Here is a 144,179-nt window from a genome sequence, read left to right on the forward strand (position 1 = left end):
AGCGGGCGAGAAACAGAGGGCGATAAACAGAGGGGCTGAAACAGAGGGGCTGAAAGAGAGGGGCTGTAACAGAGGGGCTGAAACAGAGGGCTAGAAACAGAGGGCGAGAAACAGAGGGTCTGAAACAGAGGGGCTGATACAGAGGGGCTGAAACAGAGGGGCTGAAACAGAGGGCGAGAAACAGAGGGGCTGAAACAGATGGCGAGAAACAGAGGGGCTGAAACAGAGGGGCTGAACCAGAGGGGCTGAAACAGAGGGTCTGAAACACAGGGCGCGAAACAGAGGGCGAGAAACAGAGAGCGAAAAACAGAGGGCTTGAAACAGAGGGCGAGAAACAGAGGGGCTGAAACAGAGGGGCTGAAACAGAGGGGCTGAAACAGAGGGGCTGAAACAGAGGGTTTGAAACAGAGGGCGAGAAACAGAGGGCGAGAAACAGAGGGCGAGAAACAGAGGGCGAGAAACAGAGGGGCTGAAACAGAGGGGCTGAAACAGAGGGGCTGAAACAGAGGGGCTGAAACAGAGGGCGAGAAACAGAGGGCGAGAAACAGAGGGGCTGAAACAGAGGGGCTGATACAGAGGTTCTGAAACAGAGGGGCTGAAACAGGAGGCGAGAAACAGAGGGGCTGAAACAGAGGGCGAGAAACAGAGGGGCTAAAAACAGAGGGACTGCCGTGCTAATTGTTTTTAAAGATATATATATTCATTCAGAGATCAGAATAATCCAGTAATAGCATCAGCTGCAATCATTACACTGCAAATGGATTGTTGAACATACGTTCTTGTTTGAGATTTTGAGCAAGGAGTGCATGTTAATGTGACCGTTCATTATGAGCTACGAAAATGGTTTTATCCCAAGTAAACCAATAATTTCTAAGAAAAATGCCTATTCAAGCAACTTTTATGTTGTGTTAAAAATTAGAAATTGTTAGCTCCAAACTCTAATATTTAATGGGAACTCAGTCAAAGCACGTTCAGCATAGTGTAATATAAATGGTATGACATGGGGTAAGAATTTATAATTTTAGGGGTAATATGAGAGAATGTATATTGGACTGGTTAACTAATAAGAAACAGTCAAGATAAATGGTGTCATTTAATACTAGCAAAAAGTAATGACTGGGATGCCAGAGGAATCAGCGCAGCGACCTCTATCATTTGCAATCTTTTATTAAGACGCAGATGAAGGGCTGACTATACTGTAGACAAACTTCTCGATGCAAAGATTGGTAAAAAAGCAAGTTGTTAGGAGGATTAAAAAAAACTGCAAAGAGACATAAAGAGGATAAGAACCTAAAATTATCAGAAAGATACAACATGGAAAAACATGAGGTTGCCCACGTTAATAAGAAGAATAGAAAGGTGAATATTATTTAAATGGAGGGACTGCAGAATCTGCAGTACAGCATCCGAGTACCCTCATATATTACGCATCAAAGCTCAACAATCAGGAAGGCAAATGGAATGCTGGCCCTTTTTGCAAGGGAATTTCAGTATGAAGGTAAAGGGCAGTGGAGTGGGGTCGGGGAGGTGGGGGAGAAGGGGTCAGGTCATGTTATATTTTTACAGGCATTAATGAGACTGCAACTAGAGAAGTGCACATTTTCAGTTTCTGTATTCAATAAGGGACATATTGTATTGAAGTTAGCTCATAGAAGCTTCAGTAGATTGATTCTCAAGATAATGGGTCGCCTAATAACAAAAATGTTGAGCGGATGCTGAAGTATTCGAGAACAAAAATTTGAAGGGCCTAAACAGCAGAGATGCTGAACTAATCTTTCCCCTCACGGGGTTAGCCAGAAACAAGGGGTATAGTTTCAGGGATGAGAAGAGATTTCTACTGTCCTCTGGAATCCTGTAATCTAGAGAGATGTGGAAGTTGGTTCATTCAGATTTTTGATCTGCAAGACAGTCAAGAGTTTTAGGTGGCAGCCAGGAAGTGGAGCGAGGCCACAATCAAGAAAGTAAAGATCTTACTGAATGACAGCATAGGCTCAAGGGCTACACTCTACATCCTTATATCACAGAGAACATCAACAAATCGAGTCAGAATCAGATTATGTTCAAATACATCAGTAGACAATTTAAAAATCTCAAAGTATGTTCAGTAACAAATGTATCTTTTGTACAGTTACTTAAATTATATACTGCATTTTCAAATATTACCTTAGTTGTACAGGTAGCACGTAAAGGTTCCACTAGTCTGTCCAATCTCTGTAGAACTGCACTTGGACAAAGGGTCGATAACCGTACTAACATCAAGAAGGTCAACATCTGTTAGGTTAAAAAGAAGCTTGGTCAATAAGCTAGTTATCTATAATGGTATATTAAATATAAGCATTGACATTTTCCAAAATATAAACAGAGACCAGTGTACTTCAGTTTAAAATACTAAGTGCAAAAAAATAACATTTAGACAAAGGGTAAACCCACTGTATGAATCGGCCCGGAGCCCAAGTTAACTATAACTAATATAATCCACACTGATTATTTACCTTGATATCATAATGGTCCTTTAGTCCATCTTCAACATGGTTCAGGAATTCAAAAATATCTAATCTGTCAAGACAGCTATCCAGAAGTGTGTACATGCATTCAAAAGCTGCTTTCCTAATATCTAGGCCATCATCTACAGTATGTTTGAATGGTCCCATTTCCACCTTACATAAAGGAGAGATGAAACATAGTTAAAATGCAGAATGTATAAATCCACTGAATGTTTTCAGGCCAAAATATATTTTGCATACAAACCTCTCTTATTAATTCCTTCCTAACTTTTGTTTCATTATATAGATGAGGAAGAACAGTATCCAACAGGTCCCTGATTAGCGATGGTTTGTTATGTGCAGCTGAATTGAAGGTAACTAAAGCTACTCTTCTCACATTGAGATCTGGATCTTCCAAGGTTTTCAGAAAATCACCTGAATGTGTAAGTTAAATGAAACATTATTAATATTTTATGCAAGTTTTGTTTTTCTAAAACAACCAGAGCACACTGCAACCCTTAATAAACCTTAATTCCTATTCAGGTATAATCAACAGGTGACCAAAGTTTCTCAAAAAAGGCCGCTGTTCATGTTCAATGCTGGACAGTGCATGTCATTAGATTATTTATCAATGGAGACATTACAGCCCAGTCTAATACGAACACCACAAAAGTTATGCATGTATTTTTGCCAAAAGGCATTAACCACTGCCTTCAGCAGTGAGAGAAGTTTAGTCTTCCTGACTCGCACCATCATCTCCCAAAGTACTGAAGTCAATAGCAACGACCTAACTGCCTCGCAGCCAACATCATTAAGCTCTGTATTAAACAGACAATGAATTCAGTCATCGGATTTGGTCAGCTTAATTTCCAAAGAATCAGATCCTTAAGGCCTCTAAGGAAGCCTCCTTTCCTTGAAAATTCCCAGAATATGGTTCACCATTTCCCAACTGATAACATACAGATTGTGGAGCCATGCTAGGTTGCAACCAGCATTACAATTTATTAGGCAAAATTATATTTAAATAAAACCGAAAGAACTGCAGATGCTGTAAATCAGGAACAAAAACAAAGTTGCTGGGAAAGCTCTGCAGCTCTGGCAGTATCTGTGAAGGGAAAAAAACAGAGTTAACGTTTCGGATCCTGTGACCCTTCCTCAGAACGGTTCTGTCCTTCACAGATGCTTACATGTAAATATGCTAGTATTTGTGGAAATATTTTGAAACCATTGAAACATTTCACAATCAGAAGGATTTGTGAATGGACAAAAGCAACTTTACCTATGCAGTTCTTTAACAGAGGGTCTATCGGTTGCGGGTGATCAGAAATTGTAAACTTCACAGCTGTAACCACAGAGCTTCGAGCATAAGAAGAACCTATAGTGGAAATGGCAAGGTTAAAACCCTCAAAAGGCAGAATACAGATTCCAGTTTATTCCCTTAAGATCTCTGTATTTGAGATCAGTAATTCTTTTGCTATGAGAACTTCAACTTGTGCACATTGAATATCAGTATATAAATGAAAATAGTGTCATACAAATTTCAACCACCCAAAGTCTTGATCAAGTGCTAAGTAATCAGTCTAAACAGAGAAGAGATAAGAAAAAGAATTTTAACTTGTAAATAAAGACTAATTTACATTGACACTCATTAATCCCCACTTTGAGGTCTTGATGCTGTGATAAGGAAGTTATTTCTACTCATTATACAAATTTCTGTGTTTATTTAGATACTTTAAGGTAGTAAAATATATCCTAAGATTGCATACAGGAATGCTGTCAAGCAGAATTTGATATCAAGCTAACCCATATGAAATATTAAGGCAGATGGCCAAGAGGCAAGATTTTTAAAGCGCCCTGAAAGAATAAAGATTATAAAAAAGCAAAGAGGTTTGCAGAGAGAATTCTAAAGACTAGAACCTTGGCAGCTGAAGGCATAGTTGCTGATGGTAGAGTGATGTAAATTAGGGATGGTCAGAATTAGGTGAGCAGTGAATTGCAGAGCTGAACAGAAATAGAAAAACTCCTGGCCATGGAAGACTTTGTAAAAGGACTACAATTTTAACAATGGAGGCATTTCTTAATTAGGAGCTAATGTAGGTCAGAAAAGGTTAAGGAACAGGGCTCAGTGTGAGTTAAGACATCAGCAGTACTTAAGATGATCTCAAATTTACAGAGAATGAAAGATGATAAGTTGGACAGATGTTGCTCGGAATTGTCAAGCCTAGAAGTTACAATGGCATAGATGAGGGTTTCAGCAGGGGTCGAGGTGCAGTGAAGAGTCAGGCAAAACTGCAGATATGGCAACAGGCAGCTACATCTTAGCAATGACATGAGTATGCAGTCAGAAGCTCATATCAGGGTTAAATACTAGAAGGTTGCAAGTAGTTTGTTTCGGTCTTAGATGGTTGAAGTCAACGTTGAGAAAATCAAGTTTGGGGCAGGTTTACAAGCATTAACTTCCCTTTGCCATTTGTCTTCCTCTGTGCTTCACCTCTCATTTTCTTTAAAACATAACTCTTTCTTTGATAACTGGTCACTCAATCCCCTCAGTACAAGAATTGAGTTGATTATACAGAGGTGGTATTGACAGTTTTCTGCATAACCATACACAGCAATAGTTTGTTCTTACAATATCACCAAATAATAATTAGATTATGCAACATTCTATTCTTTCCTTTGAAGTTGTGACTTAACAATAGCTATTACGAGTGAATACTGTATGAGATACTGAAGTTTTATATTAAGTATATTTTACATACGCTACATGTAAATAACGTACCTGATTCCAAGTATCCTTTAAGCCGTGGTAGTAATGTCTCTGGATCTATCAAAGTAAGTTTGCCCAGGCATTCTGCAACAACATTTCGAGTTCCTTCTTCTGCACACTCACAATGTTTCAGCAGCAAATTCCAAATGTTTTCTACATATGGTTTGAGACCACCAACTGAAGAAGAGCTAATAATTTCTTTTAGAGAATGTAACAGGAGATATTGTCTTTTTGGTTGACTTGTTATTTCTTGCAGAACAAAAGGCAGATACTCAGGAAGGTTTCCAACACTAATGCTTCCAAGGGCATAGGATGCTGCAGATTTGACCTCCTCACTAGAGGAAGAGAAAGCTTCTAAGATTACAGATTTAAGCTCAGTTTGCCCACTTAAGTCTATATGATGACCAACCTCTCCAAGAGAGAGCAAAGCCAAGAGACGGATAGAATCAGTGGATCTAGAATTCTTCACATCCTGGATGAACTGCCCAACCACAGCTGGTCCTTCTCTGGGGCAGGCTCGGGTAAGTGCTGCGACACACTTTGCGATTGAGTAATAGGACTGCTTGTGAGTCAATGCACTGTTTTGGGAATAAACTGGACCAGTCAGCATTCGCAATAACTCCATATAACCAAGGTTTGCAGTTCCAGTCCCAACAAGAGCTTGGAAGAAATATAACATGGCACAAAGAGCTCCTCCTTGAAGTAGTGGGGACCGTACCAGCCCAATAAGCTCAGTAAGAATTGAGCCACTGACTTTTGAAAGGGAAGATGGGTGTACTTTGGCCAAAGTTGTAAGAAAGCTTATGGCCATCTGTGATACATGCATGTCACTTTCACTAATTAGAGGTGGAAGCTCCACAAGGACTGCTTCGATCATGGCAGGTGTCAGGCTGTCACTATAGTTCTTGATCAAGATGTCCAAAGCAGAAAGGGTACTCAGCTTCAGTGCTCGCTGATTTTTCCTCAAGAACGAGGCTAAAATTGGTACTCCCTCACTCAGCACTGGTCGTAGGTCAATCTTGAGAGAAGATCCAGCAATTAATGTCAAAGCTTTAACTGTTGTAAGTCTAGTAATTTCATTCTTCAGCCTCTCCAAGAAAATCTGCAGTGTGCTGGGTAAATCGCTGCCTAAATGGTCCCCAAGATTACAAATGATCTGTCCCATGCAAGAGATAGCTCTCTCCTTCACCTCTTGATCAATGTCTGCAGCTTTCAAACGCTTGACGGTACATGTAAATAAGTCATTAATGTATGGAGAAGCATCAAATGAATACAGGTGTTCTACAGGTCTAAGTACTTTTACAAGCTGCTGAGTTACAAGAAGTGCTTCTGACGTGATCTTGTAAAATGGATCACCCACGCAAGCCACCACTGGTGGAACTAAAGCTTCTACATGAGGATGGAAGACTTGAGGCGAGTGGTTACAAAGAATAACATACAAACATGAGAGAGCATCGATCTTTAGATTGGACGAGCTGGATTTATCATTCAAGGAAAAGATTATCCCTGCAAGAAACAAAAAACAAAAAAATGTAATGGTGGAATAAAGTTTTTATTTATAAACAACCCAAGTTACATTTTCTGTTATAATATCAAGCAACTCAATTCTACAATTCACAATACAATTCTACAAACAATAGCAAGTTATTCTAAAAAAAATGTGCAAATTCCAATACACTTTAAACAATGTAACATTGCTACTTTGAGTGTACCTTGATTTAATGATCTGCTACTGACAATACACAAATGTTAGTGTCAATATCAGCATGCAATACAAACATGAATATGGTGTGCTTTAAGTTTAACTCAGAAACATTTTGTAAATCTGTTACATTCTATGGGGTCTAACATGAACACAAAGTCTGAAGAGAGAGAGGCAATAGCAATTACAGATTCAGTTACCCCATTTGAAATTTTCCAATTCCTCAACTGTTATATGATGCCAATTTTTAACTGGATTCCCCTTACGAATATATTTTTGCACAATCTGCTTTAAATTAACTTAAGCTGCATCACGTCAACAACCTATATTTGTCAAGTGCCTTTAACATATGGAACGTCCCAGGGGCATTTCAAAATGTGCTAGCAAAAGAGATGATCATCCAGATGTTCCAAATGCAGTAGCACACATACCAAGATGTACAGTGATATTGAGGTGGTAATGGCCTACAAATTTCCAGTGAAGCCCTAACTAACTCATTGATGAATTGAAGCTGTAGCTGGACACAAAAGTCCAAGTGCTTCAGCCTAAAAAGATAATGATGCAGTTTTAAACAAGGTCAGCAGTATGCATTCCCACTCTAAAGATGACTGTAAAGTCACAGTCATTAAGTCATCCACAGGGTCAATTTGACCAAAAAGCTGTCTTCAAGGAGTTCCTGAAAGGAGTAAAGCATGATAGAATCCAAGAGGTGTACGGAACAAACGTTAGAGCAAGGGGCCTAGGTAACTGCAGTCATGGTCACAAATAGTTGAGCAATTTTAACTGGTTGATGGAAAGAGACCATAAAGTTGTGAAGATAAAAATTACTGAGGTATAAAGCCATTGGGGCATTTGAAAACAAGGATGAGCATCTTTATCACCAAGATGTTGGTTGACCTGGAACCCCCAATCTAACTCAAGTAAGGGGTTGGGGGAGGGAGAGAAGAAGACAGGAGTGAGGTGGTGGGGGGACGCAGGGGGAGAAAGAGAGAGACAGACAGTCAGAATTGACTGTGAGTAAGACAAAGAAAAACGAGCAACCAGATTTGCTGAAGTGATTTGGAATAGTCAAGTGGAGAGTTGACAAAAGCATGAATGATAGCTCCAGTGTGAAAAAGCTGAAACAGCAAACTGGGACAGTGTTACAGAGATGGAAATAGACATAGCGAATGTAAAAAGTGAGGTTGGAAACTCAGCTCAGATGGCCATTCATCCTCTTCTTTTTCTTTATCAGTAATTTAATTCCTGAGGTTAAAAAAAATTGTTTTCTATTCTTTCTTTGCTGACCCTGGAGTAATTCTGCTTTGTGCTAATTTGCCTTTTCATGATCATTTTTCTGTTTGCCCTTTTCTGACAGCATGAGCCTTGGCCTAATTGTTGAGCTCTATTAAGAAGAGGTGGTTAGTGAAAAATGAATATGGGTAAAAGCTATTCATATATTATTTCTGCATTTTTGAACTACTGCATATTAGAACACGACATTGGCTAGCACCTATAACTGAACAAAACGTTAAAAGCTCGTAGTCTGAGGATTATCAAGCAAATTTGACCTGGAACCCATACAAAGAAATTGGCAGAGGTAGCCCAATGGTTCATGAGTGTCTTAACAGAAGAGAGAGGAGAGAGAGGGAAAGACCAGAGTATAAAGACCAGATATCAATTCCAGACCTTTTATTTATTGAATTTAAACCCCATCCATCTGCTTTCTTGTTTTGTATTTAGAGCCTGGGTCACTGAATTCCGAATCCAGTGAAATAATCACTACACCACTGTCTCTCCATGTCAAATGTAAAAATCTTCATGACTCTATCTTTAGCTTTAAATGAATACAATTACTGCATCAGCATATAGAAATCAGAGACTGCAGCATAACTAAAGAAAAAATATGAATACTTACCTGGAACAAGAACTGGTACGTGGTGAGTTAAAGCACCAGGCAACACATTCACCAGCTCAGTTAACATGTGAAAGCAACACTGACGGGTCTTCACACTTTTCTCTTTCATTTGCTTGTGTAAAGCTTTAACAATGTTGGGAACCTTTAAAGAAAAGTTTAAACAGGCTCAGAATTATGCATTCACTTCTTTCAGGACTTTAATAGCATATAACCGACTAAGAAAGAAATCTTGAAAGAGGTTACAGTCAAGGTAAAATACTCATTGAAACATCCAGCTCCAACAGAACATGCACTTCAAATGGACTGCAAATTCACTTGGCGCTAGTGATAGATTAGCTCAGTAAAGAGGTAAATATGACTTGAAATCTTCATGTTAGTGATTAAAATTGTACAAAAACAGGAGCCAACTTTTTAACGCTGTCTCATTATCATAAATGTTCACATTTTTGGATCCCAGTATTGTATAAGGAGCTTCAAATTATAACAAACCTCCTCTGTATGATGATCTTTTGGAAGGAAAATGCTCCCAGATCTTTCAAAATGAGCTCAAAATGCAGATAAAATTATTTAAGGACCAGAATTCTCATTTTCCCAAATAACAATCAGTTCTAACATAATATTAAGCTTCTCAAGGATTAAATACATTCTGTAGATCTTTATTAATAAAAAGCAAGCATATTCTTCATCCAACTTGCTAGATACATTTTGCAATTAAGACACACTGACAACATGGTGTACACAACTCGTCAACAAACCTATTCTTCCGCTTAAGGTCCTCAATCTAGTTTGACGTAAAAACAAACTAAAAGTAAAAGAATGAGTTAACATTACCGGAGCACACAAATGGAACAAACCAGACGCCCACGTGGAAAAAGTTTATAAATTCAAAATTATTGCAGAATTTTGGTGACAGAACAATAGATGCGAAAAGGACAATTGACGCAGCACGCTATAAACCATATATCCAAGCACAAGAACATAGGTTGGCAAGAGAATGTGCAACAGAGTCACAAAAAGGTAACAAGTGTAGTGGCAAAAACTACGTTCAAACTTACTTGATTCTGGAGCATAACTAAAGGGGTCTCTTCTTGTTCCATTGCATCTGGGTCAAGATGCCAGCTCTGAGCAGGCCTGGTCTGTTTCAGCAGCGAGAGATATGCATGGAAAACATCAGCCTTAACATTTTCTTCACGTTCCTTGAATCTGGCAATCAGCGCAGGAGATACTGTTTTATAAAATTCTGGGAGCATTTCATGACGAGTGCTGACCACACCATCTAAACACTTGGCAGCAGCACGCCGTACCTTCCAGCTCATATCATCATCATCACTGTACTCATCATCACTCCCTAAGGGGTGTAAAATGTATTAATAACTATGAGTACCTTTCAGACAAAACAGTACCTTTCAAACAAAACTGATGCACAGATTAAACAGCTACATTAAGAGAGAAATGCACTCAGGATTTACGCATGCTGAAAAACAGCACACAAAGGAAAGTCATTTGAGACAAGGCCCCAACTGCGATGACCCTAGGTGATAAAATAGCCCACTAACTCTCATTGTTTAGCCTCTAATAATCATCCTTTGATGAGCTATTGAGTAAATGTCAACACCATCAAGCAGGGCAGCACGATGCCTGACAGCACTAGGGACCCGGGTTCAATTCCTTTCCCCAGGCAACAGTCTGTGTGCAGGTTATACATTCTCCCCGTACCTGCGAGGGTTTCCTCCTGGGGCTCCGATGTCCTCCCACAGTCCAAAGATGTGCAGTTTAGGTGGACTGGCCATGGTAAACTGCCCAGTGTCCAGGGATGTGCAGACTAGATGGATTTGCCGTGGGAAATGCAGGGTGACAAGGATAAGGTAGGGGTGTAGGTCTGGGTAGGATGCTCTTCAGAAGATCAATGTGGTCTCAATGCATTGAAGGGCCTACTTCCACACTGTAGGATTTTATGATTCTAACTACCTTTTCTGAAATGATATACTATAGCTGTTAATTAACTTAAGTAGTAACTCTTCTGCAATAATAATAATAATCAGATTACTATCTCAATGGAGTCAAGTTAGGTAAAGGGGAAGTACAACAAGATCTAGGTGCTCTTGTACAGCAGTCAATGAAAGCAAGCATGCTGGTACAGCAGGCAGTGAAGAAAGCTAATTACATGTCGGCCTTCATAACAAGAGGAATTGAGTACAGGAGCAAAGAGGTCCTTCTGCAGCTGTACAGGGCCCTGGTGAGACTGCACCTGCAGTATTGTGTGCAGTTTTGGTCTCCAAATTTGAGGAAGGACATTCTCGCTATTGAGGGATGGCAGCGTAGGTTCATGAGGTCAATTCCCGGAATGGTGGGACTATCATATGTTGAAACATTGGAGCGACTGGGCTTGTATACTCTTGAGTTTAGAAGAATGAGAGGGGATCTGATTGAGATGTATAAGATTATTAAGGATTGGACACTCTGGAGGCAGGAAGCATGTTTCCGCTGATGGGTGAGTCCAGAACCAGAGGAGACAGTTTAAAAATAAGGGGTAGGCCATTTAGAACAGAGTTGAGGATAAACTTCTTCACCTAGAGAGTGGTAGATATATGAAATGCTCTGCCCAGAAGGCAGTGGAGGCCAACTTTCTGGATACTTTCAAGGGAGAGATAGATAGAGTTCTTAAAGATAGTGGAATCAAGGGTTATGGGGATAAGGCAGGAATAGGATACTGATTGTGGATGATCAGCCATGATCATACTGAATGGTGGTGCTGGCTCGAAGGGCTGAATGGCCTACTCTATTATATAATAACAAAAGTATACTCGCCAAATCGTCTAGGTTGGTACATATTTGTTCACAGACATTTACCTCATAAGTTACTTCATATGAAACAAGAAAATATATTAATTCCAGGTTGTGTACCTTGATCATCATCATCTCCACCTTCAGACTCCATCGCAGCATCATCATCATCATCATCATAATTGTAATTGGGATCATATGTTAAATACCTCAGGCACAAATTAATAATGGTTGTGACATGAAGAAACACCTCCTTAGGGCACCTACAAAACATGGCCATTGAACAAGTGTTCCATTTAAGCTGGTAAACTAATAAAATCTAGTTCTGACATTTAATTGTTCAGAAACTACCAGTTCAACCAGTCACTGGCACACAGCTGGGCAAGCCAAGTCAAACACAATCTTTAACTCCAGAAATGGATTAATTTATGAGCAGACACATCATATTTAGGCAAACGTTTACTGCATTACTGACCTTTTCCTGCAGCTTCTTTTTAATTTGAAATGAAGAAACCAACATTGGACCTTACCTTCTCACGAATGACTCAAAGGCTTGAATGCAATACTCTCTCAGTTCATCATCTTCCACGCTGCAGAACTTAACAACTAATGGAATAATTTTTTCCAGGTATTCTCCTAAAGAATAAAATATTTCAGAAATTCCCTCAAATAACTGCTTAAAAATATTTTATAAAATTAGCGAAAACATTTTAAAAAGGAACGTCAAATGCAAATTTACATTACCTATTCGGTGCCCTGCCTGTCTGCTAATAGCAGCAATACACTGAATATAAGTCCTGGTTGTAGACATGGATTCATTTTTGGCAAGCTCAGTCAATAAATGCTCAATTAGGTCAACAAAGACCAAGTTTCCACAACTCATAACAAGGTGACCAAGAGCAATAATAGTTCTCTTTCGAACAGCAAGTCGGGGGCTGGTAAGCTGAGGAAGAAGGCAGTTTAAAATTGATGGATGGAAATTAACCAGCAGACCTCCTTGCCTAGAAAAATAAAATGCAAAATTCCAATTACAGTTCCAACTCAAAATGACTATCTTTGTTTAAACAGAATTTAAGTTATCTTTTAATTCTAGAATGCAGCAGGGTCTGACAAAAGCACCTTTTGCAAACACTGGTCAACATATTATAATTATAACAGTCCTTTTTGTCCTGCACCACAAATGGAAATAGGTCTATCGAACAATCTTGAAATAACCAAAATTAAAATGGAAGCTTCAGAATGGACCAAGCTAGAATGATTAAATCAATTAGTCAACATTTGAACAATCAAATTATACAAGATGTAAACATTAACACATATAAAGGACAAAATATACATGCATTCTCATCATTGTGTTGATATAGCATTCCACTTTGTTCTTGCTTTTTTTTTTAAAAATTCAACACGTCAATCAATAGCTCTTTGCTTAGGTTTTCTATGTATTTAAAAACATAAAAAACACTGGAAAAACCAAAGAGGTCTGGCAGCATCTATGGAGAGAGAAACAGAGTTGACGTTTTGAGTCCAAAGGCTCTTCGCAATTTCTGTTGCCAGAGCCACCAAGTTACTACAGCATTTTCTGATTTTATTTAAATTTCCAGCATCCGCAGGATTTTGTTTTAGTCTTCCATACATATGCTCCAGACAAAGACAACCAACATTTTTAAATTCAGTTTACATGTTAAATCAACAGAAAGATATCCAATTAGTCTCATGTTAAGTACTCTATGAAACACTTATATTTTAAAGTCTTAAAGGCAAGAAATATGTCCCAAAGAGGAATACTAGCTATTTGTGGGATAATGTTAATCTTGTTATTTTTGGCCACAGCTAGGAATTGAGCATATTTCTAACCAGACTTGGCACAGTTTAAAAGGGAAAGAGCAGGAGATTTAGAGGGGATTTGAGGACTTTTTTTTAACCCAAATGGCAGTGGGTATCTGGAACTCCGACTCAAAGATTGATAGACATTTGAGTAGTATTTAGACAAGCACGTGAAACACTTCAGCTTAAGCATATAGCCCATATGCTGGAAAATCAGATTAGAATAGATAGATACTGGATGACTGGCACATTCCTAAAGGGCATTCCTTCCAAGCTATAAAAAACTCTACGGCTCTTATTTTGAATAATGTATTTTTAGTATGTATGCGCAGATTATTTTATGGGTTAATGGGATGCGAGCATCATTACTGATCCCTAATTGCCCTTGAACGTGGCTTGTTAGACCGTTTCAGAGGTCAGCCAAGAGTATCACTTAGATCGGGTAAGGATCACAAACTTCCTTCCCTAAAGGACGTTAGTGAACCAGCTGAGCTTTTTATAACTATCAATGATAGTAATGTTGACCATGAAAACTACGTCTAGCTGTACATTTCAAGTTATGAACTGAATTTAAATTTCATTACCACAATGGGATTTTAACACATCTCCATCCAGCTCACCAACACAAAATATTCACCCGTCCTCTGGATTTCTAGTCCAGTGACACTATCACTAACATTATTTCTCCATACTTCTGATGGGAATGAAAGTGTGTGGTGGTTATATCACATTGTAGGTTTGAGTGTTATATACCATAGTTAAGAAGTAGTTATTACGCTAACTGTACTTAACGTGCATGAACTGTTAGGACACAGGTCAGTTTTATATTACCGATATGTCATTACTGCAGTAATCGTACTCAGCAAGGAACAGCAGATTCAAGCATTTACATGCTTAGCTCAAGAATCACTTGTGCAAAGCTAGCACTTTGAGTATGACCAGATGTCTCCAAGTCAGAATCCTCGTTAAAAGTAACCCAAAGCATTAGGTCACGCAGGATGTCTTTAATAAACTGCATTTCTGTTGTGAGTAGAAGTTAGAAGTGTTGAGAGAAATCCAGAAAGGAAATAGCAACAAGTTACCAGGTTCTCTTGTACACTCTTCTTGCTATAAATGTTATCTTAATCCTTTCAGATTGTTTCATTTTACCATTTCTCCCTTTCATCATATTAAGCCTCCATGCTTCACTTCATCATTTTCTCGCTACTTATCTTGTTTTTATCACAAGCTCACTGAAGTACACATCAAAATGGTTAGTTTTCTGAAAAATTCATTAAAATTTGCAGTTTGCACTGAGACCTTCACAACAACTTCTGCTTTCTTTACTGCACACTATCCCTCCAGCACGGCAATTTCACAAGTCATTTTACACTAGACTAATTAAACTGATATACAGTCATTCGTCCATATCCACATTGTTTATGTTTCTGAGGACCCCACGACTGGTAAAATTTCCAAGTGCAAAAGCTTGTTAAAAATAGGCTAAAATGGGTAAAAGTATCATGTATATGCAATTTTTGCCCAATGTTTGTTCTTTGTTGTTAATTATGTTTTGCCATGGATAGGCAAACTCGTGATTCAGTATTTCACGGAGAGGATTTACTGTGTAGAGAGCTGCAAAGCATCAAATTAAACCTTTAATTCAGAAGAAAAGCCTCTTAAGCACAGTTTGTGAGCTTCAGCACAATTCTCAAACTATGCTTTTGCCTTAACAAAATGACTGACATCATTATGCTCAGTTTATTTCCCGTGTTCAGTGTGATGGAGCATGAGCTGGGTGACTTTTACACCCTTGGCTTCCAACAAAAAAAAAATTACCTGCTTAGCATATCTGCCATGATGTCTAGTGCTTCCAACTGAACAGAGACATCTTCCTGTTTTGCAATGGCGCTAGTGAGGCGGCCTGTGATCTTTTTGCAAACATTGGCTGCTAAAGCAGATCCTAAGAAACAAATACAAATTCAAATAGTTCTCAGATAAATAACAAGGATTTTTTTTTTAAAATTACACCTAGTCATTGCAAAACATTTTTAAAAAAGATAACACAGTCTGACACAAAAATAGTTTGTTTTTCACTATGTTACCATTCTATCATTTTCCGCTAGAATGCGAACCTTCTATTCATGCTAATACCTAGAACATGACCTCTTACGTTGTCAATAACCTTTGTTGTCAAATGGCTTCAGGAAATCTAAGAACATCGCATTCACAGGTTCCTTTTCAGTCATGTAGCTTATTGCTTCCTTCAAAAATTCTAAAGAACGAGTCAAACACAATTTCACTTTCTCAAAATCATGTCAACTTTGCAAAATTGCTCTGAGGAAACCATGTTCTAACTTACTTAATAGATTCTAGCCTTTTCCCTATAACAAATTTTAAACTATCTGGTATGTAGTTCCTGATTTCTCCCTCCTTTTTATAATGTTGTATTGACATCTGCTATTTTCAAATCCGATAGGACCTTTCCAGAATCTAAGTGATTTCTTAGAATAGAGCCAACACAACTCCTCATATCACGTCGTCTTTGACTTTAGGATGAAGTCCATCACAACCCAAGGAACAGTCAACTTCTAAGTCTATTAAATTTTCTCGGGATCCATTTTCTAAATTCCTGCTTCCCTTTCACATCCTTTTATAATTTCTGGGACGTTATTTATATCTCTGTATTGAGGGGAGAGGCACAATATGTTCAATAAGTATTACTTTCTATTAATTCCCTAAGCCCTCTCTGTAAATGACCAAAATGTACATGGACTTTTTTTAAATTTAACCATAGTTTTAAAAACTGTTTATGTTCCAGCTAGCTTTCTTTTATTGATAAATAATCTTGTCAGAGTATACTTTCCAGTGTCCTTAATATTAACAGTTTTTTTTAAAAACCAAGTATAAACTTACCACTAGAAGCTGGAGGTAGTTCTCCAATGACTGTTTTCAGTCCAATACTGGAAATATCTCTCAGCTGTTCCTTGTCTGACAGCATATTGGTACACAAGGTATCCACAATTGTCTCCACCTGATATTCCTTCACTTTACTGACCAATGGACCAAGGCTGAAGGGTAAGTATTAAAGATATGCTTAAACAGAGCAATAATGGGCACATATTCAAAACCAAATTCCTGATAAATTCAAATTTCAATCTGCGACATACACATTTTCGTAACACATCTATTAGACACAGAGACTGTGTTTCCAGAAAATCTTTACCATTTATTTCCTTATGATGTCTGTGATTATTGCTACCAATGAACTGGAACTGATTGACCAAACAAATAATTTTACTTTTCTTCTAAAGCAACTGTGCCCATAGTAATGACCATAAAGGTTTGTCAAAACACTAAATCAAAGGCCTCTCCCGCCAAAAATTCCTTCAAGCAATGTCAATCGCTTAGCACACACAAGTTATCACTTCAAAAATCGGAGTAGCTTGCAGCATATCCTTAACAGGCCATCTGGCTTTCTTCTGTACTGGAAAATGCTATGGGTAAACGTGAAAAGATGTAATTTTTAAAAACAAGTACATTTACATATACATATAGACAAGTTCCAACTGCAAGTTGGCTCGAACAGTTTTAAAAAGGTTAAAAGGACATCATTACACGCACATAACATACTGTTGAAGTGCCATTGTGTGCAATTATTATAACAGCACATTCAACATACATTAGTAAATAAATTATATTTTCATGCTTACTCACAAACATTAAGTACGATACTTGTTCAGGTGAATGTTTTGTTGTGCTGAGTCAAAACATAATACTATTCATAAGGACGTAATTGATTAAACTCAGTATACACACATTCAAAAATGGCTCACCCTTAATCAGGCCAAACTGATGTTATTATATCCCTCATAATGTGTATACAATACAGTTGTCTCTCTGTTAAGACTCCTATTCAGTCAATCATCAGACACTGACAGAGATCTTATTTATCTTTGTGTATGTTAATATATTTTGCAATAAAGCATGAGAACTAAGTCAATACAGTCATACATCAAAAAGCATTGACCCAAATTCTGTGGCTATCATTTCGACAATTCTCTCAGTATTGGGGATCTCATCCCTGGGAAACTGATAGCAACTTCTGGCAACAATATGATGTTAAAAACAGAAATCCAGAAGTTACTGTTAATGATTCTCTGTTCCTCTATGAGTTTCATGGATTCAAAACAGAAATCTTTAGAAATCAAAAACCTCCATTTTTAAGCTGTGACATCGCTGTTAAAATCTCCTAAAAATGTTACGCCTTGTGATTAGATGGTTAGTACATTTACAGTTCAGTTGTAAAACAACTGAACATGTCTTGCCAATATATTTCACATTTGCATTTCAGATATTCCTGTTCTCAAAAAGTGGAATTTTAGTTAAGTTTATAATATTTCAATTTACGGGTATACTCCAAATCAGTTATTCTGTTCTATATAAAATGTACAAAAAGTTTGATTTAAATGGCTTGAATTTTGCAGTCAGTGGCCAAGTAAGTTTTTCGACAGAAAGTGGTGTGATTCTCCTGTTAGAAACAGTTTGTAGTATGCATTGTTTACTAGCTGCTAGTTCTGACAGCAGTTTAAGTGCGTACTAGCAGTCTGTCCTCTGAAAACTCTGGTATACAATGTAGTAACGGTGCAAGTACATGCACACAATCAATCTGAAACTACTTAGTGTGCTAACATTTCAGCATAAGTGTGGCTATGAAAATTCACCCAATATTACTATCGGCTCTTTGGCAATACTGGCTAAGAATCATACTTCCTTGCTCTTTCTCCTTAGGACTATATTTTTCTGCCCTGCAATTTTGATCAAATGGGTCAATGGGCTGAAAAAATGGCAGACGGAATTCAATCTGGATAAATGCAAGGTATTGCATTTTGGTACAACAAACAAAGGTACAGCCCTTGTATACAATTAATGGCAGGGCCATGGATAGTGTTGTCGAACAAATGGACCTAGAAGTGCAGATACATAATTCTTTGAAGCTTCCATCACATACAGGCAGACTCGTTAAAAAGGTATTCGGCATTCTTGCCTTCATTGCACAGTCCTTTGAGTACACAGGAGTTGGGAAGTCATGCTGAGGTTGTACAGGACATTGGTTGGGCCTCTTCTGGAACACGGTGTCCAGTTCTGGTTGCCCAGTTATAAGTAGGATATTAGTAAGCTAGAGAGGGCTCAGAAGAGATTTACCAGAACGCTGCCAGGTACGGAAAGTCTGGGACCTTTTCCACTGGAGCCTAGGAGGTTGAGTGATGACCTGAGAGAAGTTTATAAAATAATGACGGATATTGATAGAGTTAATGGTAGTTGCCTTTTCCCTAGAATGGGGGATTACAAGAGGGCACATTTTTAAAGTGACAGAGTTTGAAAAGGGATATGAGGCTCTTTTTTTCTTTTACACAGAGGGCGCTTTGCACGTAGAATGAAATTCCTGAGGAAGTGGTGGATACGGGTAGAATTACGACACTTAAAAGACATTTGGATAGATACATGAATAGAAAAGGTTTGGAGGGATAAGAGCCTGGAGCAGGCAGGTGAGACTACTTTTGTTTGGGATTATGTTTGACATGAACTGGTTGGACTCGAGGGTCTGTTTCCATGCTGTATGACTATGACTCAAATATTTACCCAAACTTCTTCTGAAGCGTTATAATCAAATCTGCTTCTACCTACTTCCGTTCAATGCAGTCCAGATCAAAATAGCTTATTGTGTCAATTAAAAACATTTTTCCACATCTCCTCTGGTTATTCCGTCAATCATCTTAAGTCTACGCCCTCTAATTAATGACCTAGATTAAGCAGCCATAAAAATTTATAAAGCACCCTTAAAAGTGATAGCACATTCACTGGAGCACACAAAGTTTGATGCAAAGCCACTTAAGGAAATATTAGGGCGGATATGAAAATGTTTAGTTTGAGAGGTTGGCTTAAGCTGTGTCTTAAAAGAAGGGAAGGTAGAACCAGACGGATTTAGGGAAGGAAAATCCAAACTTCAGGTCTTAGCAGCCGAAAACCAAAGGTGGATGTAATTGTAATGGGAGTATTGTAGCAGCTTCATAATGACTGTTTTTTTGGTTTGTAGAGGTGCTTGTTAACTACTGAAATGAGAAAAGGAACTTTTAGAAACCAAGCATTAAATGAGGGATTGCCACACCTTTTGAAAACGAGTAACCTGACACTCAAAGTACCATTCAGCACTATTGATTCAAGCGGTAGGAGTAAGTTTCAGATGAGCTGGAGCCACAAACAGTGAATGCATGGAGATTCAGCCAGTAATAAGTAACAGACTGCCATCGATAAACTGGCCACCAGTCCACAAGCCAAAGGCTTTCTGTCTGCTAATGATTGTGTAAGCTAGCTCCCAGGCTGCAGAACAGCTTAGGGCTGTGAACAAGTTAGGGAGAAGCCATCTCCATTTTCTCTGCAGTTAAAAATTATGCCTGAAGAAAACAAGTAGTTGCTGTAAAAGCTATGACTTTCAATTAAAATGTCAGAGACTTCATAAATGTGAAACCTGAACCTCTTGCAAACAAAATCAAGAAGGATTCTGATCAGAACAAGAACCACTGAACTGCCTTCTAGTCTTTCCCTTCATCCACGTGTTTATACTCATGTCTGTCTGCATGTGTAGAGGGTTAGCATAAAATGGGGTTGAGAGTTTTAACTAGTAGAGATATATGCTGAAGGCTCAGGCAAATTGGGGAATTTTGCGTGCTTTTAAAAATCTTTTAATTTCTGTGGCAGCTCCAGAACTAGGGGGGCTCGATTTTCAGCTCACATTTCCAAAGTTACAACAGTTTGTATAAGTGCCCTGTTAGTGATAACATTAATCAGTTGACAACTGCAGATAGGACCAGTTGATATTAAGGACAGAAAATAATTTCCAATAGAAATAATGGAAAATACTGCAAAGAATGTGAAACGCCAGTTTTCTTTTTAAAAGTGTGGGCGTTTTAGAAAGAAAATGAATTTTACAGACATGCTAAATCACAAAACCAGTTATTTGAGTTTGATGTTTTCCATGAAATAACGAGCTTTACGTTATAACCCTCAGAAAGCTATTTAATGATTATATTGCTCCACCTCCTACATTTTCTAGGCAAAAATACTTGCAGCCATATTTGGATAGTCACATACAAATAACACTGCTGGAGCCGTATTATGCATTTTTTACTCAGAACAAAGAAGGAATGTTACTTCCTTGGAACAGTTTTCAAAGATCAATGGAAGTAATGTTCAGCAATCAAGAGAAGTGCTGCATAAACACACTTAGGGCACAGCTGTATAGGTTCCATGTTGCAAGTTGGCCATTTTCAACGATTATTTGTTTTCTACTGGTATTTTGTGGAACCTGTCTCAGAGGTTCACAATGTTCCACGCAAAAGCAGAGGAATCTGCCTTGTTCATAAGTAATACCAGGGTCAGAATTATCACTTACTGCAGGGGAGCACTGGGGACAGGCCATAACCTCATCTCATATTCAAAATACAAAGGGCTCCTCTTTAAAGTCTTGCCCATGCATACACACTTGGTATTAAATGATATTGACGACCAGAATCATAACCCAAAGAGCCAATGCCCTCAACAGAGGAAGATAATAACAACAGAAGAAAAAATAAATGAAGCTGCAATTCTTTATTAAGTGCTAAAAATGGGGATCAAAACAATTCTCACATGCTTCCATACCTTAATCACCCAATACAGGAGGAACAGTAATTACAATGAATCTACACTTGCACCAATTTATTCAATAAACAGATTATTATACTTTTACCATTTAACAGCAAGATTCTGCACTTCACCATTCTTGTCTTCCAGTAACTTCAAGATCATCTTAACCACTTTCCGTTCACTGTCATCATCCAACTTAATAGAGTCTTTTTGTAACTCTGTCATCAAGTCATTAGTCGCCATGAATCTGGAAATTATACAAATGAAATGAATTTTCTTACAAGAAGTTTCATATTAATCCACCGCTAGTAATTACTCAACAGTACATGCTTATTTTTGCAATGACACAGAAATTGGTTGATCATCTGCATGATTTCACTAACAGCAAGAACGTATTTAAATAATGATTTGATCAAATTAGTGCGTCAATCGAGAAATACAACCTCAGGGCATCCCAAAGCAAGAAGCCAATTTTGCAGCAGTTCAGTTAAAATACAATATTCTAACATTACCAAAGAAATACATTTGTCCATCAACCGAAATGCTATTCCTTCCCATGGACTGAGATAGCAAGGACTGCAGATGCTGGAGTCAGAGATAACAGAAATCTGAAGAAGGGTCCCCACCGAAACATCAGCTTTCATGTTTCTCTGATGCTGCCTGGCCTGCTGTGTTCCTCCACCTCCACACCTTGTAATCTCCTTCCCATGGATTTCCTAGTTCTCTCCCTTATCTGAATACAGCCTTGATCCAAGTATTAACAAAAGTTGAAGAAAGTGACTGCCCTCGACAAAGCAATATTTGACTGTGTGACACCTAGGTGCCATGTTAAACTGCTGTCATAGTAAATCAAGAGAAATCCAGAAGCACAAACCACGATCGCTGTATTTGGAGGCCGGTAATCTCATTACGAATCTTTTCGGACAGTGCCTTAAGCCTAACCACCTTCAGCTCTATTATTCATCACCCCCTCCCTCCACAAGGCCAGAAATAGCAACATCTGCTGACCACTAATGTTAAATTCTATTAGCAACTCTTCTGATAACGAGCAGCGGATCAACAGAGGTTGGCACATGACAAGCAGCATTCATAAGACACAAAACAAGCAAAGACCATCTCCAAAGCCTAACTAACCTCCTGACATTCAATGGCCTTACCATCAACTAAATTACCCAAAGTCCTGGTGGCCTCCGATAACCAGAACCTCAAGCAGTGCAGATTAGATGCAGGATATTCTGTAACATTTATCAGCTCTTGCACCCTAAATGTTTGTGACCACTAAAAAGTTAATTAATGGATAAGTTGGGACTATTCTGAATGATTGGTTATAAACCCATCCCAACTTTTAAAAATGTGCTGCTGTGCTCCCAGAAGAGCACCAAAGTGTCTTTGAAAACAATTCTCTCTCTTCTCTGAGACCTTCACCATTTGAGACTTGTGAAAACAGGATTTGGTGGGGAAGGCAGTTTTCAGCCATACTAGTCCAAAGTTGATTTAAAGAGTTTAACATAAGCATGTGTAGAGCTGTATACAAGGAGGACATTTGCATTTGTTTGATTGTCCTTCCATTCAATCCAGATGATCCACCGAAGACATTGCTGATCAAATTGCTCCAATAATAACACTTACATACAATCCTCGTCTCACAGCAGATCAGAGGTGTAGCAACAACTAGTCCAATGGCTGTCAACGTTTCAGCAGTGCTCAACATATTCCAGTCTCCCATCAACATTTAAAGGTGCATGGAATGTTTGTTTGAGTAGGTTGTTTTGTTGACAAGGGCACATTTCTTGTATTCACAGCAGGGTGCACAAACTGTACAATGTTAGTTCAGTTCTGAATCTGAAGTCAAAAGAGATTTCCACCCAAACAATATTTAATACTAACACCACACTTTTGAGGTAAATAGCCCGTATCCGGTTGATTGTATTGGTATGAGGGCTAAAACACAGCAAAGCTTGACCCCAGTCCAGACTTCGCAGGCACCTGTCTCATATTTCCCACTCAAGACAGTTGGAGTCATATCACAATGAAGAACTTTCAAGATCGCGAGGAGTTTTTTTTTAAATCTAATTATCTGGAACACAGAACTTCATGATTTATTGAGGGAAATGTTTTGGTTAAGTTGATGAATGCGGTGAAGCATTCCTAGCATTGCTCTTGATGTTTTCCTTGGAAGTGTCTGGCAATTTCAGAGGTTCTCCTGTAAGGTCTAAAGCCAAACCAGTAGCTCAGAGGAACTCCTCAGGAAGTAGACAATTAAGCAAAATGCATGTCAGGATTTTTCATGCTGTGGATAAGAGGGAAATACCTCAAATAGGCACACGTCTCATAATAGGCCCCAGGATTGATGGTAATGGTACAGTGGGAGAAATGTCAAGCCACTTTGCAGAATCTCTTGGATAATACCATTTGATCTGTTCTGAAACCTTTCCATTTAACACATTAGTAACACCATGAGGGAGGATGTTCTCATTGTAAACATATGCAGTCTCTCTAAAAGAACGGTATGACAATCACTCATCAAAACGTATGGATAAATGAACCTTTGACAAATTGATTGCTGAGAACAAGATCAAGCAGACTTTATCCCATTTGTGATTCGCAGCACTTGCTTGACATTCTTCTAAAAGTACAGCGCACAGAATTAGGCACAATAATCCAACTAAGGCCCAATAATATTTTATAAACATTTAGCATAACTCATGTTTGCACTCTGCTTATAATGATATGATTCATGACTGCTTTAACAGCACTGTCAACTCATCATGTTGCCTTGTGTCTCTGGTCACAATCTCTTTGCTCCTCTTAGAATTCTATCATTTAGATCGATTTGTCTCACTTTCCCTCAAAAGTGTATCACTTTAATATAGATCACCACTCCTTTCTTGATGGATTGAAATCATATTTCTTCTTATTCTGCAATACTGGCTGAACCTTTACCACATTTCAATTGCAAACGGCTTACCACATTTCCAAGGGTCACAGTCTCTGCCAAAAACAGTCATATCCCTGGTACAATTTTCTTTTTAAAAAAACCCTTTAAATCATCCCATCCTGTTCTGATGTCTCAGTCAGTGAACGTTTGGGTACTACAATATGACCTCAGCACCAAGATTAGGGACTCCAAACCAAAACTACAACCTCTCATGATGTCTGAGATAATGGGAACTGCAGATGCTGGAGAATCCAAGATAGCAAAGTGTGGAGCTGGATGAACACAGCAGGCCAAGCAGCATCTCAAGAGCAGATGCTGCTTGGCCTGCTGTGTTCATCCAGCTCCACACTTTGTTATCTCTCATGATGTCTGTATGCAATAGCTTATAACAAGATTTAACTGGGATGCAAAACTATCCACAATCAAACAACAAAGTAACACGTTACTACTAATTTACACCACAATAAATATCTTTGGAGCGAGATAATGCAAAATAACATGTATCAACAGAACCTGCAATAAGGATTAGGAGGGTTAGAGGTGGAGAAACAGGGAAAAACTGGCGTGAAATACTGAAACATTTTTTTAACACGCAAAAACACTCATGGCTGTTTCGCTAAAAGCTTTATTGTAATTAGATGTCTGAATTTATTGGTACAGATGACTCCCAACTAACTTCGGAGAGCTTCAGACTCTCAATGCAGCTTTCAAAAGCTTTAATTTGCCGCAGTTGGTGGAGCCCGTAAGAGCTCAGGTCAACGACTAGTGATCAGTCGCCCCTTTCACCCCCGTCAGAGATACGGATCACTGCAAATTGGCATCCGAAACAGAGAACATGTGCACCGTCTACCCGGGGATTGGAGGTTATTCAAACAGAGGGCGGAAGCTCGGAACAGCCGGCTCCCTCCGCTAACCGCAGAAAACCCGGGGCGAAGGGAAGGGACGGCACGGGGCAGAGGAGGCGGCGGTGGCGGCCTTCATACTGTAATTCCTTTCAGCACACATGGAGTGGACGGCGGTGTTCAATGAGCCAGAACTCTCCCGGGTTCTGCCGAGCCCGCGCAAACATCACTGAGATGGAACCCGCCCGAGCTACACCCCAAGACACGGAGGAGGAGAGAGTTAACCTGAAGTCCTTGTCGCTGGAAGTCATCTTCTCCAGCAGGTTGGAGATGTGGTAGGAGGCGCTCGCCATCTTGAGGCCTTCACTCCCGCGTTGCTGCCGTCGCGACCGCCCGTCGTTATTCCAGTCCCCGGTTCCACCTCACTCTCCGCGCCGTATTTCTCCCGGAGTGGGGAGGGAGGAGACCGAGGCGGCGGGCTGTACTCAGCCAGCTGCTCTTTGGTGGGGGGTTGGTCTCGGTTCGAAGTGAGGCCTCCGTCGCCGTCTGTCTCCCAGGAGCTGCGGCCCCTCCCCCTCACCCTTCACGATCCAGGGTTCACCGCAGCTGCGCAGTCCACTTCAGACCAGTACATTGTTGCCCCCTGCTCATGAAGGTGAGGTCAACCTGAAGCCTGTTCACGCGCGCGCGTCCATGTGGCGTAGTGGGAGTCTCCTTGCCTTTGGCCCAGGAGGTCCGAGTTCAAGTCCCAAGTGTTCAATGTGTGCCATAACGTGGAAATATTGTCAGCATCTTAGAAACAAGAGCTTAAAGACTTTGAGACATAGCCGGAACTGTCGATGCTGGCGAGTCTGAGATAACGTGGTGCAGAGCTGGATGAACACAGCAGGCCAAGCAGCATCAGGGGAGCAGGAAAGTTGACGTTTCAGGCCCAGACTTTGAAATTGGAATCGAGCAAAGTGGTCTGGGTGGGGGAAGGTGAATTAAACTCACTGTTCTTCATCCAGCCGACTAGCCGTCACAATGCCATAAATAGATACAGAAAGTAATCAAGCAAGTTAATGTTATACTGAAGTTATACAAAAGCCTGGATAGATCTAGATCTCGGCAACCCCACCTTAGGAAGGATATACAGTGTAGCTTTACAAGCATGATACTTGGACTTCAGGAGTTACATTATGAGATGAAACAAATTAGGCTGGTTTTCTCTAGGAATTCATAAGGATGTGATCGAAGTATTCAAAATATTTTCAGGAAACTAAAGGATAGATGAAAATAAACTATTTCCACTGTTTAGGAATTCTGGAACTATCGGGCATAGCGTGAGAATTAAGGCCAGACATTCAGGAGAGATGTAGGAAGCATTTCTACACAAAGTGTGGGAGATATTTGAAACTCTCCTCCAGAAACAGCAGTGGACGCGGGATAAGTTGTTACTTTTAAATCTGAGATGGATTAATTTTTGTGGGCCAAAAGCAGGTGCACAGAGTTAGGCCTCAGATCGCTGAATGACGGGACAGGCTTGAGAGGCTAAATAGCCTTACCCCCATACCTGTGTTCCCTCCAACTCAAGTTATTAAACTCAATGAAATGAAAAGCATTTGTGAAGGATAGTCTTGTCCCCAGTTGTATATTTCCTCCATTTGCTGGTTTAAATTTTAATTTTTCAAAGCTATTATTTTGAGGGACACCTGGTTTTTTTGTGCTTGTTTCTCATTTTTTTCAGTCTGTCTCAAGTACGCTAACTAGTATTGTTTATTTGCATTAAAATATATTTACTATCTTAAGACAATGATAAATTGAACTTCTACTCTAACCTTATTTGCACTTTGCTTTATGTTTGTTTTGATGTGGTATTTTGTGAATGTGGTAGCTTTAAGATAACAAATAAAAACAGGAGAGATGCATTGACTTCAAAGCTGCTACTACTGCACAAAGTTGCACAAAACTGGGAATCCTACAGTCCAAAGCTTATCCTCAATCCTAAGGTAATAAAATCTGAGGCTGGATGAACACAGCAGGCCAAGCAGCATCTCAGGAGCACAAAAGCTGATGTTTTGGGCCTAGACCCTTCATCAGAGAGGGGCATGGGGTGAGGGTTCTGGAATAAATAGGGAGAGAGGGGGAGGCGGACTGAAGATGGAGAGAAGAGAAGATAGGTGGAGAGGAGAGTATAAGTGGGGAGGTAGGGAGGGGATAGGTCAGTCTAGGGAAGACGGACAGGTCAAGGAAGTGGGATGAGGTTAGTAGGTAGGTGATGGGGGTGCGGCTTGGGGTGGGTGAGAGGAAGAACAGGTTAGGGAGGCAGAGACAGGTTGGACTGGTTTTGGGATGCAGTGGGTGGAGGGGAAGAGCTGGGCTGGTTGTGTGGTGCAGTGGGGGGAGGGGACGAACTGGGCTGGTTTAGGGATGCGGTAGGGGAAGGGGAGATTTTGAAGCTGGTGAAGTCCACATTGATACCATTGGGCTGCAGGGCTCCCAGGCGGAATATGAGTTGCTGTTCCTGCAACCTTCGGGTGGCATCATTGTGGCACTGCAGGAGGCCCATGATGGACATGTCATCTAAAGAATGGGAGGGGGAGTGGAAATGGTTTGCGACTGGGAGGTGCAGTTGTTTGTTGCGGACTGAGCGGAGGTGTTCTGCAAACCTAAGGCACAAGTTACAGTGTGATCGTAAACTCCCCACTTTCCTGAGTGAGTACATGCAACAATACTCAAAAAGCTTGACACCATCCAGGATAAAGCAGCTGGCTTGATTGGCACATCCACAAAAACCAATGCCTTCTACCACTGACACACAGTTGGCAGCGCTGTACACCAAATATAATGTGCATAGCAGAAATTCACCAATGCTTCTGGGACACATTCTTCCAAACCCATGACCGCTGCCATTCAGAAGGACAAGGCAGCAGATACGCCGCCACCTGTATATTGCCTGCAAGCCATTCAGATTTGGAAATATATCGCCCTACCTATAGTGTTGCTGGGTCAAGATTCCAGAGGCCTTTTTCCCCCCCCATAGCATTGTGGGTATACCTACACCAAATGGACTGCAGTGGTTCAAGAAGGCAACTCACCATCAACTTCCCAAGTGCATCTAGGGATGAGCAAATAATGCTGGCCTGGCCAGCAACACCTACGTCCAATGAATGAGTTTTTTTTTAAAGTCAAGATTTACAACACTATACCATTGCACTGTCACACCCTCACATTCACCAGTGACATTCTGCTCCTTGAGTCAGTGTGGAATCCCTCTCTTTATCCCTTCTCACTTGATTTGGCCTGATACTTGACCCATCATAGTGCCAACAGGCATTCTCTTCCCTGGCTGCCAAACTAGCAATTGTTCCGCTTTAACATTGTCATCTCTGGATTGCTTTCTCTTCTCCCTTCAATACTATAAATTGTTACCTTCCCCTTTCATAGCACTTATTAACCCCATCTCGTCTAACTTCTCCTCTCCATCACTGTACATCCACATTTGTGATGGCTTCCTGCATCGTGTAATATTCATATGTCGCAAATCCAATGATTCTGTTGATCTTAATGGCAGCTTAAATGAACGAGAAACTCTTGTTCTCAAAATATGATGGGTTCACTGCTATGAGTACAGTTGAGGACAAAGGGCCATGGGCAGCCAAACAGTTGGAGTGGGAAGCTGAAAAAAGAAACTACAAAAAAAAGTGTCCAACCTATGTTGATTTATGTCTGCATGTATTAGCCCATAAACTGGGCTTCTGAAGTGCAGCCTGGCATTGTGAAATACTGACTGTTGGAATGCAGTTTATTTTCTTCAAACAGTTGCCAGCTTCATTGTGCCTGAAATAAAGCTAAATTCACACAGGATTTGAAGAAACATTGACATTCTGTATGGAGAGTCTGAGTCGTTATCAGAAATAGGATAAAAATCATGTTTCTGCATACTCAGATAAATACACTTCTATTTCCAAACATGGAGCTGATAATCTAGCAGAATGTTCTGATAATTTTTGTTTCAAAATACAGCTTTAATGAGCATCACAGCCCTAACGTGGATCAGATAGCAATACAAAGCAGGAATTGAATTTGGCTCATCCATGAATTCTGTAAGAACTATACAAAATATATGTATTCAAAATATTGAGTATTCAAAATATATGGTTGCAGTTTTCAGTTGCTGTAGGTGCATTGTAAGGGATAATACTGAAAATGAATTAGCAATAGTGACGTGCAAAAGGAATGACTAAGATAGAAATGGATTTTTCTTTTCAATATTCATGTGTCTGGAATAACTCCACAGAGGCTGGTATCCCATCACCAAGTCACCTTTTATTTACACATGCATAGTATTTGACACTGGCCCAGTTTCCTCAGAGTGAACAGAATCTCTGACAGTTCCGTTTATGTCTGTCAGCCAGGGTTCCCTGATTGGAGGAGATTAATAACTCCAATCAGGGAAATCATATTCTATGGGGTCCAACTGGCTGACCTCATTACAATCCCTCCATCCCCTCTAAGTCAGGGACTTTGTCTTGTTCTTTATCATGTAGCCTCTCCAGGGGCGTATTTGCACAGGGTCCAATTCCTCCAACTCCGCCTCAGATACAGGCGACATCTACCGGACTGTAACCCGCCTCTTGTGCCCAGAGCATCTGGGAAGAAATTCATCCTCTTCTTCGGGTGGTAAAGGCATCGAAGCTGTGACATCCACCGTGTTCACTTCAGGCTCTGCGGTTACTTCAGTGCTGGATAGAAGGGGAGTACCCACAGGTTCTGACATCCTTTCCAGCTATTCTGAGGGGCTGCGTGTATTTTGCTTCTGCCCTATTTGTGAGTTTGCGGTTTTCATGTGGGCCACATGTTTGTTCAGGATCAAACTTTGTACATCACGGGACATGAGTTCATGTCGACCATGCTTCTTACCCATGCAGGGCCAAACTTTATCCCCTGAAGTAAACTGCCTACCTCGCTTGGAGGAGTCTTTATCCAGCATTGGTGTTCCTGATGCTGTTTCAGCCTCCCTGTTAAGTCTGGCAAGATCAGATTTAACCTGGTGCTGTGTCTTCTCCCCACTAACAACTCTGCTGGAGCTGTCCCTGTAGTTGCATGAGGGATGGTCCAATAATCAAATAGGAACTGGGACAGTTTGGTATTGACTGAAGTTGTAGGCTGTTTCTTTAAGCCTGCCTACAAAGTTTAGACTGCTTTCTGCAGGACCATTGGACAATGGATGGTATAGTGCTGTCCTAACATGCTGAAAGCCATTTAACTCTAGGAAATAGTTGAATTCCCTGGTGGTAAATGATGTCCTGTTATATGTGACCGATACTTATGGGAGTCCATGTGTTGCAGAAGATTCTCGCAGCTTTTGAATTGTCTCCATGTTTGACAAATTAACTCTGTGCATGTACTTTCAGCAGGTATCCACAATGATTAAGAATGTTGAGCCCGTGAAAGAGCCAGCATAGTTGACATAAAACCAAGTTGAGGATTTGCCTGGCCATAACCACAAATATGGAGGCGTTGCTGGCAATCATTTTTAATCTTGTTGGCACTCTGGGCACTGGCCCACCAACACAGCTATATTTGCATCCAGTCCTGGCCGCTAGACATAACTTGTCGCCAACATCTTCATTTTGGACACCCCTAGATGACCCTGGTGGAGTTCAGCCAGTATCTGGTGGTGACCCTTGTTCGGGACAATCACTCTTGGTCCCCATAATAAAATGCTGTCCTCTACTGTGATCTGATCTTGCCAGGTCCAGAAAGGTTTCAGTTCTAATTGTGATGGTCTTTTTGTTTCCCCCATCACCACCAGCTCTTTTAGTTTTGCCAGGACTGGATCTTTTTGCCAGCAATTAAGGGAAGGGTGTTCAGAAAGTTTAAAACCAGATCAGATTTTTCTAGCAGCGACACCATTTGTGGTGTATCTGCCAGCAGGAGACAGCTAAAGACAAACTCATTTGCTACTTGGTATCCCAGTCGGTGCTCCAACTTGCAATTCTACACACTTAGAGTGAGAGCCCATTATGGAATTCAACCTGAAGCTATGGGTGGCAGAGCCTTGCCCTCTTTGAGTAGCCCTAGCAAATGTTTGTAGTCTGTTACTATTTCAGATTTATGTCCGTAATGGTATTGGTGGACATTCTCACACCAAAGGCGATTGCCAAACCTTTCTTCTCTATCTGAGTGTATTTGCGCTCTGCAGCAGCTAAACTCTGGGAAGCATAAGCAATTGGGTGCTCCTCTCCATGGGGCCATCTGTGAGCCAACACTACCCCGACACCATACGGGGAGGCATGTCAATCTATAGATCCCACTTGGGATTGTCGTGAGCCAACACCTTAGACAATGATAGCTGCTTCTTCACTGACTTAAAGGCTCCACCTTGGCTGCATGACCATTTCCAAGGCTGACATTTTTTCAATAGCAGAGGTAAGGGTGCCAGAATGGAGGCAAGGTTATGTATAAACTTTCGGTAATAATTCATCAATCCAAAGAAAGACCTAAGCTCCAATACAGATGTGTGAGCCAAGGCACTTTGATCTTTATTTTTCTTTATTCATTCAGGGGATGAGGGTGTTAGACCAGCATTTATTGCCCATCCCTAAATGTCCAAAGGGCAGTTAAGAGTCAACCACAGTGCAGTGGGTCTGGAGTCACATGTAGGCCAGACCAGGTAAGGATGGCAGTTTCCTTCCCTGGGGGACATTACCGAACCAGAATGCTCTCACTTCTCTTCCAATGGGTGTAACCCAATCTTGTCGACTCTTGTAGTCCAAGTTGGGTTGGAATGTGGAACACACATTTTTCCCCTCCTAAGGCAGATGGCCACCTTGGAGAAATATCTAACGACTATATCGAAGTTCTGCAAGTGTTCTTTACTGATCTTCCCTGTTGTTAGTACTTCATGCAGATAAATGGTAAACTGGGGAAGACCTTGTAAAATGCTCTCCATTGTCTGCTGAAAAATATGCTGATGATGCCTCAAATGGCAGTCTCATATATTGATACAAACGCTGATGGGTATTAATTGTAGCAAACTTCTGGAAATCCTCATCTAACTGCAATTGCACATACCCAATGCTCATGTCCAGCTTTGTAAAGGACAGCAACCCCCTGCCTTGCCAACAGCTTTGCATATAGGTCCAAAATACAAGGGATTGGGTACTGATCCAGCTGTGAGAAGTGGATTACCATTTGTTTAAAATCCCTATTTAGGCAAACCAACCAATCAGACTTCTCAGTCGGTTTGACCGGTGCAGCCCATTCTGCAAACTGTACTGGTTTGATGATTCCTTCGCTTTCTAGCCTCCTGATTTCTGCCTCTACTTTTGCATGCAAGGCAAAAGGCACTGAACAAGCCTTACAGTATCATGGAATTGCTTCCTGGTCAACATGCAAGGTGGCCTTTACCCCTTCTATAGCCCATAGACCTTCCTGAAAAACCTCTAGGTATTTAAATAGAACTTCACTCAGGCATCCATTTTCTAATTCTGGGACTCATTCTGGGGAAGGTGGGACGTCTGCAAACAGGACAGTCTCCACTTGAACCGGAGGGGCTCTAATATCCTGGGTGGGAAATTTGCTAGTGCTATTCGGGTGGATTTAAACTAGCTCAGAAGGGGGATGGGAAACTGAAGTGTAGTTCTAGTACACAGGAGGATAAGCGTAGGGACCTCACAGTCACAAGACTGTGCTGGCTGACAGCAAGCTGGATTGAAGTGTGCCTACTTTAACGCTAGGAGTATCCGGAATAAGGTAGGTGAGCTTGCAGCATGGATAAGTACCTGGGACTTTGATGTTATGGCCATTTCGGAGACATGAATAGAGCAGGGTCAGGAATGGATGTTGCAGGTTCCAGGGTTTAGATCTTTCATTAAGATCAGGGAAGGTGGTAAAAGAGGGGGAGGTGTCCCTTTGTTAGTCAAGGACAGTATAACGGTGGCTGAAAGAACTTTTGATGACGACTTGTCTACTGAGGTGGTATGGGCTGAGGTCAGAAATAGGAGAGGAGAGGTAACACTGCTGGGAGTTTTTAATTGGCCTCTGCAAAGTTCCAGGGATGTGGAGGAGAGGATCGGCAAAACTATTCTGGGCAGGAGTGAAAGGAACAGGGTGGTCATTATGGGAGACTTTAACTTCCCTAACATTGACTGGAAATGCTATAACTCTCATACATCAGATGGATCAGTTTTTGTCCAATGTGTGCAGGAGGGTTTCCTGACTCAGTATGTCGAAGGGCTGACAAGAGGGGGGCCCACACTGGGTCTGGTACTTGGTAATAAACCAGGCCAGGTGTTTGATTTAGTGGTAGGTGAGCACTTTGGAGAGAGTGACCGTAATTCGGTTATGTTTACTTTAGCGATGGAAGGGGAAAGGAACATGCCACAGGGCAAGAGTTATAGATGGGGGGAAGGGCAATTGTAATGCGATTAGGCAAGACTTCGGAGGCATGGAATGAGTTAGCAAAATGCATGAGATGCCGACCATCGAAATGTGGAGCTGGTTTAAGGACCAGATATTGCGTGTCCTTGATAGGTCTGTCCCTGTTTGGCAGGGAGGAAGCGATAAGGTAAGGGAACCGTGGTTTATTAAAGAAATTGTATTTCTTGTTAAGTGGAAGAGGGAGGCAATGAGACCAGATGGTTCAGAGGAGGCACTGGAGAGTTACAGATTAGCTAGGAAGGATTTAAAGAGAGAGTTAAGAAGAGATAGGAGGGGACATGAGCAGACTTTAGCAGGTAGAATAAAGGAGAACCCTAAAGCTTTCTATAGGTATGTGAGGAATAGGAGGATGACTAGGGTAGGAATAGGGCCAGTCAAAGAAAGAAGTGGGAAATTGTATGTGGACCCTGTGGAGATTGGAGATGTGCTAAATGATTATTTCTCATCTGTTTTCACTGAGGAACAGGAGAATATTGCAGAGGAGATGACTGAGTTAGGGGCTACTAGAATTGGAAGGATTAAGGTTAGTAAGGAGGAGGTGTTATCAATTCTCGAAGGTGTGAAAGTAGATAAATCCCCTGGGCCAGATGGGATTTGTCCAAGGATTGTCTGGGAGGCTAGGGAGCAGGTGGCGGAGCCTTTGGCCTTGATCTTTGAGTCCTCGTCTACAGGTTTAGTACCAGAGGACTGGAGGATTGCAAATGTTGTGCCCTTGTTCAAGAAGGGCAGTAGGGATGACCCAGGTAATTATAGATCTGTGAGCCTTACATCTGCTGTAGGAAAAGTTTTGGAAAGGATTGTAAGAGATAGGATTTATAATCATCTAGCAAGCAACAATTTGATTGGAGATAGCATGGATTCATCAAGGGCAGGTCGTGTCTCACAAACCTCATTGAGTTTTTTGAGAAGGTGACTAAGCATGTGGATGAGGGAAGAGCAGTTGACGTGGTGTACATGGACTTCAGTAAGGCCTTTGATAAGGTTCCACATGGTAGGCTATTGGATAAAATACAGAGGCACGGGATTGAGGGAGATTTAGCAGTTTGGATTAGAAACTGGCTTTCTGTAAGAAGGCAACATGTGGTGGTTGATGGAAAATATTCAGCCTGGAGTCAGATCACTAGTGGTGTGCCTCAAGGATCTGTTTTGGGACCACTGCTGTTTGTCATTTTTATGAATGACTTGGATGTAGGCATAGGTGGATGGGCTAGTAAGTTTGCAGATGACACTAAAGTTAGTGGAGTGGTGGACAGTGTGGAAGAATGTTGCAGGTTGCAGGGAGACTTGCATAAACTGCAGAATTGGGCTGAAAGGTGGCAAATGGAGTTTAATACGGATAAATGTGAGGTGATTCACTTTGGGAAGAATAATAGGAAGGCGGAATATCAGGTCAATGGAAAGATTCTTGATCGTGTGGATGTGCAGAGGGATCTTGGTGTCCATGTACATAGATCCCTGAACGTGCTGTTAAGAAGGCATACGGTGTGTTAGGTTTTATTGGTAGAGGGATTGAGTTCTGGAGCCATGATGTCATGCTGCAACTGTACAAAACGCTAGTGCAGCCTCACTTGGAATATTGCATGCAGTTCTGGTCGCCCTATTGCAGGAAGGATGTGGAAGCATTGGAAAAGGTGCAGAGGAGATTTACCAGGATGTTGCCTGGTCTGGAGCACAGGCCCTATGAAGAAAGGCTGAGGAACTTGAGTCTGTTCTCATTGGAGAGAAGAAGGCTAAGAGGGGATTTAATAGGGACACACAAGATGATCAGAGGATTAGATAGGGTGGACAGTGAGAGTCTTTTTCCAAGGATGATTACTTCAGCTTGTACAAGGGGGCATAGCTACAAATTGAGGGGTGATACATTTAAGACAGATGTCAAAGGCAGGTTCTTTACTCAGAGAGTGGGAAGGGCATGGAACGCCGTGCCTGCCAATGTAGTTAACTCAGCCACATTAGGGGCATTTAAACAGTCCTTGGATAAGCGTATGGATAATGATGGGATAGTGTAGGGGGATGGGCTTAGATTAGTTCACAGGTCGGCGCAACATCGAGGGCCGAAGGGCCTGTTCTGCACTGTATTGTTCTATGTTCTGTGTTCTATGTTGTATGTTCTAAGGTCCAGCCAATCAAGGTGAATTTGTCTCAACCAGTTTCACCCCATCCAGCTTAGTCTGAGCCTTTTACGACCGTCAGTGATAACTGAACCAGCTGCTTCTCATACAAGATCAGAACCGAAATTGTACCCCGAGTCTGTAAACATTCCCAGATATAGTTTCTAAGACTAACCAAGGTCATATGCAAAATTAGGGGTTGGAGTTCAGAGCAAATTTTGTTAAGGTCTGGTTCTGTAATCACTGATAAAGCCATGCCAGTATCAAACTCATTAGAAGCAGGTGACCATTTAAGCAGACATTTATTTTGTGTGGTTCCGATTTGGATGTTGCGAAGCAATTTAACTATTCCAAGCCAAATGTGGGTGGGCTTTCCAGAGTGTGCAGTCTCCTGGATACGAGCCTATGACTTCTGTTATTCAATTCAGGTTTAGTGGGACTCCTGCTGTCTCGAGTTCATGTACCAGCAGTAACAACAATGACTTATCAGCCTGGAGCCTGTAGAAGATGTTAACAGTTTTCCCAAAACTTGGCTTTCTTTTGGGGTTTTGCTGTGGGCTGACCTGGAGCCCATCTGTTCAGGATGTGTCTTGAATGAGGCTATTCAATTACTTTCACTCAACTGGTGTCTCCCAAGGTCAGTCGGCTTGGTGAGGTTATCCACATCCATCAGCGTACCCTGTAACTTATATGCTTCGCTTGCCACATTTTCTAATGACAAAGCCACTTGTCGTACCTGTTTGAAGTCCAGTTGGGCTTCAGCTAGTGGGCGCTTTTGCACAGTTACATAATTAATCCCACATACCAAAAGGTCTCTTAGCATCTCATTAAGGGTTAAACCAAAAACAAAGTTGCTGGAAAAGCTGAGCAGGTCTGGCAGCATCTGTGAAGGAGAAAACAGAGTTAACATTTTGAGTTATCCGTTCTGAGGAAGGGTCGCTGGACCCAAAACGTTAACTCTGTTTACTCCTTCACAGATGCTGCCAGACATGCAGAGCTTTTCCAGCAACTTTGTTTCTGTTCCTGATTTACAGCATCTGCAGTTCTTTTGGTTTTTATAAAAGTTAAAGTAAAGTCAGATGCCTCCGCCAGTCATCTTAACTGAGTCAAAAATCCTTAGAGATTCCCCTGGTTCTCGAATTGCCAAGTAAAGCTGATAGCATCTCAGAATGAGAGGAGGTTTGGGGTCATAATATTCCTTCATTCAATCTGTCAACTCTTGGAAGGCTTTCATATTTGGTGCCTCAGGGAAAGTTAGACAACCAATAACAGAAAAGGCAACAGGTCCACAAGCTGTCCGGAGAATTACTCGTTACTTTTTGTCTGCCCCAATACTATTTGCCCAGAAAAAATAACGCATTCTTTCTACATACTGGGCCCAATCTTTGGCAGCAGGATTGAATGAGTCAAGCTTTCCAAATAATGAAATGCTTATCCCAATTCAAAGACAACTGGTGTGAGTGAATCCTTTTGCGAGTGTTTTTTTTTCTCTTATCGCCACTGAAATAACTCCTCAGAGACTGGTATCCTGAAACCAGTCACCTTTTATTTACACGTGCATAGTACTTGACACTGGAGTTGCCTGATACTCAGGGCCCTCTGATCAGACCAGGTTAACAGTCCAAATCAGGGAAATCATATTGTATGAGGTCCATTTGGCTGGCCTCATTACAATCACGACGGTGTTCAATCACATTTGCATCAGTGACAGAATTGTGACATGTTATTACTTAACATCGTCCCAAGTGGAAGTGTTTAAAGAGTTGTAATAGGTTTCAAATCAGAAATGTCAATGCCTACAAAATTTAACCAAACTATGTGATGTGTCCATCACAAAGCTAGTATCAAGATCTATTCCACAGCAGCAATACTAAAAATCAGACCAAAGATGTTACTCCTAAATGAATGGGCTACCATCAGCATTACAACTGAAATATTTTTAAACTATTTCTTTTTGAGGTTTCAGGTTGATTCTAATGACAAGTTTATAATATCTTCTTTTTGTTGTAAAGGCTGTCTGCTTCCTTCTATAAAGGGAAATATAGCTGTCTTAAATAAACTTAATGATGCTTCGAAGGTAAATGAACTTTGTGAATTTGATTAGACTAGAATTATGGATGTCTGCTCACCACAAGGACTGTAGCAGTTTAAGAAGGCAGCTCACCTTTAACTTAAGGATATTTAGAATCATCAAGCCAGTGAAGGTCACATCTCATGAATGAATAAACAAAAGTTGAATTGATTTAACGGTTATCACAATAAGCACCATTATAAGTGCTGGCCAACTCACCAATGAGGCAGACCCACCAATGAGTTCATTCTGTCATTGATTCTGTTCTGTAGGTGTAACCATTACATCAGGAAAATTGGCAAGAGTTATGCAACTGCAAGGTTTCTTTCTTTGTCCTAGTTCGGACTTCACATGAAAGAGTGTATTCTTCTCCCTTAACCAGGCTGCTGTAGTGAATCTGTTTCTATACAGAATATATTCTGTAAATATCCAGTTTCATGGGCAAAAGTTACATTGTGATTAGGAACATAAGAAAAAGAAGCGAGAGTGCCCCTCAAGCCTGTCCTGCAATTCAATAAGATCATAGTTAATCTACCTCAGGCTCAGATCCAATGTCATGCCAGCTCTTCATAGCGCTGAACTCCCAAAATTTCAAAAATCTTAACTACCTCCTCTTTAAATGCATTCAATGATCTAATCCTTTTGGGACAGAGCATTCCATACATTTGCGACTCTTCAGGGGAAACAATTTCTACAGATCTTAGTTTAAATGATAATTCCCTTATTTTTAACTCACTCTACTTCAAGATTTCACCATGAGTAGAAACATGTACCCTGTCAAGCTTCCTTAGAATATCGCACGTTTGAATAAGTTTTAGCATCACGATTTTATATTTCCAACAAACTTTTAAATAAACGTGCATTACAGTGGTAGCAATTTAAACAATTACAAGAGCAACATTTTGAAGTGTGCAGTTCACTTACAAAAGCAATAAATATTTCCTACTGCTAAAGTCACTTGATAGTATTTTATGAAAATTGAAACTTACTTCACATTATTGGAATTAGCATTGACGTCCAAATATTGATGTTGGTGAACCGTGTAATTAGTTGTCAGTTGTCATATTGTTTGACTTAGTTTTATTTTCAGCAATAAATTATATGTATACAGCGCTTTAACAGAATGGACATTCCACAGTGTTTTACGGGAGCATCATAAAACCAAACAAGGCACTGAACCACGCAGGAGAGTGTCTTAAAGGGAAAAAGGTAGGGAGACAGACGGAGGTGTAAGAAGGGAATTCCTGAGGTTAGAGTCTAGGAAATTGAGAACCCAGTGCGATTAAAATCTGAAAAGGGCAGAAATTGGTGAAATCGAGTTCTATGGAACGTTGTGAGGCTGGAGGAGGTTATGGAGCTAGGAAGAGGAGTTTCAAAACAAAGATGAACATTTTTAATCAGGACATTGATTCTCAGTCAAGCAATGTCTGTCAGGAAGTGCAGAAGTAATAAGTGAAATGAATTTGATGTAAGTTAAGTGATGAGCTACAGAGGTTTTATTTTACCTCAGAAATATAGAGGGTAGAATTGGAAACCTTGGAATTGTCAAGTCTAAAAAAGTCATGAATCAGCGTTTCTGAAACAAATGAGTAGAGACAGGTACGACGATCAGACTACAGAGTCCAGGATAACGCTGTTGGTCAAGAGCCAGTGTCTAGTCTGGGTAGATTGGATCGACAGGAGAATTGACAATCAAAAGGGTTGAGCTCTGAAGAAGGGTAACTCGACCTGAAACTTTAAATCTGATTTCTCTCCACTGATGTGGCCAGGCCTGCTGAGATTTTCCAGCTAAATAAATATGGGTTGGATACAAAATGAAATTTTGCCCTTGAGTGTTCATAATTAGCTCCTGGAAGTTTTTCTTGGCTCTCATTCTATTTTATACTTTCAAGGTGGCAACAATCTTTCTGGAAAATGAGGAATAAATTAGGCACAAGAGACATAATAAACGGGGAAGATACTGCTCGTGGTAATGATAATAAGCATCATATCATTTTGCAGTCTGCATGATGCCATTTTTATATTGAAACATGAACTTCTCAATATTTTTTGCAGCAACTTGCTTTATTATAAACTAAAGGGACAATTGCCAATTAGAATATTGGTTTGAAATTTTGCTAGTTCTATTGCAACCGATAACACTTGCATCAGTATTGCAGAGATACATGAAGTGCCCGTTTATAAGCTGTTGGAAAATATTAACTTTGGGTGTACCTCAGTCATCAAAAATTATTTGCATAAATTGTTATCATTTTAGAATTGAGGTAATTTGATACTAATTTTTCAGAATGAAACTAATGGTGCCAATTTAAACAGAATTGTAGCTCAACAAATGCACACTTGTTCAGTATTATGAATAAAAATGATACCTCACTAAATTTTTGAAAGCTTTGGTAAATAAATAAATTAATAACATGGTAGAAAATTAATAAAACAACACACTATTTCATCTGATATTTTGAGTTTATAGCACAACGTAACATTTGACAGAATTTGTACAATTTTTGTACAATTATTCTGAACTGATCGTGCTTTGCATTGTCACAATATTATTTACAGGTATTTATTTGTAACATATTTGACAGTTTGATCCAGTGCCTAGGCAATAGAACTCATTGCTGGCCTTGCAGGAATCTGCTCACATAAGTAATGATCACCGTCACACAGATTCCCAATCGAGGTTTTAATCTGACAGTAGTGAAAAGGGTGTCCTCGGATGTCCAAAAGCAGTAATGACAGCAAGCATCATAAGCAACCAATCACATTCTCACAGACAACAAACAAAGGACTTTGATACTTTTGCAGTTAAGTTCCTGTAATATTTCTTCACAAGTTATTTGATTTACTTTTGGGCTAAGTCTTCAAGATCTTCCTTAAATTTCTTCAACGTTTCTGTGGTGAAATAATCGGAACTGAACCAAAAATGATCTTATAAATGGACAACCTCCGGAGGCACGAATTTTATTGTTCTATATCACCATTGTTTCATTATTTTGTCACATTTTCAAGATCTTGATGATGATTAGCCAGCAGTCATTTCCAGATGTTTTATTATGTCTGCTGATTCTATTCATTACATTTATTTATGATGCACTTTCAACATGCGGAAGGTTGATCTGGCTCCAAGAATCTGTCTAGTTGTCCCTGAGCAGCATACTTGGAAGTGAATTAAAGTGGTCAGAGATGACTCACTAACTGATTTTAATTCCCTCCTGCAGCAAAGTTCTTGGAATCTGATCAGCATTTCTCCGAGATAGCTAGGTAAAAATTCAGAGCGCAGAACGTTGAGAAATCAAACCCACAAATTCCTAACTATGTATGTCTAGGTGTCTCACAAGTCTTAGACGTATAAGAGAATGGAAATGTCTATTTCAACTGAAAGACTCCAGCTTTGAAGGCAGTGCTGCCATTTTTTTTTGACTTCTTTGCCTTAGAAAACAACAGTGTAAAGAACCTTACCTCCTGGCCACACGAGAACTATTCAAAGGAATCATCATCAAGTTGGAGTGTACTTGCGAACTAATTTCTGCTGGCCCTGATTGACTTTATGAATGTGCTGAGTGTTTTGAGGAGCTGATGAAGCCTATAAACGAGTGCTCCTGAAGTGGCAGAGACATTGATTGTGACGGCAAGCTCTCTGGCATGCCACTTTCTCCCTGTGGTGGCATCTTTAGCAGCAATTCACCTTGGGCTACACCATTTAAGGAAAATGAAGCACTATCAGTGAAGAAGAAGACAAACTGCTCACAGGAAAAGGAGCAGGAGGGAAGAATTGCTCTCAACAGGACTCCATAACCAACTTGGAACTTTCAGGACTACTTCTCTTACCTTGATCTAAACCATGAGCTATACGTGCTATGTCTGCATTTAATGAAGGCAATATTCACAGAATATTGTCGCCTTTTGCAGCCAGAGTAAAGTGAGGGTGCTGCTCCTCATGATTGTGATGGTGATAATGGGCTTGAATTCCTTTGCGTGGACACTATAGCACATACTTAAGTGGCCCACAAAGACAAATGACTAAAAACTGGATGACACCAATATTCAAGTGTGAGGGTTCATTATTTGCAACCTGCCCATTGCCACTTCCGGTGGATATTGGCAACACATAGGATTGGTGCTACCAACTCATTTCATTGATTGTTCTACTTGCTGCTGCTGAACAAGACTGGCTACCTGTGTATTCCCAGCAGTCAGCGTTGCTATGTCGTACTAATTGTATGTTATGTAGCCAACCTGCTGTTCTTGAAAGCAGTTTTCCCCTCTCAAAAATAAATTACAATGAATGCAAAGAATTTGCCACTGAATACCACTGCGACAATGCTAAAACAATTTAAAAAATGGAAAACAAGTGCTTAAAAGACACTCCAGACCATAGGTGTGGCATTAGGGGCGATGGTGAGTGGAGGTGAGCGGGTGGAGATGTTCCATGGTTTCATAGGGCCCAGGAAGTTCTATTAGCAATCCTCAGAAAGGGGAGGGAATGGCTGACCAAGGCAGTTAATTCTCAGCTGCTTTTTGGCCATAATCCTGAATTTTCCTTCCAAATAGCATTGAGGGTATATCTACACCACAAGAGTCATAAAAGGCACCTCCTGCCACCCTTCAGGGACAATTAGGGATGGGCAATAAAGATATTTATGGGTCCTTATTTGTATATCACTGTTCGCATGCCTCAATATTTGTTGTAGCCAATTAATTGATGCTGAAATACAGCCAACAAGGTCAACATTTGACTTGTACGAATTTGAAAGTGTGACAGGGGATCAGTTAATTTGTTTCTTTTGCCAAAATATCAGAAAAATGTCTTCTTCTTCTCTTTCAGTTTTGCCAGAGTGTGGGGGTTCTCATACATTGACATAAACATGTAAATATAGTTCAGTTGGTAGCCCAAGAACCAGTACCACTGCAATGCACACTGTCTAAGTAGGAGATTGACTTGTTAGCCTAGATTAGTCCTTAAGGGAGGTGGGCTTGAATACAGAGCCTTCAGCTCACAGGTTAGAGTACTACCAGTGAAACAACTGACTCTAGTAGTAACATCACTTATCCCAGTACTAGAAGTTTACATTGTTATTCAACTGTGTTAAGGAGGACCCTACAGAATTCCAAAATTAATTAGGTGTGAATCAGATACTTAAATCATACCTTCAAATGGTGTGAATCAGATACTTAAATCATACCTTCAAATGGTAACATTTGACAATATTATAATTGATCAACAGGTTCAAGAGAAAAAAACAGAATAAATTGCTTCTGCAGCAAGCGCAGCTTTTTTTTGTTTTTTCTCTTCATTACAGTTATATTTTCCAAAAACCTTCCTCGTCACTCTTCTAAAAGTATTGAGGCCATGCCTGTCATTTGTGTGAGCCTTGACACTGACAATCAAATAAAATCTATTCACATTCGACATAGTCTGCATCACAACCTCGCCCATTGCTGATCTGACCCTTCTTTCCTCTGTCGCCTATTGGCATTGAAGTTAATTGTAAGACTAAAATGTGTTGTAAACCTGAGGAACATTGTATTCAAAATAGTGCTGCAAAATGAGGTTGTAACACAGACAACTTTGGTATAAATGATTTACATGAACAAGTTCGAAAGTTCTTACATATTAAATATGTAACAAACCTAGGCAAAAATACTACACATAAATGTGCACTCATGTTATTTTATTAAACTATACTTCATTTTTTACTAATACCACTGATTTAGCATTGGAGTCTTTTTATTTTATTTAAATGAGCTGTATGTTTAAATAATGCAGATGGATTCAACATGTTCAGCATATACTCTTCAAACCAAGACTTCACATATTCTCCTAATAAGATGGTTGTTCCCTGTGCAATATTATATTTGAGGATTATGACAAACATTCCAATTACGTTTTTCAAATTAGCTCATTTTGACTTACTGTGAACATTTACACACCATCTGCAAGGATCGGAAAAAAACAAATTTTCCTTTGACAAGACCACAAACTGAGAAAATGAAAAGCAAAATGACATGAAATATACTATGATTTCAAAAATACTGTCCATATTCCTAATGGAAGTGCCAGATCCTTGTTAGCAACTAGAAGAGGATTTTGGAGGTATAAGCTTATAATAAGCATTTCTACATAACCAAACTTTTATTTAAAGTAATTATCATTATCAATTTAATATCAATAGTTCATGGATTCACATTCTAAAATTAAAACAAGCGACTTACATGACCTATTTTGTGGCTTCATTTTCTAGCAAGTCACTGTTAATATAAGATTAAGCAGTCATTCTTATTGCTCTTCACAGTGAATATCAAATATTTATTCAATGAATCTCCCAATAATTTTCACTCTGTGCCATATCAAAAGTGTGTTTCAATATTGAGAGTCAACATTGTTTAAACTGCTTACCACTTATGATATTTGCATCTTTTCTTTATTATTTATTCAGCCAGGGGCAAGGGTATCAATGACTTGGTCAGCTTTTATTTGCCATTCCTCATTGTCCTTGAGAAGGTGGTGGTAATCTGTTTTCATGAACTGCTAAAGTCCACATGGTGTTGGTACGCCCATAGTGCTAAGGTATATACACAGCACTGCTTTTAGGGGGTTCCCAGACTTTGACCCATGACAATAAAGCAACAGCAATCCAGGTCCAAATTTAGTGGGTGTGTAGCTTGGAGGGGAAATTACAGGTGGTGGTGATCCTATGCATTTGCTTCCCTTATTCTTATCGATGGTCAAGGCTGTAGGTTTTGATGGGAATATCAAGGAGCCTTGGTCAATTACAGCAGTGTATCTTGTAAATCATACACACTGCTGGTATTGTGCGTGGGTGGTGAAGGAAGTGAATGTTGAGGGTATTGATTGGACTGCCAATCAAGTTGACTTCTTTGTGGGCTTCTTGAGTGTTGCTGGAGCTGCATTATCCAGGCAAGTGGTGCATATATTATCACCTTCATGGCTTTTGCCTCATGGACAGTTGACACACTCTGGGGAATCAGAAGATAAGTTACTTGCAACTGAATTGAAAACTTCTCAACTGCTTTGTAGCCTCAGTATTAGTATTGCTGTTCCAGGTCTACATCTGATCAATGGTGACCCTCAGGTTGTTGAATGTGGGAATTTCCTCAAACTCAGCCTTTAATATATTCTATGATATCTTCTTTGCAGGTGCAGCAGATAATTAAGAAGCAAATGGAATATTGTTCTTCATTGCTTGTAGGATGGAGTTTAAAGATAGGGAGGTTATGCTGCAGCTGTATCGGGTGCTGGTGAGTCCATACTGAGAGTACTGTGTACAGTTTTGGTCTCCTTACTTGAGAAAAGATGTAGCACTGGAAGGGGTGCAGAGGAGGTTCGCTAGGTTGATTCTGGAATTAAGAAGGCTGCCTTTTGAGGAAAGATTGACTGGACTGGGACTGTACTCACTGGAGTTTCGAAGAAAGAGGGTATTCTTACAGAAACATAAAATTACGAAGGGAATAGATGGGATAGAAGCAGGGAGGTTGTTTGCACTCGCAGGTAAAACTAGAACTAGGGGGCACAGCCTCAAAATGAGGGGAAGCAGATTTAGGACTCAGTTGAGGAAGAATTTCTTCACCCAAAGGGTTGTGAACCTGTGGAATTCCATGTGAAGATAAAGAGTTGATGTTACCTCATTGAATGTTTTTAAGTTAAAGATAGGTAGACATTTGAACAGTAAAGGAATTAAGGGTTATGGTGAGTGGTCGGGTAAGTGGAGCTGAGTCTCAAAAAGATCAGCCATGATCTTATTGAATGGTGGAGCAGGCTCGAGGGGCCAGATGACCTACTCCTGCTCCTAGTTCTTACGTTCTTATAGTCCGGCATCCATGTTGCCTGGGCAAGAGAATTCCACAGACTATCTAAGTGAAAACAATTCCTCCTAATTTAAACCTTAAACAGGACCCCCTTACTTTTTAGAGATAATGGGAACTGCAGATGCTGGAGAATCCAAGATAACAAAGTGTGGAGCTGGTTGAACACAGCAGGCCAAGCAGCATCTTAGGAGCACAAAAGCTGTTGTTTTGGGCCTAGCCCCTTCATCAGAGAGGGGGATGGGGAGAGGATTCTGAAATACACTGAAGATGGATAGAGGAGAAGATAGGTAGAGAGGAGAGTATGGGGGGGGGAAGGTAGGGAGGAGATAGGTCAGTCTGGGGAGCTCTGCATACCTGGAATACACCACCACCCACTCACCTTCCTGCAAAAATTCCATCCCCTATTCCCAATTCCTTCGCCTCCGCCGCATCTGCTCCCAAGATGAGGCATTCCACTCCCGCACATCCCAGATGTCCTCGTTCTTCAAGAGCCGCAACATCCCCCCTCACAGTGGTCGAGAACGCCCTCGAACGTGTCTCCCGCATTCCCGCAACTCATCCCTCACACCCCGCCCTCACAATAACCACCCCAAGAGAATCTCCCTCATCCTCACATACCACCCCACCAACCTCCGGGTACAACGCATCATCCTCCAACACTTCCGCCATCTACAATCCAACCCCACCACCAAAGACATTTTTCCCACCCCACCCTTGTCTACCTTCCGGAGAGACCACTCTCTCCACGACTCCCTTGTCCGCTCCACACTCCCCTCCAACCCACCATATCCGGCACTTGCCCCTGCAACCGCAGGAAGTGCTACACCTGCCCCTACATCATTTCCCTCACCCCCATACCAGGCCCCAAGCTGACTTTCCACACCAAGCAGATGTTCACCTGCACATCCGCCAATGTGGTATACTGCATCCACTGTACACGGTGTGGCTACCTCAACATTGGGGAAACCAAGCGGAGGCTTGGGGACCGCTTTGCAGAACACCTCCGCTGGGTTCGCAGTAAACAACTGCACCTCCCAGTCGTGAACCATTTCAACTCCCCCTCCCATTCCTTAGACGACAGTCCATCCTGGGCCTCCTGCAGTGCCATAATGATGCCACCCGTAGGTTGCAGGAACAGCAACTCATATTCCGCTTGGGAACCCTGCAGCCCAATGGTATCAATGTGGATTTCACCAGCTTCAAAATCTCCTCTCCCCCACCCCCGCCACAACTGCATCCCAAACCAGTCAGCTTGTCCCAGCCTGCCTAACCTGTTCTTCCTGTCACCTATCCCCTCCTCCCACCTCAAGCCGCACCTCCATTTCCTACCTACTAACCTCATCCCACCCCCTTGACCTGTCCCTCCTCCCCGGACTGACCTACCCCCTCCCTACCTCCCCAACCATACTCTCCTCTGCACCTATCTTCTCCTCTATCCATCTTCAGTCCGCCTCCCTCTCTTCCTATTTATTTCAGAATTCTCTCCCTGTCTCCCTTTTCTGAGGAAGGGTCTAGTCCTGAAATGTCAACTTTTGTGCTCCTAAGATGCTGCTTGACCCCTTACTTTTTAATTCTGTCATTGGTGTTGAGGAAAATCCTCGAATCTATTGTCAAGGATTTTATAGCAGAGCATTCAGAAAGCAGTGGCAGGATCTGATAGGGTCAGCATGGAATAATGAAGGGGAGGTCATGCTGGACAAATCTGTTGGAATTCTATGAAGGTATAACTAGTAGAGTTGACAAGGGGGAGCCAGTTGATGTAGTATATTTGGACCTTCAGAAAGTATTTGTCAAAGTCCCACATCAGAGATTAATGTACAAGATTAGAGCACATGGGATCGGGGGAAGTGTATTGAGATGGATAGGAAACTGGTTGGCAGAGAGGAAACAAAGAGTAGGAATTATTGGGTCCTTTCCAAATTGGCAGGCAGTAAATAGTGGGGTGCCACAGGGATCAGTACTGTGATCCCAAATGTTCACAATATATATTAATGATTTGCATGAAGGAACGAAATGTAACATCTTCAAGTTTGCAGATGATACCAAGTTGGGTGGGAGGGTGAACTGTGAAGGGGATGTAGAGATTCTTCAACATGATTTCAACAAGTTGGGTGATTGGGCAAATCTATGATAGATGCAATATAATTTAGATAAATGTGAGGTTATTCACTTTGGAAGTAAAAACAAGAAGGCAGATTATTACCTGAGTGACTGTAAATTGGGAGAGGAGTGTAAAGTGGGACCTGGGTGTCCTTGTGCACCAGTCACTGAAGGTAAGTATGCAGGTGCAGCAAAGAACATAGAACATTGAACATTACAGCGCAGTACAGGCCCTTTGGGGTCCTCGATGTTGCGCTGACCTGTGAAATCAAACTGAAGCCCATCTAACCTACACTATTCCATTATTATCCATATGTTTATCCAATGACCATTTAAATGCCCTTAAACTTGGCGAGTTTACAACTGTTGCAGGCAGGGCACTCCATGTCCTTACTACTCTCTGAGTAAAGAACCTATCTCTGACATCTGTCCTATATCTATCACCCCTCAATTTAAAGCTCTATCCCCTTGTGCTGGCCATCTCCAGCCAAGAAAAAAGCCTCTCACTGTCCACCCTATCTAATCCTGTGATCATCTTGTATATCTCAATTAGGTCGCCTCTTAACCTTCTTCTCTGTGACGAAAACAGCCTCAAGTCACATCCTCAAGAGCAGGTGTGCATGCTGAAATGGATAGAGATAGAGGAAGCTGATGTGCTGAAAATTTTGTCAAACATTAAGATTGACAAGTCGCCAGGCCCAGACCAGATTTGTCCTCGGCTGCTTTGGGAAGCGAGAAATGAAATTGCTTTGCCACTTGCGAAGATCTTTGCATCCTTGCTCTCCACTGGAGTCGTACCTGAGGACTGGAGAGAGGCAAATGTAATTCCTCTCTTCAAGAAAGGAAATAGGGAAATCCCCGGCAATTACAGACCAGTAAGTCTCACGTCTGTTGTCTGCAAGGTGTTAGAAAGGATTCAGAGGGATAGGATTTATGACCATCTGGAAGAGCATGGCTTGATCAAATACAGTCAACACGGCTTTGTGAGGGGTAGGTCCTGCCTCACAAACCTTAGAGTTTTTTGAGGATGTGACTAGAAAAGTTGATGAGGGTCGAGCTGTGGATGTGGTGTATATGGACTTCAGTAAGGCATTTGATAAGGTTCCCCATGGTAGGCTCATTCAGAAGGTCAGGAGGAATGGGATACAGGGGAACTTAGCTGCTTGGATACCGAATTGGCTGGCCAACAGAAGACAGCGAGTGGTAGTAGAAGGAAAATATTCTGCCTGGAAGTCAGTGGTGAGTGGTGTTCCACAGGGCTCTGTCCTTGGGCCTCTACTGTTTGTAATTTTTATTAATGACTTGGATGAGGGGATTGAAGGATGGGTCAGCAAGTTTGCAGACGACACAAAGGTCGGAGGTGTCGTTGACAGTATAGAGGGCTGTTGTAGGCTGCAGCGGGACATTGACAGGATGCAGAGATGGGCTGAGAGGTGGCAGATGGAGTTCAACCTGGATAAATGCGAGGTGATGCATTTTGGAAGGTCAAATTTGAAAGCTGAGTACAGGATTAAGGATAGGATTCTTGGCAGTGTGGAGGAACAGAGGGATCTTGGTGTGCAGATACATAGATCCCTTAAAATGGCCACCCAAGTGGACAGGGTTGTTAAGAAAGCATATGGTGTTTTGGCTCTCATTAACAGGGGGATTGAGTTTAAGAGTCGTGAGATCTTGTTGCAGCTCTATAAAACTTTGGTTAGACCGCACTTGGAATACTGCGTCCAGTTCTGGTCGCCGTATTATAGGAAAGATGTGGATGCTTTGGAGAGGGTTCAGAGGAGGTTTACCAGGATGCTGCCTGGACTGGAGGGCTTATCTTATGAAGAGAGGTTGACTGAGCTCGGTCTCTTTTCATTGGAGAAAAGGAGGAGGAGAGGGGACCTAATTGAGGTATACAAGATAATGAGAGGCATAGATAAAGTTGATAGCCAGAGACTATTTCCCAGGGCAGAAATGGCTAGCACGAGGGGTCATAGTTTTAAGCTGGTTGGTGGAAAGTATAGAGGGGATGTCAGAGGCGGGTGCTTCTCACAGAGAGTTGTGAGAGCATGGAATGCGTTGCCAGCAGCAGTTGTGGAAGCAAGGTCATTGGGGTCATTTAAGAGACTGCTGGACATGCATATGGTCACAGAAATTTGAGGGTGCATACATGAGGATCAATGGTCGGCACAACATTGTGGGCTGAAGGGCCTGTTCTGTGCTGTACTGTTCTATGTTCTATGTTCTAAGTCCCTCAACCTTTCCTCATAAGACCTTCCCTCCATACCAGGCAACATCCTGGTAAATCTCCTCTGCACCCTTTCCAATGCTTCCACATCCTTCCTATAATGCGGCGACCAGAGCTGTACACAATACTTCAAGTGTGGCCACACCAGAGTTTTGTACAGCTGCAACATGACCTCATGGCTCCTAAACTCAATCCCTCTACCAATAAAAACTAGCACACTGTATGCCTTCTTAACAACCCTATCAACCTGGGTGGGAACTTTCAGGGATCGATGCACATGGACACCGAGATCTCTCTGCTCATCCACACCATGAAGAATCTTGCCATTCGCCCAGTACTCTGTATTCCTGTTACACCTTCCAAAGTGAATCACCTTACACCTTTCCACATTAAATTCCATTTGCCACCTTTCAGCCCATCTCTGCAGCTTATCTGTAACCTCTGTAACCTGCAACACCCTTCCGCACTATCCACAACTCCACTGACTTTCGTGTCATTTGCAAATTTACTAACCCATCCTTCTACGCCCACATCCAGGTCATTTATAAAAATGGCAAACAGCCATGGCCCCAAAACAGATCCTTGCGGTACACCATTAGTAACTGAACTCCAGGATGAACATTTCCCATCAACCACCATGTTCATCCTGGAGTTCAGTTACTAATGTCTTCTTCCAACTCACCGTTTTTTGATCTAAACCGCTAAATCACCCTCAATCCCATGACTCCGTATTTTATGCAATAGCCTACCATGGGGAACCTTATCAAATGCTTTACTAAAATCCATTTACACCAAATCAACTGCTTTACCTTCATCCACCAGTCTGGTCACCTCCTCAAAGAACTGGTATGCTGGTATGATGGGCTTCTTTGCAAGACGTTTTGAGTACAGGAGCACGAATGTGTTGTTGCAGTTATACAGGGCTTTAGTGAGATCACACCTGGAATATTGTATGCAGTTTTGGTCTCCTTTTCTGAGGAATGGTGCTCTTGCTGTCAAGGCAGTGCAGCGAAGGTTTACCAGGCTGATTCTGGGGATGGCAGGTCTGACATATGAGGAGAGATTGATTAGGTTGGGATTGTTTTTGCTGGAGTTCAGATGAATGAGGGAGGATCTTATAGAGACTTATAAAATTCTAACAAGACTTGGCAGTGTTGAGTTTAACAATTTGAAAATATGTTCATTACCTACCATCACACGCCTCGGTCCTATTCTGTATGTATTGCTCCCAGTACAGCCAACCTATTTTTCAACTATTTACACTTCCCATTAGCATCCATTCAGCATTTATATCTCTCCTGGCTTATCATCAGCAATCCCTCTGTCTGTTTCACTTTTTTTCTCCTTGCACACCATGCCCACCTACTCAACTACTCCTTCCTCCCACCCCGTCCCCAATTATGAGCTTAAATACCACCAATTCCCAGCTGCTGTCAGTTGTGACCAAGGGTTACTGGACTTAAAACATTAACTCTGCTTTTCTCTCCACAGGTGCTGCCAGACATGCCGAGTTTCTCCAGCAATGTCTGGTTTCGTTTTAAATGTGCTGGCACTTCTTAACACTCATGTCTCAGACCAGAAGGTGGAGACATAACATCAACCTTGTCAATAAGTGAGGAATTTATAGTCTGTTCCGATCATTTTTCCCACCTGTAAGAACACTGTAGATTCTATAAGAATGATAACAGAAACCATTTAGCATTATGCAGGAGATGATAATATACTATCCATTAAATAATACATAGATTTAATAGAGAGACAATTTCTTTTACGAATGTTTTCCACTCTCCTGCAGACCTAACCTCTTGCAATGACTGGTTCTCAGGAAGAAACCACTTTCTTCTTTCATTATCACAATAGATTCCTACATTATAACAATTTTTTTTAAGTCATCCTTTTGCTGTACCTGGCCTTGGAAGGAATGTTTGTGTTAAAAATAAAGAAGCAGAACTCGGCTTGCAAAGTTTATTTTGACATTTGATCCTCTTCCCGCTGGCTCTGACAAGAAAAATCTCCAGTTCAGGCTAATAGTTGAAATTGTATTTTCAGTGTTGGATCATGAGCTGTATATCTAAAAAAAAAGGACCCACCAAGCTCAATGAGTAGTCCTATCTCCCTGTTTTAGAGAGCAGGTTAAACTCCTTGACAGCACTATATCGGTGTCTAAGTTACCGAACTGATCTTAACTTCTTTCCCACCTATTTCGTACAAAGTGGGTAGGATTAAAATCACCCCTGCTGCAATTTTTCACATGTTTTAAAAATAACCAAATTTGAATATGTATGTTGTACAAATGAAACATTACATCACCTCCATTTCCTATTTATAGAGAGAAAGCAAAATTTAATTGACATAATTTATGTATTATTCACTCAGTGGAACCCTTCATTGAGTGGTGTGGTAGACAACTCAAATCTGTTGCAACTCCTCCACTGTTGTTAAAGTATCAGGCTGCTTATCTAACATTCAGTATAGATAAGCATAAATTTCTTCCACGTTTCAAAGATTGAAACCCTTATATTTCGCTCTTAGTCCCGCTTCCTGGCAAGTCAATATTTGTGAAATTGGCATTACACATGACCTGCTTCTGACCAATTGTTTGTGAATTTTGAGGCCATCGTTTTGCGCGTTTGCAACATTAGCTGATGTCCTGTCTGAGCTCATTTGTTGCTGAAACACACATTTAAACTTTCATTAGATTGATGGTTCCAATAGAGACCTGGCTGCTCTCCCACATTCCGTACTCTGTAAACCTGAGATAATCCAAAATACTGTTTCCCATGTCTTAATTTATGCCAGATTTCACTCACGTTTCACTCGTGTGTTGCCCAGCCTACATTAGATCAGGTCAAGCAGTAATTTGAATTTAAAAATCTCATCCTTGTTTTCAATGTCTCCGTTGTCTCGCCCTATCCTATCGCTGCTAAATCCTCCAGCTGCACTAACTTCCTATATAAATGTAAATTGTTATGTATTAATTTAATCCCCAAAGTACACCGAGTGAGCTAATCTCAGCCAAGGTGTCAGCAACCTCAATATAAGCAGAGAAAACGTAGATAAACTGCATGCTTTCAATCAATATTGTGTATACAGATGCTGGATGAAGTGTAATTGACTCAGTTTTGATCATATTTACTCAGCCCACTGAAAAAATGAACTGGAAAATCTCAAGTGAATGTTATTGATGCAAAAGCAAACTACTGAAAATGACAGAGATGTGGAATCAAAACAGAAGGTGCTGCAAACTATCAGCGGGTCTGGCAACATCTTGCAAAAAAAGGCAAATTTTATCTCTCTGTCCACAGATGCTATCAGACACGTTGAATACATGCAGCACTTTATCTTGTACTATTGCACATTGCCAATGTCTGTAAAATTGTCTTTCCACATATCTACCTTTCGAGAGATGGACAACTTAGAGTCAAAACGTAACAGAACTCTGCATGGAAGTTAAACGTTTTAGTTAATGCATTACCCAGGGTTCCTTCACTTGTGAAATCAACTTGACATTCAGAAACTGAACATGCAGCTACCCCAATGCATCTCACTCATAACATTGTAAACCAATGTATGTAACTTCCTTTTCATCATATTCCATAAATTCAAATAGTATTCAGTATTTAATGAGTTTACCTCCAACAGGGTAGTTTACTATATGCCTTCCGTAACATAAGAAGCTGGATTTGGATATTATGGTATTGAAAATTCCAACAATTTTTTTTTGCAGCTGACTATTATGTACAAACATTACATTCACAGGCATGTAAGCATTTGAACTAACGTTGAACTATTAGTTTACAACAGAGCAGGGTGCTTACTACAGTTTGATATGAGGTGTGTGATTCATATATATTTATATATTTTAAAATAATTTATCTTTGAGTTTGGATTTTTCAGTTTGATCTAGTAGGATTTGGTTTTTATATATTTGGTGATGAACTTACAACTACTTTTGCAGTTATGGTGATTTTGTTTTTTGTAAGAAAACAAGCTGAGAGAGGTTATTTTGGGGAAATATCTATGTCTTGAAGAGTTTTTTTTTAGTTTCATCTTGGGCAGTTCTGCAGATTGCTTGGCTGAAGCAGGATGTGTAAAGGAACGGGCTGACAAGTGGCAAGTAACATTCACACCATAGAAATGACAGACAATGACTATCTCCAGTAAGAGACAATCTAACCACTGCCACTTGACATTCATTGGTGTTACCATCACTAAACCCTCAAAAATCAATGTCCTGAGGGTTACTAATGATAAGAAAATCAACTGAACTCACCATATAAATGCAGTAGCTACAAGAGCAGGTCAGAGGCTCAGAATGCTGCAGTAACTAACTAACTAACCTCCTGGCTCTGCCCACCATCTATAAGGCACAAATCAGGAGTGTGATAAAATACTCCCCACTTCCCTGGATGTATGCAGCTCCAACAACACTCAAAGCTCGGCACCATCCAGGACAAAAGAGTCCAATGGATTGGCACCATTTCCACAAGCATCATACACCCACAACAGTCCCCCTCACCACCAAAGTTCAGGAGTAGCAGTGTGTACTTTCGACAAGGTGCACTGTAGAAATTCATCAACAGTCCTTAAACAACACCTTCCAAACCCATGACTACTTCCATCTAGAAGGACAAGACAGCAGAAGCATGGGAACACTACCACTTGCAAGTTCCCAACCAAGCCACTCACCATCCAGACTTGGTAATATATTGCCATTTCTTCACTGTCACTGGGTCAATATCCTGGAATTCGCTCCTTTATAGCCCTTTGGTTCTACCTACAGTACTTATATTGCAGTGGTTCAAGAAGGCAGCTCACTATCACCTTCTCAAAGACAACTAGGGACAGGCAATAAATGCTGCCCAGCCTGTGAAGCCCACATCCCATGAGAGAGTTTCTTTTTTTAATTTGCTCCTGAGAAAAGGAGAATACAGTTTAGAATTTTTAAAAATAGGTTATCTGTGCAAGAAACTTAGTTCAAAAGTTCTAGACCAGAAGTGTTTGGTTAAAATCTCAGAGATGTTATTTGAAGCTGAGAAAATTTATCTCAGTTATATGATTATGAACATGAAGGAAGAGGGTATCAGATTCTCATGATTCTTGTAATGTCAGATGGGCTTTCTTTTTATTTTTGTGCTTTTTGGAGAGAGAGAGAGTGGTGGAACTGACACTATGTCTGGACACAGGTAAGCTTTTAATGAAGAAAACTGCTTTTTTAGTGGTTGTGAACTATACTTTCTATCAATAGCACTCTGGAGTTGTGCTTCCTGAATTGTGTTTTTAATTAGTTTAATGCTTTTCATGTTCGGCTTTGAAGAGATAGAGATGGAGAGCGCTCATGATGTATCTGTACAAGTCGATAGCTATTAGTTTTTATTGTATTTGTAACTTCAGTCATTTTTATTTTTCAGAAGGGCAGTATTACAATATATTTTTAACTTGAGAGAACTTACATTCTAACCAAAAATAAACAAACTGTGGCTTCTTGGTGTTTTGCACCCTATCTACAGATCTGTATGAATGTCTTCACTAATTCTGCAGATGCTAAAAACTTCTGCCATTGTCCAAAATTGTCTTCTGTCCAAAGCTGTTGGCTCTTTGCTATATAATTTAATTTCCAAATATTTGTCTTTGAGATATTGGAGTCTTTTGTGGATGTACACCATTACTGGTCCCATAACGTGAACTTACTTAGAACAAGTTGTTTTATTACATGATGAAGCAATGGTTATGTTACCACCCATGCATAAACTTTAATATTTGAAGAATTGAAGAATCAAACAGAGACTTATTACAGCTGATCTAACACTACAAACATAACATTTACAGACACAAAGGTGTCTAGGCTAACGTTAAGCTATTACATTATAGCAAAGCATCATGCTTCTAATGATTGCTTCAAGTGATCCAGGGTAAGGTGGAGTATGAGATCTTTATGCCCTCGGGTCACATGGTATCATGAGATGACTCTTCAAGATATACTGACATATTGACCTTGAGGTATAGCAAAACAGCATTCTCTATTTATGTTAATGAACCATAAATTAAGTACTGTACAGATTAATATAAAAGTTATACAGCCATTCTACCTCCACCATGTGTGAAACATAAATTTCATAGAAATTCTAATATGAAATAAATTATTCACTCCAATCAATCAATGTCAGTGATTATTCTCTGTACATACAGCAATCCCAACAACATTCATCCACCAGCTCCCAATTTCCTTCTGCCTCTTATCCTTCATCTCCAATTTTGAATATTGACCATTTTCTGCCTCAAGCATTACGTCTGGAGGAGAATTTCACTCCCTCAATATTCTTTAAATAAGAAATTTCTTCTTCTGTCTGTTCTAAATTTCATACATTGAATTTAATTCCTGACCTATCAATCATCTGACTCTACATCTCATTGTGCCTTGTAAATATATAGGACTGGTAATGTTACAGAACCTAATGTTGCTTATAATGGCTTGAGAATTTGCCTAGAGTGGCAAATGCACAATAATATTGCTGAATTTAATTTTGCTCTCATGATACCATATTCACAAGCAGGGGTAGACTTGTAATTCTGCCTTGGTACTCTGGTAGCAGGAGAAACAACAGCAGCTGTTGATGTAATATCAAAAGAGTGAGGTGATTGACTTAATGCGCAGGCATCTGTGCCAGTAATTCAATTTTCTGAAAGATGGATGGTCTCTTTTTGAAACATAGCACAATAATGACAAACAGCATGATTGAGATTACGTGTGCAAAGAAGAAAAGTATGGAACTGCAGACCAATGAGATTACAGAAGGAGACCTTGAGAAATCTTGGTGCACTAGGACAATATGGTTAACAGCAGCCTGAAGCCAGATTTATATCTTTTATGATTTTTATTTCTGTTTAAGTTGAAGTTAAGATCCATCCCAATGTGTCTGAGGAAGGAGTGTGAAAGAACAGATGCCAGTTATTCTTTATACAATCATGTTCTTATGACCACAGTGTTTATAATGGAATTTCTTTCTTAACCATATAAAGCACTAGCTAGAAAACTTAAATATTGTAAAAAAGAAACATTGAAGCTAACTTAGAAAGTAAACTATAGAGTATACAGCAAGGAGAGGGTTATGATTTGTTGAAATATTGTTGACATGAAGATGCAGCAGGAACTGTTAGTTGTCTTAGTTAACTGATTAAATTCAAATCAGGCAAGTCAAACTGGTCAGGGTGTTGCCATAAGGATGCAGTGTGAATTAGCTGTTTCCCTTTCCTCAGTGAATGAGATGCAATGCTTGGACAGAGCCTTTTGTTGCCATCAAGGTAAAAGACTTTATGTTTGAATAAATGTACCGTCTTGAATATGAACATTTATCATACTTTCACCCTTACTGGTGATCAAATTGGTTTCTATTGCAATTCTCAATGCAATCAGGATTATTTAGTAAATGTTGTCCAATATCAGAATCATATCTGAGTTTGGATATTATGCCCTGAGTATCCCCTAGGGTATCAATTTTTTAAGTACAAGCATTCGTAAGTCAAGCATTTGTAAATCTGAGACCTGCTATGACATTTTTGTGTAGCTGCCGTGACTGGTAGTACTAATCTTTCACTTTCTTACCCATGTAAACACATTACCATGCTGTCTATTAGAAAAGCAAACTACTACCTCATCTGCAGTTTGGGGCCATGAGTTTTGATTCATGCAAATCATGTAAGAATGACTTTGGCAGTTGTATTAAATGCTCTTGCCAGCAGAGGCGTTGATTTCTCAAACATGAGAAAGATATTATTTCCTGGCAATTAAAATCTTATTGCAGCAATTTTTTGTCAGTACTTGTTCTACATGGTATTTTAAGAAACACACTTTGAATATGTCACATTTACTTTTGCAATAATTATTCTTTATGAAGTTGTTTCATAGTGTGCCAGACTTATGACATATTGGGCCAGATTAAGCAAATGTGAAGCTAATAGAATGAAGTGATGTCAGGTTGCTGTACTTACGTCACAGATACAGACCAAAAATATTTTTGCTCCCTTTGTAAGTATATTTTTAACAGGATGGTCCAACTCAATTGTTGCCAAGCAACATATTTGATACTAAAAAATGCACTCTTATAGTGATGGAACCTATTTTTTCAGATTTTAACAATTTTGAGATTTTTAATAAAGTTTTGTTGAACTATTCTTTATCTCTTTTTAAATCCTTCTGTTAATCCATCTCGCTACTATTTTAACTTTCATTTTCTGTCGTATTGTTGCATACATTCCAGGCCAGAAAGACAGTGCACATTTAAGACATGTAACAGTCTGGTAAAGAGGGCCTCACCTGACCTTCACAGCACAGTGCTGTGAAGTCAGTCTAGTGTATAGCCAGTGAATCAGTCATGCAAAGTGTTACAGTTACATAGTGTTGCTATAACATCAATAAGCACAAAACACATTCTATCTGTAAGTTTGAAAATTTTCATAATTGTAATCAGAAAACTAACTACGACTGCTGGAAATCAGAAACAATGTCTGAAATTTCTGGAAAAACCCAGCACATTTGGCAGCATCTTTTGGAGAGAAAGCAGAGTTAATGTTTCAGGTCCAGCGACTCTTCTTCACACGCACTGTGAAGAATGTTTTCAAACAGTGATGTTAATAAACTTCAAGTAACCAGTCTCAGTAAGAACCCAGACTTTGTGCCATATATTACATGGATCAACATATAGGGAAGCATTCAGACCATATCATACTGACAGTGGTGTTTAACTTCAGAAAATGCAACAGGTTTTGCACCGGACAGTGGATGCATTCCACTGTACCCGGTGTGGCTACCTCTACATTGGGGAAACCAAGCGGAGGCTTGGAGACCGCTTTGCAGAACACCTCCGCTCAGTTCGCAATAAACAACTGCACCTCCCAGCCGCAAACCATTTCCACTCCCCCTCCCATTCTTTAGATGACATGTCCATCATGGGTCTCCTGCAGTGCCACAATGATGCCACCCGAAGGTTGCAGGAACAGCAACTCATATTCTGCTTGGGAACACTGCAGCCCAATGGTATCAATGTGGACTTCACCAGCTTCAAAATCTCCCCTTCCCCAACTACATCCCTAAACCAGCCCAGTTCGTCCCCTCCCCCCACTGCACTACACAACCAGCCCAGCTCTTCCCCTCCACCCACTGCATCCCAAAACCAGTCCAACCTGTCTCTGCCTCCCTAACCTGTTCTTCCTCTCACCCATCCCTTCCTCCCACCCCAAGCCGCACCTCCATCTCCTACCTACTAACCTCATCCCACCTCCTTGACCTGTCCGTCTTCCCTGGACTGACCTATCCCCTCCCTACCTCCCCACCTTTACTCTCCTCTCCACCTATCTTCTTTTCTCCCCATCTTCGGTCCGCCTTCCCCTCTCTCCCTATTTATTCCAGAAACCTCACCCCATCCCCGTCTCTGATGAAGGGTCTAGGTCCGAAACATCAGCTTTTGTGCTCCTGAGATGCTGCTGGGCCTGCTGTGTTCATCCAGCCTCACATTTTATTGAAATGGAAGCTTAGAGTTGTTTTTGTGCTCAGAACATAGGTGTTCTGCAAAGCAGTCACCCCATCTGTACTTCATTTCCCCAGTACAGAGGAGACCACATCGTGAACTGAAATGGACCAGTCATGTAACTATTACCTAGATTTTCCGATTGTCAGGTACTGATCTCTGAAGCATGGATAGACTTTGCGTATGATCTTGCAAAATCATATATTAAAGATTTCCATTTTTAGAGGGTGCTCAGAAAATAAAGACCCAAAAATTGTAATATATAAAGCACTTGACATAAACTTACAGCTCAGATATTTTGTGGATGTACTGTGGTCTATTTTTGAAGGTGTTTTGGAGAGTTACTGTATAAAATTAGCTGTAATGCAGCATTCTGACACCTTCCAAACCAGAAATATCAAACACCTAGAAGGACAAAATATGTTGGGAGACCATTATCTGCAAGTTCCCTGAAAACCACTCACCATCCCAATTTGGAAATAAATTACTGTTCCTTCAGTGTCACAGCGTCAAAATCCTGGAACTCCCTTTGTAACAGCACTCAGTCTATCGACACTGTATATATTACAGTAGTTACAGTTGCTGCTCTAAGGCAGCTCACCACCAATTCTTCAAGTGCAACTGGGAACAGGCAATAGTTGCTAGTCCAACCAACAATGCCCACATTGGCTGTGTTGGTAATAACTCTTGATCTGCAACAATACCACAAAATAGAGAAAAAGAGGGAAAAATCTGTAGAGAGATAGAGGAGGTGGGCTGTCCTCAGAAGCCCCGACCCCTCCAATATCTTTTTGGCAGTACATTGCTACCTGAAAAGAGGATTCAAACCTTTTACCCAAGTGGTCTTCTCTTGTGTGGTCAGACAAAAGGCAGGGAACTGACTCGGATTTTAATTAAACAAACTCTTCTTTAGTTTAAGTACTAATACTCAATATCAAACAGACAATTGTGGTAATATTTACTTCTTACTTCATGTTACTGAATTTCAACTTTAACTCACTTCATTTAACTTCACTTTACCTTACTTTAACTTAAGCCACATTTAACTCTAAGTCTAATTTTGACTCTTTGTTTGGCTTGAAACAAATACTAACCATGATACAAGTGAAGTGGCCAATTATGTTCTCCTTGTCAATCTTGCCTTATGGTTCTTTGTCTTCTTTCTAGATAACTTTCAGGCATGTTCTTCTCAAAAAATTAGTTTCAAATGCTCGCTCCTGCAAAATATTTTGTTTTGCTAACTTTTATCCCAAAGTGTGCTCACCCTTTTAGAAACATCTCTGGCACTCGGCCAATGAATTGACCAAACCAGATCACACCACTCAATCCCAGCCAATAAACACCCACATTCCATTCTCCACATAAGGTAATATGCTGCTTTTATGAAAAACAGACCACCATGACACCTCATTATTCAGTCAACACAGGAAACTGCAAGTCACAGCTTACAGGACAAGTCACAACATATCTGGGCTGCAGTTTTATCTGAGCTCAGAGTTTAAGCTAGCTTGGCCAAAATTCCCAGAGTGCTTGTTTGTATGCCTTAATCAGTCTTGTAGCCATTTCTACTGCTGGCCACCTGACCACAACACTTCTACATCCACTTGATCCAGCAATCAGGCAAGAAATGAGTTCAGTCCTGAAGAAGGGCCATGTTTAATTGAAACATTAACTGTTTCTCTCTCGACAGATGCTACCCGATCTGCTGAACATTCCCAGCAATTTTCTGAAATCTAATTTACAGCTTCTGCAGTGTTTTAATCTTATCAACAAGGAGGATTTAACTGTGGTATCACCACAACACGGCCTGAAGCCTCACACTAAGGCAGGGGAATGACATTGCCAGTGGCCATAAGGATCTCAGTGACATTGAACTTTCATGGGTCAGGGTCTTTTTAAGTGGTAGTGGATAACATCTTAAACATTTCCCACTACACCGGCTGTCAGAGTATTTAGGAGCGAGATGCCAAGTATTCCAGTATACAATTGTGCAAAGGCCACAATTCCATTTCCCTTCACATTGCATCACCTTTTAAAATACAGCACAACAGTAACGACACATGGTCCTGGCAACAATCACAATGTATTCAGCACCACCCAATAATTCACAATGGCTTTGGCCCTCTACAAAGAACTTCCTATACACTAATGAAAAATAAATACACACTGTCAGTAGTGCAAGACTATCAATATTTGAAAACAATGGGGATTCTTTAGTTAATGTTTTCATTACCTTGAGCACAGTTACTGCTAACAGGTTTAAGTTGAACTGTTCAACCACAACAAGATGATTTTCTGGTAATTCCTCCTGCAGGAGTCATATGCACTGCCTTCTATTGGCAGACATCATACAGAAGTAGGAAGCTGTCAAAACATTTGAGAGCAGTTTATTATGGTTATGTTATGAACTGAGTGTGTAATGAAGCAGGCAGGCCTGAAACCCTGATTAGCTGAACTGAAGTGAGCCTTTTGTTTGCAGAAACACAGATATTATCCAAAGCACAGGAAACAATCTCATCTGCGTTCACATCAGTACGCATTCCGACGGAATCTGAAAATATCAGAGCGCAAATCTGCTGCTTCAGTGAGGTAGTCAGAGATTGTTCTCAGGTGGAGCAAGCAAAGTTATCCAATACCCTCTTCCCTGTCCCTGTCATGACCTATCAGATCTCCTTCTCTCCTGTCCACTTTCGGTAATGCCAGGGACTATTGTTTCTGGCCTTTGAGCACAGTCTCCTGCCATTCACATTCAATGTACACCTATTATTGCTTCTATCCTAGTGGAATGCTAACAAGCCTAGTGTTAAAAGTGATTAAATTTAGGCCTGCCAATGCTTCTGAACAGGCTGGCTGCTTGCCAGCTATGGTCCCACCCAAGACTTACAATCAAATCCCTTATTTAAGGTATAAAGCTGAAAAAGTAAGCAGGTATGCCACTATAGACAGTGCGCACTTTTAATTTAAATTTCAGAAAAAGTCAATGGAAGGATTTGTTCTGCAACATTTCATATGTTGTGTGAGAGATTTTCCTTGCTGTTTCTGTGCTGAATGCCCTTTTTCATTCTTCCAAATGAGCAATTTGTTCTTGTTTAGCATATTTTAACTTTATTTAGTCTTGAAATGTATTTATTGCCCTCAGGCAATCTGTCATATTCAGTGGTATGGAATTGAGATTGCACTGGATTTCCTTAGTTGCATAGCAAATATATTCCCTGCTTTGTTATCTTGACTGTAAGCATTATCTCTTGCTCTGAACGATAGGAATTGATTTATTTTACAACACTATAACATGTCATAATGGAGCCGAATGCTGTAAAAGCTTTTCATTCTTTTCATTTTGCACTTTGGTTTGGAGATTATATACATAATAATACATACTAACACACTGCAAATGATCTGTTCCTACATTCATGAAATCCAATATCCCAGAAAAGGCTTAAAACAAACTCCTCATTTATGAAATGCATGGAGTTAATGCATGAAATAAGCTTCTGACAGGGATGCCTGAGAAGTAGCCTGCCTTAATATTGGGTCATTCCCATGAACTTTGAACATGCTATGTTGAACACTGGCATGTTTCACCAACGTTTACACTTGCCAATGTTTAGTCTTTTCCTTATTTGTTGTTCTTAAGTATTCTGACTCAGTTTTATTGTTCCTCATTGAAAAGAAATGGCACAGTATGGGGGTGGGGGGAGTTTTCATTTCAAGCAGACATCACGTGGAGCTGTCGCACAGGACGAGTGATTGGAAAAAACATTGACAGGCACTCAATGACCAGGAAGAAGCAGGAAACCTTATGGCTACCCATTCAGCTGAAGTAGCAAGAATACCAGAAAAAGAGGACAAGTGATGAAAAGGTAACTGTAAGATCATAAGAAATAGCTGTACGTCAGGAACCAAAATAGAAATTGCAGGAGGGTGGAGGTAAGGCTACTATACTATCATATCAACCATAATCTTAAAAAATGGCAAGTAAGATTCAAGGATCTGAATGTCATACAGCTGTTAAAAACCAAAAGAACTGAGGATGCTGTAAATAAGAAGCCAAAGCAGAAATTGCTGGAAAATCTCAGCAGGTCTGGCAGCATCTGTGGGGAGAATTCAGAATTAACATTTTGGGTCCAGTGACCTTTCCTCATATCAAGGACACGTCAAATATGTTATAGAACATTAATTTCTGGTGGGATCAGAAATACATGCCGATTCAAAAAAATAATAAATCCTAGAACATGGGTAGTAAGCTGATGGCATTTTTATTTTCACCCATTTTCATTGCATTTGTGCTGAAAAATGGGGTAACAATGAGATGCAAATTACATGTGTGACTTATAAGAAAAAGAAATCTGTATGTCCTGAAAATTATTTCCTCAATTTCATTCCAGTAATGAATCCATTATGGAATTGTAATTGGCATCTTCCTCATAGTAGCACACAATTTGGGAAAGCTCACATTTGGAAATGACCTTTTTTAAAAAAGAATGCAAGCATTGTCTCTATCTCTATGATTTCCACAATGCAGTTCACAAGGGGGCATTAACCTTCGGAGTGATATTATATCTGCAATTTTAGTACATTGCCTGGTATATCTATCTGCCAAATTATCCACAATAAAACAGTTATCCTCCAAGAACAATTCAAATAATATTCAGCTTTCAACAAGTATCTATAATTTTCTAGACAAAGTGTGACTTTAATTCAAGAGCTTTTTTAAAATTATTTGGCGAGGGTATATTTTTTTTCAAATTAGAATATCCTTGCATACAACTGTGATGTGTTCATAGAAAAAAAATACCAATACTGGCAGCTAAAAGGAGCACATTTTACATACGAGTTATATTATCCATATAGTTGCTGAGATATTTTGTACACATCTAGTAAATTGTTACAGTTATAACACTTCATACAAATATATCAATTGAGCCAGCTCCAAAAGGCTGAATTTTACTGCGCAGGAATACATGGGCTCAGGAGTTGGGAAGCAGGGAAATGCCAGGGAAATTGAAAACATTTTGGAAAGCTGTTTCCAATCCATCAGTTTCCATATTTAACTGTAGCATTTTAAGCTGCACATGAACAACTCCCAAGTTGTCTATTTCAATGTTATTCGCTCCATTACAGGGATATCAATGTGGTTTTTGCAATTAAACTGTGGGTGTCCTGAGCTTCCTTGCTGTCATGAGTGGAACCAAAAGAAATTGCTGGAAAATTTCCATAGGTCTAGCAGCATCTATGAAGAAAAATCAGAGTTAATATTTTCTATCAAGTGAATTGACAAAAAGCAATAAGTACAGAAGATCATATTAAAATAGAACAAAAACCTCCACATTCTGAAGATTTGAAACATAGACTGAAATTGCTGAAGAAACTCAGCAGGTCATGCAGTATGGAGAGAAAGCGGAGTTATGTTTTGGGTCCATTGACCCCTCTTCAGGAATGTCAACTTTACTTTCTGTCCTCACATGCTGCCACATCTGCTGAATTTCTCCAGCAATTTCTATATTTGTTTCTAAAAATTTACAGTTCCTTGCCTGAATCTGTGAAAGACATTGTTCACAGTGCTTATGCTAAGAGATTAGTCTGATAAATATGGAGGTTACAGTTGTATAAAGTAATGGATGGAACGGAACATCAAGATTATTCTCTGCCCACTCTGATATATAACAGAAAATTGTAGATCAGCAGGCAGTTTTGGTGGGTAGGGGCTGACTGATAGTTGGGCTGTTTGGGTGCATAGCAGTTGGAATTTAGCTCAGACTCCTCATAGTGAGGCATGTGTCTTGTTAGCAATAATTAATATATTCAAGTGAAGGTAACATGTTATATGTAAATATTACTGAGATATAATAAACTGAAAAAAAAATGAAAAAACTGCAGATAGAGTCATAGCGTTGTACAGCAAGGAGTGAGACCCCTCAGTCCAACTCATCCATGCCAACCAAATATCCTAAATTAATTAATTTCATTTGCTAGCATTTGACCCAGATACCTCTAAACCCTTCCTATTCAGGTACCCATCAAGATGCTTTTTAAATGTTGTAACGGTGCCAGTCTCTATCTTTACCTTTGGCAACTCAGTCCATACACCACCATGCTCTCAGCGAAAAAGTTGCCCCTTAGCTCCATTTTATATCTTTCCCCTCCCACCTTAAACCTATACCCTCGAGCTTTAGACTCCACTACCTGTGTAAAAAGACCTTGGCAATTCAACATATCCGTGACCCTCATGATTTTATAAACTTCCATAAGTTCTGAAGGGCTTGTTCCCGTGCTGTACATTTTCATTTGTTCACTTGTTTAAGGTCACCTCTCAATCTCCGATGATCCAAGTAAAATAGCGCCAGCCTATTCAGCCTCTCCCTGTGGCTGAAACCACCCACCACAACCACGCGCCCCCCCCACCACCCTCAAACTTGGCAACATTCTTGTAATTCTTTTCTGCACCCTTTCAAATTTCAAAACATCTTTCCTATAGCAAGGAGACCAGAACTGAATGCAGTATTTCAAAAGTGCCCTAAGCAATGTCCTATACAGACACAACATGACCTCCCAACTTCCAAACTCAATGTGCTGACCAATAAAATCAAGTGTACCAAACGCCTTCTTCATTACCTTGTCTACCTGATGTAATTGTTACCAGTCTGATTTCCAATGTGAAGCCCTGATCCATCTGAAGGTCTTTATTGATTTGTTAGTATTGGTAACGATTATTTTAGCAGTACAGGGTTAACTTCTTTTTCTTTATTCATTCACAGAATGAAGGCATCACTGACCAGCAAGCATTTATTGCCTGTCCCAAATTGCCCAGCGGGCAGTTCAAAGTCAACCACATTGCTGTGGGTTGTCACAAGTAGGCCAGACCAGGTAAGGATGGCAGATTCTTTCCCTAATTAATGAACCAGATGGGTTTTTCCTGACAATCAAAAACAGATGCATGGTCATCATAATTCCAAATAGTTACTGAATTCAAATTCCACCATCTGCCATTGTGGGAATCAAACCCAGGAACCCAGAACATTATCTGGGTCTCTGGATTAACAGTTCTAGCGATAATACTACTAAGCCATTGCCTTCCCTCTAACTAATAAACAAGGGATTAGCAAGGCTGAATCACCCTCAAGAATGTACATCCTGGATAACCATTTGTGTAGGGAGAGCCATTTGCAATACAAATGGGTTTCATAACTACAGCAGTATCCATGAGGCTAGGAGCTACATCAACAGCATGATTAGGGATGTGGTCTGTAGCTTAAGAGAATGCAGGGAGAGAGGGAAGAGGTGACTGCCAAGCAGTTAAAAAGGAATAGGCAGGTTGTACAAGAAATGCCCAAATGCATCTCTGTCACCATCCACAATTCAGTTCTGAATACTGATATTACATCTGGCAAATGCAGCCAAGCCAAGTCCATGGCAGCCTGAGTATTCAGCTGCACAAGTAGGTACAATGAAGACTAGAAGAGCCACTCTGATAGATGATTAGATTTAAAAAATGGAACAGATAGATGTTTCTGTAGTCACAGATGTGAATCCAGAGTGGTATATTCCCTCTCTGGTCAGGAATGTCCCAAAGGGGCAAGAGTTAACAGCCAGCAGTCGTGATCCACATCAGAACTAACAATATGGGTGGAAAATAGAATGTAGCCTTGCAGCAGGAATGTAGAAAGCTGGATAGGAAATTAATTGGTTGGACCTCAAAAGTGGACAACTCTGGGCTACTCTCTGAGCCATGCACAAGTGAATAGATAAATTGTTTAAAAAGTCACATTTGGTCAAAGCTTTTTGTCGTGCACTCATCAGGACAATTCAAAAGAACAATATTAATAAAGAGGAAATATATGTTCGAGGAAAGTGCTGATTGATCAACAGGTAGACTCTGATTGGCAGAGGCTTTGCTGTGGAGAATGCAACAGTTAATGATGAATGACTGTTAATTGCCAGGCCTTATTTAGATTTCAGACCAGGCAGGTTGACTCTGATTAGGCAGAGCATTGCCCTGAGAAATGAACAAGTGAATAGCTGTCCCCTGTAAAGTTGATCTGAAACAGGTGTAGTACATGCCTGACAGCTAACAGTGACAGGAGATTTTATTGAAAGGAGAATATGGATATGTATCTGTGGCTGCAGGGAAGACATCAGGATGGTATGTTGCTTCCCTAATGCCGGGATCAAGGATGTCACTGAGAGGTGAAAGGGGATCCTGAAGACGGAGTTAGAACAGCAGGGGTTATTGTCCATATTGGTAACAATGACATGGACATTCCAAAGAGGGATGAGCTCCCCAGGCTGTCGCTGAACTTGTGCTGGCTCCCTGTCCCACTTGAAATACTAATGTTCTGCCTGTGATATTATGTGGAATGTTTTTGAAACTTGTCCTTCTGAATTCTTGGTGTCCTTGAGGCTGAAAGTGCGGAAAGGAAAGGAAATGACCGTGCACATCCCTCCACCCAAACCCTCCTTCAAAGATGGAGTATGAGAAGAGACTGGCAGCTGACTGAAAATTGATTTCCAAAATCTTCCCATAGGAATCAAAAAATAAAAGGGAGGTCAAGGGAATAGTGGAGTTTATTTGAGACCTCTAAGGGATTAATACATGGAGACAATGGGCAATGGTAAATTAATACTTAGCATCTACCTTCACCAAGAAAGATGCCACCCAGCCATCACAAAAGAGGATGAAATTCTGTCACTAAAGGTCTTAAAATTGATAAGGAGGTATTTGATAAGCTGTTTATACTTAAACCTGACATGTCACCGTGATCTGTTGAGATGCGGGTAAGGGTACAAAGGGAAATGGAAAATGAAGATGGGGCTTATCAGTTCAGCCATTGAATGGTGAAGGAAACTTGATATGCTGAATAGCCTACTTCTGCTGCTATGAGTTATGGTCTGATAGACCATGTGGGGCACTGGAATGTAAGGGATCTGTATCAAATCCAGATCCATGCAGATACAACAAAAATATATTTCTGTCTGTTGGATGCAAAGATCCTGTAGGCATTAATTTGGGTTGTAGTCCATCTAATCCCTCTTGGGTATAGGTCCATAGTGCACAATTATTTCTTATTTGGCATTAGATGGCAATTTCAATCAGAAAAACCATGAAAACTGATGGACCTAGATATATAAAGTTGTCACATGTGTGCAGTAATGAGTGATCCACTGGAGATAGTACTGAGGCATGATATAGAAGGAGCTTTAGTTTATAGTTATCCAATGTGAAACCAAATCTGGGGTCACTGATGCTAACAATGGATAATATACCAGCTCCAACTGTTAACCCAGAATAATGTTAATAACAAAATATTCACAGATGCTGACTTGGAATATTTTATTGGTACCGATTGTTTGAACAAATTGACAATGGCACCCAGCTCAAGAACATATTTGATCTCTTGGCCAATTTTCCAGTTTTAAAACTTATGTGAGGATTCAGACCTTTATAATGCAGTGCACTATGAAAGCATTTGGACTTTCTTAGCTTTTGGCTCGGGTTTTCCAGTTGTAAAATCTATAATGATCCATTAAATTAAATGGTGACAATCTATGTATTAATTGATCATTTAGTCATAAAACAAAATGTGCACTGTGAGTGCCAACACTGGCACATGTTTTATCTGAACAGGTAAAGTTGCAATGCCATTTATTGAAGCTAACAACGTAACTTTACTCCAAATTCCTTCTGTATTTCAGTTTTTACGTTTATGTACAAATATGGAACAGTTTGGATATTTTCTAATAAACCTATTCAGAGATGTCATTGCATGCCTCTGGAGCAGGTGGGACTGGATTTCAAGCTGTCCTGGATCAGACACAGGGACATTGTGACTGCACCACAAGACTTCCTATTAAACTGTTTATGAATTGATTGTAATTGTATTCATTCAGTTACAATTTACCAGGAATATACTTGGAGAAGCCTGGTTATAATGTACAACTTTGTAAGAATTCTGCATTATTTTTAACCTTCTGTGCCCAGAGATTTTAATTGTAACAATATAGAGTGTGAATGCTGTGGTGGTAATGATGGTGAAACTGTCAGTATTTTCTGCCATTGCTCTGCTGAAACTGACAATTTCCAATTTCTAGACATATGCTGATCAAGACAGGTAACTCAAAGGCACAATCATTGAGACTTTGCTGTTCCATAAAAGTTAAGACAGACTGAATTTCCATTGTATTTTTGAAATTGTGAGAACTTTTACTTCCACAATGTAAATCTTGCTGTACAAATCCATGACAATGTCACATCTTGGTATAATTAGATTTTTAAAAGTGTAGTGATTTCATAAATACTGTTAAACACTAACAAGCCTAGGAAAGGTAACTTTCTAGCTTGAATGATAAAAATAATTCCTCTAGATGGTAGACACACCACTGACCTGGGTGGTGACTGAGCACCAGGCTGCCAGAATACAAAGTGTGAGGCTGGATGAACACAGCAGGCCAAGCAGCATCTCAGGAGCACAAAAGCTGACGTTTCAGGCCTCGACCCTTCAACAGAGAGGGGGATGGGGAGAGGGTTCTGGAATAAATAGGGAGAGAGGGGGAGGCGGACCGAAGATGGAGAGAATAGAAGATAGGTGGAGAGGAGAGTATAGGTGGGGAGGTAGGGAGGGGATAGATCAGTCCAGGGAAGATGGACAGGTCAAGGTGGTGGGATGAGGTTAGTAGGTAGGAAATGGCGGTGCGGCTTGAGGTGGGAGGAAGGGATGGGTGAGAGGAAGAACAAGTTAGGGAGGCAGAGACAGGCTGGGCTGGTTTTGGGTTGCAGTGGGTGGACGGGACGAACTGGGCTGGTTTTGGGATGCGGTGGGGGAAGGGGAGATTTTGAAAATGGTTCGCGACTGGGAGGTGCGGTTGTTTATTGCGAACCGCTTTGCAGAACACCTGCACTCTGTTCGCAATAAACAACTGCACCTCCCAGTCGTGAACCATTTCAACTCCCCCTCCCATTCCTCAGACGACATGTCCATCCTGGGCCTCCTGCAGTGCCACGATGATGCCACCCGAAGGTTGCAGGAACAGCATCTCATATTCCACTTGGGAACCCTGCAGCCCAATGGTATCAATGTGGACTTCACAAGCTTCAAAATCTTACCTTCCCCCACTGCATCCCAAAACCAGCCCAGCTCGTCCCCTCCCCCCACTGCATCCCAAAACCAGCCCAGCTCGTTCCCTCCCCCCACTGCATCCCAAAACCAGCCCAGCTCGTCCCCTCCCCCCACTGCATCCCAAAACCAGCTGTTGATTTTTGAGTTTATCCAGGAACAGCACATAGTAAGGTGAAACTGTAATTAGACGTGATGAATGCTACAGGATCAGGTTAGGGAGTTAATGAGATGATTTTGGTAAGATATGGTGAAAAAATTTACGAGACCTCATGGTCGAAATCCCTCCAAAGAACTAAACAACATGGACTTAGCCCAAAAAAGTAACTTTCAGCCATATGTATGCAATGCATGTGCGGAGACTGACAAGAAAATCAAACTGCTTAAGTACATATCATGTATATACTGATAATTTGCATAACTCACAGTGTAAATAATAGTGCACACAATTATTTTTGTAGAAGAAGGGAGATATTTGGGATTGAATTGAGGCACTGACTGGGGTATACAACTTGCAGTGAGTTTCAATAAAGACACTTGATGGAACATGTAAACCTGACTGAACACTACAAGGCACTATACCTGGACCTTCCTGGTATGCTAGATTTTATGCTCCTTATGAGCACCTATTAGGTATGCATAAAAGAAATGATGTAGTTAGGACAAAAGGACAAAGAACAAAGAAAACTATAGCAAGGAACATGGCCTTCGGCCTTCCAAGCCTGCACTGACATGCTGCCCATCACAACTAAAACCCTTCTGGAGATCGTATCCCTCTATTTCTATCCTCTTCAGGCATTTATCAAGACAAAAGAACAAAGAAAATAACTCAAAACTATATTGAATTAAATATAGTGCATACTTCAAACTGGAGGTAGTATCTCCAGGAATGTGTAATCTTCATAAATTATGCAATAATTTTCTTTCCCATATTGAATTCAATAAGTAAATATCCACATTAGGCAGAATTCTATATAAAAGGTGTGCTACAGTTTCCTGTATGCAATTATTTATCTTGCATTCATTGAAGGACACTGAAATGTATCAAAATAATTGTGTGATCAGAGTGACCTTTGTTTGAAAGGAAACACAGGAGAATGATTGGTTTTCCTCATAATTGCAAGGATAGTGAAGAATTCACTAGAATGCATGATGACGAAATGATTCCTAAGGTTGTAATTTCATTCTAGAGTACAAAAAAAAAGCAGAGATCAGTCCTGCTGTACTTCAACAGTTCTTAAGCAGCAAATGAGCCATTTAACTTGTAAAAACATTGAAAGGTTGAGAAATGCAGCTGTGGATCATACAATTTGTTGCAAACAGTCCAACTTCAAGGTTCTGAAAGTCAAATTTAGCCAGACCTTGAATAAATGTCAAGCTTTAATGAAAGAAAGAAGGGTTGAGTGTGGTGGGAGGCTGTGTGGTGCAGTGGATAGTACCTGACAGTCCCTTACTACTTGAATATGTAGCTCAAAGCCAAACAGAAATATCGGTTTGAGGGCCCTGCCAGGATATCTTTAAAATAAATGCACAATTTACAGAATAAAACAATTAAATGAATATTATCGTAGGGTACAAGTGCAATTTACATATTAACCTGAAACAAGGTAGCAATTGTTGACGGTATCTTCCAAAATCATGCTTATCATAAAGGAAATGTTATCAGGCAAAATGCTGACAAGAATGTAGTGAGTAACAGATCAGAAGTGAAAATAGCAATATTAGACAAATTAAATTATATATATATATCATGCTGAAAGATTGAATTAATTTTGCAAAGGAACTTCATTTGCACTAACCAGCCTGTTACAATTCCTACTCTTTTTATGTTCAGAATTAGATCTAACAAAAAATCTGACTCTGTGACCAGAAAAATTCACTACAAATGAGGAAACAATTGTTGCTTTATTCAGAGTGGAGATTTCAAAATACATGAGTCTGAATAGGGTAGGAACTGCCAGTAGTGCGCTGTAATCTGTTTTTAATATTTACACATTACCTTACACATGGCTGTGTCTATGTATAATAATTGTGCAGAGCCACAAAATTTGGACATTAAAGGGACTCTGGTGATACTGGTGTACTGTCCATACCTCTGAGCTAGGAGGCCTGGCTTCAAGACCCACCTGTTCCAGAAGTGTCATAATACCTCTGAACAGGTTGATTAGAAAATATCTACATTTAGCAAGGCTTTCAATAAGATCCCTCATGGCAGACCATTCGGGAAAATAGGAGCCTTTGGGATCCAAGGCAAAATAATACCTTGGATCCAAAATCAACTGAGAGAGAGGAAAGAAAGGGTGATGGTAAAAGGATGTATTTGTGATTAGAAGTCTGTTTCCATTTGGGCTCTGTAAGTATTAGTGCTGAGGTGGTTGCTGTTAACTGTTCATTAGTGTTTTGGACTTAAATGTAAAGGATATGATCACGACGTTCCTTGAGACAGTGATAATTGAGAGGGGACCGAATAAATGTGTATAAGTTTGAGTGGCATAGTTCGAGTGGATAGGAAGGCACTTATTTCATTACTGTAGGGGTCAATAAACAATGTTACGTACCAGACGAGATCCCTCAAAATATTAGGAACGTAGCCTAGACCCCAACTTTTTCTTATTTTAAAGATAAATGTCAGGTGCTGTGTTCTGGATGCAATTTGATCGGTCAAAATACTTGATGCTAAAGAAAACATAGCTTATTCAAATAATATAGTTAAAACACAACAAGAGAAAGAAGAACTTGGAATAACAACTCTATTGGAAAACTTAACAAAATAATAGATACAATAACTATTACTAATTAACTGTTCAAATATAGTGACATCCCATAAACACACGCTTGGCCAAAGGAAAATTTAGAAAACAAATTTGTCTCTTCATGCAATCCAGCTGCCAAGGAAGAGAACCTCCAGCTTTTCGCAGTAATTGTGAGAGGGAAAAATAGTTTCCAGATGCCAACAGCAACTGAAAACCAAAAACTAAACGTCCCTGATTCTGTGGGTGAGAGCTTGACCACACCCATTCAGGCTGCTTCTATTGTTCCAGCTTTTTTAAAAAAAACAGCTCCATAAGTTGTTTATCTTCTCATAGACTGCTCGGTACATGTGTCTCAATCTCTCTCTGAAAGAAACAAGGATGAAACACACCTCTTAAAACCACAGAATCACCACAATGGATAGATATAAGTTAAGAAGTAGAAGGCTAAGAGGACAGTAAAAGAGAATTTTTTTTTCACTCAGAAGGTGGTGGGAGTCTAGATCTCACTGCCTGAAGGGGTGGTTAGACTATAAAACCACAAGATGTAGGAGCTGAAGTAAGCCATTCAGTCCATTGAGCTTGCTCCACCAGTCAATGAGACCGTAGCTGATCTGGTAATTCTCATCTCCACTTTCCTGCCTTTTCCCCATCTACCCTATCAAGTTCCCCAAAACCTTGTACGTTTCAATAAGATCGCCTCCCATTCTTCTAAATTCCAGTCAGTATAGACCCGACCTACTATCTGTCCTCAAATAACAGTCCCTCCACACTGGGTATTAGTCTGGTGAACCTTCTCTAGAGAGCCTCCAATGCCAACATATCTTTCAAAGAATAAGAACAAAGAAAATTACAGCACAGGAACAGGGCCTTTGGCCTTCGAAGCCTGCACTGACATGCTGCCTATCACAACTAAAACCCCCTACCCTTCTGGGGACCATATCCCTCTATTCCCATCCTATTCAGGTATTCATCAAGATGCCCTTTAAGAATCACTATCGTATCTGCTTCCACTACCTCCCCCAGCAGCAAGTTCCAGGCACCCACCACCCTTTGTGTAAAAAGCTTGCCTCATATATCACCTTCAGGTAAGCAGCCCAAAGACTGTTTGCTGTATTCCACTTGTAGTCTGACTAGCACTTCATATTTTCCTAGGAAACCTTTCCTACTTTACATTCCATTCACTTTGAAATAAAGGCCACAATTCTATTTATCTTCCTTCCTACCTCCTAAACTTGAATGCTAGCTCTTTGTGATTTTCCACATTTTCCCACATTATATTATATCTGACAAGTTTTTGCCCACTTGCTTAACTTGTCTATTACTCCTGTGGACTTTTTGTGCCATCCTAACCACTTGCCTTCTCACATCCTTTTCTCACCTGCACACTTGGCCAGTGGTCCCCGGTATCACAGAGACCAGTTTCCAATCAATTTGATTCATTCCTTCTGTTTTCAAGAAATGGTTGGAGATACTGAATACTGCAAAGGCTATGGGGCCTGACAACATTCCTGCAATAGTACTGAAAACATGTGCTTCAGAACTTGGCATTCCCCTAGCCAAGATATTCCAGTACAATTACAATACTGGCATCTACAACCCTGTCATCAACCCAACAACATGTAAAACTGCCCAGGTATGTCCTGTACACATAAAGCAAAACAAATCCAACCCTGCCAATTACTGCCCCATCATCATCATCTTGATCATCAGTAAAGTGATGGAAGGTGTCATGAACAAGCTATCAAGCAGCATCTGCTCAGCAGTAAACTACTCAGTGGCACCCAGTTTGGGTTCCACCAGGGCGTCTCATCTTCTGACCTCATTACAGGCTTGGTTAGACAAAAAAGCTGAATTCCAGAGGTGAGGTAAGACTGAAAGCCTTTGACATCAGGGCTGCAGTTGACTGAGTGTGGCATCAAGGAGCTGTAGAAAAACTGGAATCAATGGCTATTGGGGGCAAAGTATCTGCTGGTTGGATCATACCTGACACACAGGAAGATGGTTTTGGCTTTGGAGGTCAGTCATCTCAGGTCCAGGATATCTCTGCAAGATTTCTTCAGGATAGTGTCCTGGGCCCAACCATCCTCAGTTACTTCATCAATAACCTTTCCTCCATCATAGGTATAAACATGTACATGCTTGGTTTAGAAGGGGTGGACACTAGGAAGTTGTTTCCGTTAGGCGGGGAGACTAGGACCCGTGGGCATAGCCTTAAAATTAGAGGGGGTAAATTTAAAACTGAAATGAGACAACATTTCTTCAGCCAGAGAGTGGTGGGTTTGTGGAATTCATTGCCGCAGAGTGCAGTGGAGGCCAGGACGTTGGATGCGTTCAAGGCAGAGATCGACAAATTCTTGATCTCAGAAGGAATCAAGGGCTACGGGGAGAGTGCAGGGAAGTGGTGTTGAAATGCCCATCAGCCATGATTTAAATGGCGGAGTGGACTTGATGGGCCGAATGGCCTTAATTCCACTCCTATGTCTTATGGTCTTATGTTCAGCAATGATTGCACAACACTCAGAACTATTCACTTCTCAGATACTGAAGCAGTCTGTGTTCGAATGCAACAAGATCTAGACAATATCCAGGTTTTGGGAATGTAAGATTTGTGCCACACGAATGCCTGGCAATGACCAACTCCAAACAGAGACAATCTGGCAACTGGCCTTTGATTTTCAACAGTGTTACCGTCACTGAATCCCCCACTATCAATGTCATGGGGGTTATCAATGGCCAGAAATTCAACTGATTTCAGCCCATAAATATATTGTCTACAAAATAAACTCACAGTGAATAATTCATCTCCTGACTCCCCAAAGCCTGTCCACCATCGACAAGGTACAAGTCGGGAGTGTGATGGGATACTCCCCACTTGCCTGGATGGGTGCAGCCTCAACAACACTCAAGAAGCTTGACACCATCCAGGACAAAAGAGCTCATTTGAGTGGTACCATATCCACAAACATCCACTCCCTCTACCAATGAGGCTCAGCAGCAGCTGTGTGTACTATCTAGAATATCTACAGCAGAAATTCACCCTAGACAGCACCTTCCAAACCCATGACCACTGGAAGGACAAGAGCAACAGATTTATGGGAACACTATGAACTTCAAGTTCCCCTCCAAGTTACTCACCATCCTGATTGGAAATATATTGCCATTCCTTCACTATTGCTGGGTCAAAATCCTAAATTCCCTCCCTAAGGGCATTGTCATTTACAGCGGAGACAACAATTTCATAAGCCATAGACAGAATGAAGATGTTACTATTGCTTAAGCAACTTAACCATATGAGTTTGTAATACAGAATATGGTCATTTGGGCCATTACATCGGTGCCAGATCTATCTGAAAGTAGTTCAAAACTGCTCCACTCTGTCCAGTACCTATCCAAATCACTCGGCTCCATTACTCAGAATGTCGGTAACCATTCACCGTGAGGGAGTAAGTGTGGAAAGGCTTCATATTATTATTTCCAAACATGTTTCTTTATACATAGGCAAATAGAGAACAGTAGGAATAGGACCTCGAGTTCAGAGTTACTGAGATTCTGTATAGCACCCACCATGATAATTCAGTACATACCAGTTTTGAATCTGAAGACCACTGACAATTCCAATTGAGTCTTTGATTCTGAAGATAATAATTAGCAGCTCATCCCACAAGGAACTTCACAAAAGTGTAATCAATAAAGGCAGTGATATTGAGTCAAAGGAGAAGGTTTGCACCAGAGAAGGATCTTAAAGGACAACTGAGAGGGTGAAGAGGTTTCAGAAGAGAACTTCAGAATTGGACGTACTGAAATCAACCTGATATGATTATTTTTTGTATGATGCATTCTATCTTGTTGAATCAATAGCATTACTACTGCACATACAGTGTATCAAAATGCATTCTCTCCCATTTCATTGAAGAGAAACGTTTTCAAGGAATAACCTCCAGATTTAAAGTATGAATCCTGAGATTGTTTAAACATAATAAACCTTTATCACCCTCCACAGCTAAATGGTAATGCTGAGGAGCAGTCACAGCAGTATGGCTGTGAGAAAAGGATTCACTGACTTCACATCTGAGGGAGGCAAAAAGCTTCTTCACAGTAGGCATCCTTTGAAGAGACTTTGCAGGGGTAAAACTTGGTTAGAGACAAAAAAAAACTGCCAATACCGTGATCCAAGGTAGACAAACAGAAGGCTGGAAAAACACACCAGGCCAGGCATCATCTGGAAGGAAGGAGCAGTCAACATTTCAGGTATAATCCTTCCTCAGGACTGGATGTGGGGGTATGGGTGCGCCCACCTATCACCACCATTCCACCTCCACCACACTTTTCCCCACCCTCCCCTCTGCCCTTGCCTTTAACTGCAGCTCCCCTAACCCCATAGCCAGCCCTGAGGAAGGGTAATACCCAAAATGTTGAGTGCTGCCTGGCCTCCTGTTTGTCTACCATGGATTCCAGCATCCGCAGTATTTTTGTCTCTAACCTTGTTCGTGGCCAGTTGACCCTGCACATGCAGCGCCATGGTAAGGTGTGTGAATATTGTGGGAAGGCAAATACTGGCTGGGGGGATCTTTGTCTGGTGACCCTGGGTACAGCCTAGTCCCACTGTAACTGGGCTATCTAAATAAAAAAAAAGTCGAGCGTGCCAGTTAATGTGAAGTTTGCTGTGCAGCTCCTAAAAAAAACACAACACTGACCGTTTCAACTCATGAATGGACTGCACCATTTTTCCTCCGTCTATTCAGAAGTTCGACTCGTCCATTTTTAATACATTAGCAGAAGACTTTTGTTTCCACCTGAATTCACAGTTGGAAGAATCTGGTCTGTACACGAGAAGGATTAAAAGCTGCATGTGTGTGTAAAAGAGAGAGGGTTCTTTATTTGGGGGGGAAAAAGGTCTCAGTATCCGTGTGTTCAGAAAATGTAACATTAGTATCCTGGTAAGAGTAGGATTCCGAAGATTGCATTGCCCCCACCCGGTCCCTCTTCCCGTTAAAGTTTGTAAATCCTTTAATGTGTGTGCCTCTCTGGAGGTAGTGAATGGGGAGAGCCCGTTGGCTTTGACAACGAGGCCGCCGTTTAGCGGAGCCCGGAGCGGGGAGGGGACGGGGACGGGGACGGGGACCTCGCCGAGCTCACCCTCCCTTCGACTGACAACGGCGAACCTCCAACAGCAGAGCAGTACTGCCAGCTTTTTGAATGAGTTCCTTTAGAAGATGCCGGTCTGGAAGAAGAACATGCCTTCATGTCTGCAAGCTGACCAGGAAAGAGGTAAAAAAAGGGAGGGTGGGAAAGAAAAGCTGTTCGTTGCATTTCACACACGTTCACTCGGCAGTCAGCTGAGGAGGGGTGGGAAGAGAGAGAGAAAGAACAAGGCGCTGCCAATCGCGGTCTGCAACCACACACACACGTTACTCGTACAGTTTGCCGCTAGCTACTCTTTGTAGTCTGGCGTCGCCTCTGGAATATAAGCTTTTCACGGGAGATGTTCTCAAAGTTGCACCTAAAGCCTATCTCCCAAACAAGTTAGTTTTGCAAACACTAGTTCATAAACCCTGTTCTCCCGGGCCTGTGAGTGTGCATTTAGTTTGTGTTCCTGATTTCGAAACGATTGTCCATTTGGCGTGCTGATATGCCTTGCTAGGGAGTCAATTTCCAGACGGCGGATGGGCATTGTTTCCCCGCCAGGCTAAACGATCGGAGGCAGCCTCCTTAGTGGTTATTAGGGATTCACCTGGTTACTTTGAAGATTAGAGGGAATGTTGTTTTGTGGTTGAAACGTCTGCAGAATGGCTGGTACATGAAACTAACATGATTTTGTCTGTCATTCACGCATTTAATATATACAGAAGGTTTAGTCTGATTTCAGAGTTGCTCATTTGTTTCATATTACTGTCTACTGGAGTGTAAATGTGATATATTTACTCGATCTATACTACCGACCATTGGACTGTCAGTTACGAAAGACTAGAACGGGAGCCACTATTGGGAATCTTTTAGCAGATGAAAGGTTACTGTTGACGTTCGTCTTGATTAGAAAGAACAGAAATTTCTTGCGGGGGCGTAATTGGGTAGTTACGTTGACTTTCGCCCGTTCCTGTGTAGATTTCTCGTGTCAAGTTTACGCCTAAATTCTATTTAATTAGCCGGAGAAACAAACCAGCGTAATTATAGCCTAACTTCGTTAATAGGAAATAAATCAGGTTAAATTAAAACCCATTTACTGCAAATGATGTTTTAAAAGTGAATGCAACTTTCTTAATTAAATGAAATGCTTTAGGATTAAATTAAATACTTTACTAATTAACTACCAAAACATCTGCTTCGCTTAGTTTTAGAAGTCCTTAAGTCAGCACTACTCCCAGAAGATTGCCCAACTTGATCAAATGAACAATGGGAAACAGGAGATTAAATACACAAATGTACATTTATGTAGCACCTTTTCTGTAATCAGATATCCTAAGGTGCCTCACTGAGCAAAATAAAGCCACTTTAGCTTTTGAGCCATGTAAGATAAGGAATAGGGCAAATGAGCAAAAGCTTGCTCAGAATTTTTATGGAACATCTATAAGCAAGAAAGAGATGGAATTTTCCCCTGTATCTACTGGCATACCAAGCATGTGATCACTCTGGTTTCCATGGCGAGTTTGTCCTAGAATAGATCACTAGCCCTGTTGCTTGAGGAGGTACTACTCTGCATCAAACACTCTCGCCACATTGTGGAAGTACCTTCAGTGGTCATCCCATCCATCCCCAAAAAAAAGGAGGATGGGTGGTAGGGAGGGAACGAAAAGCTGTTTGTTGCATTTCTCACACGTTCACTCGGCAGTCAGCTGATGAGAGAGAGAGAGAGAGAGAGAGAAAGAAAGAACAAGGCGCTGTTCTTGGGAATGAACTCCAGAACTTCTGGCTCAAAGGCTACTCACTCCCCCACCAGAGTGGTTTAGGGAACCAAATAAAATAGGGATGCTGCAGAAGCTGGGAGTTGGTGAGCACAGATATGAGCCTTCAAGGACTGAAGGGGTTTACAAAGTGATGGGGAGCAGCAGGATCTGGAGGGGTTTGAAGACAGGAGTGATAATTTTGAATTGGTGTACTTGACGGGTGTAGATCTGAGAACAGAAGGGTGATAGGTGAACAGGACATAGCATAAGTGGAGAGAGGCATGAGTGTTTTGGACAACTCTAACTTTATGATGATTAAGATATAAGGCTCGAGAATAATGACTTGTAACTCTTCACATGTAATTTCATAAAATTTCAAATGCATACAAAAGACTTCAATGATTTGTTTTGAAATAGCTTCTACGTATAAAAACTAAATCCCAGGATCAAACCAAGAAATGCTTTGTCTGTGGTGATTATATTTTTCAATATTGCTACAAAGCTCACAACACTTGTTTGCGATGAACTTTTTTTAAAAAACAAATCATCCAGCATGTTGTCATTTTGATTCTTTTGATTTGGGTTTTTGGGTTTCATTTCACTACTTTGTTTGTTTACCGTATTGTGGGCAAAATAGAAATTCCAACTTTTCAGCATGCTATCAGGAGCTTTGTTGTCTGTCATGTATTTTTAACTAATAACATATCCTAAACTGTTTTTTAACACTGTTTACAATCTCTGTAGAGGTGGATAACTTTTCAAAACAAAACTTTGTTATCCTTTCAACTGTTAATTAACAACTTCATTTTGTAAGACTTGTATAGTAACAAAAGACTCAACTCTGGTGATTAAACACCCTCTCTGCAGGTAACATACTTTTAAAACAAAAACTGTAATGTTCCCCTTTTAGTACCAATGAAAATACATTTCATGTATATTTTACATCATTCTTTTAAATCAATATTCAATTCTCCAAGGATCAGTCCAAGGTGATTTATAGTGACAAAAAGATCTTGTCACTTCTCAGCCTAGGAACTTTTTAAATCCAGAATTATTTATTCATCACAGTGGGGACCCTCTCTCCCCAGAAAAGCTTTCTTTGTTGCAAATTAGCCAAATTTTCTGGATTGGTTTTAACTCCACATAAGATCAATCTTATTGACGCGAGTGTGAGCTCTGATCTGCATTCCTGCTTCATGAGGCACAGTGCTTCGCAGTCTATAGCTGCAGTTCCTTTCTCCAAACCTGGTTGACTTAACTTTCAATGTAAGTTTTCTAAGGTATTGCAGGCCCTTCCTGTGTCCATAGCAATGTGAATTAATTGAGCATTGTACTTGGGTAGAAATGCTGATTAGCTGTCCTCGAGACCTCAACTCTGTAGTATCCTGTAAATAAATGTCCAGTTCAAACCAAAACTGTTCACAAACTGGCATTCTCCGAATGATTTTGGAGACTCTTGGTATATCCACTGTTAATACATGAGCTGCTGCCATTGTCTTCAACTATAAACACTGTTCACCTCCCATGCAAATCAAGGACTTGGAGCACGTTAATCTGTAACAATTACCCAGGCTTGCCTGCAGGTAGCCTTCAAAACATGATTTGCTTCATTTTACCTTTTTTATGGTAAGGAAACACTTCCAAAATAATCATTTAAAATCTCATATTGAAATGACATGATGATAGAAAAAAAATAAAAAGCTCGTTCAGTTCCTAATCCCCCAACATACCTGTACCCAATGTTGAAAATGCTTGCCTGAATATATTATACACTACTGTAGACATCTCAGCCAATGTTGCCTTGGCATGTTACAAGTAAATGCATATTAAATGCTACTAGTGTATTTTTGATTAGAATGAGAAGGCACAGCTGTTAAGTTTTTTTTTCCTCTTAAGGATCACATATCTACATTCCGAACACGTTCCAACGATAACGTATGACAAAATACAGCTGAATTTAGTGGCAAGGGCTTTCATTTGTCTCTATTAAACTTTGAACACACTCACCGTTTTTCTACTCAACCATTAGTTTGTTAATTACAAATGTTAATAATTTACAGTAAAATATCGTTTCTGATTTACTTTATTTGATCGCAGCAACAGCTAACCAGTAGTAAGCATATCTAATAGAATATGTGTAAGAGAAACATTTTAAAACAGGCATTCTGACCTCTTGGACTGGAACAAACATAATACGAAATATATTATCCTTTTAGAAGGCCCAAAATGCTTATTAATATTAAAGTTTCTGACTTAACTAACCTACAATTTAATAACCAAAATGATCGTGTATTAAATAGCTCCAACAGCTAACATTTTAAAAGCTGACAATTATTTATGAGCAGGCACATGATCCAACAAGAACTGTTTACTCTCAAAAATTCAGCTTATTAGCATTCAAAGGACTCTGGTGTCGACTGGTTTTGAGTCCTGTCAATTTTCCACAAATGAACTTACTGGATATGTTGGTTCTGACTTTACCAAATTTATCCAGAAATGACACATTAAACAATTAGAAATTGAAGCACTTCTTTGTGACATAGTCACTACAAACACTTATCATTAAGCAACAATTGGTATCAAGATCATCAATTGTTTTTGGTAACCAAAAACAAATTGCTGGAAAAGCTGTGCTAGTCTGGCAGCATCTGTGGTAACAAATCAAAGTTAATATTCCAGATCCAGTGACTCTTCCTCAGAACATTTTTCTCCTCTGTTGTCAACGTGTTTAGGGCAGGTAGGTGATAATTGTTTTCCATTTTATAAGGGTATTTACCCTGATTATTTTTGATTTGGCTGAGTCTTGTGATCACTGATTGTTAATCAGAACTTTTCTTGCTAAGCATAAATTCAAATAGGACTTTAGGCATTTAAAAGAAGAAATGCATAAGTTTTCAAATATCCTGAACCTGCATGAAAATGCAAAATCATTTATCCTCGTTTGGTGGCTGGTGGAGCCATTGCTGCTGAGAGGATTGTCTGAATAAAGGTAATGGAGAGTCAGATAAGGGGTTGAAAGTTTTTGTTAAAGCAGAAATTTGTGATTCATTTATGCTCGAATTTTTTCAACCTATGCTGGAATTCATAATGCATGGTAGAGTTGTTTTTTTGGAGCAACAAATTGTCAAGAAATTCCAGGCCAAGATGCTTTGTGGTATATTATTTCATTTTAATTATATATGTTGCTTCAGCTGTTAGTAAGCCATCTTTTTAACAAATCCCTGAAAATTAAGTCCATGTTCAAATATGTTAACAGTTTGTTTGGATTGTGTGAGAAAATGCAAGAAATTAGAATGGGCGTTATTTTTCTGAATAAGGGAGGAGAGAAGTTTAATGGTTTTGAACATTGATATTTATCAAGTAGGTAATTTCATTGCGTGGGATGAACAAACGTATCAGCAAAATTCACTATTGCAGAATTGTAGAGTGTAAGTATTTGTGAAAATCATGGGATCTGTGTCGCTCAGTGGTTTTACTGGAATGAGCGATTGCAACTTGCAAACCTGGAAGGTTTTCTGTTCAAATTCATAGTCTGTCCTGGTTAGTTGATTTCAGCCAGGGCAGTAGAGGGCACTATAGTTCACATTTGCACATGAGTTGAGACAGGAGGGAAAATTTTGTTTTCAGCTTGCCATCTCTAATCTGTACTGTGTGCAAGGACATTTTATAAAATGAAGACAAGATTGGTGTTAATGGCAACTAGTTTGTTTAAATGCAGGACTCTTCTGAGGTTCAGTACATGTGCAAAAGTCTACAGGACCATTACATTCTGAATCGTCACACCTTTACCTGTTGGAACCTAATGCTGTTTAACAATGACATTCATTAACTGCTATTTAGAGATGGCAAATGTTTATTAACAAAAGCATTAACTATTTCTTTAAGATTTTCAACCCAGCTTCTACTGGGCATTGCATTTTTCACTTAAAACTTAGACAATTCATCATGACATTGTTAAAATGTAAATCCATTGCCTTCATTGAGTCATGCAACACTGAAACAGACCGTTAAGTCCAGGTTTTCCAACTAACCTAATCCCACTTGGCTGCATTTGGCCCCTATCCCTCTAAACCTTTGCTATTCATGTACCCATTCAGATGTCTTTTAAATGTAACTACATGCATCTATCACTTCCTCTGGCAGTTCATTCCACACATGAACCAACCTCTGTGTTTTCAAAAATAAGATTGCTCCTCAGATCTCTCTCTCTTTTAACCTTTCTCCTCTCTCTCTCTCTCTCTCTCTCTCTCAAAAATATACCCCGTAGTTTTGAACTCATCCAACCTGGGGAAAAGACATTTTACTATTCACCTTATCTATGCCCCACATAATTTTATAATCCTCAAATGTCCTCAATCTTCTCTACTTCAGCAGAAGAACGTCCTAGCCTATCCTGGTAACTCAATCTCCAGTCCTGGCAACATCCTGGTAAATCTTTTCTGAGCCCTCTCCAATTTAATAATTGCATTCCTGTCGCAGGGTGACCAGAAATGCACGTAGTACTCTAAAAGTGGCCTCATCATAACCCTGCACGACCTCAGAATAACTTCCCAACCCCCAGACTCAGTGATCTGACCAATGAAGTCAAGAGTGCTGAGCACCTTCTTAATCACCCTATCCACCTTTTAGTTAAATTGCAAAGAACTATGTACCTGAACCTGTAGGTCTCACTGCTCGACAACACTGTCTAGAGCCCTACCATTAACTATACAAGTCCTGCCCTTCTTTGTTTTACCAAAATCCAAATTGAACTCCATCTGCCACTCCTCTGGTCATTGGCTCAATTGATCAAGGTCCCTTTGTCATCTCTGATAAACTTCTTCACTGTCAACTATACCACCAATTTTGGTGTCAGCTGCAAACTTACTAACCATGCCTACAAAATTCTCATCCAAATCGTTTATATAAGTGACAAACAAAAATGGACCCTGTCCCTGTGGAAAACCGGTGGTCACAGGTCACCAGTCCGAAAAGTAACACTCCACCTCTACCCTCTGTCTCCTATCATCAAACCAAGTTTGTATCCAGTGGGACCTTCACAGCCTCGACTGAATGAATGGTTTGAAATTTCTGCAGAAAGCTTCCTCAAACTATCAAAGTCCACCCCATCTCACACCCATGCACCCCCACCCCTAATTGAAGCCTCAAGGGAGAATCAGGCACTTTCACAAATCAGTTCCACGTTGAGGGCTTTGGCCAGCAGGGTCCGAGACTTTGAGATGAGGAACCTCTGTTCATTTTTACAGTTGAATCCCCGCTGTAGTGCAGAGAGGACCTTTGTGATGGTGCACAGTCAGATCCCACAAGCCACTGCTTGAATGAGGAATTCATCTCTGCCTGAAAGTTAGGCTGCAAAACCACAGACTTTAGTTTCTGTACCTTCTAAACACTGAACACATCCCCAGAGTTTGCACTGAAACCCCAGAGGCACAAACAAACTCCCAGGCAAACTGAACACCTCTCTCTCACCATCCCTCTCTCTGCCTGTTTCTACACCTTGACTCAGCTGGTAGCTGTCCCTTGCTCTGACTTCCTCACTCTGTCTGTTCCTATTTCCTCTTCATCTCTGACCCGCTCTCTCTTCTTCTCTCTCTGTCTGTCTCCTTAAATTTCACTTCTTTTAGTCTTTTTGTTTAGTTTATCTGCATTTTGCAATCTTTACATTTTGCTTTTTGTTCAGGGGAAGAAATGTGGTTTCGGAAGGGTCAATTTTAATGTTTTGAGCGTTTGAACAGTTGTTGGTGCTCATTTTTTAAAACATTGTCATAATCTTGGATTTTTCGTGATCTTTGGAAAGATTTCAGTCTTCTAATTGTCCTGGCAGAGAGAAATGATGGCAATGTAAGGATGGAGATGATGCTGAGATTTTTAATGAGCTGATAAACATTCAGACACAGTAGTCTATGTGTATGCAATTGCATTTGGGGCTGACTCTACCAATAATATTCACTAATCACTGCTGATTTCATGCTACTTTTACTTTCTATTTTTTGATTGGGGTGATTGAGGAGGAAGAGGAGAATCTAACTGTATAATTGCATTCAGAAGAGCGATCCAGTAAAGGGATGTACAAATTAATGCAAAGACCTGAGGTTAATTAAAAGGCTCCAAAGAATATGCATTGAAATGTGAAGGAGTGATAGCATTAAACTTTGAGATAGGATGTCTGATCACTTGGGAAGAAACTGTAGGTTATTGTCCATCAGTGAGGTAACTCTTAGCCTCAAAAAAAAGCACAACAGGAGATGTTAAATTATCCAACCATAATTCAGAGGTGATCAACTAAATGGGAACTGTATCTGTGAAATTTTATAACCATCAATATCACATAAACACAAATGCTGATCCCTGCAATTTGTCTGAGAAACCTCATGTTCATCCATTAAGCATAACCTTGTGTTCTGAAAGAAGGTTTTGAGAATACAACGTTTTTGTTCCTGGAAGAATTGTAAAATAATTCCTAGCTCCTCATGGGATGTGACGGATGTACCCTTCTATCAGTAACCTCCTGCCTATGAACAGATTAATGTATCAGAATTAAAACAAGTTGTGCATCTTCTGAATTGATAACTATGGTAGAGACTTCTCCAGTTGTTTGGAGAAATATTTGGGCAAAGCTCAGGCTTTGAAGACAACTGGGACCATGAAATAAAGAAGCTTGCTAAGGTAATTTGCATGGTAAAAATTACCCATGTCATTGAGAAAGCTGCAATTTTGTTTAGATGTGATGGGATGAAATTGGCTTTTACCAGTGGTATAACAAATGCTGCTAATAAATTTCTCTTCCCGTGGAAAAGAGCTAGATGGTAATTGGTAAAATCACTGCACCAACTTTTCAGTTCCATGAAGTCAAAAGTGAAAATATTGTTGCCTCACATGCTTTATGTTCCTCCCTTTACAACTTAGCTCTTTGATCAGGCTTTTGCTCAGTTGTCCTAATATTTTCATGTAGATCAGCAGCAAATTTTTCTTCAAAAATATTCCGGTGAAATACCTTGGAATTTAAAAAAAATTGTTAGTTGCCATGTGAGACATTGTTTACCATGCTGCTCGTACTAGATGTGGATAGTAATTAATATGGTTTCAAGGTTGCATCAGCCCGTTTGTGTAACAGTATAAAAGAAGTACATTCTTACCATTGCATTCAGAGTGAATTCAAATTCTTGAGTGAGTCTTGGACCCCTTCCCTGTGCTTCTTCACTGGTGTTTTACTTGAATAAAGTTCGTCTTCACCAGAATCTCTGACTGTCTTTACAAAGTTCACTCTTTTTACAGGGAGATTCAGGGGCAGGGCGCTAAACATGATTGTGTAAAATTGGTAAATAACTACCAAATCAGCTCTCCAGAATCTATAATGAGTACAAAAATTTCTACAGGATACAGTTGGTTGTCATTTTTAAATGTGGTGTGGGGAAGGAAGAGAGCTTAGTGTTTTAGAAAGTAGAATTATAGCAATTTAATTCATCAATCTTTATATTTAAGTGTTCCTTAAATATGTGTCTGTGTTTCATTTGTTGACAGTATTATACACCACCTGGGCTTTGAGTTTAAGAAGCTCTGATCTCTCTTGCATCATACAAGTGCCCTTCAGCTAGCGTTACTGCCTTGCCTTCTATAATTTCATTTCCTATGCTTGAAACCTTTTGTGTCTTCTCTTTTTGAAATTGACTGGTGTTTCTGTTCTAGCTGCACTCTGATACTGTCTCATCTGTTTTCAAGATCATTATGACATTTTATTGTGATGCAAAGTAGATTTTAATTTTGATTGTCGAGCTTGTAATTAGGTTGGGAGATGACAGTTTTTTCACAGTGCCATAAGCAACTCTTGAAATAGACTGTCACTGAGGTAGTGCATTTTCAATGATTTTTGTAACACATGATCAATAAATGGTAATGAAGTTACTTTTTTTTAATATATCCTAAGTTAGATCAGCCAAAAGTCAATTTGATTTAGCCTTTCATGCCGTTCCACTTTTAGCTAGAATAGTCATTTCTAAATGAGCACAGTGCAAGCATTTTATTGTAGTGCTCTAATCGACATATGGACTCTGTTTACACATTACTTCAAATTGATTTTTTTTCCTACATGATTTTCATATCAGTCTTGAAAAACCTCCTTACCAAGATGGTCTGCAGTCATTTCTAAATGGATAAATAAATAGTATAACTACACTTCTAAACCTCTACCTCACTTTCCTCCTTTTAATACAATCCTTAAAATCTATCCTGCTGAGCATCATAATTTTGATCATCTGATCTAATATTGCATCGTGAGGCTTGCCATCATACTTTACCATGCTTCTGTGAAACAACTTGGATAATAATAAAGGTTCTATGTAAATTTTAACTTAACAAGTTAAAAAGATTAATAGCTTTCATTACAAAATCATCGATTTAAGAATTCTGCTTTAAATTTTTCTAAACCTGTCATAAATAGATATGAATGTGAATTTACTTGCACAAGGAATATTTATTTATTAAGCAGCATCTGCTCAGCATCAATCTGCTCAATGATGCCCAGTTTGGGTTCTGCCAGGGCCACTCAGCTCCGAACCTCATTATAGCCTTGGTTCAAATGTGGACAAATGGGCTGAATTCCAGAAGTGAGAGTGACAGTCTGTGACAACAAGTCTGCTTTTGATATTACGGCATCAGGAGTTTGAGCAAAACTGGAATCAGTGGTAATCCGAGGGAAATCCTTGGTTAAAGGCAAAGCTGGCACGTAGGAAGATGGTTGTGGTTATTAGTGGTCAGTCATTTCAGCTCTAGGGCATCTCTGTGGGAGTTCCTCAAGGTGGTGTCCTAGGCCCAACCATCTTCAGCTGCTTCATCAATGACCTTCTCTCCATCATAAGGCCAGAAGTGGGGATGTTCAGCACCATTCACGACTGCTCAGGTACCGAAGCAGTCCACATTCAAATGAAGGATCAAGATAATATCTAGGCTTGGGCTGACAAGTGGCAAGTAAAAGTTGTCATACAAATGTCAGGCAATGATCATCTCCTGGGAGCCAATCTAACACCTGTCCCTTGACATTCAAACGTGTTATCATTACTGAATCACCAGCTGTCAATATCTTGAAGGTTACCATTGAGCAGGAACTCAACTGGACCAACCATATAAATACAGTGGCCACGAGCAGGTCAGAGGCTAGGAATTCAGCAAGTAACTCCCCTCCTGACTCCTCAAAGCCTGTCCATTATCTTCAGGACACAGGTCAGGAGTGTGATGGCGTACCCTCCACTTGCCTGCAGGAGTGTGGCTCCAATGATACTCAAGAAGCTTGACACCATTCAGGACAAAACAGCCTACTTGATTGGCAGCACATCTTCAAAAATCCATTCCCTCCAACACTGGCATGTACTACCTACAAGATGCACTGCAGAAATTCACCCAAGATCCTGAGAAGCATCTTCCGTCGGGAAGGACAAAGACAGCAGATGCATGGGAACACCACCACTTGTAAATTCCCTTCCAAGCCACTCACCATACTGTTCATTCAGTGTGTCGCTGGGTCAAAACCCTACAATTCCCTCCCTGAGGGTATTGTGGGCTTACCTACAGAAAGTGGGCTGCAGCAGTTCAGCAGGTGATGCCTTCTTGAAGGGCAGCTAGAGAAGAGCAGTGAATGTTGGCACAGCAAGTGATGCCCATATCCTACAAGTGAATAAAATAAATTGAGTGAACTGTATAGATGTTTTGTGAAGAGAAGTGAGGCAAACAAATAAAGGAGGAAAGAATAGAATCATATGTTTATATTTAAATCGAGGACTGGGCTTCTATCTACCACAAACATGAGCAGTGTTCACCTCAGCTGAATGGCTTGTTTTTCTCTGCTATCTATTGTATGTAATGACCAGCTTGTTTTACTACTTGATGACTAATCTTGTGAACTTTAAAACTATTGTCTGTAAAATAATGACAGATAGAAAGTGAATTTATGACTCCCCATAGTTTTGAAATTCTTTAAAGCACTGGGGACTTGCTCATTCATTAGTTTTCACTGTTGACCTGGGTGGGACACCTGTCATAGTCTTGCTTCTTCTGTGGCCCTCTTTAAGCTTCCGTCAGGCCAATCTCAAATGTTATCCACCCATTTGGATTTCCTCCTTCTGTTTTTACCCTCACTTCCATTCAATTGTTGTCTCGACAAGGCCGGGCCTTTATTCCACTATCAGTCACTTTTTTTCACTGAACTGAGAAACGCTTCTGAATTTTGACCTTTTGCTCTTGATCTAACCCACTCATTGGTCTTTCTAAGCATTCTCTGCCAGACTGACCTTTTAAAAGTTGTTATCCTCCCCACATCCCCTTTCTTCAGAGAACATCTCCCCTGTGTTGTTATGGGCACATCACGACAGAATTGTTGAGGGTCCAGAGTTGACATATATGTTGCTCGTGAATATCTTAGAGTATGATATGTTGAGTATGCATTTTTTTTGAGGGTGCATTTTTTCTAAGATCTTTTGCTTTTAGAATAGATAAAATCAGGTCATGTAACTTCTTGAAAATATCAAAGAATACTTGCAAACTCGTGTAGGTTTGAGGATCTGAGTTTTTTTCTACTGAAACATTTGTGTTGTGTGGGATTCTGAAACCAATTCCCTTTCTGAATTGTGGATGTGGAGAGAGTGGAAATTTGCTGTTTATAGTCATGATTGGTAGCAACACAGCATGTTCCAAGCTATTCGTGAGCAATTGTGCTGTGCTCATGACAACAGGCAAGAGTTGCATTCTGAACAGACAAAATGGAGGGAGGGCATCAGCTTTCAAAATTCAGCTGGGCAGAGAATGCTTCCAGTCATCCAGATGAGCAGAGGACTTGGAAATAAGTTGGGGTGGTGAGATTTCCCAGACACACGCACACGTATTTTAAGTAAGATAAGAAAATGGATTCCATTATGTACTGCAGACATACACAAAGGAATCTGTTACACTCATCAAGCACAAGTCAATAATGAATTCTGAGCAAGTGATCAAGAGGAAAATGTTTCTTTTTTTTTCTCAGTTTATATCCAATTAAAATATGGAGTGTTTATGGGAACAATGAAATTGATAGATGGTCAATACTAATCTAAATCATTCTGCTACATTACCAAATATCATTGCAATAATATGTTACAAAAAAGTTTGCTTAGTTAAGTAGTTTGAACATTTTGTTTTTATTCAGCACTTGTTTCTAAACTTGAATTGTAGTAAATCTTTTTCATGGTGACCTTCCTTGCTTGGTATCTGTTCAATGTGGTTGAAGTAAATGATAGAGTTCAATGAAGTGATGAGGATAGCTTTTTAAGAAAATATTACAACAATGGAAGCATCAAGGAAGAAGAGCAGGCTTTGTGTACTTTCCTTATAAATAAATAGCAATGGCTTCATCTCAAATTAAGCACGTATTTATCGCCCATTCCTAATTGCCCATGAGAAGGTTGCAATGCTCTGCTTTCTCGAATTGCTGTGGTCCATGTGATATCAGTACAATGTAAATGAAGATGTTCCAGAATTTGATCCCGCAATCATGAATCGTTCCAACTTGGAACTGTGTGTCGCTTGGAGAACGTGCAGGTGGTTGTGCTCCAATGCCTTCGAGGTGGTAGAGGTTGCTAGTTTGGAAGATGCTTTCTCAGGAGCCTTGGTGAGTTGTTGCAGTGTACAGGTGGTGAAGGGAGTGAGTTTTGGAGGTGGCGACATGGGGCTGCTTAATTCTTGTGGCAGCAAGCATCTTGTGTGTTGTTGGAGTTGTGCTCCTTCAGGCAAGTGGGGAGTATTCACACTCCTGACTTGTGCCTACTAGTTGCAGGGCAGGCTTTGAGGAGTTGGCAAGTGAGTTGCTCAAAGAATTTCTTGTAGCTTGAGTACAAATCATAAACATTCACAGCACGGAAGGAAAATATTTAGCCTATCATGCTACTTAAAAAAGAGCTACTCGGTCCCACTTTCCAACTCTTGGTCTTTAGCCTTTTAGGTTATCTCACATCAAATGCATGTTTTAAAAAATGTAATGAAGGCCTTTGCCTAAATCAGCCATTCAATCAGCTATTTTTACAGAATTATCAACCCCTGGGCAAGAGATTTTTTTTTTCTCCTTAATTCTCCACCAATTCTTGTACCAAATTCTTTAAATCTATTAAACTTGTGATTGACAGGTTTGCCAAGGTAATTGCTGTGGTATTCCTCCCTATTGCAATCACACCCTTCATTTAATTTGATAATGAAAACACTCTGCAGTACCTCTTGCAAATCTACACCTGTCTTCCTGGATCCATCACATGACAAGCTTTTGTATCACTTACAGAATTCTTTAATATTCCCTGTGCATTTAAATCAATGACGTACCTCCAAATTGCAAAGTACCAGGTGAAATCCAACAGGAAACAGTCCTCTGGTCTTGAAAGTGCACACCAACATTTATCCTGTGCTTCCAGCCACGATACATTTTTGATCCAACTTTGCACACTTCCTTGGAACCTATGCCACCATCAACCATGTGGGACTTTATATGCTAAAATCCACGTTTTCTTTGGTGAGCCAATGTGACTGATTTAGAGGGGTAGATTTCTTGAAATTCATTGAGATATTGCTTAAAGTAGGCAAGAAACTTGATTCACCTGGTGTCATTGCTTAATCTTCTGCTGAGTCCATCCCTCCCATGATTCCTTTCATGGTCATGCAAGATGATCCACAGATAATTGCTACCTCCTATTGCTGTTCTTAGTCAGCCCCTCTGGACTGAGGAATGGTGTAAACCCGAAGTTTCGACTTTCCTGCTCCTCTGCTGCCAGACCTGCTGTGTTCCTCCAGCTCCACACTGTATTGATTCTGACCCCAGCATCTGCAGTTGTTGCTGTCTCAAAATGTGTATTCTGCTATATATGGGACTGGTAGAGCTTGAGGATTTAAGTAGATGATTCATTGGACGGTCTGTGCACTCTCTCCACTGCCTCAGCTTTGCCTCTGCATACCGTCCTGCATGAACCTTCTGCATTTTTGCTTGTTCATGAGCCAGGGCCTCCTGTGGGAATATGTATATGACCGTGGATACTTTGAAGAAGTCTCTACAGTATTTCTGTTGTCCCCCTGGAAGTCTCTGGTTGTAACCAAGTATAGCTGTTGCTTTGGGAATTAGTTATTTTTATCTCCAACACCATGCTGACCCACAGTGCCTGATCTGTGTGATGAACATGTTAACCTGGCAGTGAACACGGCCGCTCTCCTCCAGCTCCCATTCAAGGTGATGATTTGGACAGCCTAACTCGAATGCTGTGTTTTTGTTTGGTTTAAGAATGAAAGAAGTGTTACAAATATTTTATTTTACTTTTTGTTTTACTCCAGTGGTGGCTGTTGCATATGAAACAGTATAACCTTTTGCTGTATTCCTCCACTGCTTTTGTTTCTTTTCTCTACAATGGATATTAGCAGAAGCAAAAACGTTGATCTCTTGCCCATTCTGCATCTTTCCCAGTCTTATGGTGCTGTAAATTATTACCCATACTGATCATCGAATGCAACCCAGGTTAAAAATAAAACCTGACACCTTTTTTTGTTGAGCATTTTTGACTAATATACGCTTGACAGTATATTTAAACAAAAGAAAAGATGAATGAAATTACACATATATATTGCCTTTTGAAATCTTGTGATGTCCTAAAGCACTTTACAACCAATGAAGTACTTCTGATGGATGGTTACTATTGGTTTTTGCTGAGATAGTTGGCTGCATGGGAGAGAGTTAATGTAGACAAAAATTTCCAGTTATGGAAAATAGTACTCTAGGCCATTTTAAACTTCATGTTGCAAGGCTTTCTAATTATTAACCAGCTCTGATCTCCATTATTACAAAAACAAATGCTGTGCTGAAACTTAAGATAAAGAGAAAGTATGTACAAGAGGGCACTGCTGTCAGAAAAGTCCATAGGCTGGGGCTATATACTCTAGAAAAGACAAGACTGAGGAGGATCTTCAAAATTACTCAATGGACATGGAGAAATTATTTCCACTTACGAGTCCAAAAGTAGAACTTTTAAGTGTAAAAATCACTTAAATCCAATAAATTTGGGATAACTGTTTATTTCACAATGTGGATTCAATGTGGAACTTGCTAGAAAATAGTACAAGTACTTTTTAAGAATCTGGGAGTATGACATAGAAAGGAATTGAAGGATATTAAGTATTTGCCAATTTGCTGTATATCTTGTATGAATGATTTATCTCAATAGTGCAGAGGTCAATCTAATTCCAAATCTACAGCTTTATTTTATCATGTGAGTGCTGTTTAAAGGCAAATCCTAAGACCATAGCTGTATTTAAATATCTCTCTCTATCTCGTCTTTCAATTTAGCAATAACTTCGTAAAGCCATCCAACTGTGATACTTTTGTTCTTCCTTTTCCTCTTTTGCCTTTTAAAGCTTCCCTCTGGTCTTTGCTGTACAATATGTTTCCTCTTAAGATTTGCCGTCCCCAACCTCTCTGCCTTTTCCTAAATAAATTCCTAATTATATTTAGCAAATTTCTTAGCTCATTCAGTCTCTTCGGCAGTTCATGATTACTTTCCAGATAATTGTTTCCTTTTTTCTTTCAAACCCGTATTTGAAACCTATTTACCAGGTTGATCTCCATCTGTAAGGTCCAAGACTCCTACAAATAGAAAATCCTCCTGATCAAGCTTTTTCCAAATCACTTCTTAAATTGCTTATTCAGCTTTTTGTTTCACAAGACAGGTGATGACCTAGTGATATTATTGCTGGGCTGTTAATCCAGAGACCCAGGTACTGTTATTGACAGTAGTGTTTGAATCCCACCATGGCAGATGGTGGAATTTGAATTCAATAAAAAATTATCGGAATTCTGAATCTAATAATTACCACAAATCTATTTGTTGATTGTCATGAAACCCCATTTGGTTCACTCGTGTCCTTTGGAGATTTGCAACATTAAGTTTAAATGGTGTAGAATACTGTTCGCCATAATTGGGAATTCGTGTCTACGTTAACTCTCTCCCATGCTGCTAACAGTCTTAGCAGTAACCAATTGTAACCATCCATCAGCAGTATTTCATTGGTTGTAAAGTGCTTAGGACATCCCGCAGTTCCAAAAGACATTACATATCTGCAATTTGTTTAATATTTTTTATTTTGTTTGAAAACAGTGTCAAGGATACAATATAGCCGCAAACTCTAAAAGGGAAGGAAATCTATCATCCTTACCAGATCAGGACTATATGTGAACCTAGACCCACAGCAATGTGATTGACTTGTTTGTTTGTTTGTTTGTTTGTTTGTTTGTTTGTTTACTGCCCTTTTTGGCATGAGCAGTAAATGTTAGCCTAGTCAGCAATGCCCTCATCCCACGAATGAATAAAGAAAGTCTCTGCTTACGAAGTGCGATATTTTCCATGCTATCCTTATTCTTATTGATAATATGCAGACAGATGACACAAAATTAGCCTTGCTAAATGGTAGCTCCTTCTATGAATTTATGAATATTTCTTGGTGATTGTCAAAATTCATGGCTGCTGTTACTTGTCTATCTATCTTGGAACCTACAGGAATTTTGACACATGGTCTTTGCTCAGGTTTTCTCTAGAATGTTCTGTTTTAATTAGCCCTCTAGCTTTGTCCACAGTCTGAAGTAACCAAGCACAGTGAAGAAGGATCAGTAATCAGGTTATCACAATCAGTCGCAAATCAGTCAAACATTTGGGGCCGCAGTGGTGTAATGATCCTGTTACTTGATTAATAGTCCAGAATCCCAGGTTAATCTTCAGGGGACAGGGGCTTGAATTCCACTGATGATGACATTTGAATTCAACTGTCATCTGGAATAAAATGGTGATCATGTAACTGTCAATTATCATAAAAATCCACCTGGTTCATGAGTGTCCTTTCTGGAAGGAAATCTGCCATACTTATGTGGTCTGGCCTACGTGTGTGTGTGTGTGTGTGTGTGTGTGTGTGTATATGAAGTAATTTCTTCTGTTTTTTTTTTCTAAGTACAGAAATAATCTGAGAAGTTCTTTTGTAAAATCTGTGATTAGATCGACAAGTTTGTTGAGTTTTTTTTTGTGAAGAAGCAGGTGATCGATACCACTCAGGGAAAGAACAAATGGCTGCTCGCTATCTAACCTATTGTGATCCACTTGTTATTGTCATCTAACAGATAAGCATTGCTGCCAAGGAACTTGTTGATGGTTGCGGGTTGATTTGTCATTCACTTCCTTCAATGCGCAAAGAGTATATTTTTAATTGCAATTCCCAATGCATCTGCTGTGACTTTTTTTCATGAATGGGATGAGAGAGTCACGGGGGAGGCAGCATTTATTGCCCGTCCCTAACTGCCCAGACAGCACTTCAGAGTCAACCACGCTGCTATTGGTCTAGAGTCACTTGTAAGCCAGACTAGTAAGGATGACAGTTTCCTTCCCTAAAGGACAAAAGTGAACCAGGTGGGTTTGTCCAACAAATGACAATGGATTCACAGTCACCATAAGATTCTTAATTCCTGATGTTTATTGAATTCAAATTCCAATATCTGCCACAGCAGAATTTGAACACGTGTAAATACCATGAGGACTGGCAGACAGGCTATCTTCATATTTTAACATTGTAAATATTGTTTTTGCTGTGCCATTTTGCCACCCCAATTCTAAATGTTTGAGCTGTAGCTTCTGATGAGTCTTTGTATTCTTGGGTGTGGATTTAAGATCAAGTTCGTACTAACAAGGAAGTATGCCAGCATTCCCATGTTGGACATGGCTTTGTTGTTGTCTGCTGGCTTAACCCCCAAGTGCCGTCACTGTGTACCCTCGCACATGAATGTGGGTGTTGAAAATGGTCATTTGTCCTTTCTTATAAGCATGCAATTGTGTTTTTCAAATTGAGGGAGCTCTGCTGACAAGTGTTCCTGTTTGCCCATTGATAGACGATGATATCAATTAAGTTGAGCATTCCCTGAACATCTAACAAGACTGTGGAAACTATCTTCTGGGATATGCTAGGTACTGTTTTTTTTTTTGCTAGGGCTTCGTCACTTTTGCTATTCTGGCAAAACTGGATGCCTCCAGAATTAAAGATAATGGGAACTGCAGATGCTGGAGAATCCAATATAATAAAGTGAGAAGCTGGATGAACACAGCAGGCCAAGCAGCATCTCAGGAGCACACTAAGGATGAAGGGTCTAGGCCTGAAACGTCAGCTTTTGTGCTCCTGAGATGCTCCTTGGCCTGCTGTGTTCATCCAGCTTCTCACTTTGTTATCTTGCCTCCAGAATTGTTGATTTTTTTTATGTTTAAAGATTGCTGATTGTTTATTGAATTGTGGGAAGTAGATACTCAACAGGAACAATAGTGCCCTTGACTGCCTTAATACATAGTCTTGAAATTTCTTTGTACAATATCAAAGTTAATATCTACAAAGATGAATCAGTTCACCCAATGGTGCAATCTGCTTCTAATTGCTTTAATTCCTGTGACACTTCGACATGAATCGCAAATGGCAGCCATCTCAAATTTTGTAAAACTGGTAGAATTCTTGTGTCAATGTAAGGAACATGTCAGTACCACTTTAATCTTGCCAAATATGGTACATAAGGAAGAGATATCTATGTCACTGATCATATCACTGTGTGCTCAGTCTTGGATACAAACTTGAAGAACCCACCAATTTGCTCAAGATTTAAACCCACAACCCCCAATTTTTTTTAAAAAACAAGGTTTCTGCTTTTAACAAGATAGAAATTGAATCAGTCTAGGGTAATACTACTTCATGGAGTATAACAGTGAAAATTCTTGAAACTGGAGTAATAGTGACATAATATTGAGGTTGCTGGAATATCCTTGGCCACCATCCTTGTACTTGAGCTGGTGAGGAACATTGTGTCTGCAATCAAGTTACACAGGACTGAATCTATCCGAGCTGATTTTGGTTTGGATTGCCAAGGTCAATTCTTTTATTCTGAAGGTTTAATCATCATGCTCCATGGGGTGACAGTCCCTAATTTGTGGAATTGGGAGTGTTTTCAATTTATTGATGTCTGATTAGCAAACACTAATCAGATCAAATCAAATTTTACGTGTAGAGACCAACTACTGGAATGCCACCACATATTTAATGGGCTCACTGTAGCACTGAGATTAGTCTGTCAGAGTGTCCATTGCTGAATCATCACACTAGCCTTCGTATTTTTCAAGAGCACTTGGTGCTGTATCAAATATCCCATCTGTAAGTTGATGAATTCTTCTTTGGTCCTCAACTACAAGACAACATGCCATTACCTCCTTTTTATGAACCCTGAAATCTATCAGTTGTACAATGCAGGAAGATCTCTCTGCAATGAGAGAAATGAGTTCTATGCTCAGACCCTGGTGAAGTTAAACTTTGCAAAATTCATTGTCACTAATTTTCTTGCAGATTTATTGGTTTACCATATATTTTAAAATTGATTTGAAACAGTGCAGAAATGATGTTGATTCAAAAATTGGTGTGCAGGGCTGCTTACATAGTCTCGGCCAAGGTCTTCCCAAGAAACAGTTTTCTGTTTAATTAACTCTATAGAGCCACCCAAAGGCTTTAGCCGTCAAGAACAGTGGACAAGGATCAGTAACCAGACTAACCAATGCAAGTTACATGGATTAGTGTGGGGGGATAATTATATGAATCTTAAATCTAGTTCAGGCTTGTTTCTGTACCACATGTTCTACATGACTTGCATTTCTACTTTCACTCTGCCCATATCCTGACCTTCTCTCGCATTACATTAATCATTTTTCTTATTCCCTCAATGCCTGTATTTTAAATGTGGACCTTTGAATCAGATTTTAGTATAGTGGTGCTGGGGTTATAGAATTAGTGTATCTAACATTCACCTTCAAAAACTGCCCTCTGAAACTGACCACAAAACCAGCATAAAAAGTATGCTCGGATTAATATGAAAATTCAAAGGTTGCAGCTTTCATTCAACAGTTTGCTGCTAACTATGCTGTGGAACATCCCTCTCTTCCCTCTTAGCTGGCAGCCATAAAATTAATAAGAATTTCAAACTTCTTGACCCAAATCAGTGACACCTTTTTTTAAGAAAGCTATATCTTGTTCAATCAACTTCTTGTTTCTTCCGCCAGGCGCAGACAGAAACCTTACTTCATGTGTCAGAGTCTCACTGATTTAAATTACAATGCAATTACAGTGATGGTGTTAAGAGTCACTCTCAATAAATTTTATCATTGTTTTGAAAACAACATAAATAAGCTGATGTGTAACAGCTCAGAAACAGCAGTGGAGTATATTCCTATCTAACTTTTGATGAGATTTCAATCAAATTTGGTGCAGATACAATTACAAACCTTGGCATAATCGCAACCTCATTCATGAATAACTACTGTTTACAGACTCTCGGGTGTCTGTGTTCTTCATTGTCTCTCTATTTTAAAAGCACATTATTTCTCCAACAATAATCGTTAGACCTTGTTGGTGAAATGGTGGCACACCAAAGTTTGTTTTGCTTTTTTACATGTAAAATTCCTTTTGTAAAGTTGTCATTTTTATCTATAAGCATGTTAGTAATGTTTGCGTAAACTGCCTTTTGCAGGAGATCTTTGTACCATTACTCCAAAGCACGTTAGTAAAATTGATAAAGTTGGCTCCACTGAAGTGATTGTGAAATAAATCTAATCGAAATTGAATGCCTAAAATTGTTTTCTATTTACACTTATTCTCAATCCTGATAATTGGGTACCTTTTAATTTTGGTTCTTTACTCAAGTCAAATTATGCACCTTATTTCAATGATGCCTGTTTGGCTGCCATTATATTGTTAATTGAAACAAAATTATATATTTATTTAGGTGATGGAATACTTAATTCAATATGACCTATTTCTGTTTTCAAATTAGGCTTGACTGCAAAGCTTCTTAAAATCTGTTTCAGTCCGCATCTTTCCTGATGTCCCCTTGCAACTTGGTGTCTATTAATAGTTATTGCCCAGGGAACATCTTAGGATGTTTCAGATTAAGGATATCATATAAATGCAAGTTTTTGATCCAGCTCTTCGCTTCATACAATCCTGTATAAAAATGAATAGGGAGCTGGCAGTGTAGTGGGAATGTCATTAGATGAGTACTGAAGCCTAACCAGCTGGGGGCATGGGTTAAAATCCCACCAGCAGATCATATAATTGGAATTCAATTAACCAGTCTGGAATTTAAAGTCACTAATATCTTTAACCAAAGAAAAATCTGCCATCTTAAAATGTGTGGACAGATCAGTGCGTTGACTCTTAAATGCCTTCTGAAATGGTCAGGCAAGCCATGGTGTCTAACTGCTACTAACAAGCATCTTCAGTCCTTCAAGTCCTGCTATTAGTGCTGAAAGGGTGTCTTGCCTTTCGACAAAGATTAGCTCCGCTTGCTACTTTGGAAGCACCACAAGACATGCTTTGGATTGCTATTATTTCTTCTTTTGACTTTCTTCAACCAAGTAAAGAATAATGCCAATGGTCATTATCTAATTACTGCGCCATCTGTGAATGGTTTTTTTCCAGCAGGTAGCAAACCTGAAGTGATGCTTCAGTGGAGGTCTTTTTGTGTTAGTTTGGTTTAGGGGGGCAAAAAACAAGTTGTTTTCCAACAGCCTTGGCCATCCAGTTTCTTGATCTGAAGCATTGCCATTCAAGGGAATAGTATCCATGTACTTTGATTCAATGTATGATATTCTTCCAAGTTTCTCTTTTTTTACTTCTCAATACTTTGGTGACATGTAAGGCAAACACTGTTAGCTTTCTCTAGTACGAAGAAAAATTCATTTTTCCATACTACAGTATGGAAAGTTGTTTTCGATTTCTTTTTCATGCTCCATGTTAATCACTCATTATTGTTTCATCTTGTAGTTCATGATCTCAATCTGCTGCTGGTCACTCTGCAGCTAGGCCTTTGGATGCACACTTCAAATATCCAGATATGGCTGCTTTCGAGTTTGGAGGCACCAGCAGCCACTTCTGTGGTTACAATTTGTTTCTACGTCCCCAGTTTGGCACGCTTTGCTTGGATATTGATCATGGAGAACGGCAATGTTCCCAGCAACTTTACTTATCTCCTGCGTGGACTGACTCAGAAAAGCAGCTGAAGGGGAATAACAGAGGAATGGAATAGTTAAGCCGCTGTTGCACAGTCTGCATGGGTATTGTGGGCTGAATGGCATCCTACATCCTCTGGAATGGAAAGTCATGCAACACCATGTTGGTCAACATGCATCTGGCGAGGGACTGTGGGTAGGCAGTGACAGCAACTGTCAGACTTAATGCCATCAATCTCAGCACTACGTCTACCAGCTCCCTTTTATCAACTCTGCTTGTTTACCTGCTTAAAGAACTCTAGGAAACCTTTTCAAATATGATTTCCCCTTCACAAAACCATGTTCACTCTGTTTGATTTTGTTAAGCTGTTCTAATGTCCTACTATTTTTTTTCCTGAATGGTGACCTCTAACATTTTCCCAACCATAGATGATAGGCGACTGTCCCGGGGAGTTTTGGAATATTTTGACCAATGCCTCCAACCATCTCTGCAGCGAATTTCTTTAAGACACTTGGATGCAGGCCATCAGGTCTTGGAGACTTGTCTTCCTGTAGTCCCATTAATTTGTCAAGTCCTTTTCCCTCACTATAGAAACCGTTGCAAGATGTTTACTTTCAGTAATACCTTATCTGTTATCTTTGGGATGTTTATAGTGTCCTCCACAATGCAGGCAGAGGTCAAATATCGTTTTAAATTATCTGCAATTGTATCTTCCAATTCCCCAATTTGTATCCCCCAAGATCCCAATATTACTTTAGCTATTCTCTCCCCTTTTTTACTTTTCAAAGCTCTTGCCTTCTTTTTTTGTATTTCTTGCCAATGTACTTTCTTAAATTAAAGGTTTCACCTCTTTTTATTCACGTTTTAGTCATCTCTGATGTTCCTAAAAAGTTCTCAATCCTATGACTTGATATTTAGTTTTCGGTGATTTTTTTTCTGCTTTTGTCAGCGTCTCTCATGCTTTTGTTTTGAAGGAACCATCCCTGCTGTGCCTCCTGCTTGTTCTGAAAATGCTGCCAACACTTGTTCTATCTGTGCTTTTTCGCATATTACAAGTAAATGATGGAGCCAGGCCAAGCAAAGGCACAGATGAAGGTCTAGGTGGCAGTAATTTGAAAAGACTTGATCCAATTACCCTTCTGTAAAGGTAGAGCTTGCTGAGTGGTTTGTGCGAGTGTACGACTTGAAGTTTACTGCGAAATGTTTATTTTTGTAACAAAAGGCAAGAATAAACTGCTTCTGATACATCATTTGAAGCATATTACATGCTTCAAAGGACTAAATTTAATCTTTTGTCTGCTCCTCTATTAATTCCCAGATATTGCACAAGTTAATACTCAACTGCTTAAAGGGTAGTTAAGTCAAATCAAAACTCATAATGTTGGCATGGTGATTTAAACCATTCAATAATTTATCATTTTCAAACACTTTTTTATCTGAATAATTTGAGCAAAATTTGAAATGGATTTTATTTCAGGGAGTGTTTTTTATAAATCTACAGCTTTGTGCATCGGAAATAGATAAGAGATTCTGTTTAGAGCATATTCACTGATTATTTGCCAACATATTTCAGTTCAGAGAAATTCTCCTGTTCTCTGCCTGCTTGATGTCAGAAACGGTTTCATCCACTTTGTTGAGAGATTTGATCAGGGTCTCCACAGGTCTGAGTAAGTCAGTGATTATTCTTCCCTCATTAATCGTGGTCTCTTGTAGATTAGATTATGGTTACTACAGAAATGTCATCGCTGTTAATTATTTCACTGACCCAAATTTTAAACCCACTGAAATATCACTGATGCAATTAATTTTTCATAATAGACTGTGTTTCAGAAGGAAGTTGAATTCTTCTTGTTGCATACTTCCTGCTGTTTCAGAAATAAATGTCAGTAAAGCCTTAGAATTTGCTGGGTTTAATGTTTGTTGAAAGTGGAAGTGTAACTTAATGGAGCATTATTCATTTAATGGCGTACATGAATGAGGTGTACATGTCAAGATTTTTAAAATGCCAGTTTTTTTAGAGTGTTTTTAATTTGCATGTAGGACATTGGGCATTGCTGGCTGAGCCAGCATTTTAATTGCCTGCCCCTAGTTGCCTTTGAGAAGGTAGTAGTAAGCTTCCTTTCTGAACTTTAACAGTCCATATGCTGTCAGTAGACTCACAATGACAGTAGGGAGGGAATTGCAGTTGACTCTAGTTTCCAGCATCTGTAGTTCTGACTCTCCGCCAAATCAATCTTTTCATCTGTTCTTGCCTAATTGTCATTATTTTCTTTTTCAATACTCTGCAACTTGGATATAAAAACTGATCAGATACATATCACAACAGTGATTGTCTGGACAGAAATACAAATAGAAGTACAAATTGTCTGAAATTGCAGTTCTGTGATATCTTTGTAACATTTTCATGCTGTCATGTTTTCAACCATTTTAAAGTATATGACTGAAGAAAATAGATAAAATTACATGAAAAGCTATAGTCTGTCAGAGCTTTATAAATCTCATAACAACACACAGGCGCATAATAGCACAAGCATCTTGCTTTGCCAGGAATGATAAAATGCTTGTAAATACTGTAACTTACAACTGTGATGCCCTCAAGCTGTGTTGTACAAACATGTTTATTGAATCTCATGCAGTATTATGTAAAGGCTACTACATCAATAAAATGGTTTGGGTCACTGTAGAACAAACTTTTGTATGCAGTTATGCTAGAAGGCAACGATATAATCTTGCCTTGGACTTTAACGTTAAAGCACCTTTGTAATCCTCAGAATTTTAACAATGGGAGTTCCACCTTGTCTTCCAATTTCCCCTGAAATATCAGTGTTTATATTCCTCACCAACTTCTTTTCTTTCGAACAGTACTTTACATTAATGTTTTCCCCGGGGAAACAGTTTAGAGTGACCTGTACCTTCCAGTCCCCTGCTATTATATACTAGTGTACCTTGGTGAAAGTTGGAGGTTAATCCATCCTCAGGACAACACAGACTGAACAGATCATGTCCTTATCCAGGTTTGTGAGATCAACTATGATCCATGCTTAACAGTTACATCTTTTATACCAGAATTACAAGATCTGGATTCAGGTCTTGCTTCCAGGACCTGGGGGGAGAAAATGATCTAGTCTGACACATCTGTGTGGTACTGACCAAAGTATTTGAACTAAATATCAGTTTTTTTTTTAGCTCCTTGTTCAAATGAGTATAAATTAGCCCAAGGCAGTATTTAACAGCGAGCATGGCCATTTTCCTAACGCCCTAGGTAACATTTATTTCCTACTGGCATCTCCAAACCCAGTTAATTGGCTATTTTCTCCCCTGTTTTCAGGTGAGAAGCTGTTTGCTGATTAACTGACTGTTGCACTTTCCACATTACGTGGTGATTGTAATTCAAAAGCACTTCATTGGCTGAAACGATATTCTGAGCATTTATAAGCTTGAAGTAATTGCAATTTCTTACATCCTTTGGTAGTTCTTCTGATGCTCCTTTTCTGTGATTGTGTAATTATACAGCCGGAAGAGTGAGTTCCTAATTCAATGTGGCAACAGCTACTTTAATTTTTAGTTTTACAGTTTTTTTTAAGTTAACTATTCATTCATTTATAAATTAAGTTACTGGATTACTGAAGTACATGTTCGTGGTTTTAATTAACTATGGGAGAAAACGCGATCTCATAGGTTTGCGGTATTTGCGGGAATTATTTGCTTTTTCAAATGACTTTATGTAGAAAGGTACAGACTTGAACTATGAAAAATTTTGTGTGTGAATTTCCAGAGCTCACTTTAATAAAAGGAGGAAACATGCAACTTTTCCAAGATTGCTTATATCTGAAATATAAACTGCTTGTTTTGATGAGTAATTCCAACATTTGGGATTTGTTTTGTTGTTTTTGGAAGAATACATAAACTTCATACTTTTTTTAAATATAGCTTTTAGTTTTCTTTCTTCTCCCTTTTGTCATTTTACTCTGACAATACACCTAAATTTAACTGGTACATCATGGAACAGCATCCCTGCAGTCGCAACATTACCCCAAATGTATGTTTGTAATGACTGTTCGGAGGAAATGCTTGTCTGATCACTCGGCATAAATAAGTTATTGAAAACTATTTTCTTTACACCTTCCTTGCTAGCTAGAGACTTCCAGCAGAACACATTTTCATGCCAGGACTTCAGCAAGACTGCTAATTAGTTAGATTTTGGAAGAATTTTGATTAAAATTTAGTGTGACGGTTTTTGCAAAAATGAACAAGGAATTCCATGTTTTGTTTCCTTTTTCTTAAAGAAGAGGTCATAGTTGAATTTTTATTCTCAAAGGGCTAATACTTTGACAATACAACTCCAGTGGAGTCTTTATTCCCATCAACAATGCATCATGGAAATTCTGGCATGCACAATTTTCCAAAGTGGAAAAGTTGAGGCTGTTCTCTAACATGCAGTCTCCAGAACGTACATTAATGGAAATACTGCGTTAGTGTTGTCATATTGTGTTCGGAATTTATGAAGCTAAACTTTTATCATCAACATTCTGAAAACATAGTCATTGCTTCATCCAAAATATAGTTGCTATTGACTGGACCATCTAAATGCAACTAAGTATTTACTTGCAAAGCTACTGCAGATAATTGGGATGAAGTTTTCTTGATCAGATTTATGCTGAACTTTACATGAGGGCTCACTGGCAAACAGCAAAAGACTGCTGTTTAAATTTTCTGAAGTTTCATTTATGCTTTGTGGGAACATCAAATCCTGAGAGATAATGAGCAGAAATCTGGCCCTGAGGAAGCACTGAACGGGTGTCAATGAACAGTGATTCCATTTTGTATGCAGGATGTTTAAGAAAATTTATGTTGTGAAAGCTTGTTTCTTTTTAATGCTAATACAGTTACAAAGATGAGTTAAAAATATTAGTTTTTTTTTGATAAGACCATTAGCATGAGAAATAGCCATCAAGACTTAATACTCCGAAATATTTGGGTGTCTCTTTATGCTTCTTTCGAGCTGTTGTGATTGCCCTAAACTTGTGTGGATGTGGGACTGGATAGTAATGGGCTAAATGGGCTGACATTGGATGTAAAAAATGAAGGAAGTTGGACAGAGCAAAGTTCTGGTGTAAAGCGGGCATAAGCACTCATGCAAAGGTTTTCATTAAGGAACAGTATCTTCCAGCCTTTGTGCCGTTGTTGCATGGAAAATGGTGAAGAAATTCTCAGCTATTATGGGAAATTCAGCTTGTGCTTTAATGTTACTAATCAAAGAGTGAACTATAGACACAAGGATTGCTCCGAAGTAAGCATCTTGTTGAGTCTAAGCCAAGGCCAAATTTATAAACGATTGTTATTTGAGCAATGTACTGGTTACTTTATGTAATTCATTCTGCAGAAAAATATTGTGTAAACAAATTTCCTTCTCTCTTCCCCCCCACCCTCCCCCATCTCTCTCTCTCTCTCTCTTTTTTTTAAGCTGTTGCTTGTAAGACTCTCGATCAGTACCCTATTGCATTCAACGTTGTAATGACACTTTCGTATAAAATTTAGCACTGTTTTGTGTTTTCAAGTAGAAATTAAAATAGTTCCTCCTTCAATGTGGAAACATTATCACTGAAATGTCAAGCCTGACTCTGTACAGTTACATATTTTAACACTTAACCTCCTGACATTTCACTGAGTCTGTTCAATTACGGCAGTCAAGCTGTAAGACAAACAAATGTATGGCAGAATTAGGCCAGTTGACCCATTGAACAAAAACAGAAGTAGCTGAAAAGCTCAGTAGGCCTGGCAGCATCTGTGATGATAAAAATCCAAGTTAACATTTTGGGTCCAGTGACCCTTCCTCAGAACTGATGGTAGCTGGAAAAGCATTGGTTTACATGCAGTTAATAAGGAGGGGGAAGGAATGGGGAGTAAACGATATGATAGAACCCGAGCGTGGGGGACGGGGGGGGGTGGAGAGAGAAGAGCAGTTGGATAGACAGCTGGGCAGTGCTTTCCTCTTAGCTATACCCCTGCCAACTTCAAGTCAATACAAGCATCCCCAACAGGAGTGTCCAGCTAAATTTTAAAAAAGTCATGTGATTTCTCAGGAGTCTTAATTTTAAAGGGTCCAAATGTCAATGCCGATCTTTCAATGACCCTTTCTTGAAAATGTCTAGGTGTCTCTGAAAATTGAAATGAATCAATTATTCCACAACATTTCAAAGCTTAAGTCCTCAAATGTAAATTTATGAAAACCTTTCATATTTAAAAGCCGTTCTAAGATCCCAGTAAATTATTTAAAATACTAAGGGCAAAATGAATGTTTGCTTTTAGTAGTGGCCTTCCCTTCCTAGTCTTTATTTGTGTTACTTGTTAGTTTCACCTTGGGCAGTTGTCTTAGTTTTAGAATTGCAGAATGTTTACAGCATAGAGGATGGCTGTTCAGCCTGTCATTTCTGTACACTTGGAAGGAGCATATCAGTTGGCGTCATTGCCATGCTTATCCTTCAGACCTGTAAATTTTTCCTATCATGATAATGGTCCAATTTGCATTTACAAAGCCTCCATTGCTCCTGCTTCCACCGTTTATTTATCTTCATGGCTACAGAAATACATCTTCTAAAGCCTGGGATTAGGGAGAGACATCCTGGAGAGTAATGGGACTTTGTTTACATTGGCAAGGTTAATGTGTGAACAAAGTAAATTGTGTAACACATTACTAAGGCTAGCTTTAAATTCTAGATACATTTCATGAATTGAAATTTCATGCGCTGATATGGTGAAGTTTGAGTCCAGATTGGCCTGGACTTTTTTGTCTGCTGGTCCAGTTACATGACCACACTGCCACTTTTGTTTCTGAATCATGGTTCACAGTATTTCTTTATTTTGCATGATCCACAAACGTTCTTTGTGCTATGCACACAAGTCTATACTACTAATATATGTTAGAGTTTGTAACATTGATCCTTAGGGAATTCTACAATTATTCCTTCTCTGGTCTGGGGTGGGGGATAGAAACAGACATTCACCATTTTGTTTCCTGTCACTCAGTCAATTTTGTATCCATGTTGCTACTGTCCCTTTTTTAGTCCATAAGTTATAGATCCCCAAGACTTGGTGGTATTTTATTAAATGCCTTGTGGAAGTCCATGTATGCCACATTAAACCATTTTGTTCTCCGCCAACCCTCCAAATAATCCAAGCATGTTAGTTTAAGACTCAGGTAGTAGGAACTGCCGATGCTGGAGAATCTGTGATAACAAGGTGTAGAGCTGGATGAACACAGCAGGCCAGGCAGCATCAGAGGAGCAGGAAAGCTGATTTTTTTGGGTCTGGATCCTTCTTCAGAAATGGGGGAGTGGAAGGGGACTCTGAAATAAACAGGGAGAGAGGGGGTGGCAGATAGAAGATGGACAGGCCAATCAGGCGGGGATGGAGCCAATAAAGGTGAGGATGGGTGGGGGATGATCAGTCAAGGGAAGACTGACAGATCAAGGAGGCAGGGATGAGGCTGGTAGGTAGGATGTGGGGGTGGGGGTGGTGGTTGGTCACTGAGGTGGGAGGAGCGGATTGGTGGGAGAAAAGTCAGACATTTCAAGGGGCGGGTCAAGCTGGGCTGGTTTTGGGATGAGGTCAGGGTGTGGAAATTTTGAAGCTTGTGAAGTCCACACTGAGACCAGGGTTCCCAAGCGGAATATGAGGCGCTGTTACTGCAACTTTTGTGTGGCATTGCTGTGGCAGTGGGAGAGGCCTAGGATGGACATCTTGTCCAAGGAGTGGGAGTGGGAGGTGGAGTTGAAGTGGCTCATGACTGGGAGGTGCAGTTGTTGGTCATGACCAAAGTACAGGTGTTCCACAATGTGGTCTCTAAGCCTCCACTTGGTTTCCTTAATGCCTCTCTCGTTTTCCTTAATAAATCCACGTAGGATTATCTCAGTCAATCCATATCTTCCCACTTGATTTTAATTCTGTCTCGCCATTGTTTGTGAAAATGTCCCCAAACAAAGGTAAACTGACAAGTCTGTCATTACTGGGCTCATCTTGACGCACTTTTTAATTCTCCGATCCTTCGGCATTACCCCTGATTCCGCTGCAGTTCCCACTCTCAACTTCTTCGGTATCTTTGGATGCATCTGTTTTGGCCCTGATACCTTATTACTTTTAAGCACTTTTTTTTTCCTTCATTCATTCATGGGATCAGGGCGCCACTGGCTCGCCAGCATTTATTGCCCATCCCTAATTGCCCAGAGGGCAGTTGAGAGTCAACCACATTGCTGTGGGTCTGGCCTACATGTGACTTCAGACCCAAGTAAGGATTGCAGTTTCCTTCCCTAAAAGATGTTAGTGGACCAGATGGGTTTTTCTTCACAATCGGCAAAGGATTCCACAGTCATCAATAGTTTCTTAATTGCAGATATTTTATTGAATTCAAATTTAACTTCTGCCATGGCAGGATTCAAACCCGGGTTACTCGAACTCTGTCTGAGTATCTGGATTAATAGTCCAGTGATAATACCACAAGGCTATTGCCTCCCCAGGTAACCTATCTTCTACCATCATGTCAATTTTAAAACGTTCTTGTATTTGAATTACATCATCTTTCTCCATGACCCAGGCAGCACATTAGCTTCCTAGGTAAAGAAATGCCAGATTTGTTCTTGTTTTTTAAACTCCATTTGTACTTCTGTATAGTCTCACTGTTTCATTTATGGTAAGTTCACCACAGATGGATGTAAAAGTTATTACTTTTTGATCCATTGATCTTCACATTGCAAATTAAACTTTCAAAGTAAAATCGTGCTTTAAAGTTTTGGCAAAGTTCTGTAGCTCGGGTCTGCTGGATGGATTTCTTATCCATGTTTCCATCCATAAAATCATGGCCTTCCATGAATTCAAGGTTTGTTTTTAACTTTTAACTCCCTTTTTAAGCTCAAAATAAAGGAATGATCAAATATTATTTTGTGTCCGAGGTTGGTTTGGATCTTTGTTACCCACATGCTTGGATAAAGACATTGGATCCAATCTGAGACTAAAGTAAAATGCATCACGCTGGAAAGCAGGCACTACTTAAATAAATAGGGTAAAGACAAAGCTGTTGGTAATGAAGCACATTGTAAAAGTAGGATTAGATTTGATGTGAAATGTAGGATACAACCCTTCAGTGGAATGAACAATTGGTTGAAATACTGAGTAATACTTTACCTCCATGTTCAAAAGAGTTAAATTTTGACTTTTGTACAATAATTTAGTGGAAGTTACAATTCTCCAGATTGTAGTAAATCAGGTAATTTTATATCAGTTAGTCACCAACTGTTGGCAAACTATTGGAATTTTTAAATACATGATAAAATTACTAAACCCCTGGAGAAGCATTAAAGATTGGGACCATCTGGTCTGAATTTTTAAAATGCGGTTATTTTCCGTTTAGTAAACTGTACAGAATTTTTTAAGGGAAATAATACCGGCCAGGTGAGGTAGAATGGTGGATGGGCAAGGATGATCTTGCTGTTCAGCTTGATGAATAAGTACTCAATACCCAGATTTTGGGAAAGGTGAACAGCATTGCCAGACTTCACACCTTTCGGGTTCATAGTTTCTGGGGCTTCTAAAGGATCCGAGGAGGAACTGATAGCAAAGGTGAGAAGACATTAGTCCCATGCTATTCTGTTAGCCATAGGGCAGGAATCGTGCTAGAAGCCTTTTGGCTGCTGTATGTTGGACAGTATCCAGAAAACCCAAACATAAGAGTTTTAGTAGTTTTTCAGGAGTTTGTGGGTGAGTTCCTTGGAATGCATTGGTCCTTGGAAAATATACTGGGTTCAGGTCAACTTCGTGTAGAACTAGATTGGCGGGGTTAGGGATCAAACCAAAGGTGAATTGACTGAAAGGGAAGTAGAGAATAGGGCCAATAAGACTCAGGAAGAACAGGCAGGGTGTGGTCGCTGATCAAAACTGGTCTGACTGTCATTTGGTGGCTTTAATTTCCCATATATTGACAGGGACTCACTTAGTGCTTGGGGCAGAGTTTGTAAGGAGCATCCAGGAAGACGACTTGAAACAGTACGTAGGTGGCCCAACTAGGAAAGGGGCCTTCATGAACCTAGTATTGAGAAATGAGCCTGGCCAGGAAGTCAATGTATCAGTGGGGGAGCAGCTTGGGAACAATGATCACAATTCAGTAAGCTTTAAGGTACTGATGGATAAAGATAGGTATAATTGTCAAGGGAAGGCAAGTACAACAATATTGGACTAGAACTGAAGAATGTAGGATGTGGGCAAATTATTTGAGGGCAGATCAGCATCTAGTATGTGGGAGGTTTTCAAATGTAAGTTGAAAACTCAGGACTGGCACATTCCTGTAAGAATGAAGGATAAGTTTAGGGAACCTTGGATCACGAGAGATATTGTCAGCCTAGTCAAAGAGAAAAGAAACATTTGTCCAGGTTAGGAGGTTGGGAACACACGAAGCAAGGGTGGAATACAGGTTTGAAAGAAACATGAGCAATGAGTCAGGAGAGCTAAAAGGTGTTATGGAAAGTCATTGGCTAACAGGATTGAGGAAAATCCCAAGGCTTTTGATACATATATGAAAGAGCGAGTGGGTTGGCCCACTCAGGGACAGGGAAGGGAACTTGTGTGGAGCCAGAGGAAAAGGATGAGCTATTAAATGAGTACTTTGCATCAGTATTCACCATAGAAAAGGACTTGGTGGATGATGAGTCTGGGGATGGGTGTGTAGATCGTTTGGGTCATATTGAGATCAAAAAGGAGGAGGTATTGGGGGTCTTGAAAAATATTCAAGGTGGACAATTGCTGGGGCCTTGAAAGAAATATTTGTACCCTCACTGGCTACAGGAGAGGTTCCAGAGATTTGGAGAATAATCAGTGTCATTCCTTTGTTTAAGAAGAGTGGCAGGGATAATCCAGCTAATTACAAGTTGGTGAGCCTTTCTTTGGTGAAGTTATTAGAGAGGATTCTTTGCGGCAGGATTTACTCCCACTCGGAAATAAGTGGGCGTGTTGGTGAGAGGCAACATGGTTTTGTGAAGGGGAGGTTGAGGCTCATTAATTTGGTTGAGTTTTTTTTGAGGAAGTGACAAAGATGTTTGGTGAGGGTAGGGCAGTGGATGTTGTCTGCATGGACTTCAGTAAGGCCTTTGACAGGGTCCCTCATGGCAGTCTGATAAGAAGGTAAAGCCGCATGCGGTCAGAAGTGAGCTTACAAAATGGATTAAAAAATCTGTTTCGTCACAGAAGATAGTGTAGCAATGGAAGGGTGCATTTTCTGATTGGAGGGTTGTGACTAGCAGCGTTCCTCAGGGATCAGTGTTGGGAACTTTTGCTATTTATAATTTTATATATAAGTGATTTGGAGGAAAATGTAACTGGTTTGACTAGTAAGTTTGTGGATGATTGGAATTGTGGTTAGCGATGAGGACTGTCAGAGGATACGGCAGGATGTAGATTGGTTGGTGACTTGGGCAGAGAGATGGCAGATGGATTTTAATCTGGAAAATTGTGGGGTAATGCATTTAGAAAGATCTAATCCAGGTGGGAAGTATACAGTAAATGGCAGAACCCTTAAGAGTACTGACAGGCAGAGGGATCTGGGTGTACAGGTACACAGGTCACTGAAAGTGGCATCGCAGGTGGAGAAAGTAGTTAGCAAGGCATACGGTATGCTTGCCTTCATCAGCCAGGACATTGAGTTTAAAAATTGACAGGCAATGTTGCAGTTTTATAGAACCTTAGTCAAGCCACTTTTTGGAATATTGTGTTCAGTTCTAGTCACTAAGCTACCAGAAGGATGTGGTGGTTTTGGAGAGGGTACAGAAAAGATTTACCAGGATGTTGCCTGGTATGGAGGGCATTAGCTATGAGGAGAGGTTGGAAAAACTTAGGTTGTTCTCGCAGGAACGACGGCAGTTGAGGGGCGACCTGATGGACAGTCAAAAGCTTTTTCCCAGGGTGGAAGAGTCAGTTACTAGGGGGCATAGTTTTAACGTGAGAAGGCAAGGTTTAAAAGTGATGAACAAAGCAAGTTTTTTTTTTACAGAGTGGTGGGTGCCTGGAACTTGTTGCCAGGGGAAGTAGTGGAAACAGATATGATAGTGACTTTTAAAGGACATCTTGACAAATATGTGAATAAGATGGGAGTAGAGGGATACGGTCCCCGGAAGGGTAGGGGGTTTTAGTTTGGATGGGCTGCATGTCAATGCAGCCTTTGAGGGCGAAATGGCCGGCTCCTGTGCTGTAACTTTCTTTTGTTCTTTGTTCTTAACACACTTTTAGGTACACAGGCAACAGGAAAATGACCACCAAAATGTTACTTGGATCTTAAGATGCTTCACAAGAGACTGCAGGGAATATTTATGATGCTTGGAATTAAGGAGAATATGGATAGAATGGTGGTTGGGTGGCGGAAAGTGAAGTTTATAAATAAAATTTAAAAGGGACAAGTTTCAAGTGAGTGCCAGAAAAGTTATTGAAGCCAGAGGTGTGAATTCTATTCAAAATTGAAATAAAAGTTTGGCTGTAAAAATTGTATGTTCAGTGATGGGAGGATGATCATGATAGGTTCTCTATTTGTGAAAACCACTGGTGCAGGCCTGATGGACAGAATGACTTCTGTCTTGGCTGCAACATTCTGTGCAGGATTGAATGCTCCGATGAGATGTTGTTGAAGTAATAGATGCAGAACTGATTAGTGCAATAGAAAAAACTGAGTGCTTTTGCCTGCTTAAAATCCACTATTTCAGCAATCGCACAGTGGCATACTCATTATGAGCATTAATGGATAGAAAGTGATGTAACCATTGAAGTGTGACAGCTAACCTCTCTCCAGCATGCTAGTATTTGTTTCCTGGCTTCTCGCCTCTCCACCCCTTAAAATGTGCTTTGGTCTCAACTTGATGTAATTCAACTAATTAGCTACTCATGTATAAGGAGTCATGTTGAGAGTTTTACACGGAATATCTGATAGCCACTAAAGTCTTTGAAATGATGCCAGCTGCATGCCATTGTGTTTAAGAGCTGCATTGACTTCTGGTTTTTCTTTCCACTTTAAGCTGATTTAATTGTTCTGTACTTAGGCAGCCTTTGTTGTATGTTAGTATCAGTATTCTACATTCTACGGCTTACATTTCTGACTGCTATCTGACTCTCTGGTGTCAATGTTTTGTAGAAAATAGTGTGAGAAGACAGGTTTTTGCTTGAGTGCGATGGCTCCCAGTGTGAAATAACCAAACAAAAGTCACTGCTCAGACTTGTAACTATGGAATTACCAATCTGACACACAAAATGACTGCAGTGTGGAGCTGGGGCAACTCAGCAGGCCATGCAGTATCAGAGAAGCAGGAAAATCAAAATTTCAGGTCAGGGCCCTTGATTGAGGGTCCTGATGATGGGTCCCAATCTGAAATGTTGACTTTCCTACTCCTCTGAGATAATGGGACCTGCAGATGCTGGAGAATCTGAGACAACAAATTGTGGAGCTGGATGAACACAACATGTCAGGCAGCATCTTAGGAGTACGAAAGCTGACGTTTCAGGCCTAGACCCTTTTTTCTGATGAAGGGTCTAGGCCTGAAACGTCAGCTTTTGTGCTCCTAAGATGCGGCTTGGCCTGCTGTGTTCATCCAGCTTCACACTTTGTTTTCCTACTCCTCTGCTGCCTGGTCTCCTGTGTTCCTGCAGCTCCACACTGTATTGACTCTGATTTCAGCATCTGCAGTTCTCGTTATCACAGAGTGATTACAGTTATTGTCGTCTTTCAGATGGAAGAGGAGAAAGTTGTGCCATTAGATATTAAAATCTGGAGCTTGAATGTTTCTATGTCTGCTGTGTATATGATTACTAATCTATAAAGGATTTTTATGATCCGTGCAGTAAAAAGTTAATAACATGTGAAGCTGTGAGTTGCTAATGCCTCGGAATTCTGAAGCCCTCAGTTAATGAAGGATCAAAACATCAACTGGAATTATCAGGAGTGGATTGGATTTCTCTGAATCATTTCAGTAACATCCGTGTACTTGTAACTGGAAAGCTAGGTTATGTGGTGGTATAAAGTTTGTAGTAAAAGGAAAGATTCATCAAGGTTTGATTTTCAGTCTCGCTGAGGAGTTTTTCTGACCTCAGCGACTTTTAATTGTTCCGTTCCACAGATATGTGAGGCCCAGTGTGGTTATTACAGCACAGGAGAAGGCTATTCAGCCCGTAAAACACACACTGCCTCTCCTTAGACCCATCACACTCTATCTCCATAGCCGAGCAAGTATATTTCCTTTTGAAATCGTTTAGTTGTCTTCACTTCCACCTTTATTCTGTTGGCAGTGATTTTCAGGTCCTTAGTGACCATGTTCCAAGTAGTGGATGCAATAGTTTCTATTTACAGACCTTTATACACAGAGGGTTATAAGAGATCACATGACCCCGACAAGCCACAATGCACAAAGACATTTCTCCAGACATCTCCCTTTTCACAAACATAAGATGCTTACGCGCGCACAATAAGCTATGAAAAAAAATCATTTCGCACAGAAAACTGTTTTCATTTTATTTGTTCCAGCTTCTTTGTGCACATGCATCACGCTCATGATTTTCTAACCATTCAGGTGTCCTAATGGAATGTGTGCAGGTTGTTATTGGCTGTTCATTTGGTGTGCACTTGTTCCAGAAGTTCTTTGGGTAACCTCTCCAGTTGTACACAAAACTCTGCAGTTGTAAGCGTATGTTCCCTTTCACTTTTATGATTGGGGTGACCGTTTTTAAAACACAGGAAACAAATTGCCAGATGAGCTCACTTGATGAGTATTTGCACGCTTTCATGTCACTTTATTAATTGTGCTTGTTTTGTATTATACTAATTCAAGGGAGCATTATATTTACAATTGTGCAAATAGATTTATGTGAGTACTTAAACGTAAATACAAATTGTTCTTTAGTTTTGAAACCATAGATGTTTGAGTTTGTAGAAAATGATACCTGTTAGAGATTGCATTCAACACTACAAAGTGGAGTTAGTGAACCGTTTTAACGGCTCTAATGTTTTTAGGTTTGTCAGCCTCCAGATTTATTCCAAAATACTTTTATTCTCTCAGATCATCATAAGTCAGAGAATACATTTATGAGCTATCTCAGAGATCATAGTAGAGATACTATTTTACAGTGAATGAATTAATAAAAATGGGATTTGATTTAAAAATTCCAGAATATTAAATATGCTTTTAGAAATTGAATTTCCAAATGATATATTTCACAGGAGACAATGGAGAAGAGTAAAAGGTTTATAATTATATGGCAAATATAGCAAACTGATGTAAAAGCAGGTAGGCTGGAAAGAGATGAAGGAGCAAGAATTATTTATGGAAAACTTCCTGCTTGTTGGGACTGGGCAATGTTGTCCCATGACGTTCTGTTCTGGAATTCGTTCAAAGTGTACATCACCGGTTTGAATATACAGTGACAGAACCAAGCAATTAAAGCTGAAAAAGGCTGATAGGGGATACTGCAAATTTCAGTCTGGTGTGGTAGCGGACTGGTGAAACTTTTGCTTGAGAGCTCAGGGAGTGGCTTTGAGATTTGTCCTTTTTGTTTTCTAATGCTATGTATCTGTTTGTAGCATTAAAGTTTGTATGAGTTGCCTGTTAGTTAATGTTTGATACGTGATGTTGTGGCTTTCTTTATAGAAGTAAAATCTTCAAGTGAAATCTTGTCCTTATTTCCATTGTAACCTGTGAGAATTTCTTTGCTTTAAAAAGGGATCAGTTTCGACTGAGATTATAATGGTATGGACAGGTTCAGCGAATGAGCCAAAAGGTGACAGATGGACTTTAGGGTGAAAAATTGAGGTTATTCAGTTTGATCATAAGAAAAGCAAATTATTATATTAAATGCATGAGATATGGAAATATTCATTTTTTCGGACGATCTTCATTGTATTCCTACACTGAGCATAAAGTGCAGGTGCATCAAGCAATGTAGAAAGTGGATGACATGGTGGTTGGTATTGCAAGGAGATTGGAGTGCAATCAGGACTGTAGTGAGGCTATATCTAAAATGCTGTATGTAGTTTTGACTTGCAGATTTTAAGAAAGAATGTAATGGCATTGGAGGCGGTTCACAAGATTTGGCCTGGGGGCGAGAGGGTTACCCAATGGTGAACAGCTGAGTAAGCTGGGCCTATACTGTCTGGAGTTTAACAGAATAATGAGTCATCTCGATTCTGAAGGTGCTCAACAGGTTAAATACTGAGACACATGCCACTGTCTGGGGAATGTAGAACAAGAGTGCTCAGATTTGCGAAAAATTACTGATCATTTAGGACTGACACGAGGATCAATTCCTTTATGAAAGGATTGCGAACTATCAGAATCCTGTACCTTAGGGTTGTGAATGCTTCATCGTTGAACGTATTTAAGACTGAGACAAATTTTTAGTCGTTAGGGAATCCAGAGATGCGTGGAGTGTATGGGAAGGTGGGGTTACAAATGAAGGTTGGTTGTGATAATTTTGAATTGTGGAATAGGCTTACTGGGCCTTATCCACTGTGGTGTGAATGGTGTTTAACACCATGCAATGATCAGCAAGCATCACCACTTCCATCCTTATGACAGAGAGAAAGCCATTGGAAAAGCAAGCACAAAAAATTGATTGTTGAACACAAACTCTCAGGCTGAGATGATCAGTTTCAACTGTCACCAGAGGCTTCCCCTCCCCAATTCCCATTAACTTTAATTTTTCTGGAACTTCTTGAAGACTCGCTTAACTAAGTGCTTTCAGTGACAGTCACTCCCGCAGTTCAATTCATTGTGTCAATGTTGAACCAACACTGTACTGAGGCCAGGACCCCAGGGTCACTGCTGAATCCCAAAGTAAAAGGACAGGAGCAAGCTATTGGTGACCATGTATCAGTTGATAGCATTGCCAGTGGTTCCTTCCATTACTTTTCAGAGAGGACTGATAGTCTATACCCAACTGGATTGTAAACTCATCCATTTTTCCTGTGCACTCCGTATCTCCGGATTCCCTGACAAACCAAAAATCTGTCTCAGCCATAAATGATGGAGCGTTCACAGCCCTCTCAACTAATGAGTGGAATGGAATATTGGCAAAGACAAAGGACAAGAAAAAATAATGGGATGAACAGCTGCCAACTTCCGAGGATCTGGCTGTCAATCCCTTTGAAAAATGTGGGTTAGAGAGGGTGATCACAATTGTTTTTTATCTTCTAGAATTTCCTTGATTCTAGAATGATGCTAGTAATTGGAAGGCAGCAAATGCAACCCCACTGCCCAAAGCACATGGGAGAGAGAACCTAGAGACCGAAGGGTCACTAATACCAGTTGGAGAGAAAATTCCAGAGTGTAGTTAAGGATGTAGAAAGAGGGCTGTTGGGAAATTACAATGTCATGATGTCTTCACTGGTGTTAGGGAAAAATCCTAGGAGTTCATTCCTAACAACACAGTTGGTTCTCTACTCCCCAGGACAGCATTTTGTCAAGAAATTAATTGGTCAAGGAAGTCTAATGATGGGCAACTAAATTCTGGACCACATCCCACGAATAATTTTTTTTTAAAAACACAGCTTTAGGAAGGAGAAATTGTTTGATATTGATTTATGTATTCTTTTAAGGCAGTCATTAATGAGGTTGATCATGGGAAACCAGTATGGTATAATGTGTTTAATTCTCCAAAAAGTATTCATTCAAGTGGATGTTAAAATGGGTTTTGTGGGATTGTGGTAATATATTAACATGGACAGAGGATTGGTTAAAGGGCAGAAGAACAGCGTAGGAATAAATAGTTTATTTTCAGGTTGGCAAACTGTGATACTTTTTTCTGACTTGACACGGAATGAGTGCTGCAGCTTCTGTTATTTGAATACTATGTTAATAGATGGTTATCAGTGGAGGCCATGCAGGCCTTGTCCACTGTCTATCTGGTTAACGGGAAAGCTCCCTGCATCGTTTTGTAGTGAACACCTACCACTTCCATGTGCTTAACTGGGCGTCAGTTAATCTTTCCTAGGTTCAAGGAATCATGATGGAAAATGTCATGCCTATCGAGGGTTGCCACACAATTAGGAAGGCAAAACCTCCAGATCATTGAGAGATGGCAAGAGGTGAGTTAGAAACAAAGGAAGTAGTGCGTTTCTCATTGCTAGAGAGCTCGTAATAAGAGTTTGGAAATTTAGGACCAAGATGAGAAATTCAACTCTTTGAATCTGCCAAACTATCTACACCAGGAGATATTTCTGTTGAATGTACTCAAGACTGAGTTTGTTGAGTTTTTAGGCGCTTAAGCAAATCTGAGGGATTGGGTAGGGCAGTAGGGTTAACGCACAAGTAGGGCCATGATCTTATTGAATTACAGAGCAGATTGAAGGGGCTGTACAAAACAGCCCTCTTGAAGAAAGGTCCTGACCCGAAACATCACCTTTTCCTGCTCTTCTGATGCTGCCCGGCCTGCTGTGTTCCTCCAGCTCCAACTCTGTTGTCTCTGGCTCCGATATCTGCAGTTCTTGCTATCTCAAGGGGCTGTGTGACCTTCTTCTCATACTTTTGTGTCTATACAGTCAATCATTTTTGATGTTATCACACCAAGAAAGCAACTTCTTGAGAGGTTGGAAACAGGAATATTACTGCTTCAATAAACATGCCTGATCAATTTTGAGTTTCATATTTCAGTCTCAAATTCATTTTGTTTGAATCACAGACTAATGTTTGTGTAAATTACGTTATACAGAGCTGATTCTTGTAACGTGTTAAACTTGAGGGCACAGGAGAAAAGCCACATTTTAAACTGCGTAGCATTTTTATTCTAATAGTAATTTGCATATAAATGAATGAAAGGAATAGAGATGGCATTCATCATATGACTTATTTTACAGCTGTGCCATAATACGTGCTGCAGAGCTGAAAGATGCTACGATTAGTAAAGTAATAAGTGTAGATTATAGATTTGAAGACACTGATAAAATATGAAAGTCAAGCTTTTCTGAACATTGCTTCCAAGTAATATGCTGTAAGTTCCTCTTTCAGGCTTGAATCAATTCCTTGGAATTTATTCCTAGTAAAATCCACACAGTCTGTATGGTCTGACCTAAGATAAAGGATTGTATCATGTCATGAATAAGTTACCAGCTTAATAATTGCTTTTAAGGTTTTGACCAAACATAACTACCAGGACACAGCATTTTCTAATATAGCTTAGCAAAATTAGACATGGCAGCATATTAGCTTTCTTCTGGTACAGCTCTTGTGAAGAAAAGCATCAGCAAAGCAATGTTAGCCTAGTGTATGGTAGGTAACACCATTGGGTCTTCCTGATATTTTGGTAGCCACTTCTCACAGATGACCACTACTGATGAGGGGATCCATCATAAGGTTAGACTTCTACAAATTTGCAGCAGTGTGTGTTTGATAGCAAAGACTTACACAAGGACACAAGGGCCTAGTATACAGAGTAGTAGTAATATATTGAGACCTGGACCCGATTAGCAACACAACGGTGCAAAGAATTTCACCAGCACTGCCTTTGCTACGTTATCCAGATTCAATGAGAGGGCCTTTCAATAAATGCTAGCGTCCTTGAACACAAGACCACAAACGTTTGGATAAAACTGCAAAACACTAAAAACTGTCCAAATGGCAAAAAACTGTGTCTCCTGCACCACCGGCCCTGTTATCTCAATCTTCAAATGGCCAATGGTCTGGGGCTAACAAAGAAAATGCTTCATTCATTCTGAAGCTTGCCCTGAAGTTCTGTATTATTGGCTTAAATGACTGGCATCAAGTTCCTCTCAATTGTTCATAACAGCGGTAACTTGGCCATGAAACTGCATGGTGCTTTGATGATGAAGCAGAGCAGCGGCAGAAAAGGGAAGCAAATGAGCAAATCTTTTGCCTTGCTCTGAGGTATTAAAAGGGGTGCCTTGCTGTGTGCCAAGATCTGTAGGCCACATATATCAGTCTGTTCAGTCCCATGAAGAACTTTAAGCTGAAATCTGCAAACCAGAGTAGATATTTCCATCAAAATGAGGGACACCCAATGAAGACCTGATTTGACAACCATGGGAGAGCTCTCGTTCTTTGAAAAATACTAGGACTCGAGGACTCTCCATCCAGTTAAGTAGCTTCAGAGTCTGATTCATCCTTCCTTCCTTTTTTTAAACCCACCCCACACCCAGTCCTGTTGTGACAGGAATTGTTTGTAGCACAGTCATCCATTCTTGCCTGTTATCACGTTATGGGACAACCCATTCATTTTCTCCTACACTTAGCTCTTATGACTTCCTCAGCTTGCCTTCTGTCCTGGCCTGCTATTGATAATCTCCTTATTTACCTACTCCTTTCATCACTCTCGCTCTCTCTTGCTGTCGCTTTCACTGTCTTGCTCTGGGCTTCACCTTCACCTATTTTCTTCCTCTTTCTTCCCCAACCAACCCAAACTTTGGCTTCAGCATAAATACGCAATTTCCTAGCTGCTAACTGTTATGATCAAGAATCACCAGATCTGAAACATTAACTTTGCTTGATGCTGCTAGATCAACTGAGTTTCTCCAGCCATTTCTGTTTTCGTTTATTTTTAGAACTCTCATTAATAACCAGTAAAACAATATGGATTGCATGTAATGATGCTGCACATTTAGAATTAATTGGTCATAATTGCAGAGAGTGAGCAATACAATAGGCTTTAAAATGCTCAGCATTCAATCTTGACCGCGGAACAGCGCTGCCTACTAGAAAGTGTACCTGAACCTTGGTTGAGGAATGGGCTAGGCGTGAGTGATGCTTGAAACAAATGAGCAGCTTCCCATTGCAGAGACTTAGAATGATTATTTGCTTAGGCAGGTTATCTCCTGGAGGGTGGCTGACAGCTGTGGGACCATACCTAGCATTAGTCAGTGCTTCTAAGGGAAGCACAGACAAAATTCAAATTTGAGGGAAGCACAGACAATACAAGTTCAAGCAACATCTTTATTGAACAAGTGTGTAAAAAGATGTATGGCACCAGCAGCAAGCCTCCAATCTACATTTCTTCTAGATTCAAGTCTTTGTAATGTACCAAGATCCATTTCACTTTTTTTTTATGGTACACACAGGAGGATGGAAGAACACAGCAAGCTGGGCGGCATCTGGAGGTAAGAAGAAGTCAGTGTCTGTAACCATGTTTTTATTTTAATCTTTGACTACAGACAGAAGATTCAATAGGTTCAAAATAACAAATTTTAGATAAACTGTTTCCATTGGTTGAAAAGTTGATAACCCAGGTCTTCAGATTTGAGGTGATTGACAAAACAAATGGAAAGCAGCGATTCAAGAAGGTGAATTGTTTCTGCTTAAGGACAACGAGGAATTGGGAACAAATGATTGATACCCACATGCCATGAACAAGAAGGAAAAGTAAAGGTTAGGAAATGGAACAATAAGGAATGTACTGCCTGATAGGATAGCCATACACATTCAGCAGGATCTATCAATTCTGAAAATACTTCTGCTAGAAAATAATTGTAGGATATGATAAAGGCGTCGGTGATTTACAACAAGATTGCTCTTTAGAAGAGCCAGCACAGATTTAATGGTGGTATGGTCTGCTTTTATGCTGTATTATTCTATAATGAGTGTTAATTTACTCATACAAATGGCACTTTAAATTTGCAACACTTCTTCAATGTTGAATTGAAATGTCAACCTAGATTTATGCTCAGATCGCAGGATTGGGCTTTGAAATGTTTTCATGAAATGCCAACATTTTGACCACTGAGCCAAATGTAGTGGTTTCGACTTAATCAAGATCACAGGCACTCCAGAACCTGTTGTGATCTTGGATAAGTAGTTACAACTCTAGGTTGTTCGACAGTCCAGTTCTATCAACTTGGAGGCTGCTGTCACTGAGACTGATGAGATGCTGAGATTTAAGCCTGCATCCATACATTCATGAATGCTTTGAGTTTCTGAAATTCCATATTGATGGATGGTACACCCAGGAATTGTTCGAATAAGTCAAAGGAAGTTACTGTGATTTTCAGAGAATTTGTGCAATAGAATGCTTTAGAAATGCAAATTGCACGGTTATATGGCCTATACATCACTGGAGTCAGCAATTGTGTATGTGCGCATTCTTCCATCTCTCCATGAATACTGGTACATTTAGCTTTCAGTGTATTTATAAAGCATAGAATGGTTTCAATAGACTTAAAAACATGGAAGGATTGAATCAGGCTCTAAAGCAGAAAATGAGATGTTGTTCTTCAAGTTTGTACAGTGTTCCAGCGAGCTGGAACCTAGCTGTTAAAAGCTCTGATGAACAGTCATGAACACAATGTCAGTGCTGTTTTCTTCCTACAGATGCTGCCAGACCTGCTGAATTTCCCCAGCAATTTCAGTTTTTGTTTCAGATCTCCAGCATCCACAGTTGTATGTTTTATTCAAAAATTAAACCGTTGCTCTAAATTAATTGAACAAATGGGAAGCAAAAGACTCCAATGAAAAATCAAAATTATAAGCCAAGTTGTTAATTCATGATCTCCTTGCATTTGACATGGACTACTTCAACTTTTCCTTCGTTCATTCGTGGAATGCTCATTTGCAAATCCAGGGTGTCCCAAATTACTCTTGAATGCAATCAGTAAACTGCCAGTTTGAAGTGCTGTTGTTTCTGTGGTATATGTACATCTACAGTGTTGTTAAGGGTGGGGAGGTTCCTGGATTTGAACCCGAATGGAGATTTATTGAAGCACCATCAGGATATCAGAATCTGAACTAAGAAACAGTAAAATCTGAAAGAGTGCAGATTATCAATGACAGGAAAAACAAAGGATTGAGGGGTCCATTCAATGATATAACAAAAATAATGTGCAGCCAAAAGTCATAGGAAGCATTTGAGGCATTCTTCTGTTTGTTTCAACATTTTGAAATATTTTGCTTCAGAGACTTGGTTTTGTTGACTCGTGGATGGGCTGCAATGGTTGTTTCACACAAGTCATGGGAAAAATTTCAAGGCTATAATGAAGGTTGTTGTCAGTGCTTAAGGAATTGCTTGGTGAGGTTTTTCTATCTGTGTTTGAAAGATGTGGATCAATAATATTTCATTCTTGGTCTGTGCCGTACTGACCTGTAGATTTTTTGAAATAAATTAGTAGGCTTTTTTTGACGTTGGCTGAACCTAGGAGAACATTACAGTAAGTATCAGACCATTTGGGGAGAAATTTTGGTACAGTTCTTCATTCTGAGTTGAATAGAATTGTGACACAAGTCAGCCATGACCTTATTAAAGGGTGGAAGGGATTTGAGGGGCTGAATGGCCGACTCTTGTTCATTCCCTCAGTGCCCCTTCATTAAGGAAGGGAAATTGTCCGCAGGTGCTGCTCTGGACCATTGTTCTCTTGGTCCTAGCATGTGCTCTGGATACTAGGTTCAGCTCTGACTATGCTCCCTCTGTTCCCAACCATGGGACTAGTTTGGTATGGCTAGACTATCTCCTCCGCCTTAGGAAATTCATCTTCAAAAGAAGGAGGAACATTGCTTGGAAGGGAAAAAGCTAGGGGGAAAAGAAACCCATCTTCAAAATATGAACACTTGCCCCTGTCTGAACGGTCCAGTAACTTTTTTTGTTAACGTGAGATTTAAAATTTAAATTTTATGAAATTTCCCTGATACTAATGTGAGCTACCCACATCAGTGTTACTTTGAAGAATCAAAAATACTTTGAAGTAGAAATAATAGACAGAATAAGAAATTGAGCCGGTAATGATTGCAGTTTCCTGTTTCCGAATGATATAAAATTATGTTTATAAATATCTTTATTCAGATATATTGATCAGCAAGTGAAGAAGGTGTTCAGTGTATACCTACATCATGTCATGATAACTCAGGGTTATTATAATGAGCCACTTCTTGCTCGAAGCATTTTCTTACCTGATCGCTGTTTTGCAACTATAAGTTGGAAAAAGTCAATATTTTAGTTAGAATCTCCTTGTTGAGGAGGTTTTGGGCCTATACAAGTGCAACAGGCTGTTCTGAAAACTTCAATCCTGTTTTGACAGCTGTGATAAATTCTACCGCAGCAGCTGAGACAATCCAAAACGTTCTAAAATGAACAGCTGAAACCATTATTATTAAAAAATAATTCAAGTCACCTAAAAGACCTAAGGGGGAAAAAAATCCATGCTCTGGATAACATTTTCAAAAATCGATTCCTCCTTCCTTGGCTTGTACCTATTTGTGATTCAAGTTCCTTAAAATTTGTCCATTCGTTTTTGAACCTTGTTCTCTACAGAATTAGGGGTGAAAGTTTTACACCTTGCCACTTATAAAAGCAGAAATTGTAAGCATTTAACAAAATTATGCTGTTGGATTAAAATTTCGTCTATGCATTTGTAATTTTTTGAGGTTAGGTTTCAATCCAGTAAATCTGAATATTTGTTCTCGCCCTTTTATCAGGTTCAGAGGGAAAGAAATGTGACATACAGTATTTAGATGCACCCAATGACTCAGTAAAGATGTCCACCAGATTTTCACACTCCCCTGCAAATGTTTCTGTTGAATCTTTGGCCCAAAACTTGCATTATGTACGTTCAAAGATAACAAGGTGTAGATCTGGATGAACATAGCAGGCCAAGCAGCATTTTAGGAGCTAAAAGCTGACGTTTCGGGCCTAGACCCTTCTGCTTTTCTGCTCCTCTGCTGCTTGGCCTGCTGTGTTCATCCTGCTGTACACCTTGTTATCTCGGATTCTCCAGCATCTGCAGTTCCTGTTATCTCTGATTATAGAACATGGAACATAGAAAAGTACAGCACAGTACAGGCCCTTCGGCCCACAATGTTGTGCCGTGGAATAATCCTAATCCAAAAGTAAAATAACCTAACCTACATCCCCTCAATTCACTGCTGTCCATGTGCATGTCCAGCAGTCACTTAAATGTCATTAATGACTCTGCTTCCACGACTAGATTATGTATGTTCACATTTCTTTTCACTGTGAAACGTTATTAGTCTGTCCTGGAATTCTGCCACATTGGCTGGATTCAATGATCATTTTGAAAGTCTGTCATTTTTGCAAGATCAAGGTGGATGTCCTTTTTTCCCAAATAAACCCCAGCACTACCGCGAAACGTTATCCTAGACCTTTATTCAACCTTAGATTGTTAACATTGAAACAAATGTATATTTTAATAAATTATTTATACCTCAAAAATTGCTTTCACTGACGGAATGGATGTTTGTCAAGATAGATATGCAGAATATTGATCTCTGATCATCAACAATATTTTGCTAACCAATGGGAAAGAGTTTCAAAGCATGCCCTAACATGTGTTGTCTTTCATAAGCTGAAAATGCAGCAAATGTATTTCAAATATCTACATTTATTTATAATCATTAGAAAAAATTCTTCTGCAAGTATGGATTTGTCTGCGTCATGGCAACATCTAGATTGAATGGCTATTTCCATGTCATCATTTATCCAAATTGCTTCAAATCTATTAGGTGGTGTCATATACTGAGAGTCATCTGGCCCTCAAACATTCATTCACCATTAATTTTTGCACAGATTTGAGAGCAGACCCTGTCTTCAGCACTAATTACAATGATCATCTAATAAGCTGGAACTATTCTCAGTGGATTGATACAAAGTATATGCAATTAATAACATTACATTAGAAATTACATTATGTGCAATAGTTTAATGTGATGACTGTATTAACACGTCCTTACAGTGACCACGTACTTCCCAATTCTCAGCATGTTAAGTTTGCAATGTTCCTCACTTGCCAGCTATTACTTCCTGTTTTCAATTTCATTCTGCCATCATTGAATGTGGCAGAAACCTCATTCTTCCTAGAGAAGATTCTAACAGAAAGTCACTTGTTTTTTCTCTCCTGTTCTTCCAGGCTTGTAGATACTTTAATTTGACCTATTAAATGATGTTACACTTGAAGAATTTTCCATTTTGTCTTGTCTCCTGATGATCTAACACCACTTCCCAAAGTGGATATTTTTCCCTTAGCCCCTGGAATTTGGTGCCTTTTCTGTTCCCTCTTTGACATGAATATCCAAAGCAACAATATTGTACGTTCAGTGCTTGGTTGTGCTTAATTATTTTCATGTAGTATGTTATTTTGTGAAGAAATCTGAATTTCTATGAAAAGTTATGGGAGGATTAAGTTTAGTTCTCTGAAATACTTGCCCAATAACACATCCACTACATATGCATAAACTCAAATGTGAAGATTTTGGATCTGGAAAGCAAGAAGACATTTACATTTGTATAGCACGTTTCGAGTCCACTGGGCAGCTCAAGCTGCTTTAGAGTTGATCAAATACTTTTGAAATGTGGGCAGGGCCAGGAAGACAAGTCATGGACTCTGGACCTTCGCCAATTAGGAGCATCTTATTCCTTCCTCCCCACTGTCTTAACTCTCCCCCATCAATTGTACACGTAATATATTTCCTCTTTCAAGACAGACTTATCAATTCACCAAACAATCAGAGAAAATGTCCTTAATTGGCATCTGGTAATAGATATGGTTTAATAAACTTGCAGCATGGATAATTAATGTTTAGAACTACAGTGAAAGTGTTTGTTTATATGCACACAGTAGGTGATGCTGCAACAAGTAATAAATAAATTAGGGAGAACAGATTTTCTTTTAACTGTGTCATGCAAAACCTTTTTTAAATTTGCATGAATGTTTTCCATTTGTCCTTTAGAACACTGACTTCAATGACTACCTCAGCCCTCATTCACATATTCTGGACATTGTATAATATTTGCATGGTAACTGTGAATTCATATTTTGAGAAAAAGTTTGAAATGTGCAACCCAGGTAACCTGAACAAGATCTCAACCGTTCAGGAGAAGACTTTCTGCTTGGTTGCATAAAATTAATCAAGATTATTTTCATGCAAGATGTAATTGGATTTTATTTTGTCAGTAATCTAACAAGTTGGAAACATCAAATGACTTCATAGAAGTAGAGTGGAATGAACAGCTTGTGTCTTCACAGTGAGCACAAAGCATTGAAGGCCCTAATGTGTCTCTGTAAAATGCAGTTCCTAAGAGGCAGAGGATACTGTTTGGTTCACAGTTGTATCAGTGTTCTCAAGATCAGTAAGTCTGATAACTGTTGATTCCCTCTGTAATATACTTTCAATCTCTACCATGCAATACAACTTTGCCACGTTTTTCAAAATCTGTAAAAGTTCACAGCAAGATAGTGCAATATGATGGGTAAAATAATTCCAGAGGCTGCTATCTCATCACCAACTTTATACTTGGACAATACTTAACACTGGTTTGACTTCCTCCGAGCTAACTCTGAGTGAACAGAACCTCTGACACTCCTATTTATACCTGTCAGCCAGGGCTCTCTCATTGACTCCATTAATCCAGTCCAATCAGGAACTCATGAAGTCCACCTGGCTGCCCTCGTTACAATCATGATAATAGACAAAAAGGATAAGATTGAAGTTAATGATGAAGACTGTCGAGAATCGTGTGAAGTAAAAAAGGAGTTGCTCGTTCATCATATGGCTATAACCTACTCTTGTCCCGATAATTACACCCACAGACCCAGCTCACGCTAAAATTCGATTCAGAATTTAAAAAAAATCTCCAGTTATGACTCAATCCTCTGTTTGCACGATAGTTAGGGACTAGCCCAGCTTATCTCATCCGTGCAGAATGTTATATGATCATGACTATCAAAAACAGGAATAGACCTACTCTGCTCTTTAATAACATTATAATAAAGTGTGAAGCTGGATGAACACAGCAGGCCAAGCAGCATCTCAGGAGCACAAAAGCTGATGTTTCGGGACTAGACCCTTCATCAAAGAGGGGGATGGGGAGAGGGAACTAGAATAAATAGGGAGAGAGGGAGAGGCGGACCGAAGATGGAGAGGAGAGTATAGGTAGGGAGGGGATAGGTCAGTCCAAGGAAGACAGACAGGTCAAGGAGGTGGGATGAGGTTAGTAGGTAGGAAATGGAGGTGTGGCTTGGGGTGGGAGGAAGGGATTGGTGAGAGGAAGAACAGGTTAGGGAGGCAGAGACAGGCTGGGCTGGTTTTGGGATGCGGTGGGGGAAGGGGAGATTTTGAAGCTGGTGAAGTCCACATTGATACCATTGGGCTGCAGGGTTCCCAAGCGGAATATGAGTTGCTGTTCCTGCAACCTTCGGGTGGCATCATTGTGGCACTGCAGGAGGCCCGTGATGGACATGTCATCTAAAGAATGGGAGGGGTAGTTGAAATGGTTTGCGACTGGGAGGTGCAGTTGTTTATTGCGAATCGAGCGGTGGTGTTCTGCAAAGCGTTCCCCAAGCCTCCGCTTGGTTTCCCCAATGTAGAGGAAGGCACACCGGGTACAATGGATACAGTATACCACATTGGCAGATGTGCAGGTGAACCTCTGCTTAATATGGAAAAAGCCATCTTGGGCCCTGGGATAGGGGTGAGGGAGGAGGTGTGGGGGCAAGTGTAGCGTTTCCTGCGGTTGCAGGGGAAGGTGCCGGGTGTGGTGGGGTCGGAGGGCAGTGTGGAGCGAACAAGGGAGTCACGGAGAGAGTGGTCTCTCCAGAAGGCAGACAAGGGTGGGGATGGAAAAATGTCTTGGGTGGTGGGGTCGGATTGTAGATGGCGGAAGTGTCGGAGGATGATGCGTTGTATCCGGAGGTTGGTGGGGTGGTGTGTGAGAACGAGGGGGAGCCTCTTTGGGCGGTTGTGGCGGGGGCGGGATTCCTCCCACTTCCTACAGACAAAGAGGGTGGCCATGGGCATCCGCATGGGCCACAGCTATGCCTGCCTCTTTGTAGGTTACGTGGAACAGTCCCTCTTCCGCACCTACACAGGCCCCAAACCCCACCTCTTCCTCCGTTACATTGATGACTGTATCTGCGCCGTCTCTTGTTCCCCAGAGGAGCTCGAACAGTTCATCCACTTCACCAACACGTTCCACCCCAACCTTCAGTTCCCCTGGGCCATCTCCAGCACATCCCTCACCTTCCTGGACCTCTCAGGCAACCAGCTTGTAACTGATGTCCATTTCAAGCCCACCGACTCCCACAGCTACCTAGAATACACCTCCTCCCACCCACCCTCCTGCAAAAATTCCATCCCCTATTCCCAATTCCACCGCCTCCGCCGCATCTGCTCCCATGATGAGGCATTCCACTCCCGCATATCCCAGATGTCCAAGTTCTTCAAGGACTTTCCCCCCCACAGTGGTCGAGAACGCTCTTGACCGCGTCTCCCGCATTTCCCGCAACACATCCCTCACACCCCGCCCCCTGGCACAAAGGTATGGTTGTGAAACACTCCTCTCAAGATTCCCATGATGAATGGAAGCCTAATGCTTACACTTTTAAGGAATAATTAATCACAGAATGCTCAATTGAGGTTAATGAAGTGGCTACAAAGAAATCACTACATTTGGTGACAGACTAGAACTGTTTTGTAATAGAACCTTATTGGTGACTACTTAGCTAATGCCAGCATGCAAAGTGCTATAAAATACATTGATCCTTTTACACCAGGGATACTATCCCCTGCATTGTCACTCGGGCAACTACTCAGAAAAAATTGTATTTAGTTGTTGATCTGAATTTTTCAGAGAAGAATGATTCATGGTTCACAAGTTCAGTACAGCCTGAACGGAAGTATACTGATTTCCCCTTCCCTTGGAAGCTGTCAAACAAATTGTGCTATGCCTTGTAAATTTACAGCTAATCTCCACAGGTTATATTATGATGAGTTACATTTGCACAAAGTAAGTGTGGAAATAGTATTTTATGAAAACCTTTTGTTTGATGTGTGTGAATGGGGTAAATTGAAATGAAAGAAATGCAGTTAATACAAGATCAACTTGAACAGAAAATCCTTAAAAGAAAACAGTTCTCAAGGCAGTTTTAAATGATGTTGTTGGGTTTTGATTAAGGTGCTTTATGGTAAAAGCCCTTAAAGCTGTTTCCCGGAGTGTCAATGGATTTTATTTCCAATGTTACAGTGGATGATTAGGAGAATCGTCTCCCCCAATGAAATTTTAATGCCACAATGTTGACCACCTGCTGGATTTTAACCAAGGTGGATGAATTTAGGAGATGGTAGAGATTTGTAAAATCTGTCATTAAGCAAGCTTTTAGTGAAAATTGAGCACCCAAACTATGCAAGACTAATAAAATGAACAGAAGTGAGCAAATGCTGTGAGTTACATTATTGTGTTTTGTTTAGTTTCTTGCATTTATTTTAATCAGCTTTTGAGAATATCAACACAGCATGCCTTCAGAATGCGACCTACTTTTTATTTTATTGTGATCATTTAACCAAAAGTTTTTTAGTTATTTTCTAATCAACTTGCTCAACTATTACTATACAATGAAGGGTATGAGATTTTAAAAATAAACCAGAAAGGCTGAGACTTTTTTCACTGGAGCAGAGAAGCTTGAGGGGTGACCTTTGTTGAGGATTCTAAAATGATGAGCATATTATAAAGGTGAATAACACGGCTTTTCCTTGGGGTGGCAGAGTTCAAATGTAGGGTACATATTTTTAAGGCGACAGGAGAAAGATCTTCAAAAAAGGACATGAGGGACAACTTTCTCTTCAGTATGTTGAATAAACTGTCAAAGGAAGTGATGAATGCAGTACAATTACGCTTAAAAGACATTCAGATAAGTTCTTGAATAGGGAAGGTTTGGAGGAATATGGGCCAAGTGCTGGTGGGATTAGAGATAATGGGAACTGCAGATGCTGGAGAATCCAAGATAATAAAATGTGAGGCTGGATGAACACAGCAGGCCAAGCAGCATCTCAGGAGCACAAAAGCTGACGTTTCGGGCCTAGACCCTTCATCAGAGGCTCTGATGAAGGGTCTAGGCCCGAGATGCTGCTTGGCCTGCTGTGTTCATCCAGCCTCACATTTTATTATGCTGGTGGGATTAGTTTAGTTTGGGTTCATGATTAACATGGATCAGTTGCACTAATGTGTCTGTTTCCTTGCTGTAAGACTCCGCACACCTCTGGAGCAGGTGGGATTTGAACCCATGCCTCCTGGTTCAGAGAAAGCTCTGCACCACAGGAGTCCACAACATTTTAGAGGCTGGCTTAACTTTGAAATAAAATTAAATACTGCAGTAGTATTCAATTTTGTGGTTTCAACCTGAAGGTGCACCTTCAAAAAGCGCTCGTGCACGCACGCACATAGACATGAAACTGGCTCCAAAATGACTCCAAGAATCTTTCTTGACATAACCAAATTTTCAACCAAGGGAACACCCATAGCATTCACTGAAAGCCTGTCACTGGGAAGTGCTACTTGATATAAATATGCTCCTTACCCTATATGTAGGCATACAGACAACATAAAGGTAAACACCTGACATATTGAATATATAATAGTGATCAGAAACAAGCTCTCAGCCTGACTGTGTCTCTACACTCCCCAGCTTGGGAGCTGGATACTGTAATTCTCATAATGAGAAGAATATTTTCATTAGATCAAAAACAAATGGTTCTTCTTCAAGTTTTGTTTTTCCCTAATTATGAGGCTCACAACATTTGGACCAAAATCTGAGGGTTTCTGGTGGGCTTTTTTAAAAAAAAAATCAGTTACTGCCACATAGCCATCTGGAGATCAAAAGCAGCAGCATAACAGCTGTCAGTAGCGCTGACCGAAAAGAGCAACTTTTTAAACCAAAACACAACCTAGAATCTCAACTTGCAAGTTCAGATTTATGTTAAACAGCCACTTTTTCAGCTCTGCAGCTCAAGCTGGTCGACATCAAGAACTACCAGCAATGACCAGGGTCCAGGTGTTTGCCACAGTCCGCATTCCCCCTGCCCTGGGTTCTGGCTCTAGGCACTTAACTGGAGAACACAGTAGCCAATACACACAATAAGCACCCGCAAATAATTGTGTGGTTATGACAAGTGACCTGTTGCTGGAGAAGTTGGGGTTTTTCACTAGGGAGCAGGGACGTTTAAGAGTTCTGAGAAGGATCATCAGCCTGAATTATGAATTCTTTTCTATTTTTGTGACAAAGGTTGTAATATTATCATTTGGATTTAAAACTAGAGGCGAATGGGTTTTTGGTTTTAACTCTGAAGATAACTTTTTCCCCCCAAGTGGTCAGAAACCCATTTTGTAGAATGAGTTCAAGTATCATTTCAAAGAGCATTTGAATTAAGTTAAATGACTAGATACCTACATAAGGAGTTTGTTAGCAAAAGGTTTACAAATTTGAACTCCTCTAATGTTAAAGAAAGACATGGGGCCACAGATTTTACTTCAACAGTTACATAAAAGCAAACGAGCATTTAAGTTTTATGGTAATCCAGATTTTCAGTGCTGGAAGAATTCTTTTAAGCTGTTAAGCAATTAAGTAGACAGGGATTTTTTTTGAATGTTCAGTTAAGAAAGGTGCATGAAGTAGCCAGTGTCTGAGTGTCTCTGGGAGAGACAGTAATGGGGGGAATCTTACCTGGCCACTGTACATAAAATCACCTTTCTGCTGGATCTACAGTGCTGGTGTCAACTCCACATTATTGTGGTTCCTGTAAGCGTGGTTGAATTTTTTTTTTATTTTGGGCCTTGGCCCTATACTTGTGCCTCCAACTGAAATGAGGCTCAGGGATATGCAACTTTGACATCTGTTGATGACACATTTCCGAACCGAATCTTCAAGGGTCTGTGGAATGAGGTAACAAATTTATTAGCATGAAGAACCAACTGAGGGGAAACACTGTCCCAGCTCAAGTCGGAAACTTCTGGATTGAATCACCACTTCACTGCACATCATCAAGGCTTACACAGTAATGGGCAATGTGTTTAGAAGTGCCAGTTTCTCATGAAATATTTATCTTGGGCCCAATCAGCTGCTTGTAAAACATTCATGGCACTATTCGAAACAGTCTCCTCCCAGAACTCTGGCCAATATTCCTCAACCAAGATTAAAACAGATTATCTAGTTGTTTATCTAGCTGGTATGTGTCTGACTTTGTGGATGAATTAGTTGGCATGTTTCACAATATTGCAATAGATTTGGCTATGATATAATCTGGGATGAATGTTGATCATAAAGTTCAACGTTACCAGTTTCAGAGTTGTGTGCTTTTTCATTCTCTTCTTGCGTGGGACACAGGTGTATAGCCACAAACCACAGAAAATACAATTAGGATTGAACAGACATGGGTTTTCAAACATAAATTGTAGAAAGAAGGAAGGGAAGAGGGCAAGTAAAAGAAAAGATCGTAGACTTTAAAACGCTGGGAGAATTGTAATAAACCTGTACATTAGAAGCCCTGGAGGGACATGTCTGCGGAGCCCAGACTCTTAAAGAATAAGTTTTTTTTTTGCACTTGCCATCTTTTGAAAATTTTAGAGTTCACCTTTCGTGTACTTCAATTTATTTTCCCTGATATATAATACATTTGATGCAATACTAGTTATAGCTTCAGGTTCAGCTCATGTCCCATTATAACTAATTCTTTTCATTTGTCATTCGTATGACCCATAGAGTTTCTGATTCCAAACAATAATTGAATTGCAAAATGTGATCCCAAAACGCCAGTAAAGAAATGAAATCCAATTTAATGAAAAAGAACTTAGATTTCAGCTGTAAAACTGTAGACCTTTTTACTTAGTTTTTTTTCAATTGTGCAATACTTCATTTGAATTTCAGTTTTTTTTCACAGGCTGTTTTTGTCTTCGCTATCGTTGTTTTCCAGGCATTATGCATTAGCATCAATGTTGCCTAACTGCTACTCGTGAAGTTTCAACGAAGTTAGGAAGTGTCATACAAGAGTAAAATACTGCAGATGCTGGAAATTAAATAAAAGCTGAAAATGTTGGAAATACTCAGCAGAGTTGATGGCATAAGTGGGTAGAGAAAGAACTGATGTTCATGTCTGTGACTGGTGTGTCGAAAATTTTCACTGTTTCTCCATGTGTACCTACTGAGTATTTTCAATGTGAGGTTGGATGAACACAGCAGGCCAAGTAGCATCTCAGGAGCACAAAAGCTGATGTTTCGGGCCTAGACCCTTCATCTCTCTGAAGGGTCTAGGCCCGAAATGTCAGCTTTTGTGCTCCTGCGATGCTGCTTGGCCTGCTGTGTTCATCCAGCTCCACACTTTGTTATCTTGGATTCTCCAGCATCTGCAGTTCCCATTATCTCTGAGTATTTTCAATGTATTCAGTTTTTAATTGTAAACTGCAAATTCCCTCATTCTCTAAGAAGGTAATGTCTGCTATTGATGTGAGATGACTTGTCACATTTCTTAATTCAAGAGGACCCAAGTAGTTGCTTATCAGACCACTAGGAGGAAGTTATTCTTTTGTGATGAAAGTGTAATGTTAATTAACTTGCTAATTAATTGTTTTGCTGTGAAAGCAGTTAGCTTAATAAAGAAATCTTGTCTCCCATACAATGGTGATAGAGCATTAGAGTAAGTACCATTACCAACATGTTTCTTTCCATCCATGAGTTGGATATCTTATGTGTGTTATAAAGATGAGGTTTAATTTGTAGTACATGTGAAATGTCTTAGGGAAGATAACAAAGTGTGGAGCTGGATGAACACAGCAGGCCAAGCAGCATCGCAGGAGCACAAAAGCTGACATTTCGGGCCTAGACCCTTCAGAGAGATGAAGGGTCTAGGCCCGAAACGTCAGCTTTTGTGCTCCTGAGATGCTGCTTGGCCTGCTGTGTTCATCCAGCTCCACACTTTGTTATCTTGGATTCTCCAGCAACTGCAGTTCCCATTATCACTAATACAAATGTCTTGGGAATCCTGGTTTTTGTGATGGAATGATTATGACAGGTGCAGTTCAAGGTCATTTTGAAAAATCTCTGTACAAGCCACGGGGTGGCATGCCAAGCTTTGAGTGCTCAGGCTGGACTGGAGCTTCTGTGAGCCCTCATGACCATGCAGTCAGTGTGAGCCCATTACAGGCCAATGCTCTGTGCTGCTGAATGTAAGGTTTCCTAACCTTCATAGATTTGCTGCAGATAGGCAACATGGTCACACGCCCAGTGTTTTGGAAGTTTCTAGAATGCATGAATTCAGCAACTACAGCTTTGATACACTTGCATTATTTAATGGGACCCTCAAAAAAAACGTGTCCCCAGAAGTAAATGCCCATTCAAGGGTACAACTGTAGAGTATACCATCTGCACACTGAAACTAAGGCATTGCTAATTGGCAAGTGTGGGAATACCCCACTGTATGGCTTGGTAAGGATCCTGGGATTGAAAGACTTAACGTATAAGGAATGTTTGAGGACTCTGGGTCTCTGCTTGATGGAATTTAGAAGGATGAGCAGGGATCTAATTGAAAGTTACAGAATATTGAACAGCCTTTACAGAGTGGCCATTGGAAAGATGTTTCCATCGGCAGGAGAGACTCTGAGCAGAGAGCACAGCTTCAGAGTAAAGGGAATATCTTTTTTGTAATCGAGCTGAGGAGAGTGTTCAGCCAGAGAGTGGTGAATCCATGGAATTCGTTGCCACAGAAGGCTATGGAAGCCAGGTCATTGAGTATATTTATGACAGAGATAAGTAGTGATTGTCAAGGGGATCAAAGGTTACAGAGAGAAAGCAGGAGAATGAGATTAAGAAACTTAGCCATGATTGAATGGCAGAGCAGACTCAAAGGACCGAATGGCCTCTTTTCTGCTCCTGTGTCTTACGGTCTTATATGTTGCATAATATTCGGTTCCTATCAGAAGAAAAATTGTCAAAACAGTAAAAACAAGAATTAGGTCAGACAAGTTTCAAGGAGAAAGATGGGCAGTCTGATGCTTAAAAGTTGCCATTTCACACTCAATAATCAGGGAAGGTAAGACTGGCATTGTCCAATGTAGATCTGTTTTAATTAGGGTCATAGGGCATTACAGCATGGAAACAGACCCTTCAGGCTAACTCGTCCAATCCAACCAGATATCCTAGTCCATTTGTCAGTATTTGGCCCATATCCTTCTAAACCCATCTTACTCATATACCCCTCCAGATGCCTTTTTAATGTAGTCATTGTACCAGCCTCCACCACCTCCCCTGGCAGCTCATTCCATACATGCACCACCCTCTGCGTGAAGAAGTTGTACCTTGGGTCCTTTTTATAGCTTTCCCCTCTCAACTTTGAACCCAAGCCCTCCAGTTTGTGACTTGCCAAACTAGGAAAAGACCTGGTCTATTCATCTTATCTGTGCCTGTTTATGATCTTATAAACCTCTATAAGTTCACCCCTCAGCCTCTGACGGCCCAGGGAAAGTAACCCGAGCATATTCAGTCTCTTCCCTATTGGTCAAACCCTCCTGGCAACATCTTTATAAATCTTTTCTGAGCCCTTTCAAGTTTCACAACATCATTCATACAGCAGGAAGAACAGAATTGCATGCAGTATTCCAAAAGGTGGCCCAACCATGCCCTGTACAGCTGCAACATGGCTTCCCAACTCCTATACTTGATGCACTGACCAATAAAGGCAGGCAGACCAAATGCTTTCTTCACTGTCCTGTCTACCTGCGATTCCACTTTCAAGGAACTATGAGCCTGTACACTCAAATCTCTTTTTGTTTAGCAGCACCCCTCAGAACCTTACCATTAAGTGTATAAGTCTTCCTCTGATTTGCCTTTCCAAATGCAGCACCTCATATTTATCTAAATTCAACTCCATCTGCCACTCCTCGGCCTATTAGCCCATCTTACCCAGAACTTGTTGTACTCTGAGGTAACCTTGTTCACTGTCCACTACCTCTCCAATTTTGCTGTCATCTGCACACCTACTAACTATACCTTCTATGTTCATGTCAAAGTATTTATGTAAATGACAAAAAGAACTGGACCCAGCACTGATCCTTGTGGCACACTAGTCACAGGCCTCCAGTCTGAAAAGCAACCCTCCACCACCACAATCTGTCTTTTAGCCGCTTATTTACTAGAATAGTTCTTCCTTTTAAGATACAGCAGCCATGTTTAAATCTGGCACTGTGCTGGATATCCTTCCCTTAAGTCAGGGACATTCGCTGTGCAGTCCAATATTCATACAGTCAACCAGGAATGATATGTAATAGGCTCCGATTTTGGCATTATTTCTGGATCTTTTCATTGATCTGTATCTAGAAACCTGTGTTAGCAACTTACACAGTCCAAGGTTTTAGTCATCCCTTCAAGTATTTCCTCCTTGGCCCATTTTATTGGATTTATTTATGCTTCTGTGAAGAAACTTGGAATTTTTCTAATGATAGAAGGGTTTTCTATATGCAAACCATAAGTTGACATGATCAACTTTCTTTTCAACCCCTGGCAGTTCCTTTTTATATGTGATTGTAATCGCAGAGCTTTGATTTACTCCATTATCCTCATTAATTATATGCCAAAGCTGGCCTGTGCGCTTGAGGTAAATACTTTTAACAAAATATAAGAATGGTTTCTTTTACTTGCCAAGAAATGAACAGGTTGTTAAGTAAACCAATTATCACAAGCTACTGAATTAACTTTGAAGTGCAGCTATTATTTTTTTTCAGGTAAACACAGAAATCAATTTGGTAAAGTCCCACAAACAACAATGAGATGGATGATCAGATTATCATTTGGTGTTGATTGATTTAAGATATTTTCCAGGACACCAGAAGAATGCCCTAAACTGCTTCTGGAAATAGCGCTGTTAGACTTCTTTAATGTTGACCGAGGCAGGCAAATAATGTCGCAGTTTGATGTCTCAAACATCCGTTAATGGACAGCTTTCCTAATTCATTGTGCCACATGAGGGGTAATGCGTAGCCAAGTTAAAGCTGCCTTTTCATACTGCATTGATTTTGACATCTGTCAAATTATGTAAATTTATAGCCAGTGCTAGTTTTTGTAGAAAGGAGAAAGTACTGTCACAAGAAATGAGTATTTGCTACAGAATATTAAATATGAAAACTGTTAATTGCTTTCAAACTTTAGAGTAAGCACATAGCTAGACTATCTCCATTGAAAAGTTTGAAATAGATGCCAAAAGTCATTAAGTACCCATGTTTGAAGCTTGGATATTAGTTTGAACGGGGCATTGACTGGACTGTTTAATACACACCTGAGATTTAATCAACATTTATAGCCCATCGTTAATTCCTCCTCAGAAGGTGGTAGAGCTTGTGAGTCACTTTAACCAATGCATCCTTTGTACCATGGGTATACAAGCAATGCTGTTCCTTTCAACGTTCAGAATTTTATTAATGAGCCATGACTATCATATTTATTGTGTTATTGATTTATTTTCTGGCTTCTAGACTCAGGTTGCAGAATCCTCTGCAGTATCGTTAAATACAGCACTCTACCATAGAATAGCATTTTGAAATTATTGTATTGGAGAGAACTGGAAATTAATGCCAGAAGAGCTTGGAGTTCACGTCCCATTCCTACGTGAGCATTAAGCTTTGCTTCTCATCAGATTTTGGTTCAAAGATTGGCAGAAAATAGATTAAGGAAATTATTAATTGAAAGAATCTTTTTGTGAGGGAATTTTAGAATTATCCACATGATTAGAGTGGCATCCAGGCCAGAGCAGGTAGTAATGATCAACTCTGTCTCCAACAGTAAGTTCACAAGTATGCCTGATTATTTGCTGAGACCAGTGCACAAAATATTCTATTTAATTTGAATCAAATTGAGCACAATGGGATTTCGATTCATAATCTCTGGGTTTCAGGTCTGTTACATCAACCTCAAGGCTACTATGGCTGCGCTGGATAGTGGGTGTTTCATTTATATTGATTGGATCTGTCTATTAAAGAAGCAATTAATTGCCATGTTTCCCATCATGTTTTGGTTTCTATCGATAGCTGTCATAGTTACAGACCTGCATTGGGAGCAGATAGCTTCACAGTAGAATAATACATGCATAGGAAAGGAGGAGAGCTTTAAGGATGTGTACTTTTTTTAAAAACAAACACTAAAGCAGAATTTATAATGCATTACTCATTTCAGTCTAATGGAAAATGTGATCAAAAATGATATTTTCACGTTTTTAGAATGAATTAGCTAAATGTGGAATTTTTTGGCTCCAGCCATTTCTCTTTCAATTTAGTTTCTTCTCTCTTTTTTTTCATATTAATTCCAACTGCAGTGTACAATGGAGTATATTTGTGATGTCATAACACCTCTACTGTACTGAATTTGTTGTTAAAGATAGGATAATTATTTGTATTCCAGCCACAGCCCTAGTTAATGTACAAGTTCCTGTTCTTGTCGATGCAAGGATGAGAACTGCTTGCTGAAGAATTGTTTGTCACATGGTTCTTTTCCATTTCTCACTCTTTCTCTCTGCCACCGTTCCCAACTCAACAACGTTCAGTATATTGGTCATATGGTTGGTCTGAATTTTAGCTGGTTTGCATAAATGCCACGGATTATGTAGCGCAATCTGTCAGGAAAAGACATAAACTGATACAGTAAGATATACAACATTAATGTCTGTTACGTCCCACTGACTAATGTTCCCAGCAATCTTTGTTGAGATGCATTGAAATTTCTGGCCAGGAAGACATTACTGCTGCGGCTGCTCCTCATGAACCTTCAGCTTAAATTAACGATCTGCCAGATTCAAAAGAAAGAACTCTCGAGGCTTAATGGTAGTTTTATTTGGCAATGTGTAATAAACAGTTAAGTCTTTTTATGTTGGTATTTTCTTGTTCTTTATTATGTTAATTATTTAAATTTCTGGAATACAGTGTCTTTTGTTGAGCTACACTATGCTGCAGTAAAAACATGAGCACGTGCCAAATCTGAGTTCTTAGCTGTGGCTAACCATTAGAGGAACAAGTTTGGGAATTCCACCAGATGCCTTTCCTCACACTGCTTTAATATTGACGATTGGTGTCAATCGATAACTTTGTGGCAATAGTCTGGAAGAAGATCAGTGGTTCACTTCCTTGGTTCAGACTCCTACAGCATTTATGTAATTTTATGCTAAATCCCAAATTAGACCAAGGATAGGCTAGAATTTGAAACTTAACTGTAGTGATGATGAAAAACCCTCAAAAATTACATCCAAGTCAAGAGAGAACGGAAGTAATAATACGTAGATTTTTAACGCTATACTTTTGGTGTCTTGGTTTCCATTTTCAGCATAGTCCGGTGCAAACTACCTTCTCCAAAGTGCGACAAAAGATCATCTGAATAGTTTCTGGTGAGGGGAGTTGGATGGTCAGGAACCCTATTACCTTCCAAAACTTGATAATTCTTGTTTGAAAGTAAATTTAATTCACATTCAATATCACCTTTATATTGCAAAACTATTATTGGAAGTTTAAATGTTAGTCTTGCATGTTATAAGCTGGGTACATATACTAATGTAGATAGTGTCCATATGCGCACGTGTGTGTGCATTGATTTGTGAAAAGAAATTGGCATTTTCCATGTCTGTTCTGGTTTGAGTAAATTGTTGCTGTAGGAATATTGCAGTATTTAGAAGCACAAGTCTTGGGAAACTCTGTACCTGCAGCAATAATGATGGTGAATATTAAGAGGATAACAGAATGATTGGCCATTTGAATTAACCACTAAGTGAACCAAGATGTGTCCCCACCACCCAAGCTATCTGCAAAAAAAACTCTGAAGAGATATCAACTATTTCATTGTATGAAGCTGTCATCAGCAGATCATGTTACAGCAATTGCCTGTTCGGTGGTTGTTTTGGGCCATATAGTCTTGAAATTCAGCAAGGGTTGCTTATTCAGGACATATAATTAACATGAGGTGGCCTGATCTGATCCTTTAGCCTTGGATTTTTCTGAAAATTAACTCTCTCAAAATCCAGGAATTGTGAGAGTTCAGGCATTTAGCTATTTTAGATGGTCAAAGAAACGATGTTGAAGATAATCTATAAATGCCATTATTTCAGTTTCCAATCCCTGCAGCTCATCATAGCTGCAGATTGTTTCTAGTCATCACTAATGAAGCCTTAACTGGAAGCTCAATGCTCCCCAGGCACCAACACTTCCCTCTGAACAACAGCAAACTACCAAACAGCAAGCAACTGTAAACGATTTCTTTTTTTGAATTTAATTTGCCTTAAGAGTTAACATGTGGGATCAGAAAAGGTACCATTGAAGAGTTTTTCTACAAAGTTGCTGCTGAAAGTTGACAACAGCGAAGCAGGTCATTTTGGAGAAGAGAAGGAGCCTGGAACAGGACATAACTATGTAAGTGAAATCATGAATGAAATGTGGGCCAGCTCTAAGGTCAACATGTTTCTTACAGCCAAATTTAAAAAAAATTGGTTGTCTACAACAAGAATAGAGGAGAAGGAGTTTTGACTTATTGTTTAATTTGTTTCAAGATTCCCAAATGGAATATTGAGAATATGGTTCCCCTCATCTTATCTAAAGGGCCATGACTCATGTCATGACCAGGAAAGGGGAGATGCCATTTGACCAAACATGTCCCCATGTGGCTACCTTACAAATATATTGTATGTCCAAAACATCAACTGTACATTACTATATTAGGGATATCTGATTTTGATAGTTGACCCTTTTGCTGATTGTTTTTGTTTTTGGCTATCACAATCAACATTTATTAAAAAAGTCTTTTCTCAGTATTGCATCAAGTTTTGAAGTTTCATAGTTCAGATAAATTGTTGAATTATTTTGAAGATGGTTTTGTAAAGTGCCTCATATAATACTTGCTCAGAAATGTAAGCCAATGATAAAAGTGGAAGAACTTCCTTCAGCAGCCTTGGAAGCGCTCGTAAACCTTTTCCTAGAATTTTCCAGTTTTGTTTTTGTGTGTCTCTTGGGATGAAATAGTTCAGAGTTCAATTGCATTTAGTTTTATAGAAAACTGAACTGCACTTCTGTGCCATTTGTGAGTAAGAACTGACATATTTTGAGATTGAGGAGCGTAATCCAATTCAGTTCGTAGTGTTAGTAGGGTTTATGTCCATGAAGGGATTTTTAAATATGATTGCATCATAAACTGACAAATGATTTAAATTGTAAAATTGTCTAATTTGTATTGATGCAAAAGCTTTAGCTGGAAATGCTAATACTAATTTTATCTGATAACATGTCAAATGCATCAGACATGCAGAAAGCACTCACCAGTGACAGTATTGCTCGAGCAGCATGTTTGCTGACTCTGGGACAACTTGAATACGGAGTTCATCTCTTCAGTGTTCCCACTGTGCGTGTAAAGATTAGCATCACATTGAGTTGGTACACAATACTCCAAAAATGGCCTCACCAGTGTCCTGTACAACCTCAACATAATGTCCCAACTCCTGTTCTCAACCATTTGAGCAATGAAGGCAAGCGTGCTAAATGCCTTCTTAACCACCCTGCCTACCTATGATGCAACTTCCAAAGAACTATGTACTGAAACCCCCAGGTCTCATTATTCAACAACACTACACAGAGTCCTACCGTTAACTGTATAAGTTATGGAAAATAAAGGCCACTTGGGCCTAGCACTGTACACACAGGAGTGTTATCATTTCACTGACCTGTGTGATCATCACTCTGGGGCATGACCACCTGTTTTAAGCTTTTCTCCTTTGCCTCCTGCCCTGATAATATGACTGACTCCATGCAATCATTAATACGCTGGATTAATTCAAATATTTTTCCTAAGCTAAATTACTTGCTCCTAATGCTGTCCTACTCATACTTGATTTAATTTTTATTTTAACTGATTCTTTCTTCCCCCACCCCACCAAACCCTTTAGCCGTAAATGTCTCTGCACATTCAGCTGAATCGTGAATCTGCTGCCTGACAGATAGTGAGAGCAAAATCAAGAGTAACTTTCAAAAACTACAGAAGAGAGAATTTCTGCATGACTGAGGGGAAACAATGAGGAATTGTGATTAATAGGATGACTTTCAAAGAAGCAAAAAGGCAGTAATGGATTTTAAAACATCAAAAATTCAAAGAATCAGTCAATACAATACCACAGAGGAGGGTCACACTGCTAAGTAATTAAATCGTTACATTAATTGGATATTTTAAAAACTGAAATGGTACCTTTTTTAAATATGGGTGTGAGGCTGGAAAAGCACAGCAGGTTAGACAGCATCCAAGGAGCAGGTAAATCGGTGTTTTGGGCTGAAACCTTTTTTTTACACTTTGTGATAAGGGGACGAGCAGGGATGGCAGTGCAGGTAGAGGAATGTTCCACCTGCATGATGTTTGAGGTGAGGGACGCCATTAGTGTTCCATCCAAGTACATCTGCAGGAAG

General features: G+C 40.0%; 2 protein-coding genes and 2 long non-coding RNA genes across 5 annotated transcripts in view; 2 read left to right on the top strand and 2 right to left on the bottom strand.

The window, feature by feature from the left end:
* Positions 1-1,168: 1,168 nt before the first annotated feature.
* On the bottom strand, positions 1,169-25,516 carry cand1 (cullin-associated and neddylation-dissociated 1). Its single transcript, XM_059652230.1, has 15 exons — positions 25,188-25,516; positions 21,226-21,369; positions 16,353-16,507; positions 15,276-15,399; positions 12,378-12,634; positions 12,164-12,269; positions 11,754-11,896; positions 9,905-10,197; positions 8,850-8,991; positions 5,263-6,756; positions 3,763-3,858; positions 2,749-2,918; positions 2,493-2,657; positions 2,164-2,271; positions 1,169-1,261 (listed from the first exon to the last, which is right to left on the bottom strand). Exons 1-15 carry the CDS (start codon positions 25,253-25,255, stop codon positions 1,169-1,171), a joined length of 3,558 nt encoding a protein of 1,185 aa, XP_059508213.1. The 5' UTR covers positions 25,256-25,516.
* A 14,539-nt stretch (positions 25,517-40,055) lies between these two features.
* LOC132210710 (uncharacterized) lies at positions 40,056-60,432 on the bottom strand. Its single transcript, XR_009446892.1, has 3 exons — positions 60,284-60,432; positions 50,475-50,710; positions 40,056-40,768 (listed from the first exon to the last, which is right to left on the bottom strand). It is a non-coding gene; the product is annotated as an uncharacterized LOC132210710 (long non-coding RNA).
* A 1,914-nt stretch (positions 60,433-62,346) lies between these two features.
* LOC132210709 (uncharacterized) lies at positions 62,347-69,959 on the top strand. Its single transcript, XR_009446891.1, has 3 exons — positions 62,347-63,049; positions 65,945-66,053; positions 68,880-69,959. It is a non-coding gene; the product is annotated as an uncharacterized LOC132210709 (long non-coding RNA).
* A 7,874-nt stretch (positions 69,960-77,833) lies between these two features.
* Positions 77,834-144,179, top strand: part of grip1 (glutamate receptor interacting protein 1) — a 384,971-nt gene continuing 318,625 nt past the window's right edge. Inside the window, exons 1-2 of one of the 2 annotated variants that reach the window (XM_048549316.2) lie at positions 77,834-78,318; positions 122,068-122,106. In XM_048549316.2, the coding sequence (XP_048405273.1) occupies positions 78,264-78,318; positions 122,068-122,106 (94 nt within the window). In that variant the 5' untranslated portion in view covers positions 77,834-78,263. The remainder of the gene's footprint in view (positions 78,319-122,067; positions 122,107-144,179) is intronic. The other variant, XM_048549318.2, reaches the window with a different exon arrangement.

The sequence above is a fragment of the Stegostoma tigrinum genome, chromosome 18 (assembly GCF_030684315.1).
Source record: "Stegostoma tigrinum isolate sSteTig4 chromosome 18, sSteTig4.hap1, whole genome shotgun sequence".
NCBI lineage: Eukaryota > Metazoa > Chordata > Chondrichthyes > Orectolobiformes > Stegostomatidae > Stegostoma > Stegostoma tigrinum.

Bases quoted from the DNA above. Each gene is read 5' to 3' on its own strand.
- cand1 (XM_059652230.1), bottom strand. From the start codon at position 25,255: ATGGCGAGCGCCTCCTACCACATCTCCAACCTGCTGGAGAAGATGACT. The intron at 16,508-21,225 runs GTAAAAGTATAA...CTTACCCTTCAG, and splicing joins CAGAATCTTGCTGTTAAATG to CCTTGGTCCATTGGTCAGTA. The intron at 8,992-9,904 runs GTAAGTTTGAAC...TTTTCTTTAAAG, and splicing joins TAGTTATGCTCCAGAATCAA to GTTCCCAACATTGTTAAAGC.